This window comes from Dromaius novaehollandiae, chromosome 9, assembly GCF_036370855.1.
Source record: "Dromaius novaehollandiae isolate bDroNov1 chromosome 9, bDroNov1.hap1, whole genome shotgun sequence".
Lineage (NCBI taxonomy): Eukaryota > Metazoa > Chordata > Aves > Casuariiformes > Dromaiidae > Dromaius > Dromaius novaehollandiae.
The window spans coordinates 31,450,881-31,588,270 of record NC_088106.1 but is presented as its reverse complement, the minus strand read 5'-3'; the positions used below and the strand labels follow the sequence as shown (position 1 = coordinate 31,588,270).

General features: G+C 54.6%; 5 protein-coding genes and 1 long non-coding RNA gene across 13 annotated transcripts in view; 2 read left to right on the top strand and 4 right to left on the bottom strand.

The window, feature by feature from the left end:
- The window catches only part of UBE2G2 (ubiquitin conjugating enzyme E2 G2), a 23,672-nt gene extending 4,645 nt beyond the window's left edge, over nucleotides 1–19,027 (bottom strand). Inside the window, exons 1-6 of one of the 4 annotated variants that reach the window (XM_064517137.1) lie at nucleotides 18,885–19,027; nucleotides 9,114–9,149; nucleotides 8,980–9,025; nucleotides 3,616–3,718; nucleotides 2,524–2,642; nucleotides 16–119 (exon numbers count right to left, since the gene is read on the bottom strand). In XM_064517137.1, coding sequence (XP_064373207.1) covers nucleotides 16–119; nucleotides 2,524–2,642; nucleotides 3,616–3,662 — 270 coding nt within the window. In that variant the 5' untranslated portion in view covers nucleotides 3,663–3,718; nucleotides 8,980–9,025; nucleotides 9,114–9,149; nucleotides 18,885–19,027. Of the gene's footprint in view, nucleotides 1–15; nucleotides 120–2,523; nucleotides 2,643–3,615; nucleotides 3,719–8,979; nucleotides 9,026–9,113; nucleotides 9,150–18,340; nucleotides 18,585–18,884 lie in introns of those variants that run through there. The other 3 variants (XM_064517139.1, XM_064517136.1, XM_026109316.2) reach the window with 3 other exon arrangements.
- A 503-nt stretch (nucleotides 19,028–19,530) lies between these two features.
- On the bottom strand, nucleotides 19,531–24,873 carry LOC112988700 (small ubiquitin-related modifier 3). Its single transcript, XM_064517140.1, has 4 exons — nucleotides 24,682–24,873; nucleotides 23,788–23,916; nucleotides 21,816–21,887; nucleotides 19,531–21,060 (listed from the first exon to the last, which is right to left on the bottom strand). The coding sequence occupies exons 1-4, from the start codon at nucleotides 24,700–24,702 to the stop codon at nucleotides 20,998–21,000; spliced, it is 285 nt and encodes a 94-aa protein (XP_064373210.1). The 5' UTR covers nucleotides 24,703–24,873; the 3' UTR covers nucleotides 19,531–20,997.
- A 3,529-nt stretch (nucleotides 24,874–28,402) lies between these two features.
- Nucleotides 28,403–39,464, bottom strand: PTTG1IP (PTTG1 interacting protein). Its single transcript, XM_064517135.1, has 7 exons — nucleotides 39,264–39,464; nucleotides 35,029–35,081; nucleotides 33,736–33,844; nucleotides 31,569–31,671; nucleotides 31,391–31,456; nucleotides 30,884–30,930; nucleotides 28,403–29,273 (listed from the first exon to the last, which is right to left on the bottom strand). The coding sequence occupies exons 1-7, from the start codon at nucleotides 39,373–39,375 to the stop codon at nucleotides 29,230–29,232; spliced, it is 534 nt and encodes a 177-aa protein (XP_064373205.1). The 5' UTR covers nucleotides 39,376–39,464; the 3' UTR covers nucleotides 28,403–29,229.
- Nucleotides 39,465–60,093: 20,629 nt separating this feature from the next.
- LOC135329198 (uncharacterized) lies at nucleotides 60,094–62,067 on the bottom strand. The gene is made up of 2 exons (XR_010390557.1): nucleotides 61,797–62,067; nucleotides 60,094–60,637 (listed from the first exon to the last, which is right to left on the bottom strand). It is a non-coding gene; the product is annotated as an uncharacterized LOC135329198 (long non-coding RNA).
- On the top strand, nucleotides 62,033–114,888 carry DGKG (diacylglycerol kinase gamma). Of its 3 annotated transcripts, XM_064517129.1 has the most exons (26): nucleotides 62,033–62,238; nucleotides 71,666–71,984; nucleotides 76,572–76,648; nucleotides 80,097–80,262; nucleotides 80,661–80,723; nucleotides 81,255–81,494; nucleotides 82,388–82,558; nucleotides 84,898–84,947; nucleotides 85,897–85,971; nucleotides 86,135–86,254; nucleotides 88,441–88,558; nucleotides 88,876–88,964; nucleotides 89,460–89,576; nucleotides 89,979–90,077; nucleotides 90,250–90,363; nucleotides 90,475–90,548; nucleotides 90,679–90,753; nucleotides 90,896–90,981; nucleotides 91,321–91,410; nucleotides 92,861–93,021; nucleotides 96,524–96,588; nucleotides 98,229–98,319; nucleotides 101,916–102,117; nucleotides 109,544–109,664; nucleotides 109,928–109,988; nucleotides 110,941–114,888. In XM_064517129.1, exons 2-26 carry the CDS (start codon nucleotides 71,918–71,920, stop codon nucleotides 111,037–111,039), a joined length of 2,691 nt encoding a protein of 896 aa, XP_064373199.1. In that variant the 5' UTR covers nucleotides 62,033–62,238; nucleotides 71,666–71,917; the 3' UTR covers nucleotides 111,040–114,888. The 3 variants fall into 3 exon arrangements, with proteins under 3 accessions (XP_064373199.1, XP_064373200.1, XP_064373201.1); XM_064517130.1 differs by lacking the exon at nucleotides 80,661–80,723; XM_064517131.1 differs by lacking the exons at nucleotides 62,033–62,238; nucleotides 71,666–71,984 and having other exon boundaries at nucleotides 76,586–76,632.
- Nucleotides 114,889–117,002: 2,114 nt separating this feature from the next.
- ETV5 (ETS variant transcription factor 5) lies at nucleotides 117,003–135,448 on the top strand. Of its 3 annotated transcripts, none has more exons than XM_064517133.1 (13): nucleotides 117,003–117,145; nucleotides 117,608–117,730; nucleotides 117,803–117,890; nucleotides 118,024–118,071; nucleotides 118,183–118,233; nucleotides 124,560–124,689; nucleotides 125,217–125,498; nucleotides 128,550–128,809; nucleotides 129,774–129,836; nucleotides 130,415–130,483; nucleotides 130,645–130,817; nucleotides 132,970–133,071; nucleotides 133,578–135,448. In XM_064517133.1, exons 2-13 carry the CDS (start codon nucleotides 117,686–117,688, stop codon nucleotides 133,797–133,799), a joined length of 1,533 nt encoding a protein of 510 aa, XP_064373203.1. In that variant the 5' UTR covers nucleotides 117,003–117,145; nucleotides 117,608–117,685; the 3' UTR covers nucleotides 133,800–135,448. The 3 variants fall into 3 exon arrangements, with proteins under 3 accessions (XP_064373203.1, XP_064373202.1, XP_064373204.1); XM_064517132.1 differs by having other exon boundaries at nucleotides 117,007–117,169; XM_064517134.1 differs by having other exon boundaries at nucleotides 117,008–117,169; nucleotides 130,648–130,817.
- Nucleotides 135,449–137,390: the final 1,942 nt, after the last annotated feature.

Here is a 137,390-nt window from a genome sequence, read left to right as displayed (position 1 = left end):
GTCTTCCCCTCCCACCTTTAACATCAGCAAAGCATCTGCATCAGTGCAAGTCTTCTCACACACTGGAAAGGCCTCCTTTGCCTTGATAATGAGGCCAGAGAGAGCGTGAAGAGGCAGCACTGAAAGACAACAGAGGTCAAAACGCTGCCTTAGCAATGTGGCCTAATTCAGCAGTGTCCCAAGCAACTACAACTTTACCTAGTACTTTCACTGTTTCTACTTCTCTGGTGACCAAACTTGTATCGTTGCCAGGAATACAAAAAAAAAAAAAGCAAATGACCGCTGAAAGCGGTTATGCTTGTTTCCAGATCCTTCCGTTCACCCAGCTAATGTCTGTACAAGTCGGGAACACGTAAGTTTTCTGAAAGACTTTTATTATATTTACACCCCCTCCTGCAGCCCCAGGCTGGGGATTGGAGCTGCTCTAGCCATAGCTGGAAGAGATGAAAACAGCACATGCTGCATCAGCATTTCCCCCCACAAGTTCGGAACACATTGGTAAAGATATTTCACCTGTAAGTTACTCTAATGTTTTTACACAGTATCTCATTTAAAACCGTTGGATCGCAGTAGCATAGATAAGACAGAAAAGGCTGATTGCAGGAAGAAGTACACATCTCCCATTTTGTTGCTAAATGCCAACACAAGACTTTTCATTAATTGCTACTTCGAAGTTATCTTAGCCAAAGCACCCATTGAAACCATATTATTGCAAGAGAAGAGAGTACTGTGGTGTTTCAATTCCCCTATGCATAGCAGAAATGCTGCAAAGGCAAGAAAGCATGGCGGATTTTTTTTTTTTTTTTTTTAGCTATTTCCTTGCAATTTCTCACAGATGGAGTAAGCATTTAAGGAATGCAAAAAGCACAGCACGGCTGCCATTTCTACAGCCTTTCTGGGTATGACCAGACCACCTCAATCTCATCCGAGAAGAAAGGTTTGAGCATCTACTTTTGATGATCTCAAATTTACCTTAACTCAACCTAGAGTCATGGGACTTTAAACAGCTGACAGCTGAACATCCAATATGTTCCAGCCAGTTCTGTGGAGGAAGCGCCCAGGTGTAGAGATGCTCTGTAACACACGACAGTCAGGCAGTTTGAGCTTCTCTGCACCCCATCCTGCCTGCCAATGCCACAGGCTGCTCACGCAACGCAGCTCCGAGCAGAGATCTTCCAGCCAAGCCCAGGACAAGCAGAGTAGAGTATTGCATGCGCATGGATTTGCTCGTGGAGATCGGTACTGCCAACAAGTTTGGGTGAAAGAGCCCAGCTGAAGCAATGTGCTGGTGTGGCCACACCACTTCCAGGTGCCAAGCTGCACTGCTGTAGACATCAGAGCGACACAGGTGATGCTAAACTGCCTTGGGCAGTTTTGCACGGTTCTACACTGCACAGTGCAGATGTGCCCCCCAGAGGAGAACGGAAAGATGGGCTTGTTCGTGGATTAAATGGGCAAGAATCTGTGTCAGTGGTGTTTTGAGAAGAGAAAAACAGAGGAATCTCAAGAAAGTGCAAAATTCCTTGGAATCGGATGAAATAAATAGATTCCCAACTGAGATGAAAATTTGTGTTACGCAAGTGCAGGAATGTCAGCTTGGAAGGAAACACTAGGCAAGAGGGCAGGATTTTCCTTTTATTGCTTGTAGGCTGCAGAGACCTAATAGCCTAATATATGGCTCCAGCCCATCAAATCTAGATGATGATAAACAATTTTTACACAGTCAGTGTGGATTTAACAGATGCAATAAGTAACAACTTTACAAAGGACGCCGCCAAGGCCTACGCCAGAAAAGAGAGCTCTGGGTTGTAAAGGGGGATCTAGGGGTTTTTATCTGTTCAAAGCTCAAACTTGTTAGCTACACTCATCATTACTTTAATTTCTTCCACTCAAAAGCCTTAAGATAATACAGTTGAGATATTGTCATCACTGGAATTGCAGAGAAAAGGCCAATAAAATCTTAAAGGCCTACAAATCTGTCAGCTGTTTGGACAGAGCACTCTGTATTTCAGAAAGATCACATCAGAGGTGTCACTAAACCCCTGATCTAACGGGAAAAAGCCATGCTGCTAAGTAAAGCTGCATCCAAACTTTAGTCAACATGAACAGATTTTCACTTGTTAAAATAACACTGAACTACTTAAACACCAGTCACAGAGGAACACAGAGAAGAGCCTACCCTGACTCTATCATTTTACAAAATCTCATGTCATGTACAAAACATTTATGTTTGGACCATTTTTGCAATTCCTGGAATGATCTGAAAAGGCAGTCACATTGCTGGGGTCTTTATTAGACTGTTTATGATCAAAAGATATATGAAGACTAACATGATAGAGAGAGCATGACCCTGAGACAGAGCAAAACTGCTGGATGGCTAAACACTCCTGTGGCATACTCAAGGTCTGAAAGGAAATGAACCACTCTTAGCAAGCAATACCAGCTGTCCTGCTGCAAAAGTTGTTTCTTTATGGTGTAAAAGCAACCCACTCCCCCTCAAATATCCTGCTGAATCAAACTTACTGTTTGGATGGAACATCTCACACGTGAACCTCATCTTCGGAGGACTTAGCGGATAGTCGAGTGGAAAGCTCAGAATAGCAGGGAAAACACCGTACTCAAAACAGGTGTCTTCAGGACCCCTAGAAACAGATAAAAAGTTATTCATCAGAGTTTTAAATAGTTCTTTCACCCAAATTCTTGTCTAATGAGACATCTTAGGTTTGGGCCATATCATCATCGTCTTCTCAAGAAAACAAAGAGTTAACACACTCTTACCCTACACCTCGTAAACTTAACTCCAAATATGGGGTGGGGAAGGGGGAAATCAAAGCTTGCACACTAAATTACTAGGAAGGTCACAACACTGCTTAATTAGCAGGGTGTGTTTGAATATAATTGGAGTATCTGGCTCCAAGGCATGTTCCAGGATTTGAGAGTCTGCACGTTAAGGGAAAACACAGGCAGGTGTGAAACTCCTTTGTCTTTGAAGATACTGTAATGCTGCATAGACAGAGATGTCAAATACTGCAGCTCAAAAATAATTTAAAAAACAAGGATTAGGCAAGGAGTCATCTAATTGAGCTAAGAAGATTCAAACTGCCAGTATGGAGCATAACCACACAAACACTTATCACTATCTGATGCAAAAAAATACAGCAATGTTTTGTAAAAATAAAAACACAACTCGGGCTATAATTGCTAGATATAGGACAAACATGTTTCTTGACAAGCTTCAGGTATTTAGTTTTCACTCCCTCAAATGCACACTGAGAGCAAATGGCTTCGTCAGGGTTCCTGTAGAAACAGTGTCTTTCGTGTTCGTTGTCTAGTTCAAAGCTCAATCAAGTGAGACTATAAAGACAGTTATTTTACCCTCTCTACACAAAACATATTTGGAAGATGAGCGAAAGAGTTTATTTGACACGATTTATTCAAACCTGATGAACCATTTGGAAGTTATAAAATAAACATCATCTCCCCTGATTGGAAAGATCAGGAAACAAGCTTCATCACCAAAAATCTTATCCAACGTAAACCTCATGTATTCAGCAGAAAGCTCTTCAAACAAGGGATATATTGTCTGGGAAATAAAGCTTAAAAATATATACATACTTCCACCTCCCAATCCACAAACACAGTCTCCATGCCAGAAAGGACATAAAATTTCTAAGGCAAATGGTCAAAGATTCCTTAGAGTTAAGACTGCATCAACAACCTAAAGAAAAAGAAAGTTGAGACCAATAAAACCTAAAGCCCGAAGAGGCTCACCCTGTTAAATCCTGGGACTCGACAGACTCAGCTGGTAGATCTCAGAGAATCATAAATACAAGTAACAAGCATTTTAAACCTGAATATTGGCATTTGCATGCAGGATCAGAGAAATGCATCACTGTATGGCAAGAATCAAAGCTAAACCATCCCAACTATTTTTGTCCCCTTTCTAGTCTTTCCCCTATTTATTCAGGATTCAATTCTGCATCTGAGAGTAAACTCAATGCATTTTTTTCATAAGCATTTTAATTCCAGCTGCATTTTAAAGGCTTATTGTTGAACTTCTAAGAATATGTACATACACACATTGAAAAGCTGGTGGGTGTCTAATGTTCTCTTTTGAGAGCAAACACAAGCCTTAAGGGCTCTTCTGTCAGATATGTTAACCCAACATGCTCCATTTTTAGGCCCTATATTAAGTGTGGAAACTGCTTTTGTTTTAGCCATTCATTACTGCAGGGATCAAGTTCAAAGAAATTATTAAAGTTAATCCAAAACAGCATCTGCAACTACAAAACACTTGGAAGGGCACAAAATTTAAACTTGACAGCATTCCTTTCAATTCAAATAGGATATCACCAGGGCCAGAAAGGTAAAGAGCACAGCACCTTTTGTAACTGCACCACCTGTTCTGTAGAGATTTCAAAGTACTTCAGATTTTCAAAGCCTTGATGCCTTATGCTATGATCTCATCTGAGTTGCTAGTTGGAGCCCAGGGTATTGAGAATCTGATGAGGATTCCTCCAAGAAAAACCCAGACGGTGCAGAAGTGAAACCTTCCCACTGAGCAAACAGCACTGAGCCAACAGTCCAGTAAATTAAGCAAGCATTACCTTAAGCAAAGTTTCCACACCCCCAAAAGAGAAATCACTTGTTATCACTAATGCTTAGCACATGGAAGGCACTCACTCTCCAGATGCTTGTGGCATTAACTCTGTAAGAAATACCTTGTCCTAAGGCTGCTCAATCTAAGACTCTCTACAGTCTGCAAAGCAGGCAGTCTTTGCATCTTTTTCCCCACATGATGCTACTCTACAAACTTAAATAAAGCACTGAGGAGCGGACGTCATTTCTCCTCTAGCCATTATATGTGTGGCATTATAAATGACTTGGTAGGCAATCAGGCTGTTTACTAACCATATGTGAGAGATGCTGAGGTTTTGCACAAAGCCCAGGACAGCATCCAAACAGTCCTTCACAATTAACATTTACTTCATTTAATCCTTTTCAGCCTAAAGGATCACAAAGAAATTTGTAGGTTTCCGTAGTCTGGGAATAGTCCTCCCAACCACCACAAATGTTCACCTACAAATGGCAATACCACACAAACCATTCGGAAGCAGCAGGAACTGAGAGAGTAACAGTCAGGTGAGGGTAGGGAAAATGTTAAGCAGTGGGTACTGACACATTCAGAGTACATTCGGACCCAGTTCCTGTGAACAGTGCTTTCGTCAAACTTTTTTTCCTGTTCACGTATTTGTTGCTTTCATATTCTTTATTGTTCCAAGAGACTACGACAAGGACATCTATATGAACGTAGGAAGCTAACCAAAGGTTACTTTATTCCCGTACTGTCAGTGCTACTTATAAGGCTGCTGAACTTGAATGCAGAGAAAATCATGTTATGAAGAACTCTGTAGACACGTAACATAACATGGAGACGAGAAATTCTGATCTCCATGGGCTAGATATTAATTATGAAGGTGGGGGAAGAAAAGGATGGCAGGTGTCTACCAAAATAGGAGGGAGAAGCGAATTAATAAGGACAGTTAATTCTATAATCATACCTTCAATATGTTTGTAAATGGCTTCTTATTTGTAAAAGAAGCTGGAAAAAGACCAAAACCCACAGTCATCAGATGCCAAAAAGGGGAATTCCATGCTAAACAAAACAGAAGTCATAAGCCTATATATAGATCTAATTACCTTTCTAGACAGGTTTTTGATAAGATGGCTTCCATTTATACTGTTTATTTTTCCAGCAACCTTTAAGCTAATACAACTCTTAACAATCATGTGTTTTTATGTCTTTTGGGGATAAACTTTAATAGCAACACACACTTGCATGAGCCAACACTTTTGAAGTTCATAAGCCTGACCAAAGGGGACAAAACCACTTGGACTTCGAATGCTAAATTCATGAGCTTGCACAACACAATGCAGGCTGTGGGACCCCACACAGTGCTAAGGAATTAAGCAGTACTTCGATGAACTCTCTTGACATTTGGGACTATTTATTATCATGACCAAATCATCCTGTCGCAAAGACCTGGCTTTCACAAATACACTTATTCATCTTCTGTTAGATGCCTTATCAAAAGGGTGCATTTTTCATCAGGCTCATGATTTAAAAAGACTACCATCACATTGCATTTTCACTTCTGGATCTAGGCAAATACACACTGGGAGTATAAGAACTGTTCTATCATGCATGGATGTCAATACAACCTTAACACTTATGCACTATCCAGCAGTACTGCTGCAGGCAAGAACATCGGAAATACAAATTATTATTATTAATATCATTATTATTATTATTTTAAAAGAGATTATTTTATCTCTAAGCCAAGCTCTTACCTTAATCTGTAACATTACCCAGCCCACCTCTGGATTGATAAATGGATAATATCTTGGACTTCTCTCTCTTAGGTCCAATTTTTTCTTATTTATTTGAGATTATATGTGCTTTACACAAATCAGGGGTAGAGAAGAAAAAAAAGTGTTCTGTTCTCTGTTTCTTTAATATGCTCCTTACTTATCTTTTATGCTTCATCCATCTCAAATCTGAGGCCAATTTTGCTTTAATTTCCTCATCTGTACTTCTGTTTCATTCCCAGAATCTCACACAGTACATTTAGGACTACAAAACATTCAAGAAGATTATCACAGCCAAATACAAACAAGTTATTTAGCTTGCTCTCCCAATGTACTCAAACATTTTTATTAATAGAGTTTTGTAAAGGGATGAAAGTAACCAAACATGTTTAGGGTAAACATGTTGCTATTGTACCACAGCTTCAAAATTTAGCAGATGTTAAAATATAATTTTATTATGACACACATACACACACACAATACAGAAACCAAAACTAAAGCACCTCCACCCCTCAGTTTGCACTGACAAAGACCTCAAGCTCAACACTCAGCACTTTAAAGGGCTTTCAAGTTTGCAAGCTGCTCCTCTGTTGTTTAAGTTTTTGTTATGGCAAACCTGGGAAAAAATGTTTTCTATGTAATGAATTAAATATAAAAGTACTTCTGTGTGTCCTCCATGAAAGCTCTAATCAACCACAAAATCTCTGCTATGAGAAAGTATTGATAGACAAGAACTTCCTTCCACATTCCAAAAAAATGCATTAAATCCATTGCGACTCCTAAACTCAAAGCAATGCACAGCTTTCTGAACTGAGATGCCATTCATTACGAAGGTCATGCTTTAAAAAGTGGTAACTACCCCACTTACAGCAAGAAGAGAAAGCATTAGACATTGCAGCCAATATCTTTGGTGTTGGACAACTACCTACCTATTTCTATGTTAAGTGTTTATCTTCAGGAGACAGAACTACCTGGAAGTCACAGCCACCCAAAGATACTCTTGAAATGACAGTACTCTCACAGAGCAAAGAATTCGGACATAGGACCTGATTATGATAGCATAAACTGCTGCATATCAGCAGAGGCATTTACAAACTCTTAACACCCACTCAGCAAACAAATATTGGTAATCCAGATCTCCTTTAACCGTGGCCTAAAGTAACTCAGAGCTTCACGCTTGCCATACAGCAAGCTCACCCATACAGCCAGCGTGTGTGGAGCAGGGGATATGCTGATGCTCCTGAACTGTCTGTGTGCCTGCTCCCAAAAGACAAGAGTTCTAGCATTTAAACCATTATCCTTCTACCACATAGAGTCTGAAAGCTCATCCTTCGCCCTTAGATAACACACTTTACCAACGAAACCAAGCTAGGAAAGTTCTTCCATGTACAATAATCAAGAATCAGGTAATTCAGCACTACTGGCTGAGCAGAACATCCTCCTAGACCACAGCAGATATAGCCCGAACAGGGCAACAGCTACAGCCTGCTCCCAGCTCTATCCTCTGCCAGGGTCCTCAGGGGCTGCTACAGGGACCACCTGGCCCTGACTAAAGGAAAGTAAACCACCACTTTTTACCACAGAATACTTGAAAGAGAATTTCCAAATGAGAGCCTCAATTAACTCTAACAGATCAGCTTCAAGATAAACTTAGCAGTCTGGAGCTTCTTGAACCCATAACGCTGTGGCATTTGTATAAATTGTCGAAACTGAGTGACAATGGTCTCCTTTTTTTCCCCCACACTGATTCAGAACTTCAATTTGTAAGAAATCACTAGCTTTTTCATACATTCAAAATTCCCAAGGAAAAGCACATTATAAGCAAGTTAACTGAAAGAGACCTGTAAGATGTCGGACAAGACGACTGTCCAGAAGATTACTTCCTTTCAAGTTAAATCTTGCTGCGAACAACTGTAGTCATCAGCTCAGGAGTAGGAAAAGGCTTTGTAAAAAAGTCTCTGCCAACCCTCCAAAATACAACAGCTAGTGATCCAGAGCTTTCTATGTGGAACCAGTGCACTGGACAATCTCTTTTCAACATCAACTGATTCATGAAGTTTGAATAACTTAAAAGATTTTAAAGAATTTTTTTTTTAAGTTTGAATGCTTTGTCAGATCTATCCCCTTTCATTTTTCTAGAAGAAATCTGAATAAATAAACTAATTTTAGACATTGATTTTTTTTCCTCCTATCACAGGTAAGCTGTATATTTTGTTCTAATTAGAAGATGAGAAAACCTACCCTGTATTTGCAGGTAAGCAATGTTCCCAACAAGTCTGTGTAATCTACAAACAATTTATTGTTTCCTACAGCGTTCGTATGTATAACATAATTCAATGGAGCCCAAATGGTGATTCCTGTAAAGTCTGAGAGTTACACATGCCAAATGTTTCTTATTACAACAGCTATACTCAAGCTCTGTAATGCCCCTGTCACTGTTTAAATGCCAAATATAATTCCTAGTCTGGGGTGGACAAGAAGTTCCCGTGCAAAGGCAGGCCAAAGTTGATGTTATGCAGAATTAAGATTTTTTTTCTATGCTCTTGTTCTCCTGAAAGCCAACCATAGACTACAAGTGCTGATTTCAGATACGAAACACCATTAACTCACATAATCAGAGCTTCCCACTCAAAGAAGTTCTCTTCGTTCATAGGACCTATAAGGAAAAAAACAAAACAACATTTAAAGCTACCGGCAGGTAAGGCTACAACTCCACAGTGCACAAACTCTGCTCTGTTCCTCACCTGCTACTATCCCTTCTGGTGGATTCAAGGTTAGTTCTGTAAAAAGAAAAACATGGGAAAGGTTAATATAGGCACCTCCAAGTCTGAACATTTCAGCCGGCAGCTGGATCGCCGCAGCTCAGCTCTGAGGCTCCCGGAGCAGAGGCCCATGGAGGAAAGCTCGAGAACACTGTGCGCAGAATGCTCTACCTTGCTTCACCGGGCAAGATTTCACGACCAGAAGGCCTGATTTCTCACTGCTGACAATTTAACTTTTTCATGCAACACTTAAGTTTCTAAACAAAATTATTTGGGGTCTTGTGATTTTTCAGGCTCTCAAAATGAGTTTTCCGGGGGCAACAATTTGAAACTGGGAGGAAGGCAAGAGCAACTTTGCACAGTTGCACAAGCACGGGAAATGCGTGGCATCTGGAGGCACAACCTCAACAACCTGGAGAGAAAGAGATTTGTATCCCTGTAAGCACTTTGCATTGATTCATCCTTGACAGCACCTTAACGCAAAATACGAAATGCAACACAAAAAGGTGGAGGAGAAGAAGTAAGAGATTTGACAAGCACCTGCACTTCTTGGATCTAATCTGACTCCCTCCGCGTGGCTTGGAAAACGCAAGAAAAAAAGAGACCAAACAAACAAAGCAGTCGTGACCGCGCACAGCAAGTTTCCATTAACCAACCCTCAGTTTCTGTGGGAAGCTGATACAATTCCCAAATCATCAGCTATCGCCAGCTTCAGCATCAGCACCTCCCTCCAAGCCTGCTGAAGCACAGCATCCTGCGTGCAGATGAAATAAAGACTATTTTTTTCCCCACTATCTACGGTAACGACGACCAACTTTCCTTCCTGCCGCTCTCTGGAGTCACTTGAGGCGGTAGCGTTCGGAAGGCGAAGTTCAGCTGGGCACAGGCACACCAAAGATTTGGGGGCCGAACACCAGTGAGCTCCGAGCTGGAGGCAGGGCAGCCCGCGGGCTGGGTGCGAGCGGGCAGAGGTCCAGCGGTGTCAGGTCAGAGGAGGTGACAGCAATTAGGCCAATGTAAGTAAGGGCTCAGAGCGCTTATGTGGAACAGCGTTTCCCAATCGATCGCCTGTGGACGGGTAGTGACCCAAAACACACAAAAAGCAACCGCAGAAAACACCACGCACACTCCCATCCGTGTAAACAAGCGTGAACACATAGCCAGGGAAAACGAAGGGAGTCAGGAACCAACGAGTGAGACGCTCACCCTACCTCTGATTTGGTTACAAATGAAAACTGCGGGTAACGCTGCACAAAACAGCACGCAGCTTCTTCTCCCAAAACAGTTAAGTGATTTTGGTTTTAGAAAGCACCGAGATACGCTGACAGGAGAGTGAGCAAAACTCTTCAGTTCACTCAGATCGCAATTAACTGTGGCACAGACCTCTCCTCATTTAAGTGCAGAAGCACAGCAACAGACTGAAGCTCAGTATCATGGTTTCAGACCACATCCCAAATACGAGAATAATGACATTAAAGAGCAGGTTTTTCCAGCTGGATAGCTGGGTCTCTTGAACAGCTTTTCCCGTACATGCTTTTTAAAAAGAAACAGGGAGATGTTACACTTGGGAGCTCCTGGAACTATTTTGCTCCATCTTGTGGCTGTCTCTATAAAATAATCCCTCTGATACATCCCACGATTTCACTTGAAAGCCTAAGGAACATCATCATTTCAGGGCCGGCACTGGCAGAGCTAGGAAGCAGCCTTCCCTGTTGCCTGACAATATCCTCTCTTCATCGCCTGCAGCTGAAAACTAGACCAAGGGTTTTCTTTACAGTTCCCCTCCCCTGTAGAAAACAGGGGCAATAGGAAGCAAGAGTGAAATCCCACTGAGCAAAGAGTCTTTAGGCAGATGGAGGTTCAATTCTCCACCTCACCTTGCTCATCTCTCCCCTCTAAGATAAGCAGAAGCGGTTTCCTTGACGATCAGGCAAAGCTGTATCTGGGAAGTAAAGGGGCACATTAGCTCTGATTTTGAGTAGTTACTAGGATATGTAGTCATTTAGGAAGGAAAAGCTCCTTTTACATGTGCATGGTCACATCCTACCCTGTGTGTGATCAGCCTAGAACAATTCAAACTGCAAGCACAGCTTTCAAGAGCTACAAAGCACAAACTGCCAGTAGCTGGCAAGGTATTAGCTACTTTAGTCTCACCAGAGCTTCCAAAATAGAAGTCAAAACAAGGCAATTTTCAAGGAAGGTTGAGGTGAATTCATTCCAATTTTTTTAAGCAAGCAACAACAGGCACGTGATCAGAGCATTTGTTTTATCCTTTCACTGCAGGAAGATTTTAGCAAGTCAGCTAGGGCCAAAGAGCTTCCTACTCCGTTCCCAGGCTCTTCCATCATCCAGTCCCTCTACAACTTCTTAGCAAGTAATACAGCGTAACAGGAGCAGATCAGCAGATCTAATAGTCCTCGCTTCTCCACTACACCCGGTCCAGGAGGTTAACATCATGTCAGTTTTAGTTTAACCTTCTGGACTGAAAGTCCCCACTACATGCATGGTTTAAAGCTTTCTCAAGGAAAGCTGTTCCCCGGTAGGAAGTGCCATGCCATGCCATGCTGTCCTCTGACCTGTCTCACTCATGACAGCAGCACGTCAGCCACCATCGCCTAAACGCCTCCCACTCTGACACTTAATCTCCGTTCCTGCTTGTGCCATTTCTGAGCAACACCCAGGACCAGCTGCCTGACCTCTCTGCCCATGCTGAGCTTGGATAACATCTGCCACAAGGTGCTGTAGGGGAAAATGAGAGGGGATCCTGAAGCTACAACAGTTATTCTGGAAAGATGGCCTAAACAAACTGAGAACCACCTCCTCAGATGCCCTCTTCTCCAAGGAGCAAGACCAACAGCAAGACTTTGCAGGAGTCCTTGGTGCTGCAGCTCCTTGCCCATGGTTGGCTAGTGACTGTAGATCTAGGAGAAAAACCTCAGTTTTCAGTGAGTGGAACCTCATGATCCTTGGGACAACTGGAACTGAGCTTTCAGACATGGGGGGCACTGGAAAGGCCCTCCTGCCACGAGCTGGCACAACTCTGTCATGCTCACCTGAGACTTTGGGACCCCACAAGGATCAAGGGAGCATCCTACAGAGCACCACACCTCCCCCACCGGGTACCACCAGGAGGTTAATCTGTTTGTGCCACCACCTTCCCATGCTTGAATTTTACACAGCACTAATCACCAGTGTTACAACCAACAGGATCCACTGGATTGACAGCCTCCTGATACCACCCTTTGATTACCCTACCACCAGGCAAGCTTTCAGGCTTCTCATGGAACAAGCCTGTCAGCAGCAATGCCCTCTCAGGGACCTCTGAGAGGCTGAAGGACCAGCAGACAATATGGACAAAGGTTCAAATGGGAAGCCAGAAGAGGGATCTTAAAAAAAAAGGTGTTTGAAAGAGGTAAAGGAAAAAGTTATCGCGACAAGAAAAGTCTCTGTGGAACACAAAGGAGCAACAGAGGCACGAGGAAGAGCTGCAGTTGGAGAGAGGAAGGCAGATAACGCACTAGGCCATGTATAAACGAGACGAGAACCACTTCGGGGTGTCACCGGGAATTTGGGGGCTGCAGAGCTTTCTACTCAGACGTGTGTGTTAGGTGCGTGCTGGAGGAGCCCGCGGGGATTTTGAACAAGGTCTCTGTTAAGCACTGCAGAGCATTTGGAGCAGAGCTTCCAGTTCCACATCCTCCATAAGGCATCTCGTTTGGTTTGCAGGATGGTTTTGCTGCACATCATCAGGGGATTTGCTTCCAAACCCAAACTCAATGAAGCCTCAGCCTGTAAGTCAGGAGCTAGACTTCAAAGTAAAGCTTTGCTTTTACACTGAGCCTGAGCGAAATGGAGAACTGACAGTACTGAAGTGTAGTGCTGCTATTAGGAACTCCAGACAGCTTTGAGTGCACACAGAGTCAATGCCTCCCTTTCATTTCATTGCTCACTACGGAGTCATTACAGACCAATTACACCTCAGCAAAAAGGAGAAGAATTGAAAACACATCCTCTTGTTAAAAAGACTGCTCATATTCTTAAAAGAGAAGTTCAACAGTATGCTTTCTAAAAACGACATCAGTGTGGCATATCTCCAAGGTGATGAAATGCACAAGACTCGGGAAATACTAGGGGCACACACTCACATCGCTACCTGACCGGGTCTGGACTGAGATGCTGGAAATCAGAGTCTTTTTCTTCCTACTCTGCATGAAATTCCCAGTTTTATTCCCTCTTCTCTGACTTAGCATCTCATTGTCAGAACGGACAATGATACCTAAGGTAACGTGACCTTACACAGAAGTGTGGGGCAGCCCTCCAAAAGCACAGGGGAGTGCTCCCCTCCATCCTCAGCTAGGCACTCCTGCTGCGTCACTCACATCTGACCTAGCAACCATATAGGCAAAGGGATAAATGCTTCAGCAGAAAAAGCCACAGGAAAACCGCTGACCAGCTCACTGAACCAGCCTGCTCTGCACAGGCTCGGTCTGCTGGAGCCGACTGCAAAAAACTGGCTCAGCTGTGCACTCTGTTCATGGAAATTAGCATTTGTAAGCGAACCCTCTGTTTTAAATCCAATTTTTTACAGCCTGCTTTCATAGACTTCATGATTTACTTTATTTGGTGTTGAATTTCAGAGAGATTTCCTAAATGCTCTGCTTAGGAAAAAAAAAAAAAAAAAAGAGCATTTTCGAAGCAGTGGGTTACCAGTGACAACTGCAGAGTCCTACTATAAACTTGCACCACTTTTTTTTCCCCGAAAGAGAGGAGCTAATCACCCTCCATCCAGCCGGAGCTTTCCTCTAGCTCCACACAAACCCTCTCCAAATGATAGGAACAGGAAGCACTGACTGAAGCAGCAGGTTTTGCTCTGTAGAAGGAAGGTGTCCGTGCTTTCTCAGTGATTTTTTAATTCTGACTGTTCTTTGCCATACTTAAATCTGACACTTTTAGTCCTACCACACTCTCAGTATCTGTTAGCACTATGTGCCACAGCTCAATCACCTCTTTCCTTGTAGCAGAAAGGAAATATTTTTCTATATAGTGCACAGAACTGTAATTCTTGCATATCTATAAATTCGACTTAATGTTTTCAAAGTATTTGCATTTCATGTTTTAAAAATCTATTGAGGGACAAGATGCCTTCAAGGTAATGCAACAAGTCAGCGGCAAAGGTAAAAGGAGGGTTTCCATCTCTTAAGTCTCGTAAGCATAAGCTCCTATTGAGAGACTAATTTCAGATTTTAACACTATTAATTATTCTAAATCTAGAATTAATAACTAAAATATATGCCCTACAGGAGTTAAGTCTGGGTTTCTTATTTTCATGGACGCTTTATCTAAAGTAGTTCTGGCAGTGTATAAAAATAGGTATGAGACAGCAAAAAATCAACACACTCCAAAAACGTGAATAATGATCTAAACAAGGACAAAAAATTGATCTATCTCCTCTGGTACCCACAGCCTTTTAGCCATCTTCCTTTCCTTCTCCACAAGGAACAGAAAATAGAGTGATTTCACAGCATCTCCCCAAAGGAAATAATACATTTGGGCTCCGACAGGTTGAAATTCCTCATAAAATAAAGCACCTTTCACAGAAGTTAAGAATAAACAGATGTAAACACAGACACAGACACACACACACAGAAAATCAAAGGTCAAAACTAAAAACAAATAAGTAAGGAAAGAATTAGAGAACCAGTAATCAAAATAATCAAAATACACCTATCAGCAAGGCACTGATTGCCAACATATTTCTGTCACAACTAGGAAAAACTAAAAGGAAGCAGTAAGGAAGGAGAGAAAGAAAAAAATTAAAGAAAATAATTGTGGGGACACATGTGCGCGCATACAAACACATATATATATGTGTAAACATATCTGTTTTTAAAGTCTTCTCCAACACTGATGTTGCTTAATCTCGGGCTGAAGTTTCACATACACTTTAAACCAACCGATTAGCAAGGCTGTCAAAGGAAGCAACTCCCTCCCTTGCCTGAAGCTGTCTCCTCTGCAGGCGAAACCTTTTGTGAAGCTGCGGGGTGAAACAGAGCACAAATTTCATCCAACATGTGAGGCAGGCAGGAAGGGGTCATTTTAAGCTGGCTCAGTTTCCCCGCGCCCCTTCGCCACTGGCTACGCTATACGTACGTCAGCACAAGGAACCAGCGTCTCGAGGAAGGCAGCTGAAAGGTCGTGCAAAGCCAAGTCTCAGTCTATGGCCCTGTTGCCTTGTAATTAGTGTACAAAAAATAAGCAAAAAGAGGTAGCAGAATTATCTAATTAAGACTAGAAAACATTTTTAGTTTTTCAAAATATTTTCCCTGAAAATCTCTACAAGATAGAACAACTCCTAAAGAGCTACAACTGGTCTTTTGTAGCATACTAAGAAAGGGTTATACTTCAGGCTTGATTCTGTGTTTTGTAGCACAGTTTGACAAAACACCCATTAAAAGAACGTAACGTAATCCTAGAATTGCACACATAACACAGGGTATTCCAGACAGCAGCAGAAACTGAAAATTTAGGTTTACTCTCCTTCCCTAACTCAAGTCTCCAGAAGTATTGTACAGTTAGTCATCGTGGGTTACATTCATTTTTCGTAGCAGTGTATTTGATAAAAGTTGGGAAATCATAAAACAAGATCACAACCGAGATGTCATATCAGTTGATGATAAGAGTTACACCAGCAACTATTCAGGGATGATTCATATAATGCCTGCCTCTAAAATTAAGTCCAATTCTTTCTGGTGCTGCATCCCTGAACAATTCATTCATATGAGACATTCCAATAAGACCTCAGAGCTGCTCAACGACAGAGGATCAAAAATGCTTTTGAGGACAGAGGAGGTTTACTGAAGAGAAGCGATAAAAGCAGGGCCAGGTCTTTTTGCTGCTGGCTTTCAGTGCTTCTGGATGGTGATAGAAAAATGCTGGTTTCTAGGACGCAGCGTCAGCACAAGCTTAACCCGTGCAGTGACACCAACGGGGCTTGCTCACTCCCACGAGCAACAGCAGTCCGTGTGGCTGTGGTCCCATGCCGGCCCCGGCCCCCACAGACGCCTGTGTGCTGGTAACTTCAGAGACGTGCGCTGCAGAACGGGCTGTGAATACCCACGACGCTGTGTCAGGAAGCACGCACCTAGAAAATTACCCTGCTGTCTTACACAGACTCAAGATAATTCTTCCTTCAGATGATGGTACCATGGGAAACAATTCTTCACCCCTGGCCAACCTGGGAAGCCCTGAAAATAATCTTCGTTGAACCATGAAGCAGGAGACCAATCTGCACAGCCAAATGCCATCTTTCACCTAGCAAAGACACTACCTCACAACCTGGTTTTTCTTCTTTTCTGTTCTGCCTTCTAGCCTTGTATAAAAGCCATAATTTCAAAAACTGAAAACAACTAGGTAAACAAAAAAGAACTGCCCTTCTTGCAAAAGGAAGTCACCTTCAGACACTTTGCGAGCACACACGTAAGGAGATTATTCGTACCGGCCTTGCAGAAATCGGATGTGCCCCAGTAGTGGTACAGTCCCCATGGAAGCAGCAAAATGAAACAGCCTTATTGCTCCCTCTGGTGGGATTGGCAGGAAGAATATCAGGCACTTGGCACAGCAAATTTCTCCAACCGGGGCTGTATCAGCAAGTCACATCTCAAACAGACTTTTAACAAACAAACAAGTCTATGTTATTCATCACTGAATTCCAGCTTAAATGCTTTTCCTAACTGCAGCAATTCCATTAAGCTCTCGACCAAGCATCTAATTATCTCTCGGGTAACAAAACTATGCGACAGAGGCTTTCCCGGCTGCATATAGTTCCACCTGGAAAACACGACTTGGCAAAAATAAGAGAATTTGGCTACTTGCCCAGGATTTCCAGACCTCCACCATGACTAAGCTCCCTATACCAAGAAATTCCGGGCACATGTCAACTGTGCACAAACTACCTCTCAGTTTCATAGCTTAAACAGCTAATACATATGCCAGCCAAGCCAAACACGCTGCGTTGGCACTGGCGTTCACACACAGATTCATTGCTTGGGGTAGTCTCCCACGCATGCCTGCAATTTGCAGAAACAGGTAACAGCGAGAACAACTTGCACGTGGCTGAAAACACCAAAAAAAAAAACCCTCAAAGAAGAAAGTCGTTTTATTCCTTCTTCACTTCCCTCTTTCACACACACTTTTCGGAGATCTCAGCACTATCTAGTCCCCCTACCCCACCGCGGCATCTGTATGAAGGCTGCAGGCAGAGCTCTGCTGATCCAGCAGGGCAGCTGACAGGAGGCTGGCAAAGCATTGGCCGGCACAGCGAGGTGCCCCCCGGGCTGCCGGACAGACGGGGCCTGTGCCCGGCTCAGCCCAACCACAGCCCTGCCCAGCTCTCTGCTTCACCTGTGCTTCACCGCCTGCTCCTCCATAGCCAGGTCCCCAAACCTGCCCGGGTTCGGGAGGGAGGCCCTGCACGCCATTCCCTTTTGGTCTGAAAAAGGATCAGGCCAGGAGCAGCAGCAGGGAGGTTGGGGCCGTGACTGAGGAGGTCCAGGGCCCAGCACTACCCTTTGGTGCTGCCCTCACCCCACAGGGCTGTCTCCATCCCTCCAGCCATCCCCCCACCCTGGGTTGTCCTCCCCCAGTCCTCCCCTCCGCTCCCCACAGCCACCCCCCGGGGCTGCCCCTGCCCCACAGCCTGGCGCAAGGGCTGCCCTCACCTCACAGCCACCCGCCAACGCACAGCTAAACGCAAGGGGTGCCCCTGCCCCCACCCAAGGCCGCCCCCACCCCACAGCAGCCCCCCCAGAGCTGCCCCTGCCTCTCAGCCACCCCCCAGGGCTGCTATACCTCGGCGGTCCCCCACCCCACAGACACTCCCTCCTGCCCCACAGTCACCCCCAGGGGTGCTCCTGCCCCCCAACACCCCCCGGGCTGCTCCCGCTCCGCAGCCACCCTCGCCGGCATTGCTGCTGCCCCCCAGCCACTCCCCACACCCAGCCAAGCCCCCAGGGCTGCCTCCCCCCCCCCCCCCATAGCATCCCCCGGACGGTCTCGGCCCCCCAGCCGCCCCCGCGCCCAGGGCGCCGCCGGCAGGGGGCAGCCCGGCCCGGCCCCCGCCGCTCCCCCGACTCCCGGAGCCGGGGCGTCGCGGCGCAGCCCGAGTCTCGCGAGAGCAGCCCGGCGCCGCCGAGCTCCCTGGCCGCACTCACGCTTGTACTCAGCCATCAGCCGCTTCAGCGCCGTCCCCGCCATGGTGCGGCCCCCCCCGCCGCCGCCGCCGCCGCGCTCCCCGCCTCGGCCCGACCGCAGCAGCCCAGCCCAGCCGCGGGCTCTTCCGGCAGGCGCCTAGAGAGGCCGGCAGCCTGCCGCTCCTCCTCTATGGTGCGGGCCCAGTCCTCCCGCCGCCGGGCGGGGCCGCGGAGGGCCGCGCATGCGCAGAGCGGCGGCCGCGCGGCCGCCGGGGTGTGGAGAGCGCGCGAGGCTCCTGCCGCCCCCGGGCCGTTACAGCTACAGCCGGACGGGTCCATCTCCCCCCTCCGCACGCCCGGGCGCGGCTAAGCCCGCGCAGAATGAGCGACCCGCAGGTAAGGCACAAAGGTAAGGGCCGTTTTAAAAGTGCAGGTGATCCTTCCCGGCCTTTCTCCTCGTGTGTCTAGTCTCCTCCGCGCCAGGGTCCAGCTCCTGTTTAACACCGCTAAAACAGCTTCCAAAACCCAGTTTAGGCACATGAAAGCAAGGGCAGGCTGCGCTGACCTGACTGCAGAAAACGAAGTAGTCCATGTGGAATAACTTCTGCCAGAAGTCACCAGGTAAACTGCTCTGAGTGGAAAACAGCACACGGAGGAGTTTTCTTCAGATGCCTGTCCAGGTTATATGATCTTTCAGAGAAGACACTGCAGGCAGGAAAAGCAGCAACAGAGCACAGCTGCTTCAGGGGGAAGGGAGGGGGGAGACAACAAGAAGTTCAAACAGTTTTATTGCACAGAAAAATGCCTCAGTGAGCCTGGAATTTTGTTGCTAATGGAGTTGTTTAGTAGACACTCAAGTGATTTATACCTAGCCGTGTATTTTTTTTTTTTAATCATAAGAAAGTTTCCAAAGCTGATCTCTGAAGAACCCACATATAACACTGCTGTGTAAACAGCCATATCCAATTGATGTTCCTCCTTAGTAGACCGTAATACACCCTGAACGATCATCTGACAGAGATGTTCCTTTACGTTAATCCTACCCCTCCTGGACAAATGCATTTTATGAACTGTACAATCACACTTAGCATAAATGTATTATAAGCGTAAGGCTTTCGAGATACACAGGGAGAGAAAACAAGAGCACTTCAGCAGCCCAATATCAAGTAAAGGCAACTGGAACACAGCAGTATTAAGCGTAAACCAAGAGACAGAGTACCAAACTATATTTACTGTATACAATAGTAAAGGACAACAAATAATGTACAAATTGGTAAATAAACAATGAGATCTACAGGATATCCCACCCTAACCCATATACAATAAAATGAAAAAGGAAATAAGGACCTTTTCAGCAAGATTTCAAGCAAGCAGGAGATGATCTAACATTGTCAAATTGGTCAGGTAAATATAAAAGGCAGATAATGACCTCATCAAGCAGCAATGGACAACCTATTGAAGGATAACAGGATGGCCTTTTTAAAAATTCACTTGAAATAGATTTCACACTTCATAAGGAGCTCAAACTCATCACACAAATGCATTTAAAATTCCATACATTTTGGGAAGGAGTAGAGCAGAAATTTGTTGCAAGATTTTTATATATATATGTATATATATATATACACACACACACACACACGCGCGCGCGCGCACACCCACCCACACACATGTATGTATTTCCTTGCTTACCAGGCTCTCGACAGCTTTTCTGCACATACAGCTTGGCGACACTAAAAGTGTTTTTTTTTCTCATTTATAGATCAAGTTTATCTACCAAAGACAAGTATTAAAAAGAAACCTGAGGCCACATATTTCTAGTACCAACTGAGAAATAAAGATACAGTTTCTGGAGTCATACTAAAAGGAGCAGAGGAAAGTTACAAATTCATCTTAATAAATGGGTAAGGTTGCAGTGACGGGCTTCTTTTTTTTATAAATTTATAGAACACAAAATACTGCTGCTCTATTATGAGCGTTAGATTTGGACCAGCTGCTCTGATAACTCCATTTCCAACAATAATTCAGGACAATTCTCATTTCTGCATGAAAAAAGTACATTTCAGTCAACTTTATCATATTATGACAAAGCACATGTAAATTTGCAATATTTCAAACTCTGACTCTATACTAAGCATTGTATCTGCGTATACTTTGTGTCATAGGCTTAAGAGTTCTGAACTAACTGTGTTTGCAACACATACTAAAAATTTTAAGTCAGCCGCTCTTCTCCTCCTCTTAGCCATATTTGAAGAAGACACTTTTAAGCTCACGATTGGCATGAAAATATACTAAATTATTTACATGATTTGTGGGGCAAGAACGACAAGAGCCAGGAATGAACACTCCACATCCTCAAACATGGATGAATATTTAGGCCACAGGTGTAAAGAAAAAAAAAAGATAACAGCAGATAGACAACGCATATTACTTAATCTGAATTTAAATCAAATTGGCCCAATTTAAGATATAATCCCTGCAGATAATATTTTGACTTGCACACGGAGTACGTCAAAGACAAGAAAGCAATTTTGGTAAATGTCCTCTTAAGTTTTAGAAGAATCCTGTGTGATTGGCATGTTCATTTGTTTACTATTTAATAGCAAATCCAAGCACAGATGAGGGAGTGAGGTGTGATGAGGATCCTTAAATTCCTCTTCTCAAAAGGACGGCATTTCTTAACACACTCCACCCGTCTGTTGTTGAAACACATCAATAGTGTCTTCATCTTCCATCTCCAGCTGTTAGATTAACATACAAAATATAAAACTTGAAATATACAGCTGTATAGTTACAAAAGGATTTAGCTCTCTATTTCTAAACAGTACCAATAATTAAGCACTTAGTGTGCAATTTTAATGCTGTACTAAACCCTTTCCATCACTCACTCCAGAGAGGGCATCACCTCTGTAAGCCTAGAAAGCTAAGCACTTTTAGCAGGCAGTCCAAGGGCGCACTTCAGCCAGCTGCATGCAGAACATAATCCCATAACCTCCTCTGTCTTTATCACCAAGACTGAAACGGGTTTTAGAAGCACGCTTGTCAGTCAGACCAAACTCAGCAATTTAGCATCTTCTACAACAAAGCACCTCAGCCAGGAGTGTTTCTTCTCTTCTTGCTGCAGGCCTTGTCAATGCAAGAAATTCCCCAAGTTCTCATCATTACCAGTGCTAGCAGTAGCAACAGCATTTAGGGGCAAAAATTGCTCAAATCAGGCTGAAGCAGAAGTAGGAAGACAGAGCTCCAGCACTACTCAGGAGCCCTCACAATGGCACTCAGGTGCCAGCTATTTCACCAATGCCACCACTAGTTAAAAAAAAAAAAAAAAAAAAAATCAAAGGAAAAATATCCCAGCCTAGACAAATTATTTGGAATGCACTAAGCTTATGACAATAGTTTTACAATCAAAATGACTCTGAAATACTTTGATCTATGTGCAGACATCAAAACATTTTTATAGCAATCTGCAATAAAACTGAAGTTTTTTTGGCCATACCTGTGCAGGTGTGTCTGCTTCATTAATTGGTTGTCCATCAAATCTGAATCTAATCTGCCTCATTGACAAGCCCTGCAAGTTTAAAGTAATTAATTTGAGATTACCACATTTTTGTTATGGAATGCAAACACAACATTTACTCACTTACTGTCAGAACAAATACCAACAAAATTACGGTTCAAAAGATTTAAATAGAAAGGAAACTTAGGCCTCTATCTTACTATATAAATTAAGGAAGCAGAGCTATTTAGATTGATTTCCCAAGGCAGCTACCGCCACAGCAAGGACACTATATAAAACAACAGGTGTTTGTTTGGCACCTGGTTCTGATCTAAATTCTGCTACCTGCTCTGCAAGGTACAAATATCAAAAGTCAATGACGAGCAAGAAAGCAACATTTAAGTCCAAGGAAGGCAGAAAGGAAGAAAGAGTAAAGCCAGGGAAAAACATTAACAGGAAGGGATATAAAAGAGATCAATCAGAACACAATTCTATAAAGTCTCAGAGAGCAGGACAGAAAAGAACAACAACTGTTTCTTATGTAGTCAGAAAAGTATTTTAAGTTCACTTGACAAAAAACACTTCCAAAAAACTCTAACAGCTACCTTTTTGTGTAACTATCAACACTGACTACCTGTATTTAAGTCATGAGACTTTGATTCACACCAGGCATCCTCTCCCAGTTCTAGTTTTTTAATCTTCTGATAAAGAAAAGGAAACATGAAGCAAAGATTGCAAGAGGAAAAAAGAACTTGGCAGGCCTTTATGCAGATTTTTAATTGGAAAATTCATTAGAAAAAACACTAGGGCTTTTAAGTGTTAGACTTAAGTTAGTGAGTTAATGTTGCCGTTAAAACCTTTGTTGAATTTACAAGAGAATCATATTATGACAGTGTTTAATCACATGATACAGTCTTTATTCCCTGCCTCAGTGATCTTTGTTTTGCCCTCTAAAATGCTCTGAAATCCCTGTGCTACTCAGACTTGTTTCCAATCACGCATAATGCTATCACACAGATGCAAAAACTCCCCATACATCTTTTAAGATGATAATGTATTTAGTTCTTGTAGCATAAGGACCCTCAGGCTTGGAACATCAGGCATGAGACAGGGCAGAACACAGCACTCAGGTGAGCAAAGAAAGGATCCCACATGTATCAGATACAGAGTGATGCCTGCAAACAAAATTTCACTCCACTTCTGGAAGTCGTTCACATTCCTACCCTTCCTTTTTCTGTGCCGCCTGGCACAGTACAGTATTAGTTCAACCATTCAGAAGTACAGACTCAAGAATGGTGCTATCAGGGTAAATCACTCTTCCATATAACTGAGAACGGCACCAAAGAATAGTCTCCTACACAAAGCAGCTTCCTGCCACCTGCAGAATACAGCAATCATAACCATGAAGCAGGCAGTGGAAGATAGATGAAGGGAGGAGAAAAAACTTTGTAAACAAAAAAAGTAACAACATGTTACAATTTGTTTTCCTGCCATTTTCCAAACTGAAAACACAGACTGTATAAAGTCAATAAAGATTTTACAGATGATAAAACTGAGGGTTATAGAGCTAAAGATTCCTACTGTCACGCAGTAAATTAATTTCAGTTCTCAAGATGAAAACTCAAGAAATTCTGACTCCTGGTATCATTGTCATGGGAATATTTTAGAAACCTAGGAGCATGCAGTGAGGAAGGGGCAATTTTCATCAACTTAAGCATTAAAACCTTTTTTGTCAGTTAAGTTTGGGGGTCTAGACTTAGCATCCTAAATCTTTACTCTCCTATGCTTCTGTACAAGCAGGCATATTCAGTCTCTGAGGCACTGATATTTATAATGTTCCAGAAAGAAAAACAGTGGAATTACCATACTGCCAAGGACTCTTCCTTATGAAAAGATAAGGGTCACGAGCAGCATGAAGAACCCTCTGCAGAACCAGGCCATAACCCGCTAAAGCAGTGTTTGATGTACATACCTGCCTCTCGCAATAAGCCTTCATCAGCTTGCTTAAAGGTGTGTGCCTTTTTATTTTGAACTGGACCACAGAACCATCCTGGCCAGCAACTTTTAGATTGATGTGATCATTCTCTGTTTTTACTCCTTCCTGAACAAAAAAAGACAAAAAGGGCAGAACATAGTGAGCTAAGCATTGCTCCGAATAAAAGTGATCTAAAGACTCCATCAAAAACAGTAACAAAGCCCTCAACCATCAGAAACTTTTCTTCCTGTTTGTAGAGGATGTTCCCCACAGCACACAGGGGGAGAGGGGGCAGGGGAGGGGAACCCTCACAGTTTTGCAGTTGTCAATTCAGGCAATAGGGGAAAAGTAAAAAAAAACTTCAAAACGAGTTTAAGCACAGAACAAATCCCAGCATATCTACATACCTCTTTCGGTAATAGAGATTGCTTCTATTACCTGGATGCCACCTGAAAATAAGCTGCAGAGACATGCAGCCGTATAAACTCCAGTCGCTCTCCCTCGGTTTTTCCCTACCTACGAACTATGCACACTCCTAGCATTGCAAAGATGACAATGACCATACTACTAAATGATCTTCCACAGGAAAGCCCCCGATTTTGCAGTTTCCACTCAGCGACGAAGTTCAAGGGACTTCCACAGGACCTCACAACGCTGCCTACCTGCACGGGACGCCCCCACTCAGCCCATCTTGGCCCTGCCTGCCACCCCGTGGGTACGCGTGGGGGGAAGGGTCGCGGGGCGGGGCAGGGCAGCCTCCTCACCAGGGGACCCTGCCCCGCCGTCCTGGCAGCCCCCGCCGAAAAGGCCTCCCCCTCCGGCAGCCTCAGGCCTCGCCCCGCCGCGGCCCACCGGGACAGCAGAGGGGAAGCCGGGTCCGCCGCGCCTCACCTTGGGCTTCTCCTCCGACATGGCGGCGGGGACGGGACGGGGGGAAGGGGGGAGGGGAGGGGAGGGGAGGGGAAGGGAAGGCGGCGCGCGCGCGCGCGCGCTGAGGGGAACGGCCCGCGCGCTCGGCTCCCGCCTCGGCTCCCGCCGCCGCCAACCGCCCGCGAGCGCGCGCGCCCCGCCTCGCCCCCTCCCCCCCCGTCGCTCCTGCCGCCACGCGAGCAGCCCCGGGCGCCGATTGGCCGCCGCTCGGGGTCACGTGGGAGGCGGTGCGCGCTCGCGACGGGAGAGGCCGGCCCGTCGACGGAGGGGGGAGGGAGGGGGGAACGCGGCGGCGCGCACCCGCCCGGCGGCAGCTCTAGAAAGTGCGTCACGGGGACCCGGAAGCGCGGGGGAGGGGGCGGGGCGCCCTTCCCGCCGGCCGAGTGGTTCGGCCGGAGCGGGGGGGAAGCAGCTGCGCAGGGGTATTTACAACGCAGCCGGTTTGCACCGCATCAAGGCACCTCTGCCCCCTGCTACCTCTGGGCCTGTTGCAGAGGAACCAGTGCTGAGCAGAGCGAGCGGCTGGAGAGGGAGGGGAGGGAAGCAGGGATGGAAGGAGAAGCAGCTTCCCGGCCGCAGCCCCTTCTGCCTCCTCCCAAGGGGACAGCACCGCTCGTTCAGCGGTGCAGCAGCTTTCCCTCTCCCTCCATTCGAGTTTAGCCCAGCAGTCACTGCCTGCAGAGGAAAGGTGGCACCTGCACTGGTTACATGTGCAAAGAGGGACCATTTCAGGCCTCTTTGCTCGCTGGCCACAGCTGCCCCCCTCCAGCATGCTTCAGCACCACCAGCCCCAGGGCCCAGACCCACTCAGCCATGCCCTGCCCTGCGAGTCAGCCCAGCACCAGCTTCACCCTGCACCTTTCCTTAGGCAGGGCAGTCCTGTAGGCAGCAGTTGCAGCACTGCGTAGGTATGACTGTCCCCTGGCTCAAAGCCATGTTCCCTTTGCACACTTTTAATCTGTTCCTCTTACGTTTCTGCAAGCATTCTCCTAGTGCACGTCGTCCTTGGCCATGCACGCTGTGCTTAACGAAGCAAGCTCCCAAGAGTCAGTGGCTGTGCCACTCAGTGAGCTGCTGTCCCCATCCATGCAGACCTTTCCCCCCAGGGCCAGGGCAGGGTGAGCCTTACCAGCATGCAGAGGCCTCTGCACAGAGACTCATTAATCCTCATAAAGGCTCTTTCCCAGACACCAGGCTCCCCTCTCCACAGCCTGAGCTTTGCATCTCCTATTTGCAAAGCACCAGAATTAGGAGACACTCCCCTCCTCCCCCAACAAATGGATCTGATTCTGCTAGTCCCCTCTCCTTTACAGGGGCAGACAAGAGCGAGATTGGCATTTTGTCTTCCAGTGGCTTTGGAAGAAAGGAGAAGATGGTTTTGGTTATGCTTGGGAGAGCAAATTGACTGAAGCATGCTCTAACTCCTCCATTCCCCATCCCCTCCCCACATCCAGCTGACAATTCACATGCTCCTGCCAGGGCAGTTACAGTGTGGGCATATTTCTTTCTCCAGACTTGGGCAGGCAGCCCAGAGCAGCACAAGAGTGGATCTTCACCTCTTCGCCTTCAACCATCCAAGTCAAAGGGTTTGCTAGCTTTTCAGTCTCATGTCAGCCATGTGATACGTCCACACAGAAAGTCACAAGAACAAGTAAGAACAATTAACAGAAGCTCCATCACAGGCTACTGGAGAGAGACAGCCTCCAGGTGAGAGATGCTGGAGCCCCAATATAAGCAGAGGACAGTGCTGCTGCCCAGCTGCAGTCAGACAGGACAGTGATAACCAGTGCTCTCCTGGCAGCGTGTTGTGCTGTCTGCATGTAATCCTAGAATGCAGTTATGCTTCATCCATGCAAGGAAACGGTTCCCTACAAAAGGCAGTTCCCTCTGCCCTGGTGAAGCAGATGAGGACAGAGCAGGTAATGCATGCGGAAAGGACTCCTTGCCTAGAGAGGGGAGCCTGCCTGCAAGGATCCTCCAACACTGCTGTTTTCAGAGGCACCACCACTGGGTGCCAGGAACCATGGCAGGGGGCAGCATCAGTTGAAGCATCAGGTAGCCCAAAGGGCTCCACTTTACTGCAGACTGGCAGGGATTATACTGGTCCCAGTCTTCAGGGATCTTACCCGCCTCCCACCCCACCCAGCAGAAACTGCTTGGTTTGGCAGGAAGGGATACAGCCCATCACAGCCTGGGGGAGGTAAAGACAGGAGGTACAAACCTTGCGCTCAACACCCACAGCGCTAACACAGCTATACAGTTCAGCACCAGCTGCCTCCATACATTGCTCATTACTAAACAAAGAGCAGAGCACCAGTTGGGCCCTCCATATGTTCAGTCAGCTGGGGAACTAAAGCCCCTCCAGGCCAGCATACCCAGTTAAACACAAGTGACAACCACGATCTTCGCTGTTTTGACTTGTCCTTGCCAGACCCCATGCTTAGGTTTCCATGTGCAGAAGACAGGTTGTACAAGGGGTTCTCAAATCAAGTGCAGGGCAGGAGATGGGAGGGAGGGTTCTTAAAGCATCACTTCCCACATATATGCAACTGGATACACTTTGCTGTCACCTCCTCCCACCTCAGCTCTTGGAGCATTTATGGCTCTTAAGCTCTCCCAAGCTTGGCTAAGAGAGACTGAGCAAGCAGGAGCCTTGCAGCCTCCACCCAGGGCAAGATTGGGAGAACTGCCCAAATCACCCCCAAGACACAGCAGCTGTCAGCCATGGCATCCACTGCCTCATACCCAGTCAATCCAATGGACTAGGACAGAAGAGGAGGAAGTGCCCATAAGAGCTTGGCAACCCCAACTCTTCTCCTTGTAGCCCTCCTTCTAGTGCTGCACTCTGAGGCAGAGTTCACAGTAACAAGAACCCAGGTTAAGTACCAAGTTTCATTCAGCACTGGCCAAGTCGTTCATTTACTCTTTCTATCACCTGAAGCTGAGTATCTTTTGGCAGCAGATACAAAGACAGACTAGATTAAAAGTTACCTGCAGGTCTTACATCTCCATCCAGTCCTGGCAAAAGCAAGTCAGATTCTTGCACTACTGAAGAGCTCTATGCAGTCACAGCACAGCTCAGGAACAGCAGCAAGGTTTCACAGATGGTTTAGTTTAAAAAGTCCAGAGTTCAGCTCCAACTGTGTCCTACAAGACCAGAGGGCTGCAAGTTCAGCAATTCAAATCAAGAATTTTAGGCAAGCCTTAGTAGAGGGGAGGATCTTAGCATTTTCCCACATTACTCCTGTCAGCAGGAGACACACTCCAAGCTCTCTCAGAGCTTAATGCTCTTAATGAAGCAAGCTCCCAAGAGTCACTGGCTATGCGACTCAGTGAGCTGCTGTCCCCATCCACACAGACATCTCCCCCCAGGCCCATGTTATGAGATACACTCCAAGCTCTCTCAGGAAGACCAACTCATTTCACAGAGAGCAGCTCATCCACCCCCACCCAACTTTTCCAGGACACTAACAAACATACATCTTGGTGAACTGACTTCCAGTCTCAGGCCCAGAGAACCAAGCTCGAGAAAGAGTGCAGTAGCAAGTCTATGAGCCAGCCTAGCAGGGCAAGACTGCTGTAGCCAGGGCAATGTAACATAGTGAAGATTCCCATTGGATAGTTATCAGCAGTGTCTGTCAAGCTATACTTCATGTGGAAGCAGAATTAAATTCTTTCAGACTTGAGAAGTAATCAAATCAATTTAATACACAGCCAACATATTGCAATTGCATCTGAATCCTACAGTATTGCTATCAGCCTTGGCTGTCAGAAGCCCAGGAGAAGATCTAGAAAGGCACACAGAGGTAGAAGAGTTGTAGAGTTTCCCCAGATTAGCTCTAAGTGAGAATGTGCAAGCAGGGTCTTCTCATGAAAGCCCAAGATAGAAGTTTGTGCTTTTTGAAAGGAATGCTAATGTGCACAGACAAGTACAGGCACTTGGAGTAACAGCTAAGGCCTTGTTCTGACCAACAGGTCAAGTAACCCTTGCTAACTTTTGCCTATACTGGGAGGGGGGAGGAAAAAAAAAAAAGAGGGAGACAAAAGTCTCACTCAGTGTGAACAGACATTTAGTGAGGAAGGAGCAAGGAATATGCACGAGGTTGCTTCTGCCCTTGGCAGGGGATAAGGATGGTTATTTGCATTGTTTTGGACTCAGTTAGCACCCCAGGGGTGAGTGAGAAGAAGTATTCACATGTTTAGTTCTCCAATATTGCCACCAAGTTTTCCTGCACAAATCTTCAGAAGGTGCTCCAGACACTGCAATGGGGAAAAAAGAGCAAGGCTAGTTTTCTCAGTTTGATCCTGCTACTACAGCGAAGCACTGGAGCAAACTGAGTATCCAGAGTGGGGATAACAGTGTCACCAAGTGTTTGGCCCATCTTTTATGGCAAGTGAAGCAGGAAGTGGCATCACAGTGATTTGCTTTTGGTAGGTGAAATCCAGAGTCCTTGTGGCTCTGTGCAGGAGGGCACTGTTCATCTGTGCTGGGCAGATCAGGAGATGCTGTTAATTCTCAAATTTTGCATAAGGGTTCTCTTCCTTGAAGAGGCCTAGAAGAGAAGAGAGATTCATTCAGACATCCAGGAGCTTACTAGGCATTCCAGTCTCATCAGCAGTAAGTCTAGTACTTGATAACAATTCTGTTATTCATACTTCATCTAACCTGTCCTTTGAGGCTGCATGTACTGGTGTCCTCCTGAAAGCCAAAACCCGTTCTTATTTGAGCTGGGAAGAGCTGTGCATGCAGTCAGCTGCATCCAACACAGCCCTTACTTTCCTCCTCTGCACAGGAGAGATCCATTAAGAAGTTCTGCCTGACAGCAAATTCCTTTCACAGCAGTCCATGTAAAGCAGCACTACTGTTCTTTCAAAGCATTCCTTCTGCATGCTCTATCTGTTGGACTGGACATGGAAGTGAAAGCCCCAAACCCATCACAAATCAAATTAAAGCTATTCTTAGAAGTGATTCCCTGCTCACACATTCTCACAGAATGGGAGAGAGTAGAGCAAGGAACACAAGTCTGACTTTTGAGCCATAGTAACAAGCCTCTGTCACCAAGCCACTCTGCTGGCTGCTTTCCCAGCCCCAACACCTTTGAGCAAGAACAGCCAGAAGGGGAGAGGTTTCTGGGATGCAAATTCTGCAGTCAGGCTGCATCAAGACAAAGCCTTGGCATGGCAAGACAGCACTGCAGCATGGCTCTTCCATTTCCAAGGGCAGGTGTCTCACCTTGAAGTCCTCCCCAGGGCACAGCTTTGCCTGTTCTGCCTCCCACTACAGAGGCCAACCCAGCCAGAGGCCCCTCAGTTGTTCTATCCAGCTTGGCTCTGCAGCAGGCAGCAGTTACAGATGGAGAAAAGGTTTCCAGCTTTCCCTCTGCAGACCGCCCCCCCCACCCCCCCAGAGTCACAGACCACCACACTTGCTGTGCACAAGTCAGACTACTCTGCGCTCAGCCACGCACACAACACTGGGAGTGCACTTGGCAGCTCTCTAGTAAACAGGCCCAGATGGCCAGGCAGTAGAGATACCTCCGTCTGCTCTGGAGTGATGCCTGAAGGCTAGTCCAGCCCCATAAGCCTACACACTCCCCCAAAACACTCAGGGTGGACTAAACTACCTTCACAGGAATTCTCCGCTTGCAGAGGCTTACTCTCCAAGCTCAGAAGAGTAGGTTCTTGCCTAACCCTGCTTTGTGTTAGAGTTGCAGGGCACCACAAGCTCCCATCTGTCCTCTCACCCCATGCTGTTTGCTCCCAACTGCTTGGTAAACACAGGACTGCAGAAAGGCCATTCTTGAAGGACAGCAGCTTATGGCTAGCGCTACAGGTATCAGCTTCTGCTTTTCCCCTCCTGTCACACCCACCAGTTTCTCTCATTCAGTGTCTTGGAAAGACACAGGTTCCATGGAGTGTTAAGCAGTCTCTCTTTCCTGCCCCACAAAGCAAGCAGTACTTGTGTCAGATCACAAGTTGTAACCAGAGCATCTCTAGACTTGCTCCCAGAGGGCACCTGAGCAACTCAGTGAGATGTGGGAGATGAAGTTGTTTTCCCTGCTGGCCAAGCATCCCAGGTAGCTGTAACCATAGCAAGGAATACAGAATTACTGAGTTGCTAGATCTAGAGCTTAGTTTGAATTGCTAGCATAAGCCACAGTACCATATTTTCTTCGGATTTCATCATGTCTTGATTTCATCTCTGCTCTCCTGGAAAACAAAAACAAAATCATTAACAAATCAGTGATTAAGACAAAAAAAACAAAACAAAAAAAACAAGCAACAAGTACACCTCCCTGCTTCCTCCCAAATTAGGAAGCTCCAGGTTAACAGGTGTGCTTGGCATCAGGACCCACACAGTTCTTGGCCTCTTTGCAGGACACCTCCAGAAGGTCCAGGAGAGCACCAGAGCTAGCACACATGAGCAACCCTCAGGGAATTTTCAGTGGATATACACAGTTGATGCTGTATCCACAAATCATAGCAGAAAGATTTTGCTTATGAGGCTTACACTCATGCCAAGACTGAATGCACTAACTGTGCATGTCAGGCCACACACCCCTTCTTGACATGGCATTTGAAGCAGCATAGACAGGAGTCAACCTGTTCTGCAGCTTGATGCAGTGTTGGATTTGCTTGCACAGAAATAGCTGCTCCAGCAGAATCTCACCTCTCCTCTTGCCGCACCCTCCTCTTCTCTCGCTCTCTAGCGGCTCTCTCATCATCCTTGTCTGGCCTGACAGACAGAACAGCCCGTTAGGTGCATTTGACGCTCAGTTTCCGCAACAGTATGTGGTTGCATCTTAGCTACTCTTTGGGAAGAGAGGGAGCAGCTTTAAAATACTTGCTTTTTGCTCTTTCTCCTGCAACAGCAGCAGCAGCAGACACCCAACATAATAAGGATCATTCCTCCCACCACAGACATCGCAATGATCAGGGCTTCGAAGTTCACTAAAGGATTCAACAAAAACATTTAGCACACAAACATATGGCTGTCTGGAAGTTATAACATTTACAACCACACAGCTACTGCCAACAGCAGCTTCAGTTACTGGACTCAGGACATGCATTAGAAGAGTCTGGGATTCCTGTAGAAAGCAAAGTGGAAATTATATCTACAGTTACACTAGGTGTTGGCACTGGCACATATGCATCAATTCATTGTATATAGCTGCTAACCATAGCACTCATTTACCAGCTATGAGGACCATGGCAAGAACAAATGCACTCGGGTCAAACTACTCCTGTGAAAAGTTACAAGCAAAGGATTGCTGCAGTTTGCACTTCCCGACTTTGGTTATTGCTACATTCCAGGTCACAGTAGATGTGAATTCCCAAGTCTGTGCCAAGCTGGAGGACAGTGCTTGAGCAGCTGTAAGGAAGAAGCAAAGATCTCTTAATCACTAATCCAGAGGGCTAGTAACTCAGCAAGAAAAAACCTTGGGGCTGTTGTCATGCAGAGGTTCCCTAGCAGTCACTCAGAAGCACATGGAGAGTCTGCAGGCTAGTGCTCTAGACACAGCTTTGAAAAGCCAATATTTGAGAATGATTGTCAAGACTTCCCACCTCTCATACAGTGTCATTATCTGTCTAGCTATACTGCAACAGACCTATGGAGTCTTTCAGGAGAGAGCCTCAAATCCAAGTGTTAGGAATCAGCAGTGCTGAGCAAGACAAAACAGTAAATAGGCTCTTCATCTTAAAAGGGAAGTTTTCCAACGGCACAGCTCTACACTGGTGCTTCTGAAACATCTGGCTTTCCACAGTGAGCCTGGGGTTCAGCTCATCCCCTCCCTGTGGGCAGAGGTTTGTGACTGAGCACTGCTCACTCCTCCACCTGATGATAAAGACTTCGGAATTCACACACCATAAATACAGACTCATTAGAGAGCTAATCACCCACGAAGTAATCTCCTCTAAAGCTAGTTTTGCAAGTTAAGGAATGTGTCCTTCTACAATGAAGCCTTTTGTGAATCTACTCAAATACAAACTGGTATTTCAAGGTCTTACAAAAGCTTCAGGAAGACATACAGTTATGCTCACAAAGAGGAGATTCACCCTCCATGAGGAAGGGGAGCAGTTTGTGCTCTGCTGTGGGTGGAGAAGACAGCCCAGCCTCAGAACATATAGTTGTGACCACAGTTCCACTCCAAGATCCCCATCAAGGGTAGCCAGACAGTGGGGAGAAACACAGAGCCACCTCTTGCCTCCTAACTCACCCTCCTACCCCACCCTCTGAAAGCTGGGCCTTGTCCAGCTATGAGCATGCACTAATCCTAGACACTCTTCTCCAGAATAACACCAAGGAACAGAGCGACCAAGCAGGAAACAGCAAAGCCAATATTCAGCTATCAGCCAGAAAAATCGCCTCGAGATAACTTGGCTCCAAATAGCTACTTCTGCCATACTTTACACAGTGCTAGTTTTAGAAGAGGAGAATTTGCATGCCTAGCCCTAGAATAAAACCCACAAAGGACTCTAGAGAAGTTCTCACTAGTATTTCAAATAGCCTCAGTGAATTTTAGGAAACTGCCTGGGAAAGTAGCTATACAGCTAAAGCCAAAGAGACAAAAGCAGTGCGAGGAATGATGCACCATGTTCAGAGAGCAGAGCACAGCTGTCGCAGGGAAGTCAGTTACTGGTGTGCACAATTTGAGCATTGGAGAGGGTTGCACGGGCAGCTGCCAGCTGCCTGCAGAGGGCTTCAGTTCTTGCTACTAGGTGCTAGCCACATGTGGAAGCTTCCATCATATTAAAGCATGAGGAACCTATTTAGAGTAACTAAAACCACATGGGTCATTCTTTCCAGAAGACAGGGTATTGTTCACACTTAGTTTTCTCACCCATACTTCAGGAAGTTTGCAGGATCCCAATCTACTTAGGCAAGTCATTACTATAAGGTAAGTAAGGCAAGCAGGCAGGGGAAATCTCCCATCAACACCAGTGCAAGCAGCAATCAGTACTGTTCAGCATCAGCCTCTAAAACCAGTCATTCCTTCACTGAAATTCACTTACCCCAGCAGACTCCCCAGCGTGCCGAGCGTAGCTCACAGAGGTCAGTCGGGGGAAGGATTCTTCGAACAGGGTACTCCATGCACTTCTGACTGCTGACACACCACAGGCACTGCGACACAAGACAGACAGTTGTGCATTACTGCTGTGCAGTAACACTGCTCTGCTCTGTTAGCTATGGCAACAGTGCCACTGCAGCCTAAGTCCTGGGGTTACCTAGCAGCAAAGTGGAAAACCACGAAACAGTTCTGCTCAGTCAGTAGGGGTTATGTCAGGTTTGCCTACACCAGAAGAGACGGGCAAGGGGAACGCAGACTTCTGCAACAAGATTCTGAGAATACTTCTGGCTTGTGAGAAGGCAGTAATCGCTAGATCCTTGGTGTTTATTCTGGGCAGCATTTCTGGGACAGGAACAAAGGCTTTAGGACAAGACATTTGAAACAGAACTGCTGAACAGAAGACTTTCATGTGTGCCCTCACTAGTCCTTCCCAGCGAGGCCAAACGCAGCTGCTTACACAGTCTGCTTCATCCCCTCCTAGTGGCAACAACCCATAGAGCCAGAATTTAGCTGGCTCTGGTCAAACTGGCTCTAGCTAAGCCAGCTATGAGATTTGACTCAAGCTCAAGTCTGCCAATATAAGAGGAGGAGGACGTTCACAGGACAGCAATACATATCCTACATCCACTCAGTGCTCCAGTATTCAGACTGGTGGAGAGGCAGCTTGACTAGCTAGTCCTAACCCCCAGGCTAACAACAGCAGGGCTTCTTAAAGCCTCTAGCTGGCTCTATACTGCTATGTGAGGAAATCAAGGAAAAAAGCCAGCTGTTTCACAGGAAGACTTGGGTGGGAATCCAATCTCCTCCAATCTCCTGCTAGTTGCAAGGCTACATTCCGAGCTGGATCAAAGTTACTCAATTACTAGCACACATGCACTCATTTTCAATGCCAGAACATCATGCTCCGTGGTTAAGTCTTCCTGCACTCCTAAGACTTACCTGACCACAAGAAGTGTCCCAAATGCTTCATGATGAGCTTAGCAATTCAATTATTTGAGTCAAGAAGCATACAGCAAGAGCCGAGCAAAGTTTCTAGAAGCCTATTTATTGCTAGAGCACTGAGGTGTTTGCCCTCTCACTCTCATGGGTGGGTGGTATTTGCAGCTTGTTCAAGACAGCTACAGAAGGGAGCACCCACCAGCTCCAGGAGAGGAAACTGCTCCTTTAACAGCCCTGCAAAGCACACACTGGGTTTTCAAGCATTTGAGAGGCTAAGAGTTTTATTTCTGCTACTTACAGTGACATTTTTCAGACACTCTTCACAGCTCCTGTTTGTATACTGGTGACAAGCTGCAAAAAGGAAAAGAGACACCTCAGTACTTTTAAAAGCGTTTCAGTGCTTTAAAACACAGCGTTCCTCAGGGCCTGCTCCTGCTTGTCCCTTGCTTTGCAAGAAGCCAGACATACTCCTGAAGGTTGTTATTCCCAGGATACCAGCTGTAATGGAGTTTAACACTGCTGTAAAAGCTGTCAGCACTTCCAGGTGCAATACGCACTCAGTGTCACAGTAAGTCACTGCATGCTGTTCTCTGCCTCAGGGTGCTCAGATTTATAGCCCAAGCCCACAGGAGCGTGCCGAGGGCAAGCAGACCAGCCCGTGGGCTCCGCTGCCTGCAGGGCTCTGTACCCCAAGTCAGATGCAGGCCTCAGAGACAGTTACAGCTTTGGACTCCTCATGTTGCTCCCTTCTCCCTTGAGCCCTACAGTAGGATTGCTGTGGGGTGGAACACAGCATCCAGAGCCATCTCCCTTCTGCACATACAGCTTTTCCCTTGGAAATGGGTAAATTGGCTTGTCCAGAGCCACTCCCAATGAAGACAACCTGAATAGCTTTGTTCACAGCTTTCCCCCTCCACCATCCCCCCCGCCTCAACATTTAAGGAACCAGCTTCTTTTGCCTAGCTTAGATGGGTACATGACTACCCCACACACACACATACACCATCCCTTCTGCCCTACTCAGAACAGCTGCCCCAGAAGTGACTGTCACCAACTGATCTGCCCATTTACAACACACAAATCTACAGAGCAGAAAGCACAAAAGTACAAACACAAGATAAGCAAGGCTATTCGAGCTGGAGGTTAAGGACTCAAGCCATCAGTATGCAATTACTGAACAGATACCTGTAACTTGTCTCTGCTCTCCAGGTATGGCCAGCCCTTCTTGCTTGCAGGGCTAACAGCATCCAAAAGCCAGATAAGTGGCAGCAACCACAGTCACCTCTGTGACCTGCAGCAGCTGCAGATCTACATGCCCGATTCACATAACCGAGTTAATATTCAGGGCAATTACACACTAACAAAGCAGTGGGCCAGAAGACAGCTCATTTCTAGCAAGCATGATTTGCAGCAGATTGGTCTCACTGAAGCATTTCACTTACAAACTTGACCAGGTTCCCGGACAGGAGGTGTTCTGACAAAGCGCCTGCTGTTCGATCAGCGTCTGCAGCACTGATCCACTGCCGTGCGGGTCAAACCCTGCCCCTCGGCCTGCCTCACCCACTGAATAAGCCATCTGGGCTCCAGCAGGTCACACACAGTTGCAGCTTCAGCTCTCCTTTGAAAAGGAAAGTCAGGGTTTAACTGCTACAAAGATTTCCAAGGGAGACCTACATGGAAGTCATCTGCTGTGGCCACACTGCAACAAAGCCCTCAGCTGTGAACTCTTTCGCCTGGGTCTTCTCTAAAAAAAGAGAGCATCTGCTGTGGCAAGCATGCTATGGGACAGCTGGGGGGGACAGAGATGGGGGTCAGTCCAGAGGGACCCTGCTTGGACAAGCTACACAAGCATACATCACCAGAGGAGATCTAGTCACACAAACTGCTAACAAGGAAGTTGCTACAAGGAAAAGCAGAAGCAAAAAAAAGCAGAACAAGAGATGAAACATGACAACTAGCTATATCCAGGCAGGAGCCTACATTCTCCCAAGCTGTATACAAGAGGAGGAAAAGTTACACAGATCAACCACCCTCATGGGTAGCAGAGTCTGTCTGCAGCTTGCTGCAGTGTTTGGTCTTTGGGAAAGTCTTCCTCTGCGTAACTTGCTTGCATTTTCACTGCTCCTTTCCTGGTGTCAGCAGTCCCAAGGAAGAGAGTGCTTTTGTGCTCTCCCAGACCCCAGGTAGGGATATTTGCCAGCCCTTGAGGATCAGCCATTTAAACTTCACAGCTACCAAAAATAACTTAAGCATTAGCCTATTTGACTTTGGTTTTGGTGAGGTTTTTTTCCCCATTTTGTGTTAAGCAATTTGCCTGAATACTCAGTGATTGGTGGAATAAGGATCACTACCTTGGAGCATCTTAATTAGGAGAAAACTAGGTTCCAGAGGTGCCTGTTCTCCAGAGTGGCTTTCCACACTCACAAGCAGCAAAGTTGCATTTACTCTTTCCAGCTGAAAGGAAGCCTCAGCTGCGATCCACCAGTCAGTCACATGCTCTGCACAACCCCTGAAACAAGCCAGCAATTTATTAACATAGCTCAGATAAGTGTGTTTACTCACCACTAAGAGAGGGCTGAGATTGCACACTTCTAACCAGATTTGAAGCGGAGTCTGGGAAGCACCATCCTCTCCACTTTTCTGACCACGGCCGCAAAAACATCACAACTGTGCAGCCCCTCAGACTGCTTGTTCACAAGCAGTTAGGAAAGAGCCCTTTTGCACACCAGAAAGCAATCGGGAGACCAAGTGAAAACCTGTAATTCTAGTGGGATTTCCTACCAGCACCCTGCATCCTCCTGGGGGCTGTCTTCCCTTTTCTGGCACCTACATCTGCAATTCAGTCTCAGATTTGTCAACCGAAAGACAGTCTCTTTGGGCTATATGGGAACAGCTCTTTTCCAGACTCTTACAGCCTTTCAAGGCACCAGTTTTTGAAAGTACAGCTTCGGAAGACCAATACAGGTCTAGTCCATCACGTCCAGGAGCTACAGTCAAGGCAGAGCAGGGAGAGAGGCTGTTGCACTCTAAGCATGCCTCCGCAGCCGGGCTATCCTCAAGCTCCGGGGCACGTCTGCACCAGGCCTCCGCAACCGGGCTATCCTCAAGCTCCGGGGCACGTCTGCACCAGGCCTCCGCAGCCGGGCTATCCTCAAGCTCCGGGGCACGTCTGCACCAGGCCTCCGCAGCCGGGCTATCCTCAAGCTCCGGGGCACGTCTGCACCAGGCCTCCGCAGCCGGGCTATCCTCAAGCTCCGGGGCACGTCTGCACCAGGCCTCCGCAGCCGGGCTATCCTCAAGCTCCGGGGCACGTCTGCACCAGGCCTCCGCAGCCGGGCTATCCTCAAGCTCCGGGGCACGTCTGCACCAGGCCAAGTGCCCTTGAACACAGGCTAACATTGCCCTGCCTTGAATGCTGGTTATCCCGGGGAGAGTTAACATTAAGTACCAACTCCCACAGCCAGTCTAGCCAGACTTAATGCCCAGTCCTTGGCTCTGCACAAAACACTAATAGGCTACACACACACCAAAAACACCCAAGCCAAATCTTAGCCCAGCACTTGCCTAAGTCCAGGATAAGTTTTCTCAGCCACTGATGGTCTCCTCATTTACACACCATCTCTTTCCATCTGAGCTGCTATTAAAAGCCTCCCGTATGATCCTCCACACTTTGCTACAACAGAACGGAAGCTAGTGGCTTGAAGCAGAAGGAAGATACCAAAAAGCGTGCTGCCTCCTTGCTCTCTTCCTAATCAGAGCCATTGCATGGAGAAGAACCAGCAAATCTTCACTCAGAAGATGGGAAGATTTCTTCGGGACACCTCTGAATAGAGCCATCCCCACCCCTTGCTCTGGCCTCTTCTGTAAAAAGCATGATACCCACCAAGCTAAGCTGTACCCATCACCCATAAAGAACAAGCAACCTGCCCTGCACTGCTCCTCGGTATGACACAACACTGGTCAGATCCTCCTGGTTGGGGGCTCTCAGCTTGAGGCTCCCCCAGTAAGTCTCCTCCATCCTGAGCGAGGACTTTCTCCCAAGGGGACTCTGTTGGGTTCTGGCTGCCTCAGTGAATACACCCAGCCCAGGACACCTACTCAACTCCTGTCTGAGATGTGGCCAAGTGACTGACGTCCCTAAACATACTGCTAAGCCACACGCACACCAGAGTCTCTTCCAGGGCCCCGTCCTCCGGCCCTCAGGAGGGGGCTGGGGGCGACAGCCCGGGCCCGTCCCCAGCACCGCACCCCCTGAGGGGCCGGGGGGAGAGCCACGAGCGCGCGACTCCGGCTACACTGCGAGACCCGTTTTCCACCAGGGCCCCGAGGCCTCGCTGCGCGCCAGGCTGCGGCCCCCGGGAAGCAGGGCCCCGCGGGGAGCCCCGGGCCGGCGGCTTCGGCTCTGCCCCGCCGAGGACCGCCCTATCGCCGGGTCTGTCGCGACATGCCGGCGCCGCGGCGCGGGCTCCCCCCACGGCTCCTGACGAGCCGCCGCCGTTACCCGCCCGCCGCGACCCCCCGGGCGGCGCCTACCTCCCGCCTCCGCCTCCTGCGCGGCGGCCGCGGGCAGCAGCAGCGCCAGGGCCAGGGCCAGGGCGGCGCCGAGCCGGAGCGGGGCCGGGAGCAGCGGGGCGGCCGGGGCCATGGCGGGGCCGGGCCGGGCTGGGAAGGCGGCGGCGCCGCCGCGCTATGTAGGGCCGCGAGCGGAGCGGGGCGGGGCGGGGCGGGCTCCGCCGCCGCGGGGCGCCTGGGGGGCGGCGCGGCCCGGTCGCGGTCGCGGTCGCGGGCCCGGGCCCGGCCGCGGGGCCTCGCGGGACGGCGGTTCGAGCGGCGCCGCCCGCCCGTCCGTAACCGGCGGCTCGCGGGGGCCGCGCCGCCCCGCAGCCGCCCTTGGTCACGGGGAGGGGGGGGGGTCCTGCTTTTGGGTGTTTTTATCCGGGACGCGCCGAAAACAGGAGCCGCGGAAGCTCGCCGGGGCTGACGCGTGGCGCCTTGGCGGGACGGCGCCCGCCGTTGTCCCCGTCCGGCCGGGAAGCGGCTCAGCGCCCATCCGCCGGGGAGACGGGAGACGGCCCTCTCCCCCTCTCCGGGAGACCCCGGCGCCCTGGGAGCAGCAGCGGGCCAAGAAGGGCGAAAGGCCGCTCGCCACCGCCCTCGCACGCCGGCGGGGCAGCCGATCCCCCTGGGAGCAGGGCTGGGCGCCCGCGGGGTCCTGCCACGTCGCAGGGCGACCCGCCGCCGTGGAAAGGAACGGTGAAGAAACACCATCTTGGGGGACATGGTCTCCAGGCATGTCACCCTGGGACATTCCCCTGGGTCCGTGGCGGGTTGCAGGTCGCGGGGCTCCAGTGGGGCTCCTGAGCTCTGCTTGGGCCACCTGCTGCCCCCCACGCTTCTGGGGACCTGCACACACCAGCCACCCCGGCCAAGGCCACCCCCCAAGGCCATGGGGTTTGTCAGGGCTCCCGTCTCCCCGCCGGTAAAATCTCCCGGCGGTGGCACAGCAGCGTCGTGACGACAGCCAGCCCCAAGGTTGCGTGGAGCTGCAGGGAGGCCCCCAAGATTCATCCACACGGCGACCAGTGAGCAGCTCCGTGCAGGGAGCATACCAGAGCCCTCCGGACACTTCGGTTTAGGATCAAATTGCTCAGGTTTATCAGTAAATGGAACAATTGCATTCCCCATTTATATTTATTTTTCCTTGCAGTCACAAGCAACTTGTAGGAACAGTCAGCCAGTGCAGCTGGAAGGAAGGGTAACGCTGGGAGCGTTTGCTTCTGGAGAGCGGAGGAGACTAGCAGAAAGCATCTGCTCAGCATCTCCCCGTCCAGCGCTGAGATATATCCTCAGCACCCGCCGGAAACAGCTGTACCACACCCAATGCGCGGACACGGTGCTGCCTTCCCTGCAACCGCACCAGCAGGAGCAGAAGGCGCTGCTCGTGCCCGTCCTACTCCTCCGCCTGCCCTGCTGCTGGCCTGGATGTCTCCCCAGAGAGGCCGGAGCAGATGTGGCCTCGCATGGTGGCACACTGCTGCCGGCGAGGTGGAACGGCCACAGGATGGTGCCAAAGCCTCGATGCAAGAGCAAGCTTTGGGAGAGGGCTCTGGCTTGCCGGGACAGCCTCTGACTTCTGCAAAGGGGAAGCAGGGGGGTCTGTCAGCTGAAGGTTGGGCTGAGGGAGGAGAAGCTAGGGATGAAGGGGAAAGTCTTGTATAAGGAGAGCCGGCTTGGCCTGCAGTGTCTGAGTGATGCAAAAGCACCTTGGCTACCAAATGAGCATATCTGAGGGCACCTGCTCTCCTGGCAAGTGGATCACACCTTCTTTTGCATCTGAATTTGAATTGCTGCAGCCTGAAATGGAGGTCCTCCTGCGCCACGCTCCAGCTTACCACGCTGAACCCCCAAACTGTCCCAGGGCATTAGGGTCTCACCCTGGGGCCAAGACAGAAGGCTGCTGGTCTTAATCCCACCATGCATAGCATGCATTCAATTTTGAACATGTGAGAAGTTCCATTGGTGTAATCGGGCTTTTCACATGCTGCAGGTCAAGAATATACTTAAGTGTTTTCCTGTGCTGGAGCCAGAGAGTTCTGCACCGCTTGATTCATGTGCAGCAAAGCAGACTCCAAAAGCTTCCTGCTGCCACTGTGAGGAGGGCTGAAAAGCTGCTTGTGTGTGGCGGGTGGCCTGGCTGCTCTGTGACCCAGTCCCTCCTGTTTTACCTCAAATCCCTTGGGTGAGAGCATCAGTATGTGGACTCAGGCTTCTTGGCAGCACCAGGGCAAAACTGCTGTCCCCAGTAGTGCACCCAGCCCTGCTTGAAATCCTGCTTCTCAGGATGTGTGGGTAATGCGGGTTACCGTGTCCGCACTGGGAGCTGCTCTTGTGCTGTCACAGGGATGGCTGAAACCACACTGCTAAGAAGCTGGTTTGACATCAAGGCTTACATGCAAAGTCAAGCCCCCAGGCCAGGCTAATTCTGAACACAGTCTTTTTCAGCCAGATGGGTGGCTGCAAGTCCCTGGGCAGTGTCACATGCTGAGCCTCTTTAGTCTGTCCTTATCTCGCCCGTGAAATGCCCCTTGTGCCTCTGTGGGGCACGTGAGCAGCGCCTGGTGTGGGACTGCTCTTCTCCAGGGAGACATGAGGTACCCGAGCTCCAGCGCTGAGTCTTGGTGCGCACTTGGGATGACGTGGAGGGACAGACTGCCACGTGGCTGTTTCTCCGTGACAAAACCAGCGAAGTTGGTCCTAGTTGATATGGCCGTGGGTGATCTGGGGATGCTCTAGATGGATCTGCTGAACGTAAAGCAGTGAGGGACTGTGGCATGTTAACCGTCTTGGGGATGGAGCAGGGCAGCTTTCCCTGGGTGTTGTGGAGAGGTCCAGAGACATTAAATAAACACAGAGCAGAGTGGGGATTTTAATGTTTTTTTCCTGTACAACAAGCCAAGGAGCAGAGGGCAAACAGCTCCCTGACAGCTCTGTGAGCAGAAATGTGTGCAGTGGGATGCGTGGAGATCGCTTTGTTGGGCCAGTGCAGTAGGAGAGGTAGCAGCATGGCGAAGGGGAGAGAAGAGTGTGGAGCGAGAGGAGGAGATGAGGCAGCAGCCAGGCAAAAATAGCACGAGGGTCCTCAAATGGGGGCAGGAAGGAGCAGACCAGAGCTCGCTGCTCAGGGACAGGCATGCCAGCAGCGGCAGTGCGAAGGGACTGATGTGGACAGGGAGGCAGGAGGCTGGGCAGGAGGGATGTGGGCAGACAGCAGCATCTCAGCGCAGAAGATGAGTTACAGAGATTAGCCTGGGTGCAGAGGGCAGAGCTCTGGCTTGGTGAATAACTGACTTTCCAATGTGGAGGCAGTTCTGGGAGGAGGAAGAAAATGTTTTTTGGATTGACCTAAAATAAATTAAGAAGACGACTAATATTTTTTGAGCAAACCAGAAGACAAAAATCTGAAAAAATGATCCTGTAGCTTGAACACGCAACGTAGCTGGCTGCACCTGCCACTGACAGCTTCATTTTGGAGCTCATGGTCTGTCTGTTCTGAAAGCTTCATATTCCTTGACATATTCCTTGTGTCCTTGAGAGCCAGATGGCCAAGAAGCTGGTGACAGAGTTCCTGCAGACTTGGACAGTGAACGAATGTTAGCATCAGGTCAACTAAACCATGGGACCTGGGGAATGATCCACGCAGGAGGCAAATGATGCAGAGGAGGGGATGGCCCTCTGCTAATTTTGCCAGCCCAGATGAGCGATCTGACGCCAGCAGACAGTCCTGCCAGGAGGTTCAGATTTTGGCAGCATCTTGGGAACAACATGGAGCTCTTTGCACGTAGGGGCTGTCAAAAAGACATGGGACCTGTGTGTTCCCCTGAAAGCAGCTGACGCTTGAGGCTGGACAGGCCCTATGTGGCCGGGGAGGCATTGGTGGCCCTCAGGAGTTAGCTGGCACCTGGAAGCATCACTGCAGCCATTTGGCATCGCATGCCCTGGACCCACGTTCCTCCAGCGATAGGTGAAATTGCTTGTGGGTCTCCAGCAGAGACAACCTGTTACGCTAGCGAAGACCCAGCAGGAGGGTCTCTGCAGAGACATCTGGTCAGGCGCTGGCTGGGGAAGGTGGCCTGCCAAAGCCTTGCGGGCGTAAGGCACCGGTGGGGGCTCCCGAGCGGCCTCCAGCGATGCGGCAGGACCTGGGGGGAAGCCCAGTGGGCTGTTTGCGATGTCCCTGCGCCTGTCGCTGCCTCCCGGGGAGGAGGTGGCTCCTTCACGCCTTCCGAGCCGTGCCCGGCCTGCACCGCAAACGGCACCGCGGTGACGGCGGGCGCCGGCGGAGGCAGGAGGCAGCTTGCGCTGAATCGCTCGTGTTTCCAGCAGCGCCGGGGCTGCACGTGCCCCTCTGCCTGCCCCCTTGCTCAGACCAGCGCCAGCCGGACCTTTCCCCGTCTCGCCCCGCTGGGACACCCGCGGGTGGATGCTGCCGGGCAGAGGGCACCCGCCGGGGCAGGCAAGGTGCAAACGCAGCAAGCTGGCCGGAGGGGAGAGGAAAAAGCCGCCGCGCGAGGCCGCGAAGGGTGCATCTCTTAGTCCCGCGGGCGCTAGCGGGGCCTGTCCGCACGCTGTCCTTATTTGTCTAGGAAGGGTAATTTCAAACGGTTCAAGATGGCCTCAAGTGGTTACCAAGGCAACAGTGCTAAAGTCATCACTGCCATGGAAACCCTCTCTTTGGCATAATATAAATATTTTCCTTGAAGAAGGAGGCTGGATGAGTGGGCGATGTGCTATTTTCTAGCACTCGCTGGCTGCAACAGGACAATCTCCAGGAGATGGGGGGGCCGCGGAGGATAAAATTAGCTCGGCACGCTGGCCGGCCCGTGGTGGCGAGGGGAGGCAGCTGGGCTCCCCGCACAAGACCCGCGGCTTGTTTCTGTCGGGGGGGGGACCCAGATGAAAAAGATTTACTCTGAGGGAGAAAAAGAGAAAGAAAAAAATATATATATATGTAAGGTCAAAACTGGTTGCTTTTTCCTGTTTTTCTTCAAAGGTTTCCCTTCAATCCCAACCCCAGGTCCCCCCAAGCCCTTCAGACGTCAGCGCCAGCAGACACGGGCCGTGCCTGCACCCTCGGTGCCCGTCCGGAGGAAGCCTGAGCAAGCTTCTCTTGGGTGCACGTGTGTCCGAGTTGCTTCATTTTGCTTTTAATTGCCCCCTTTCCGTCTCGTTAGCTTGCAGCTTCCTAACGGACACCTCTGCTTGCGTACGGAGGGAGGCGACTGCTTTACCGGGGCGCAGCTAAGTCGAAGACGTGGCCCCACGTGCCGACCTGGGCTCTCGGGACCGGCTGTGCCCTCCTGCGCGGCCTTCGCTGCCGGGGACGAGGGTGGACCGAGCCCGGGCGTCAGGGCTCTGCTGGGCACGCAGTGCCGAAGCGCTGGGGGAAGGCAGCGTTTTGGGGGGATGCTGGAGCGAGCCCCCTCGCCGCCTCGGGCGCGCGGCTCTCCCTGCCGCCATCCCGCCGCGCTGGCTCGTGTCAGCCGCGGGCGAGAGGGGGAATTTCCGAGCTGCCGCGGGAGTTCCCGGCGCGGCGCAGAGGGTGTTTTTCTAAACGGAGACCTCTGCATTAATCATCGGGGCCGAGCGGTGCCGCGGTCCCCGCGGCGCGACGGGAGCTGGGGGAAGAGCTGCGCGGCGAGCCCGTCTCTGCCCTGGCTGGCGTGCAGAGGTGTAAACACCGCGCTTCCCCCCGGAGCAGATGGTTCCTCTCACTTCCCCGCACGAGGCAGATACCGAAGGGCTTTCCTGACAAATAAAACCCCCACCAAAGCCGGCTGCGTTCCCAGGGCCCGGAGCAGCATTTCTCACTTTCCTGGAAAAAGGCAATGATCTCCCCTCGCTGGACCAGGCCGGCTATTTTTAAATTGCTGTAGCAACGAGAGGAGCGGCAGATGGGGCTCATCCTGCGGCCACGGGCCGAGCTGGTTTGTAAACCCCCCCGCTCCTGCCACACCAATTGCCACCCTCCAAAAGGGGCTGGAGGTGCCGGCGGGTGCCAGGGGCTCACCCTGAAAATTCCCGCCCCGTGCTGGACCCGAAAGGGCCCCCGAGAGGGCAAAAAGCCGCCCCAAGGCCCGTGGAGGCCGGCCACGACAGGCAGCTCACTGAGGACACGTGGGGTCCCCCGTGCACCCTGGTCGGCTGTAGAAACGGGGGGACCCTCTCGACGCCCTCGTGCCCCCAGAGCCTCTCTGGGGTCCTGGGACCGCCTTTGGCCCCCAAGCACGGCGGTGAGTGCTGCTCTGCCACGGGCTCCTGCGTTTTAGCATCCTCCTCCTGCTCCTCCCGTTGTTTTTCCCCTCGCCGTGAATCACCGCGGAGGGTGCCAGGAGGCCGGCAGCGTCCGAGCCGAGCACCTGCTTTCTTTTTTCCCCTTTCCAGAAAAACAAACCCCGCAGCAAACAATTAAAATGTTCCAGCTGCTTGCGTGGAGCAGCGATCCCAGATAAAACCCCAAGGATCTGCTGGCTAAATATAGCCCGAGCCCCATAAATTAAACAAAAGCTTTTCCCTGGGCTTTTAGAAAGCTGAGTCCAGCAGTGGTTTTATCTATGTAAGGTATAACTCTGGCACTATTTGTTATTATTAGCTGTCCCGCCCCCGTTGTTGCCGACCTCCCCAATGCCGTTGTTTAGGAACACTAATTTTGCAGAGCCAGGCTTCTCCCTCCAGGCAGCTCCTCATTCCTGTGGAGGGATTCACACCTCGGGCTGCTTTTCTGCCTTTTTTCTAAGAATTTACAACCAGCCCTATCCCCAGTTCCAACACTGGAGCTGAAGGTTTTTTCTTTCGGACAACTTCAGATTGTTCGATACTTCCCGTTCTCAAACGCCCGCTGTTTTCTAGGGCTGCCCTCGTATCCAGCACGTGGGTAATTTATATTCCTATCACCTGCCATAGAAACTGTGAACCCTTCAATAAAACATTGCCTACAATGCAGAGGTGCGAGAAAGCTCTTGTGGGTTTTGTGCAAGCCAACACATGTGCAGGCAGCTTGCCTCATGTCCCTTTTCTCATTAAATTTATTGACAGTATCACAGATTTTGGTGTCTTGCTTTCTGTTTGCTGGGAATCTTCTCAGCCAAGCCTTCAACGAAGTTTCAGCGTCCTGTTGCCTCGGGCAGAAGTGGCTGGCTCATGAGTACTGGTGATCCTGTTTGTGTTTCAAGCTACGAGTTCACTCAACTTTCTCTTGAATGCTTCCTCCAAACAGTTCTTCGTTTGCGCTGCAGCACTCAGCATGAAGAGTGCATCCGACAACCGCTTTCCTGTCCCAGATATTTATGGGTTTTTTTTTCTTTTTCTGCAGACTTCTGTAAAATCGTTCACTTCCTGTGAATAGAGTCACTCTGGCCAAAAGCAAGAGCGTGCCGAGGGCTCGGTTTGCTGGTGATGCAGTCGGACCGTTGCGCTGCTTGTGCAGTGCCTCTGCAAACCCATCGCTCTGCGTTTTGCAGGCTCCGTCTTGGCATTGGTCTTTGATTTCGTTCCTGCGTTTGCCAGCGGGTCTACGGCTGAGTAATGCAGCCCACATCTCAAAAATGTGTGATCCGGACCAGCAGCCCAGCAAATCCAAATCGCCTTTTCTAAGTTAAAACACCATCTTCTGGCAGACTTGTTCTCCGTCTCCAGTCCCCACTGCAGTCTGGTTTCTAATTCCAGCTCTCAGCAGCCCCTGAATGTGACAAGCTCTGCTGAAATCGCCCTGAAAAGTTTCTTCTTTTTAAGTTGTTATGTGAGAATTGAGTCCACTCAAAAGCTTCATCCTTTCTGCAGGTGCCGTGTTCCTCACCTTTCTTGGCACCCACTGACTTCCCCTTCCTCGCCCGGCTGGAGGCTGCCCGCTGCAGCAAGCGCCACCGGCCCAGGAATATTAAACATTAAAAACGGGGTGAATCTTTCTCATCTTCCCGCACAGCCACGATCCTGCTTCCATCCTCCGCAGTGGCCCGCTGCATTTCTTGAGAGCTTTAGCCATGTGGCTGGGCAAAGCCGCTCCTTCTGAGCCACCTGCTTTTTTCTTCTTTCATCTCCACTTTCTGTTTCCTTGCCACGCTGTTTGCTTTTGGGGCAGAAACTTCCTTCCCTGAGCAGGGCACGAGGAAGACGAGGCCAGAATTGCCTTTCCTGGGTTTGGGGAGGAGGGAGGCAGGTTGATGGCAGTACAGGCAAACCTGGATTAACCTTCAGTGAAAAGCCTGGTTATTTCTTATGGCTGGTTACGACCCCGCAGAGTCTACCATAGGTCTCCCTTCCGGCCTGCAGGACAGGGGGGCCCTGGGAGCACCTGGATGAATATCCTCCAAAAATACCGCTTCGGCAAATCCAGCATTTATGTCAGTCTGCCTCACTTTATGCAGAGCTTAAAGGAAGCCCTGGGCCTTCCTCCTCCTCCTCTTCATTGTGCGGTGGAGGCAGCCCAGGAGGGACAAACTGCCCCGTCTGCCCTTCCCGTGCTGGGAGAGCATCCCCGAGCGGATGGAAGAAAAGGGTGAGATTCCTCGTCCCACCAACTTGTTTTGCTTGTACCTCCATTTGTAAACATGCCTTTACCTGCCTCCTCACCGAAAGGGCAAAAACCCGCTGCCAGGCTATTTTAAGTGAACTCAACAACAACAAAAAAAGTCAACTCTGAGACTGTCATGGCTATATTTAGTTGGAACTTTTCTGTCCAGGATTCAGACTCTATTTGGAAACCTTGTACCTTGGAGTGCAGCCAAGCATCTCGTTTTTATACAGTAATCCCTCAGCATATGGCAAATGTTCCTCATCTCCCAGTGGCTGCTACACTAGCCCAGGCAGCCCGACGGCAGAGGTTTTTAAGCTGAAACTGAGACAAGCTGGCTGGCTGCGGTTGTGGATTCACATCTTAGACCCAGAAGGTCTTTTAATAGAAACATACTCTTTACGTAGCTTTAAAAACCTCCGTGAGCGTCAGAGCTGCCCCGGCCTCTGGCTTTTGGCCACCGTTTTTAGGGTGCAGACCCCAGAGCACCTTCCCCTGGTCAGTCGCCCACCTCTCTTTCGCAGTTGTCCCTTGGGAGCCTTGTGGTGGGCAGGAGAATTTGGGGGCACACTGAATGATTCCCCCTAAGTCGCCCCAACTTGTTCAGTAACACCCAAACATCCTCAAGGTGGGAACCAGCTTCTGGCTTGCTTTTTGCCTCTCTCTGCACTGAAAATGTCATTAAAATTCCCGTTTCACGTGCTGGGAGTTATGGATTTGACACAACGATTGCCCAGAGCACGCTGTAGTTCCCCGTAATGTGTCTGAGGTTTGGTGCCAACAATTTTGTCCTGGCAGTCTGAGTGTGTCTGACTGATGCTCAGGAAACCACCACCCATGCACGCCGTGGCCCTGCAAACTCACCCTTCCCCTCGGGCCACGCACCACATGCCCTCTCAGCTCCTCTGCCACACACGGCCTGATGCCATCACAGGCAGGCTGGGCCAAAGCTTTTTCCTCTTAACCCATCCCACGTTTGCGCAGGCAGGGCTAGGAAGCGATCTATTCAGGCCACTGATCCGTGCCCCGCGCTGGCCACCACACCCCAGCTCTTCCCTTAGGAGAGGCTCCAGGGGTTTCCCTGCAGGCCACATGGACCCCCTGCTACGACCTACAGAGGAGATTCCCCATTTACGACTAGCTAAGCCAGATGTGTCCCCAGGATTTCCCTCTGCTCTCTCTCCTGCTCGGCTCCACCAAGGCTCTGGCCAGGAGAAGAGGATGTTCCCCAGCAAAAGGTACCTTATGCAGAAAAGCAGAGCCTGGGTGCCACACACTGGCACAAATTGGGGTGCGGAGCCCTCCAGCAGCAGCGATCCATCATTGGGGGTGCCCACCAGGCCAGCTGGGTCCTGCAGCATGAAACCCTTGCCACTGGTGTGCCAGCGAGGCTGGGTGGGGGGACGATGGATCAGCTGTCTTCTGAGAGCTCCTCGCGGACGCTGTGCTATTCCCAAGGAACCATGTGGTGTTGCAGGGAAGGTCAGGACTTGCATCAGATTTTGCAGGAGGGCAGGTGCTCCAAGACCAGAACTGTCTTCTCCAATAATTAAGGAAAAATGTATGTGTACATACACACACACATGCATCTAAAATGAGGTTCAAAACAGAGCACTACTGCAGTGGGGGTCCACCCCGGTAGCACCAGGACAACATCAGCAGGACAGGCTTCTGTAGAGCAGCGTGACCTAGCATGAGGCAAACCCAGGTTATTAGGGCAACTGCATCCAGGCTGTGAGAGAAGTCTCGAAGGTCCCTGGACTTCTTTGTAGGGCATTTTGGGCAAAACAGGGCTCAATGCACCTCCATGGGCACTTCATTTCTGCTCATTCAATGAGAACGTTTTCTGCAACATTGCAACACCATCAACCTAAAGCAGAGAGCAGCCACCGACACGAAACTGCAGGGACGCAGCAGGGGATCTGCAGCGACCAAACCAGCCCACAAAAATCTGCAACTCGAGTCAGAGGATAACTAGCTCCAAAAATTGCAAGGGGAAACTTTGATGGCAGATAGATGTTGTTGACTGGAGGTGATCAAGTGCTGCAGTACAGCAATGTTTATTGTGGAGGCCTTCTATCTGGCAAATGTGAAATTCGGCAAAGGATCTGAGTTTGTGCATAACTTTGCACGTGCGTAAGCATTCTTGACAGCATCTTTCTTGGAAACACTGTCAAGAGCACAGACACTTAGGCCTGGTGAAAGTAAAAACAGGTTCCCAAGTGATGTGTGCGTTTCTCTTCAGCGTGGCAATTGTGAAATACAAGGAAGCAGAAGCCAACTGAGAAAAGGTGATCAAAAGGCTATTTATACAGCCCTTCAAAATATTTTAGAATCATGACATGAATGATGATGTATAAGAAAAATATCTGCTTCAAAACCTTCAAACTTAAATCCTACATCCGTATTTTAATTCAGGAGTTTAAGGGATTTAATGAAGTATACACTTAAAACGATTCTTCTTATCACTCTCGCCGAAGAGCGTTCCAGCCTGCATGGCAGAAGACTGCACGTTCAGACCAGCCCTCGGACAGAAACAAAAAAAAAGAAAAAGAAAAAAAAATGAGAAAGCAGTTTGAAGAGATCCTTATAACTGAGTAATATCTGCATAAAAACCAGCACCAGCGAGGGCAAATTTTAGTGCGTACCTGACCTTCCAGTTTGGCACATCTGTCCTTGCATACCTGGCATTTAGTGCTGGAGGCAGGAGGGCCACTTGCAGACATAGAGCTGAGGGCGTCTGCAGGTGTGTGCAGGATCAGTGCCATAAAGCTTTTTCGAACTTGTGAGCTGCCGGTGTCCTTACCAGCGGGCACGGTGAGGCCTGCCATGGGTGAGACCTCCCAGCCAGCTCTGCCCCAGCAGAGACCCCTTGGTGTCTCCTGCAGCCTGGCTGTTCAGATTACTCAGCCTGAGAAGGTTTCTAATGAGGCTAATTTAGTCTCACTCACTGAAGAGAGGCCAAAGCACCCAGGGGACCATCCTCTGCTTGCAGCAAAGCTTGGGGAACAGGTCGGCTTTGCAGAGGTCCTGCCAGGCAGCTGTGCCTGCTTCCCGGCACCGGCACCGAATTCAGGGACACACGTGCCCCACCAGCCACTCTTTTCGTACGCACCTGCCAAGGGGTCTGGGACCCCATCAAAGCTGTTCCCTGCATTTGCTCTCAGGAGCGGCAGCATGCTTTGAGAAGTACCTGCTGCAGACAACCCTGCCCTCACCGGGGCACCTCACCCTGGCAGAAATCCGAGTGCTGGCAACCACCTTGCATCCCCTTGGCAGTGTCCATGAGTGGGGCCAACGCCCGAGGTGAGCAGGGTGACAAGCTTCTGCTCCAGCCCCAGTGCTTGACCCTGGTGACAGTTATGGAAGCTCTCCATGTGGGTGTAGCTAACCAGCCCCTGAGAAATCACTTCTCTAGGGCCAGTCCCCTCCGCTTTCACGGTGTTGCTTCTCTCTACTAACCTGGTCAGCATCTTTGCAGACCCACATCACCCTCTTGGTATCATAGTCCTTGCACCAGATGCCTCTCTGTTACAGCACTGGGACAGAACTTTGTCTCCTGGTTGCCCTGTCAAAAGGTTGTTCTTCTGCACCTCCTTGTCCACATGGCACAAGGAGCCCTTCTGGCAATGTAGGCACCATCCTCGCTGCCTGTTCCTCTTCTGGTGCTCAGAACAGCTCATCTCACCAGTGACATTCACATCTGAAGGGTAGTGCAATGGCTGAGCCCTGAGCAAAAAACATGTGGACAAGAGCATCCTCTCATGACCAAGGACAGATGTGCTTTGGGGATGGCTACATCTTGCACTGCCTCAGCTTCGTCGCTCCTCATCTCCCTCGTGCCCTAAACGACGTAGCAGAGTGCTGAAGCAGAAAGTCTGTCAGTCACAAACAGGAGTGGAAAATTGCTCTTGTGGATCAGGCACTCCAAAAACAAGGCCTTTCCCTCATTAACGAGTGCAAATGCAGGTCAGCCCCAGTACACCTGCTCCATGTGGCAACCGTCTCCTCTGTGCTTCCCCATGGGCTCCGCAGGTCTCCAGATCCTGGGTGAAGGCTGTCCCAGCAAAGCTCAGCTCACACCAATATACCAAGCTGGCCAATATGTGCTTTGGTGCTCCAGCCTGAGGCACCTGCCAGTGGGCCCCTTTCTTCCTTTTCCAAAACTAAAGACCCTCATTTTAGAGGCACAAAGCCTGCTGTGTCTTGCAAGCCAAGAGTCTCCATGTCGGCCCACGCAACATCTGCCTGGCTTGGCTCTGCAGGGAGACCCTTCGGCCACAGCATGGGCCCTTCCGCACCTGCTGTTTCAGGGAAAAAGACCCTGCGGAGAGACACCCACTTGCACCAGTGGTGTTGTGGTGTTTGTTTCAGGTCTCTGCTCAGCCGCCGTTTCTGCTGGCGTTGGTGGGAGAAGCCTGGGAATAAGCGGCAGAGCTAGAAGGATGGAGCGATACTCCTACAGCACCCAAACGTCTGCCGGAACTGATCCAAGCTTTACAGATTAGTTTAAACAACCATTAGTATGTTCCCTAAACCCCTGTGATTCATCTGCACAGACTCAGTTCAGCTGTATCTTTTCATCTTCCTAAAATGTGGCATTTTCCTAAATCACATGGGCTTTTTGTGCAGCTATTACACACCTACGGGTCCGGCTGTTCCCTCTTGGACACTTTCTAAATGGTGACATCCTGCTTTGAAAGTGCCAGGTGTCTGAATAACACATTGCTCCCTTTGTATCAGGTATAATTTTGTCATATCATATTTGATTCCTACAGTCTAAGAACAGTCCCTGGTCCCGGAGGAATGTGCTTTTCACCTTGTGGTTATTCGCATCACATAATGTGAGCTACCCTTGTCCTCGCAGCTGCAGGAATCCAGGCAAAGAAAAAGGACGGAGGTTGGGATTGCTCTGCCCTGTGGCTCTTCATAGCAGAAAGGCTTGTAGGAAACCTGGGCAGCCCAACCAGGACGTCTGGGTTAAGGATGCTGGGTCTGTGCTTGCACCTACAAAGAGGTAGGGACTTCTCTGGGGACTAGTTACACTAAAAGAAGTGACCCTCAAGCAATTGATGCAAACTGTATGGGAACCACGCATCCCAAAAGATGGAATTATTTCACCAGGAGCTCTGTTCTGCTGCAAGGATTTTTGCTGTAATTCTGGCTTTTCTCGGTCTCAGCTACTCCAGGCTGGGAAGTTTCAGCTCATGGTGCCAAATGCCGCCCCGTTGTGTTTATTAATGCTGGTTGTAAAACCTTGGCAAAAGCATCCTCCATCAGGCCTGCAGAAATCCTGCCGGATCTAGTGCCTTCCAACCAGATGGGCCTTATTAAGAGATGTCACAGTGCTAACAACACCTGACAGCTCTTTGACTCACTTCCCTGGTCTTATCAGCATGCTCTGAGCAGGGCTGCAGCCCAAGCTGAGAGCAGAGGGGAGCCAGGCCCAGGAGCCCTCCACTCGCATGCCTGCAGGCTGCACCTCCGCAGACCTGTCCTCCTGTCCATGTGGAGAGGGGAAAGCTGGAGGGGGACAAGGCTCTTCAGCTCTTCACAGTTGACTCACGGCGTGAGTTTTCCTGCACAATCCAAAGAGCAAACCTCTCCCCTGCCACAGGGACGTACCAGAGGCAGACGGGCATGGAGACAGGGCAGACCCCGACTTAGAGGAGAATGGTTTCACTTCACAGCCCAAGGAAAATGACTCTGCTCTCTGAGAAGAAGACAGTTCCTGGCTGCAGGGGATTGAGCTGCATGCTCTTGCTTTTTGCGTTGGCTTCCTGGGATTGCCCGTGCTTCTGCACTCCATGTTGCCATCCTTGCGATGCACAGCCGCCTGACTGCTGTCAAGAAACCACTTGCCGACTTCATCTGCATTGTAACAGAGAAAGGGGGGATGAGGGCAAGATACTAGCCCCAAATGCTCTCGATAGCTCTTAAACTCCATCCTAGCTACTGTCCCATGCCAAGCAGCACTGAGCCTGCTCTGTTCGCCATGCACGTGGCTCCTGCGCTGCACTCTCTGCAGACCGTGGAGCTGGAGCAGGGCTCACACAGCTCAGGGAAGGGAGACATGCTGCTTTTTTGACAGCTTGGAGACCTGCATTAACATCTCACACAGATGACGACTCCTTTAGCCCGTGGGCATTGCTGTGTCTGGGCCCATATATACACCCACATTGTAAATTTTGCCCAACTCTGCCAACTCAGACAGTAACGGGGATGTGCCAAGGGCTACGTACAGCAACATCTAGGCATCATCGTGGAGTTTCGTCATCGCTCTTTCAGTTTGCTTTGTGCTTTTCACCTTCTTTTCCTGTCCGTCCTCCTTCCAGCACCCATCTCCTGTTGAAAACTTCCTAGAGCTGCCCGGCTGTATTGAAGTGTGTTTAATGAACTGCAGCCAACAACATGAACCACTTGAAGCTGCAGATGATACATGGATATCTCTGTACTTAACTTTTTTTTTCCATATATCTTGGTGAAAGTGTTTTTTTTCCACTACACTATTCATTTCAGTTAAAATAACTGCTGGGAACATGGATACAGTAGTCTACAGCACTATTTTAAAAATGTCTTAATAACATGCTATTATACCAGCTTTAGTAGATGTGCAGAGCATCTTTTTTATGGCTGCGCAGAAGTATTTCTCTTTTCTTTGATCTACACTCACACCACCAAGATATCAGTCGGGGGGAAACAGCCCTACTCAGCACTCTCTGCTCATGGCTAGTGGTAGGTAAGGCGCTGCCTCTTTCCAGACCATTACATTTCCACCGTTGTTGTCATCTTCCTCAGATGACTGAAGGTTGCTCAGAGGTGCAGGATAGGACAACAGGGCAGTGCTGATGTTTAGCAGAGCAGCTGTCTCCCAGCATCCATGGACATTCGTGCTGCTGGACTCGGCCCATCGCACCGGCCAGGCTCTTCTCGAATTGGCCTTGGCCATCCAGCTTCACCCTACCCAGGTTTCCTGAGCGTACGCCGAGAGCCTCTGCTCGGAGGGAGCCCTCAGCTTGCAGGCTCCTTGCTGCTGCTCGCCATCTCAGCATGGCTTCCTCCCGTATCGCGCCCACGGGGAAAACGCTGCTTCGCACAAATCCCTGACTCACTCGCACCATCTTTCCCCGACAGCAGGCGCCGATTCTTGGCTCCGTGCAGGAGCCGGAGTTGGGCAAGGGCTGCGCAGCCTGCCTTGGAAAGCTGATGCTGGCACTGCTCAGCGTCTTCCCTGTGACTGCATCATTGCAGCTCTCGTTTGCTCTCCGCCGGTGCTCCAGCGTGTAAGATGCCAGCCCCACGGATTCCAAAATCAGAAACATTTCACCCTCCAGAGTGTGAGCCTGCCTAAAATCACAGCCCTGCGTTCTGCAGGAAAGGGCAGGGGAATTTTGCTCTCCGGGTGCATTTAAGCTTCTCGCCGCAGGCATGAAGTCTGCTCTGGAACAGGGACGGATTCCCTCCCCTCCTGATGCAAGGTGTGATGTACTGACTGTGCCACTTCAACAAAATATAAAGTGGCAGCAAAGATGTTAAGCTAAAGCTAGAGCTGTCACTGCTTGCACACCTCTTCCTGGGGGAGGCAGGAGAGAACAGAGATTGTCCCACTGAATGATACTTTCCTTGGAAGATGCCCACATGTCATTGTGAAGGACCGATAGAAAATCACCTTAAAAAGAGTAAAGCCCAATTCCCATGTGTTCAGTCAGCCCCGGGATGTAGATGTTTAGAAAAGGCACAAATACAGGGAGATCTGCGATAAAATCACGACCGTTCCAGAGATCAGGCCAAAGAAATTCAAACGCTGGTTGAAGGATGTGTGCGGAAGGCATATTTCACTCGGGCTTTCTGCAGTGGAAGCGCGGCTCCCGCTGCAGTGGAGGAAGAGGATACGCAGTGCAACCCAGCTGCTGGTAAACTTGGAGCGCTAAATGCCAAACTTGTCACGAACTGCCGGCAAAAGGCGTGCAGATGGAGACCGGCTTGCAGGAATGAATAATTCAGAGGAGGAATTTGAGAACAATGGGAACAACTCGGGGATGAGCTTCGAGCAGAGCGAAACTTCCACTGCATCACCGCGGAGCTGGGACCGGGCAAGCGGTGCCAAGTCCCCGGGTGGCACCAAACAGCGGGGATGCTGCCGTTTCCACCCCGATGTGCACAGCACCTCCAGGCGGGAGGTCACAGGAGGCTGGGAAATGACCACTCCAGTTATGTGAAGCTCCTTGGAAAAACACAAAGTAATTCAAATGGAGGGGCGTCCAAACTGTTGTCTGTCTTGCATTACCGCAGGCTGAGCTCGCTGGCCCCAAAAGGTTGGTGGGAAAGGATAGCCTGGGGGTGCGGGACATCTCGTGGCCTTGCTGTCCGGTTTAGCGGGATGCATAACCCAGCTGCAGACTAGCTCCTGGCACCACGATGTCCCGCGGAGAGGTGCCCAGCCTGCCAGCAACCTCTGCTCCCTCCTCTCACGCACAGCTACCCATTCGCAAGCTTTGCCAAGGCCTCGGTAGAGGGGAGAAAACCGAAATCCTGCACCCCTGGCTTCGCCATGCTCCACGGAGACCGGGCTGTCCCCAGCACCGCAGATTTGCACCGTTCGGCCTCTTCCGCGGGAGCCGCGGGACCCTCACTGCCCCGGCGCCAGGGAAGCGGTCGGCGCGACAGCATCGGCATCTCCCGGCCCCACGGGTGAGTCCCTTTCGAGGGCCGTCCCATCCCCCCTGCATTTTCTAATTTTGAGCCTAATCTGTCGCTCTTCAGGCTGCCCGGCTTGTCTTACTGCGAGTTAATATAATGCTGGCGACCACCTGCCGGCAGGAGCGAGAGAGCACGTCCTTCTCACGGCCCGTCCCTGGGGGACTGCGACGGAGCAAAGCAAAAACTGTAAAAAAAAAAACAGCCTGGAAGTTTCTCAAGTGTTTTTCTTTTTTTTCCGCCCCTTTTAAATTTGTCATCTTTCCTCTCGTCAATGCGAAATAACGGAGGCGGGGGGAGGAGGAGAAGGGCGGATGAACCGCTTTCCAAGCGGCCTGCTTGTCTTTGGACCCAGAGCTGGGGCCAAGGGGAGTCTGGGCTTATTTTAATTGTATCCCAACGTCATTGCTCATTACTCAAGGCCGTAATGAGCTCTGCAGTTCCCTTTTTCCATCATACTCTCAGTAAAATAATCGAGCTGCAATTGCTAGGGGTTCCTCCTTGGCCTGCGTGACAGGGCGCAGGCAAGGGAGATGGCACTGTAACTGAGTTAGCAACAGAGTGACCTAGTCAAACCTCCGCCGAGACGCCTAGTAATGGGACGTAGCAAGGTCATTTCTGCTTCCCGAATAGGTGGTGTCTGCAGAAGCCTCTTTAACAGTGCTCGGGGTGCCTGGTGCGTCCGCACTGCCTGCGGAAGGGGCACCGCACAGCCGAGCACCCCCGGTCCCTGCTCACACATGCCAGGAGCGTGCACTAACGCCGTGGCCCCTGAAGCAAAGCTGCGCCACGTGTTTCAGAGCTCATTTATCACAAAACCCATGCTCGGCGTTTGCTGGGACGCCTTGCCACCTTGCACTGAGAGGCAGTGGTCTTGGCCCAAGGAAACACGTAAGAAGCACAGCCTTTTCTTTCAGCATCGAGAAGGAGGATGTAGCTTTGGGCCAACATTTCAAGAGCAAATCAGCCAGAGTTAAACCAAGAAGAGATCTGATAAAAATCTAATTCAGGTGTTTGAAAGACACTTTTAAATGCTTGTGTGCTTGTTGCACTGAGCAATCCCCCCATCATCCCTTTGGGTGGCCCCCAAATCAGGCTTTCCTGGCTTCTGTGCCTCAGCTGGTGAACCAGAGTGATGGGACCCCTCGTTATTCACCCTAATTATTTTACCCTAATTATTTGCTGACAACTTTCTGTGCCAGTGCAAGAGCAACCTGCAGCACATCAGGTAGACTGGATGTTTTTCTGTTCTTTAAAAGGGAGCCTTTTCCTCCCAGCTCCCATCTGAGTGGCATGCTGTGCTCTGGGGAACACCAGGAGAACGATGTCTTGGATGGGACATTACCCCTTCTCCACTCGCTGCCTGATAGCCTGGCATTTTAATATCAGGGCTAGTTAAACCTGGACAATATCATCTCCTTCTCTTTGCAATGCTGAAGACCCTGTTAATTGAGCTAAATGCGGCAAGCGGGGCTTGCCTGACCCCACACAACGGGTAGCACAAGAGGCTGTGCTAGAGACCAGGTCGCGGGTGAGCTGGGCACAGGGAAGACCCTGGAGTAGAAGGTGGTGGGAACGACCAGGACAGGCTCTTCGGTTTTTCTGTACGCACAGAAATACATGGCTCGGCTCCCACAGGGCTGAATCTCTGCAGCTCCGTCCCTATGCTGGCAGCTCTGTGGTTTTCCAGCGTCTCCTCCTGTATTTATGTTCTCTGGATGCAAAGGTCTGCGAGCTGCCAGCAAATGCTGATGCTTTCCTAACGCTCCTTGGGGTGAAAAATGTTCGGAAAGGCAAATCCCTGGCGCACACTGAGCTTTTCGGAGGGACCGGCCCCGGTTTCTCAGCCAGGCCGTCTGCGTCGGGAGGCCCTGGCAGCCCAGGGGCAGGCTGGCAGCTCGCAGCCCACCGTCCCCGCCCTGGTGGCACGCGGCAAGGGCCACGCACCGTCCCTCAGCAGCCTCGGGGCCTGGCACGGCTCCCCCTCGCCTCCCCCCAGCCCCAAATAGCTGGCAGATCCTACGAAAATTTCGAAAAGCAAACATCTTTCAGCTGAGGCCGGTGTGGGGGCTGGAAGGAACAGCATGTGGGCTCCTAGCCCGGCGGTGCCACAAGCCTCCGACGCCTCCTGAGGCTGGAGCCCGTTTTCCCATCAGTGTCCACCCCCGACTGCGGCTGGTTTTCAGAGCAGCCAGACCCTCGGGACCCCCGGCGCCTGCCCCCCTCGGGTGCTGGTTCTGGTGCAGAGAGGGCAGGGAGGGAGTTTAAACCCCCCGAGCGCCGGGGACCTGGGCTTTCTGCCTGCAGCCCTGCTCGCCCAGCGGGCAGTGGGCTTTGCCTGGCCGTTCTGGGCTTGGAGCAGCTCCTTGCTGGTGTTTAGACCCTGCTAGAGGGAACCAGGGGGGGGAAAAAAAAAAAAGAAATTATCAAGCATCAGAACAAAGAATAATAAGTGACTCAGATTTAAGAAGGAGAATTTTTGCCAGGCAAAATGTGAGAGCTTTTTTGGACAGGGCTAGAAAACCAGGGCTGCAGCTCTAATCAAGCCAGGTGTCAGCACATCGCTTGCATTAATCTGGAGAGCGACGGCCCCGAGGACCCGGCTCCGAAGCGCGGAGGAGCGCTTTGCAGTCGAAGCTGGCCGAGGGACCGGCGGGGGGCCGCAGCGTGGGCAGGGGGTGGCCGGTGGGCGGCTGCAGGGGTCTGTCCCGGGCGGTGATGCATCAGGGATCCACAGCTGTGCATCAGGGAGATAAATTAACCGGTAAACTGATGGAAACTGGGGAGAAGCTGCAAAGCCCCGGCGGGGGAGAGATGATGAAACACGGAGTGCGCTCGGAGGTGGGAAATCAGAGCCAGGCTCAAACCACAGAGGTCAGGCTGGGGCCGGCACTGCCTGCAGGGTTTTGGGTTGCATCCGTCGGTGCGGTCCCTTCTGGCCTCAGCTCCGGTGAGCCGGGAGGACACGAAGCACCCGGACGCGGGCACGGGATGCGGCTCACAGCTGCTCGGATGCGCCCAAGCCAGTGGCAGGCAGAGGGCCGTGTCCCCACGCTGGTGCGATTTCCTTCCTCCTTCACTGAGCCCGTGGCTGCCTCCTCCATCACGAGTGGAAGCAGCACTCGGAGGCTTCGTGGTTGCTCCTGGCACCCCCAGGCCGTGGTCGCTGCTCACCCAGGCTCCACTGACACATCGGGGGTGCCCAGGGGAGCTCGGGGTGAGACCCAGGGCAAAGGGGCCCTCGAGCTCCCTCGGGTGCCGAGCCCTGCAGCCTGCACTGCCAAGGCTTGGGAACGGGTGCGATGACGTTTGTGCAGAGCAGGGGGACGGGGCACCCGCAGGCAGGTCTCCTCTACCCAACCCCCTGCCCCAGCCCCTTTCTTATTGAGGGAAACCTGGGGGAATTAATTCACTGCCTGCAACCCTTGAATAGAGACGGGTGTGCGCTGGGACACGGCGTGCGGATCAGAGAGAGGCGTAGTCACCACGGCCGTGCCTACCCATAATAATTTTGTCTTTCTACCCTTTTAATTTACTAATTAATCTCTGGAAGGAAGATCTACTTGGATGCGGGAAAAGAGTGAAATTCTTTCATCTGCCTGTGCTTAAAGTGTTTTACTGATACCATTAGCAAATCCAATGCAGAGTTGGGGAGTGCAGCATCCCCGCTAGGTCATCTTCCTCAGTGGCAGGTCTCTTGGCTGAGCTGGGCTCCCTTTCTGAAAAAAATATCCATGCACCACTTCTGCAGAGCCATTTCCAAGTCGCAGGAGCTCTCAGCCCTCTGGAAATCCCCAGAGGACCGCTGCTGGCCGGAGAGCATGGCTGGAAGTAGCTGCATGTCCCGCGTGCATCGCTCCCGCAAAGGGCCAGGGCTGGTGGGTCGCTGCTGAGTCTGCTGGATCAGCCCTGAGCTGGGTGAGGTTTCACCTGGTGCAATATTTCAGTAGGGTCTTTTTTGAGGAAAGGACTAGGCACCTGCCAGCCGAAGCCTTTGCACAAGGTGTTTGAGCAGCTCTGGTCGGGTCTCTGCTCACTGATCCTTTGCGAGCGGTTTGTGTGGCCCTGGGTCGGTGTGCCGTGGTACCCACGGGCAAAGGCAAGGCTGGGGGTCCCGCCGGTGGCCTTCCCCGTTCAGACCACCCTGGAAAAGAGCAGAAGTGATCTGAAGCTGTCGGACAGGACAAGGATGGGGCCACCATGCTGGTCTCGGAGAACATGGGGCGAGATGCTTCTCCCCCAGGGAGGAGAAGACATCACCCTCCTTGGCTAGATTGCGACACAGGCTCCGTCTCCCAAGGGAGATGGCCGGTGTGGCCGGGAACGGAGGAGCTCAGGGACCTGCTTCCATTGCTCTGCAAGCTGAGACGCTGCCATTTGCTGGACCAGAAACCCACAGCCCGCCCCCAGGGACCAGTGTCCTTTAAAGGGATGCTTTTCTTGCCCTGGCACGGGCCACGCGTGTGCTGCCGTGGCTGGCGTCGGGCCGTCTCCCCTAAAACTGGCACGACCTCGGGGACTTTGCCATCCCCAGCACCCCATCGGGGAGCCCCGACCCAGCTCTGCAGGGTCCCCGCGGAGAACGACGGAGGGACAGCGGGGCTGGGGCTGCGGAGAGCCCCGGCGTGCGGCGGGAACGTTTCATGGCGCCGGCGCACGGACTGTAGCTACAACCGCATATTCTGCTCCTCACCGCCTATTTCTCTGGAGAAAGTTTGGTCTCGGCTGTCATTCCCCTCATCCGGCTTTTTTTGAAGTCGGAGAACTACGTACATGCGTGGCGTCTTTAATTAATATAAATACAGTGAAACATAAATAATAGACATGCCTGAAATAGTGTCACCCCGAGCAGGCAGGCGTACGCGTCATGGAAAAAAAATAAAAAGGCTTTTTATCTGTTTTGGCATTTTTGTTTGTTTGTTTTCTGCGGTTCGCTCCATTCCGTAGGGAAGAGCAACCTTTGCCATGGACGCAAACGCTCTGAAGCAGCAGAGACGAAGGTGCGGAGGGGGAAAAGAAAGCAAAGAGACGAGATGGGCCCCGGGATGGGGACGAAGGCGGCCAGTGTCGTGGCAGTGACGGGAACCCCCAGGGGGCCACGCTCCCTCGCCGGGGCATCCACAGGCCCAGGCACAGTGTCCCCGTGTCCGCTGACACCCCAGGGTGCCGGGCGAGGGGCTGGCCACGCTTCCGGCTTCGAGGCCAGATGGAGATGGGGAAATCATTACCGAAACGGCGGGGGGAGCATGGGCGGGGGGGGGAGGAATTAATAAATAAATAAAAGAGCTGGAAACGGCGCTAACCTCTTTTCCTGATTTACGTTGAATTTGGCCTGGCGGTTTAAGGCAGCGCGGGGCTGTGGCCGGGGGCGAAGGGGAGCGCCGTGGCGGGGGTCCCGGCGGCCCGGGGGTCCCGGCGGCGCGCGGGGGCGCGGGCGGAGCGGCGGGAGGCGGCGGCCGCAGCAGCCGGGGCTCCCCCCGCACCTCCCCGCTCCGCCCGCTGCCCGGCGCGGCTGGCGGGAGGCAGCGCGGCGGCGCAGGCTGGGCCCGCTCGCCAGCCCTCCTCGCCCATCGGTCCAGCCCCGCGCCTGCCGCCGAGGCTCCACCTTAAGAAGGGGGCAGCCGCCGCTGTCAGCCCGCACAGGGGAAAGTCGGCGAGCAGCCGAGGCGGCAGCTGCCGGTGCAGCCGCCCGCCCCGGCCAACTCCGCCGCCGCCCCCGCCGCCCCCCGGGCGCCTCCTCTCCAAGTAAGCGGGGCCGCCGAGCGCGCGGGGCACCGGGCGGGCGGGGGCACCGGGCGGGCTGCACCCCGCGGCGCCGCCGCTCCTCCGAGCCGGGCTGCGGCGGCGGCCGGCAGCCGAGACGGGCGGCGCGGCGGTGGCCGGTGCCGTGGGGGGGGCGCGGACCGCGGCACCGGGGGCGCGGGGCTGCGGGCTGGGGACCCCCGCGGTGAGCCCGGCCGGGCGGGCTGCCTTCGCCCGGGAGCTGGGAGCTGGGAGCGGGGGGGCTCTGCACACAAGCACCGCGGGGGAGCAGCCCCAGCCGGCCCGGGAGCGATGCGGCGATGCTGTTTGAACGAACCGCCCCTTCGCCGAGGCCGGGAGCAACTTGGCGGCGCTCGGCGTCCCGCCGCGGGCGCTGCCCGGGGGCTCGGCCCCGGGGAAGGGGCGCGCTGAAAGGCCGGGAAGGACGAGGCAGCATCGCGTTTTCCCTGGGGGCTGAGAACATGGCTGCCACCCAGCCTCTCACGCAGCCCGCTGACTCCCGCGGAGGCTGCCCGCGGCGGGTCTTCACCGGTGTGTGAATGTGCGTTGGGTCTCAGCACCGCGCGCCCGTTCGCCCGGCGGGGGTACGGCCTGAGTCAGCCGTTTCCCTGCGTGGCTGGTCCAGAAAAGCCCGTTGGTGTCTTTCTCGTTAAGTGAAAATTACTGTGGCCGCTTTCTGTAGAGGGCAGGAATAACCAGGCGGCGTTTAGCGTGCCAAGCCCTGTAGAAAGCTGCCTGGAACTTGCTCTTCAGGTTGTTTCGGAGGATGAAAGGGGAGAGCAGCAGTTTCAAAGCTGCCGGAAAGCAATACTTTCCCATGCAAGGTGCAGTTAACCTGTGGGACTCATCGCCCCAGGATTCCCAAAGGGAAAAAGCCTGGGCTTTTCCCTGCTGGCAGTGGGAAATCTCTGTCTGATGAGTGACAGCTGGTGTAGTTGGGGGCCCTGGAAGGATCCCAGGCTGCGGGACGAAGCTCTGTCCAACTTGGGAAGAAAGTTTTCCATGAGACAAGCTGTGGTCTGCCTAGGAGCAGCAATGGCAGTGGTAGTGGGACTCATCTTGCTCAAAAGGTGTCGTAGCTTGGCTCCAGCCTGTTCCTAACTCGACCAGAAAAAATATTCTGCAAAAAGACAACAGCAATGAGGTGGGAAATTCCATGCGTCCTCGCATCTGAGCCAAGCTGTCTTCGCCCTTGCGGGGTGGAGGAGATGCCAGCGCCAGTGCCGGCACCCGGGCTGGGCGAGCTCCCTGCTGCTTCCCTGGGGCTGGGCTGAGCCCAGATCTGCCTTCAGCCTGTGCACCACAGGCACCTTCGTGACCTGCTGTTAACGCTCGGAGTCGGTGCAGCCCAAGACCCCGCGGGCCACCTACAGCAACCCTCCATTTTGCTGGCCAGCCATGCGGGAGATAAAACCTGCCACACGTACGAGAAGTGATTATGGTGGCAGTGGATATCTCTTCTCCCCGGCTTTGCTGGTCCTCCTACCCTGGCAGCCAGGGAGAGCGAAGCATCTCGCAGCAAACCATTGCTTGCTTTTCTTAAAAGCTCCGCAGGGAAGGATGCCATGCAGCCGGGAGGCGGCTGCGGAGGCCCGGCAAGGTGCTCCTGACAGATGTACGCATGTGGGCTTTTGGGTTGTGTACCAAAGACCACCTCTGCCTCTCTTTGCCAGAGCGCTGCTGACTGCGAGGAGCCAGGCGGGTGGGATGGGAAGCTCTTGCCAGCTGGCAGGAGCGCGCGTGCCGAAACGCAGCTGCGCCGGTGGGGACGGGGCTGTATCCCCAGGGCCACGCGTGCACCTCCTGCGAGAGGTGCCCAGGGCAAGGGGCCAGCTGGAGCAGGGCTGGCGCAGAGGAGCATCCTGCCCAGGCTCGTCCGTCGGGCTCTTTCGGGGAAGCACAGCCCACGGCGCGGTGTGGGCCCTGGCCCATTCGTTAGGTCTCGTGCCTGGCCGCCTCTTGCCAGCGTGTTTCAGTGCTTCAGCGCCGTGAGGGCACGTGGCCTCGGAGAGGTGAGTTGGCTTGGGGTCCTTGGACAGCAGTCCGAGCTGGACAGCTGGGTTGAGGGCTAGGTGTGGAGTTAAAGAGAAGGGGGAACGTGTAGTAAAAAAGCAGCACGAATGAATCACAGGAGGGGAGAAGGGAAGAAGGCACATGCAATGTGCTCTCCCCGCTTTAGTCGTGGCAGGGCAGGCAAAATGCAGAAAAGTGCATTCTCATGTAAATGCAGAAAATATTTTGAGCGTGACTTGGTTGGCTTTTTGTTGCGGTGGGACAGGAGGGATTCGCACTCCACCCACTGCCTAAGGGGCCTCTCCTCAGTACAACACAAAAATAGGCTGATCTTTAAAAAAGATGGGTCGAGCAGGCCGGAAAATGCCATTCCTGCAGGGACCCATGTTACTTCTGCCCTGGGAGGAGATGTTGTGAGCGAGACTGGTTCTTCGTGAGCTGAGTTGGCAGTGAGGGAGACAGAAAAGAGCCTGGCTTCAGGGTCGTGATGCACATCGGATCTACTAGAAAGCTACAGCTTTCTTGTGTGCGTGCGTGTGCATGGCAGGAGCGCTCCCTCCTTGCACGCAGCCTCCTGCAGCCTGAGGAGCCAGGCTGTCTCCTTCCCAATGGGTGTCTGAAGCAGAACTCTCCCAGGCATGGCTCTACACATCCCAGGAAGGCTTTCGAGCCATTTGAAAGATGAAGGCTCTGGAGTCATGCTGCAGGAGCCAGGGCTCTTCTGCAGTGGCCCACCATGAGCATCTCCTGTTCTGCCCCAGCTCTTGTGGAAGTAGATCCCCGTCTCTAGCTGTAGCCCAGCAGTGGCCCCGGGGAGGGCAGCTGAGGTGCCTGGGATGGTCGTGCCGCGGAAGGGAAACGTGTTGTGAAACAAGCGCTTCCAAAAGCTGCTTCTCCTGAAAAGGCCTGGCTACGGGTTCAGCTTGCCGTGGGGTGGGCGGCTGGTGGCAAAACGCTTCTGGCTCGACGTGATGGGGACAGCACTGTCCTCCACCTGACACGTCTTACCGCCAGGAGGGAATGAAGGGGGGATGATGGAGCGCCTGGGGAGGGACCATCAGGGAGTGATGCCCCAGAGGGTCGGGAGCCTGGGGACACACCGTGTCACGTGCCACAGGGAGGGTGAGCAGGCGGGAGGCCTTCGTCCTTGGCTGCTGCCGGTGTCAATGCTCCCGGGCAGCCAAGGCACAGAGCGCGGGCGGCACGCTGGGAAAGCGGCTCCCCTCTGCTCCCCGTTGCCATTCCTGGGAACCCACCCGGCCCCGCGCGCTCCATCAGCGAGGGCACTGAGCAGCATCTCTCTCCCGCGGGATGTCGGGACGTGCCCTCTCCCTGTGCCTCGGAGCTGACCGCAGGGCAGCCGCGGCCTCACCCCCGGCCCCGCTCGCCGACGGGGCCTGGCCCCGCGCCAGGTCCGGCCTGGCATCTCCCTTGTTGACTCGAGCGTTTCAGGCCGTACATGGCCGGGCCGCGCTTGCTGCGGAGCCTGCCGCTCTCCCCGCAGCCGCCGGCCACGGAGCTGCCTGCGGTGCCCGGGGCTCCCCTGCCCCGGCGCTGCTAGACTTGGTGTCTGCCGGCCCCGAGGTGCCGCGAGCCGGCAAAGGAGGCTCCCTGCGGAGCAGATCGAGCCCGCCCGGCTTGCTTTCCCTACCTGCCTCTCACAGGTCCCCTCGGAAGAGCTCCCTCACCCCCGGGCCCGGCGGGAAGCTCCGCAGCCCTCCAGGCAGCACCGGCACTCCAGAGGCACTGCAACGCCTCCAGAACCAGCCAGATCCTGGGAGCGGGTTTGGGAAGCCATTCGGAGCCCGGCTCTCCCCCCTCCCGCTTCCTCATCCTCCCCCAGCTGCTGTAATAGTCCCGCAGTCACGTCTTGCTGCTGGCAACGTGCTCGTTGTGTGCAAAGAGGCAAAACCCACACAAGCAGCGGAGAGCGGCCGAGGGCAGAGCACGCGGCGCGGCACGGTGGCGGTGGCACAAAGCGGCGGCGGGGGAAGAGGGGACGTTCCCCAGTAATCGCTTTCGGTTAGGGTAATCCGGTGTTATTTGTAACACTGGCAGGGGAGCTATTTTTAGAAAGAGGCAAATTTGATTTAATATAATTTGCCGCTGACAATTCAGAGGACGCCCAAATGAGCAGCAGCTGGATTCCTAGGGAGGCCTATTCTTTCCCTTCCTGCAGTGTAAGACTGACATGCCAGAAGTAGCGTTTGTTATTCCAGAAGTTGCTGGGGGAAAGCCCCTGGGATGGCCCAATTAACTGCGCTTTGCTTTGCTTTTCTTGTCCTTCTTCGCAGCGCCCTGTAACCTTTCGTTAAAAGAAATGATGGACGTTTTTACTGCCATCCGTCAGAGGAGAGGCTTGGTGCGCATTATCTAGCAGGCTGCCACTGGCAGCACTCCGGGATTCACGAGGTTTGAGGGTTTTCCAGAGGCCAGGAGGCAGGGAATGGGAACCAGTTCAGATTGGAGCTGCAAACTTTATTTTTTTGCAAATTCACAGACTTGCAGGAAGGCGGAGGTTGGATGGGCCCTCAGGGAGCTGCCGTCCAACCTGCCCCAAGCGGGACCTGTTGCAAAGCTTGGCCAGGTTGCTCAGGGCCTTGTCCCAGCAAGTTCTGAATATCTCCAAGGATGTGGATCCCCCTCCAGCTCTCTGGTGCCTGTCCTGGTGTTTGACCACCATCACAGGGAGGAGATTTTCTCTTATGCCCAGTGGGAGCTTCCCATGCTGCAACTTGGGTCTGTCTGAAGTAGCTGAAAACAGCAGCTAGTCCCCCCCCCCCCTTCGCCTTTTATTCTGCAGGCCTAGCTAACCCTGTTCTCTCAGCCTCTCCTTGTGTAAATTTAAGATTAAAAAATAGTTTCTGGTCAAACTAAACAGCTCTTTTGCGTGGGAGGAGAAAGCATGTTTACACTGGGAGAGGGTTTCTTGCAGCCTGAATTCTTCTGAACCAATCTAGGAGATACCTCGAGACAAACTTTCATCTTGGAAAGATTCAAACACAGTATTTCGGTTTGTCCTTTTTCCCAAGGCAAAGAACCCTAGGAAGCCAACGGGGGCTTGGGAAGACTTTGGGTATTTTTTCTAACCAGAAAGAAAAATCCCTAGAAACGTTGTGTCCAGCCCGCTCCTGGTTGGAGACATCAGAGCAGAGAGCCGTGGGGACAGGAGCTGGGACATCGCGGGCAGTGGAGGCAGGCTGCCCAGCCTGCAGGACCAGTGGCAATGCCTCGGCGGGAGAGGAGGCCTGGGAAGTCCCCAGGTCAGGGGAAATACGGCCCTCACTGTGTTGCTTGCAGCATTTTAGCAGTGCTCTGCTGCGGATGACAAATCCTGGGCTGTGGGACAGGGTTTCTAAGCACAAGAGCCCTGGCAGTGGTACCACTCCCAGGACTGTCTCCCATCAGCAGCAGGCATCCTGGTGCTGCAAAACACCCCTGGAGCACCCAGATATTTCCTGCCGTGACATGACAGTTTTCTTGGAAAATGTGTATTTATTTGGACTGTCCAGACGCCTTTCCTCCCTCCATCTCTGCCTCAAACCCTTCTCAGCTTGGAGGAACATGGCTCCGCTCCTCAGCCCTGGATTTAATCAGAGGCGTTGAGGCTGCGTGCAGGAAACCACCCTGCTCTTCTGCAGCACGTTGGCTCTGCATCTCGTTAACAGGCCCGCAGAAATGGTGGAGCATGTCTCTCTACAGCCGTGTTTATCTCTTCTGAACAGGGCGAATGTTGCCCATGGCTTCCTGGGGAAGGGAAGGCAGCAGCAAGTGAGATGTGGAAGAGCTTCTTGGGACAGAAGCGGCTGCCTGGGTCGTGGAGAGCATCCTTGGGGCAGCAAGATCCCCAGCAGGTAGATTTGCCTTGAGGCAAATCCCAACTGCTTGTCCATCACCCCTCCGTCGTGTGGGGCTGGTACCTGCTCCCCGGCACCCCAGCTCTGGGGCTAGTGGCCCTGGGGCCTGGTGGGCACCCAGAGAGCTGCTCAGGTTGCCCACAGGGCCCCGTGGCTGCCCAGGATGTCGGCCACGTGATGTCTGCACCCCGTGTCCCCGCAGCTTGCCGTGCGTTGGAGCTCGGGGGCACGGCTGGTGCCTCCGAGGCAACAAGCTATGGGGACTGTGTCTCTTTAGAAAGCTGCTCTCCTCTCTCCCCCAAGAGCTAATGCCTCATTTGTATCATTAGAGCATCCCAAAGCGCTGTCTCCTTGACATCTTTGCTGTTAACTGAAACAAAGGGGAAAAAACGTGTGTTGCAACTGGTGCATTTAATGCTTGATCCCTGTTACCTCTGCAGCGACTGTTCCGTCGTCTCCTCAGGGCTGCTCTGAAGGCCATGGCAGTGAAGCAGGTTTTGCTCCAAGCTAGCGCTCGTGACTGCCGGTACAGCGTCTCGGGGGGCAAGGGCTGAGCAGATCTGTGTCTTTTAGCTCCAGCAGACTTGTGCCCAGGGTAGGCACCGGCTGCCCAGAGTTTGCTTTGCTTTTTTTTGGGCGTGGGGCAACAGCAGTTCTTGGAGAGCTTGGTTTCACCTGCTCCCTACCAGGCTGGTGGCATTTGCTTCCCACAGCTGGAAAACCCACTCGGCCACCAGCTGAGAGCACCTGCGGGCGCTTGGCCCTGCGCTGCCTACTTGCCCCGTAGCGATGGGTCACTGTCCTCTCTGTAGCCCTGAGGCTGGTCTTAGGCTGTGTCCTCCCCCACCAGGATGGGGCTTTGCGTCTGTGCCCTGCGTTGCCCCCGGGGTGCTTGCAGTGGCTAATGTTAGAGCCAAAATAATGTTAGTAAAGCAATTATTTTTGCTCCAGACCTTTGGCCGGGCAGCCACGTCTTCTTAGCAGGAGGCAGAGGCTGTGCCGCAGCGACCGGCTATTAAAAGCAGCTGTGCTCCGGGAGAAGTATCATCCGCTTGGGCCCAAACCTGACATCTTTATCACGTGTTAAGCCCCTCCAGAAGGCAGCTAATATCCCTGTGGTAGCAATCCCGTGCCGCTGCCGCCTCCTCCTCCTCCCTCTCTGCTGTAAGTGCTGGCGAGTCTCCCACGAGGAGATCAAGTCCGACACAAACTGTGTTTTAACCCAAGAGGAAGGTGTGGAGGAGGAAACGCAGCGGCACGAGATGCCCGAGCAGCCCGTGCAAGCCGGCAGGACTGAGCGAAGGCAGCCGGGCTGTCCAGGCAGCACCTTGGATCCCGTGCAGCCGTGCATGGCAGGATCGAGGCCTGCGTCCGCGTCTAGCTTGGACCTTGATGTCCTCCTGCCCACCACCGTGGTGGAGAGCACTGAGCGGTAAGAGAACCAGAGCCCCAAGCGCTGATTTTCCTTTGCCTGCCTACCAAAAGCTGTGTGAAGTGTGTCATATCTCCTCTCTCAATTAGAGAGATTTTGCAGGAAAATGGAACGGCAAATGTGGTAAACAACACAAGTGGAGGCTGTAAAAGCCACCAAGCACCCAGGCTGTGTTTGCATCCGGAGCAGTCTGCCTTTCGAAAAGCAGCTATTAGCAAAGGGGAGGTGAGAGGTGTAAGGAGACGGACGCAAAGGGTCGATCTGATTGACAGCAGACAAGAGCGCTTGTTACCTTCCAGCACGAGGAGAAGGGGAGCCACCAAAGCTCCTCCAGCAAGCTCCTGGCCAAAGAGGCAGCCTGGCCTGGGGAAATCCACCTCGCAGCCAAGGGTTGAAGTGCCCCGGGCAAAGCAGGGATGCCGCAGAGCATCCCGTCTTTAACCGTCCAAGGGGATGCTGGCAGGAGGTTTACGGGGCCGGCAGAGCACATTAAACCTGGCCGTGGGTCTCAGCCACATCGCAAAGGTGTTCTTGATGCCTGGCTTATCTCTTTGGGGAGCTGCTTGGGAAATTTGGGGGCTCAGCCTCTCGTTGGCCATTTGTGCCAGGAAACGCTCATTTAGAGGCCAGGACAGCACTGGGGAAGGCCGGGCCGAGCACGTTGCGACGGGCTGAGCACCGCCGCTGAGCTTGCTGCCTGCCCCGAAACGCACCCTCCTCCCCCCACCCCCTTCCCCACTCAAAATGACTCATTCGCCTTAATCAAATGCCTTTTCCCTCTAATGAAAAGGTGACGCGGGCACCCCAGCCAGCCCGACGTGATGGATGAGGGCGCTTGTTGGACACTGCCTGAGGTCAGTTGGCCTTTCACAGATTCCCCATCGTCTGCTTGATCCATTTAGTCAAATCAGCCTGGTGGAAACTGGTAGGCAACATTTAGCAGGGAGATGGCCCTAAAATCAAGATCAAATTGCTCTCATCTGCTCCTTGAAGAACAACTGTCTCAGGAAGCTGACATTTCCCCCCAGACCTCGGCAGCTGATTCAGTTAAGTGAAGAAGCTAATACATTTTGAAGCCTTGCAAAGCGACTGGCTGGAGACTGCCACTTCTTTTGAGGCCCTCTGACATTTCCTCTGTGGCACAGGTTTCTCCAACACTTCTCTTATTTGTGCATGTTCCCTCTCGCCCAATTTTTAGCATAGATTTTCATTAGAGATGATTATTGGGTCCAGGAGGCAGCTAAAGGCCATGACCAGTTTCATAGATGAAGGCACATCCTGAGTTTCCGCTTGTTCAGATCTCCTGCCCTCAAGGCCTGAAGAGCTGCGTATCTGCTAATTAATAGCTCTTTCTGCTTGGATCATGCTGAATTCCCCCTGAAAATGCATGTGGCAAACATCTAGCTGGAAGCAGCAGAGCATTTTTCACTGCGTTATGTGGGCATTTCCCATTTTATCCAGCCCAAGGAATCCCTCCTGTTTGCAGCATCTCCTAAAGCAGGGAAATTTTTCAATGCAAGCCCCAGGTGCTAGAGGCCTGGGCTGAGCCCGTGGGAGAAGGGGGTTAGAGACCTGGAAAGGCCGTGCCACGCAAAGCACTTCCAGCTGGAGATTTAGGTGGGAAGCCTCGGCTCCCACCCCGTGACGTTATGGACCGAGTAGGGAAGGCTCATCTGCGTTAGATCTTAGTGAGCTCCAATTAGTCTCCGCGAGCGTGGTGGAGGGTTTCTTCTGCATGCCTGATGGATGACAAGCTCATTTTTCTTTGCCTGTGGCATTTGCCTTTTTCGCAGTTAGCGAGAGAAAGTTGCCCTGTCCTCAGCTCGTGACCTTTATCTAGCTGCATCCTCCAGATGCCGGGAATTGCGGTCTTTGCAACTGGTGCCGAAGCCGCTGCGACGAGCTCGGTCCCGGGGAGAGGAGAGTCTCCTGGGGGTGCCAAGCCCGGGGCCTCGCAGCCCTCGGGGCCGGTCAGGTGTCCTGGGGCGCCTCGCTGAGACCAGCGCTGGGTCACCACGCGACGGCAGGGGCCGTCACCGCGGGACGATGGCTGCGGGCTGGCAGCAGCCTCAGTCATCCTGTCGCCTCTGTTTCTTCCTCGTTCCAGGGAGGCAGTTGCTGAATGGATGCTCCCGGCTCGGCTGCTGTGAAGCTCATGGACGTGCTGCCCGCGGGGCCGTGGGGCCGGCGCCTGCAGGACAAGAGCCCGCCGCCTCCCTCGCAGCGCTGATGTGACCGCGGCGGCTGGCCGGGCCCCGCGGCGAGGAGCCCAGACAGCTTCGGGTGCCGCGGCACGGCTCCAGCGCGGCGGCTCGCCCCCCGTCCGCGGTGCCGCCGCCGCCGCGCGGCCGCCTCAACGATGAGCGATGGCGGCTGGATCTCGCTCAGCCCCGCGGAGTTCGCCCAGCTCCAGCAGTACACGGACTGTGAGTACCCCGCGGCGCCCGGCGCGCTCGCCGGCACCCGCGCGGGGGGCTGCGGGAAGTCGCAGGCTGAGAGCATCGCTGGGAGGGAGACGGGGGGGGGTTACGAGTCCCGCTAATCTGCGCTGGACCATTCCTCCCCTTTGCTGACTTGCTGAGGAACTAGACGGTGTCTTAGATTTGAGGTCGGGAATTTACTGCTACGGGTCGTGCAGGCAAGTGTGGTCCGGGACAAGGGTTGGGCACGGCCCTTCCTCCCGCCCTGCTGATGAGGCCAAGCCTTGCCGGGCTGCTGCAGAACCCATTGCCCAGCAGCGCTCTGTGTCTTCTGTGCTTGCAGCGGCACAGCCGTGGGGATGGGCTTTCACTCCTTGGCTTTCTCCCTGCATTTTAAGCATGGGGAGATTTTGCCTGTGGAATCGGGGTCTATTTTTGTGGCAGCGGAGTAACGCAGGCCAGCAGAGCCAGGGACTTCAGGGAGGCACAGCAGGATCCGTCACCTCTGGAGACCCCAAGCCCTCCGCCAGCAGCATTTAAAGGAAGCACCCTCCACCAGCAGAGCTTATAAAGTAGCTCTTCTCACATATTTTTAGTAGTTTCAGTGATGGCACTGATCTGAAATTATCTCTGTTCCCTTGGCAGGGGATTGTAGGGAGGGCAGTACTTTTCCATCTCTTAGAGGTGAGGGCACGTCTCCTTCTCCATGTTGGGACCAGCTTCGCGTCATGGCTTAGCAGCCAGCTCTCATCTCATGGTGGAGGGAGCACAGGCACCTTCTGCCCCCTTGGCTCCCGGCATCGGGGTGTCCCCCCATGCCATGGAGCTGCCTGCAGCATGCCAGGATTTCCTGCCCCATCCCGTGGCGCAGCTGGCACCGGGGCTCCTCCGTGGCCCCCCCATTTGTTAGCAGAGTAAAATGCCGCTGAGGAAAGCAGACTGTTTTTTCCTGAACGTGCAGAGCTGCCCTATGGGTTGTTTCAGGCGGTGCCTTTGTCAGGACTGCGTTAGCATCAGAAGCAGCTAATGATGTCCCCGAGGTCACAAGCAGAGGAGAGCAGTTGCCCTTGGGGTGCTCGCTGTGGTGGGCGATATAGAAGAAATGGTGACACCCAGGGAGTGCTGAGCACGGGGCAGGAAGAGCACCAAGACCCAGCCAGGATCACAGGCCCAATGGAGAAGGGGGTGTAAAGCCTGGGAGAGCTTTGCTTTGCCGAGGTCGCAGCCCCCCCGGATGAGCTCGGCTCCTTCGTTTGCATGGGAGAGGATCGGGGATCCCAGGCAGTGCACACAAGCCTTGAGAAACCCCCCAGCCCCGAGAGCCCTCGGCTGCATCCCGGCCTCCCAGAGCTGTCCTCAGGGCTGGGACGTGTCCCAGGGCTCCCAAATAACAGAGTGCAAACAGTCAGCGTAGTAACCAGGTGTTAAGCTTAGAACAGGACCAAGGCTCCAGTTTGTTTTGTTTATAACTGCCTGTTTCCACTCTGGCACCAAAGCCTGACTTGCTTAATGCATTCCTCTTGTGACCTCTAAACTCATCCTGTGTCTTAAGATTGAGGCAAACTGGGTCAAAACTGACAGTCCTGCTGGGGCTCTGTCTCCAAATCCAAATAAAACCATGCAAACTGCCCCCCCCACCTTGTTTCCAGCCCCGGGGACCTGTCTCCCAGGCACACCGCAAGCATCCGAGGCGTTGCAAGATGGGGCTGCGGGCAGAGACGTATGTGGAGTATCACTGTCTGAATCTAGTCCTGCCTCTCCAGAAAGCTGTCTCTGTTTTATTTAATCACAGACAATAAAATGCCATCTGTAATGCTGAGTTCAAAATATATGCAGCATCTTCATTTTCTTAATCAAAGTTTGGCAAGAAATTCTGTGGTCTGGAAGCTCGGGGAGGCGAGCTGCAGCATTCCTAGCAGTGTCTCCAGGAGGGCTGCTGGAGAAAGAGCTGGGCAAAGTGGTGTTTTATAAAACTGTGAATATCCTTTCCATCTCCAGACATCACTCAGTCATCTTTATGTGATCCACGAGGGACTAATCAGGGAAATGGAAATGTTCTGAATGTTAGCACTGCTTGCAAGCATGCAGAAGGGATATTGCCTAGCAAAAGAAAGGTACTTTCCATCTGAAGGCTAAGACTATCACGGATGAACCATCCTTACCCCTCCCTGAGGCAGAGATGCACAGTCCAAATGCAGTATTTTCCACAGCTTCTCCTTCAAAGCACTTTGATCTTACCTAGACCTTTTGTGGCATCTTTCTGTCTAACAAAGACATTGACTGAGCCCCTGCAACAGGACAGGCTGGGAGACAGCTCTGCAGAAAGGGACCGGAGAGTCCTGGTGGGCAGCATGCTGTGCTGGCTGGGGGAGGGCAGCGTGCCCTAGCAGCGGTGAGGGCCACCCACCAGCCTGACTCTGTCAGCAGGTGTGTAGCCAGCAGGCTGAGGGATGTGGTCCTTCCCCTCCACTTGGCACTTGCAACGCCACATCTGGGTTTCTGTGGCCAGTTTTGGGCTCTTCTCTACAGGAGACACAAGGATAGACCAGAGAAGTGACGTGAAGGGTTGCTCAGAAGGCCGGGGGGGCTGGAGCCCATGAGAGTCACCTCAGCCTGGAGAAAGGAAGGTGAAGGGGGGTAGCTAGTGCCATCTTCAGCTACCTAAAGGGGGTTACAGGGAAGATGGAGCCAGGCTTTTCTCAAAAGGTCGCTTGCTCAGTGAAAGGGTGAGTGGTGACGGACACGAGTGGCAGCACAGAAGGTTCCCACTGGGCATAAGAGAAAATATCTTCCCCATGAGGGTGGTCGGATGCAGGGACCAGGACTAGAGAGCTGGGGGAATCTTTATTGTTGGAGATACTCAAAACTTGGCTGAACCCGACCTTAGCTTAAAAACAGGCCCTGTTTGGGGCGGTTGGATGGGGCTCATCCAGCCTCCGCTTTCCTGCCATTCTGAGAGTTAGCTATCCTTGCTGGTTTAAAAAGTCTGTAGGATGTCATTCTAAAATTGAAAGTATCTGGAACAGATTAACTTCAATCCAGATCATACTGTTTATAACATGCAACATTGGAAAATGCCTTTGGTGAGATATAAGGAGGAACTAGTGGCGAAAAGCAACCCCCCCCCCATCACCAGTGTGAATGGGAGGTGTCTCATGGAAATGTGGCCAACAGAGGTGTGAAGGGGCCCTGCCACACTACGTCCCCTTGCCCTGAGAGCCGCAAGGGCACCCACCCTCTGGGAGCCACAGTGTGTCCCCATGTCTCAGGGCAGGGCCGCCCGGGGGCACATGGGGCTGCTGCACCACCCTGTCTACAGAGTGTTTGCTTCCCACGGCCGCTTGGGGCAGGGCCAGGGACTCACTAAGGTTTTACCCAGCCCTCAAAGCCCTCAAAGACCCTCTGCTGCTCCCACATGCCCAAAGCCAACCTCACAGTAGGGTTCGTGGACACACTGGCCCCCAGCGGGGCTCTGCAGCCCCAGGACCAGCCATGGCACCACAGTGCCCTGCCTCCCTTGTCCCACCAAGATGTCGACATGTCGCCTTGCCGCTGCTCCCTGTGCCCCTTCCCATGGCCCCACATCCTGGACACTCATGGTCCAGCGCTGAGCCTCAGTCCCAGCATCCCCATTCTGCATCCCCAACAGAGAGCTGTGAAGAAGAGGAAGCAGCGAGACCCTCTCGTTGGAGAGAAGAATTAACACTAATTAACAGGGCTGTTAGAGAACCTTTAAAATGGGCTCTTGGACGGGTCTGGAGGTCTGAGTCTGAATGTTAGGGCTTAAGTTTCTTACCCTTCTTGATCTTTTTTTCCAATTTTTCTCTTATTTCCCAGCTGTTGGAGGAGCAGTGTCCCATCCCTACAGCCACTCCAGCTCTGAGGATGCTCAGTCAGGGAAATACATGGACAATTCATTATTTGTGTGTTGATCTAAGCAGACCAATGGCCCTCTCTCTTTTTCTTTGACACATCCCAGGGCAGCCAAACAGTTGGGGCAAAGTCCCAGGGCACTTTGCAAGGAGTGGGGAAGATGCAGGCTACCAGCAAGAGGGTACTCGTGGGTACAACCTCTCAGTGAGGAGGTACTAAGCCTCACATGTGGCCTCACATCACCCCATCTCCTTCATCCTCCAATTCTGATCCATATTTTTAAGGTTGGCCAGGGGATGCCAAAAACAACCTGGAATAGATTAGGTCTAGCTTCAGAAATGATGGTATTTAGGAGGCCAGCAGGGACATGCAGGCTCTATGGACAGCAGGTTTGACTGGCAGGCGTTTTGGGTGACCTGCTCTGGTGTTAGCAGAGCAGGTCTTGTTCAGAGCAGGACATTGCACTGCTGTGCGGTGCTGGAGAGGAGGGTTTCAGGCAACCAGGCAGATGCCTGCTGCAGCACACCACCCAGGACACCATGCCTCCTCCAAAGGGGAGGAGAACAGCACAGGGATGGCCTCTCCTCAGGCATGGGGGGGGAACTGGTCATTCGAGAGATTTTATGTCATCAGGTTAATTCATCTCTGTGTGCTGCTACTGGTCTAATGGCAAACTGAGCTCACTGGTGCTGTGCTCAGTGAATGCCTTTGTCTCCACAGACTCCACCAAGAAGCTCAAGGATGTCCTGGAGGAGTTCCATGGGGACGGCGTCCTTGCCAGGTACAACCCAGAACAGGTAAGGTGCTTTCTCTTCCAGCCTGTCCACTGCCTTCTTGGCCACACCAGGACAGCAGACACTCCTGGGAGCCTCCCAGTTCCCTCAGACCAGCCCAACTCCCAGAGATAAAAGCACCCCAGAGAAGGCAGGTCTGAACACGACAACCTGTCTAGCTACCTCCCAGCCTCTTCCCATGACCTCATGTTGCTCGGGGCTGGGGAAGACGCTCTGACACACCCAGGTCCGTGTCAGGGCCTCACCAGCAGCTCCCCAGCCAGCCTCCAGCAATAGCCCTCCCTATCCACCCCACTGATGTGGCCATGCAAACTGAGGCTTGCATGCACTTGGGGAGGGAGATTGGAGCATCCCAGCGAGCGGTTCCCTGTGCGGCTTCCACACCCGTGCCAACCCATCCCATCCAGGACTGTCATCCTGACGAATCCCAGCACTGTGGAGACCCCAGAGCCATTTCGCCATCCTGTGCTGGTGCACTGCACCACTGAGAGCATTTTCGAGCATCTCTTTGCCAGGCAGAATCAGGAAAGGGATACCATCTCTTGCCCCTTATACTTCCCCCAAAGCAAGTTCTTCTGGCATTTCCGAAACTGGGACATGAGAAGGCCCTGTTCTTCGTAACGCTTGCCTAAAAAAGGCTGGGGTTATTTTTTCTAAGTGGTGCTTTTAGAGAGACCTGTTAGTGTGCCAGCATGACAGAGCCTTTCACAGGGGCCATAATCACTAGAAATGAGGTGAAACGAGAAAATCAGTGGGCTGTATCCAGTGAGGAGGGGCAGCAAAAGCTACCCAACTATTCAAGTGCACTGTGGGATCCTGGACTGGAGAATGCCAGCTGGTGTGACAAAGGCCATTGGAAAGGAAATTTCCTGATGCAGGAGGTAATTGCATGTGGGAGAGAGTGGCAAAATCCCTGATCAGAGCCGTGGCTTTGAGCAGGGGGAAGGAGGAGGCAAGGAGCCCTTAGGAGGACAATAGTCACCAGGGCTGGAGGTGGGCTGGAGGGTCCCACTGCTTCGTGTCCCTCCCCTGGGACACGTCTCCTCCCTGCGTGGCCTTTCTGCTGACAGAGAAAGGGGTAGTGGGCCCTGGGGAAGTCTGAATGCCTTCAAAGCACAGCTCAGCTTGTGTGGGGGAGTGCATCCTGATTAAAGTTAGGAAGGGCTCTTTGGCTCCCACATCCTTTCTGTGAACAAAACACTCCTCACCCTGCCCCTTGGGAGCTGTTCTCCACCCCCAAAATAGTCCAACGTGGTCCTCCCCTTGGTCCTTCTCCCCACAGCCCTGGGGCGGGCCGAGATCTTTGTCCTTCGGGAGCTGCCCTGCTCTCTCACTGCTAATCTAGCTCACAAGGTTGTCACAAGCCGAGTCCTACCAGCCTGCTTAGCTCAAGTGTGGAAAGCAGCGACAGGGTCTTTTGCATCCACTGTTTTTAAGGCATCTCGTTGGCAAGCAAAATGTGCATGGAGAAGACTTATGCTGATGTCTTCTTGCAGTGTCATCAGTCTTTGTGCTAGTAGTTTTTTACCCTGTCCAGTGTTTACCTGCTGGACTGTCTTTATAGACAGCCAGGTGTCATTGTACACACCAGATGCATTGCTCCTCCCTCCTCCTGGGGCATTTCATATCCCCCTGAGTCCAGTGCTCCTCTATCCTCTTGGCCGTACCATAGGGTCTTTATTTTGTTCTTTAACCTTTTGCCATGAATTGATAGCCCCGGCACTATCAGTCCTCCTCTGAGCTCCCCACAATCTGTCGGTGTCCTCCAGGTTCAGAGACCCCAGGCCCATAAGCAGGCTGCAACCTGAGCTGTCTACAAGAGCCTTTTGCTTCGCACTCTCCGGTGCCATCCCGCTGCTACGCTCATCATCCCTGGCCTTTTCTGCAGCTCCATCAAATTGCCCACTCCTACGCAATTTGCTGTCAGCTCCCATCTTGGCTCTAAGCAGTGCTGGTCTGTCTTAGCTTTCCTGCAAAGAAACTGCAGGAGGGACCCCACTTTTGTCCTGCTGGGCTGTCCAAGCCCTGTCCCACTGTTGGGGACACCAGTTTGCATGCCGGTTGTGTCCCACAGGCACTTTTGCGTTGCTAGCATGTGCAAAGGCCAAGGCGCTAGGTGCCAGGAAGAGAGGCACACGAAAGCAAAGCTCCCCAAGCACCCCAGGGCACAGGGCTCGGGTGTCCCGAGGCAATGGGACACCTGAGGCTGGTCGCCTTGTCACCTTGCTGCAAGGTCTGGCATGGGGATCCTCTCTCACAGCAGGTTAGAGCAGTGGGGCAGAAAAGGGGCTCTCACTTCCAGCCCCACTGAAGCCCTGAGGCCTTGTTTGAGGGTCCTTGCACATGGCCATGGGCCACTTCAGACCAAGGCAGAGCACAGGGCAGTGTTAAAACCCATATTTGCCCTTGCAAACCTGGCTCGCGGTAGCCAGTCTTCCGCCGGGTCTGTGAGCCAGGATTGCTGAGCAAGTTGCTCAGCACAGGGTTGGGTCTCCCAAATGACACCCACCCACCGAACCCCACTGCAGCCCTCCCACCACGCGAGTGCCCGGCTCCCGCCTTCCACGGAGAGGTGTGACAAACAGCTACGGTGCGAGAGGGAAGCAGCCAGCCCGCCAGTCCCGGTGACTCACACAGTGTCGCCAGCCCTGAGTGACATCCTCCCAGGTGGCCGTCTGCTCCCGCAGCACAGCATGGCCCCTGGATCACCAGCTTCAGAGCCACAGTGGCTCTCTGCAGCAGCCACCAGCCAGTGAGTGCAGATGCTGCACTGTATTTCCTTGCTAGGAGGAAGATGAAGGTTCTTCCATGCAGAGGAAGCTGCACAAAGAGGGAAGGGAGCAGGACCTGGTAGCGTGCATGCTCCCCTGGGCAGGTCCATCGCTTCCCCTCCCCACTCCAGGGATAGCAGCTGGTACATTGCATGGACCCTTCACCTCTTGATTTTAATTGCTTCTGCCACACGCCCAGGCCTCATTTTCAGACGTCCCAAAATCTAGGCATTGTCCTGCCTAGGCGTTCAGTGCCAGGTGGTGCGGCAAGACAAGGCTTTGGGGGTTAGATTTTCCCCTTTTGTAAAAATACTGGAGCTGTTGTGGCCCTTCCCCAGCCCATTCCCCTCGCTGCTGTAACTCCCAGGTCCCCGGAGGGGTGTCCCCAGGCACCCTGCAATGAAAGCCTAAGTGCAGATCTCTTCTGGTCATTTATTTTGTCTAACCGATTGTGAGAAACAGCTAAGGCAGCGTCGTGGCTGCAGCTCGGCATGCACAGGAGGCAGGAGCCAGCAGAGCTTGGTTTATGGAGGCCAAGCTGAAACACGAATCTGCTTGGTGAGGCAAGGGGCAGCAGCCCCTTGGCAAGGCCCCAACATGCCGGTGGCTCCAGCTGGCTCTGTTGTCCTCCATGACGTGCCCAGAGCATCTCCAGCAGCCTCCCCTGTCCCCCTCCGCAGCCTATCGACTACGAGGGCTTTCACCTCTTCATGAAGACGTACCTGGAGGTGGATGTACCCGAGGAGCTTTGCCAACATCTCTTCATGTCCTTCAAGCGCAAGATAAGCCAAGCGTCCCCCGAGGCCCAGCACCAGAGCCCCGGCGTCTCACAGCCCAACGCGCTAGGTGAGCCAGCGGCTGGCCCTGCCTGCCCGAGCTGGGCGTGCCGGCTGGCCCTGCGGTGGGATGCGAGGTGGAGGCGGAAGCAGGAATTTGCTCTAATGGCCCTACCGGGCCCAGTCGCAGCCTGTGACGTGCGCCTGCGGGGATGAGGGCTGCAGGGTGCAGGGGAGACCGCTAGCTCAGGGCAGCACCCCGCAGCGGGTGGCACCAGGGCCAGCCCCAAAGGGGCTGTGCGCAGCCCAACTCTGTCCCATCCAAGCGCCCATCACCAGTTGCACATGGGCTCCCTGGGACCCTGGTTTCATCAAAAAGCTCTGCTGGGGAGGGCACGGCTTTCCCCAGCGGGAGAAGGACCAAGGAGCTGCATTGCATTTATTCCTCCATTTCCTCCACGCATTCAGAGCCAAAGTCACTTGATGCCGGCATCTCCATCCAGACCGAGGTGGCCTGCGCCCCTGTCACAGGTACCTACGCTGGCGGCTCCACCTAGACCAGGGAACTTTTTCTAGAGCAAGTATCCAAACCCTGCTCCTACCCTGCTGCCAGGCTGCTGGAGAAGTCCCTGCTTTTGCTTTCCCTCGTCTCCTGTGTAGATGGATTTGCAGCATGTGGAGACATCTGCTGAAAGGACTATATACTGCAAGAGAAACAGGAGCAGGGAAAACCTTCCCTGGTGTGTGTGGGCTGATGAATCGGGGCTTGGACCCGGTGGGGAGCAGCTCTGACTCCTAGTCTGCGGGTTAATGCAGAGGACCACGTCCTCCCCAACTCCAGTCCTGAGCACAGTGGTGGTCCATGCCCAGAGGACATCAGTGCCACTGGGAACTTCTGGGCCAGGCAGGAGGATGGGGGCCCCCCGGCAAAAGGGGTAGCAGAGAGGGTTCAGGGGTAGAGACTGGCACCTGGATAGGCAGCCTGCATTCCTGGAGGAAGGGACTTGTGGGGTGGAGACACCCTGGTGTCACACTGCCCACGGGAGTATGTTTGCTTTGCAGGGATCAATGGGAAAACGCTTTTAAGTGCCCTGGGACGACACACTCCTGAGTCCAAGAGCTCCCATGGCAACGCAGCTGAGCCACAACCAGCGTCTCTGACCCCAGCATCAATACCCAATGCCTCTCCCAGCTGGTCCAGGTCATCCTCCCAGAAATCCACCACTGGCACCCCTTCTGCTCACAACTCCTCAGGGTCTTCAAAGATCTCCTCTGGGTCACTGCTCAGCCCTCAGTCACCAGGTGAGCTTGGATGGGGCTCTGCTCAGCCCCTCACCCCATGTGGCTCCTCAGGCCTGCCGAAGGCTCTTCATCCTTTGGAAAGGGTAGCGTGGGCAGTGCGAGCTTTCCTGGGAACCTGTTAGTTTGCCTGCTGGTTTCCCAAACTGCTAAGAAGCAACTTGCCCCTCTCTGGCTGCACAGGCTGGTCAGGTCCCCAGGGCAACAGCAGTGACCTTTCAAAAGCGGTGGGCTCCTTGGCTTCTTAACACCTTTGCTCACAACTTCAGCCACTGATCCTGTCCCGCAGAGCCACCGTCAGTCAATGTCTTAATTACCTGGCAGCAGCCCCGAGAGAGGGGGATTAATGAAGTGACTCACCACTGCCTTGAGCCAAGCTCCTGCCACCGACGAGCAAAGGGTGGTTTTGGGAAGGGCCCGGCTGCCAGAAGGAGCCATCTGCCGACGGCTGAAGCCAGCCGAGGCTGCCGTGCGCGTGGGCTGTCCTGGCATCTCCAGTGAGCTGCCGTGACCCAGCCGAGCTTTGTTCTAGGGTGCGTGCAGCAAGCGGCAGCTCACCCCGGCATGGCACGTCCCCATGGGCGACCTCTGTGGCTCCGGGGGCCTCATCCCACCCACACGATCCAGGCAAGCTGTGTGGGAGGCAGAGGAAGGCTGAGCCCTGGGAACTGGCTGGCGTCACCCAGCCCTTCTCTTACAAGATCAAACCAGGGGATTGTTCTCCAGGGCACCTTCATTTTGCCTGTCTTGAGCAGAACAGCCCTAGGAAGAGATGTCCCTGTACCTTGGGTTTGTGTGCTCCCAGCCCCATCCAGGCTATTGACAGTGCCAAGCTGGAATTGGCTCTGATAGGTCCACCGTGTGCTGGGCCTTAATTCTCCACTCCATCCCTGCAGGCTCAAGGGGCTTGGAGAAGAGGTTACCCTTCAGCCTCCGGAAGAGCCACAACTCCCTGAGAGCTGCCACTCCACATCCCCCGGCACCCCTGGCTCAGGTGGTCTACCTTAAAGACATTGTCTGCTACCTCTCACTGCTGGAGAGGGGACGGGCAGAGGACAAGCTGGAATGTAAGTGTGACTGTGGGACCATGGACTGATGGTTATTCAGTGCCAGTGATGAATGGAAGAACTGGGAGGATGGGTTGCTAGAGGCATCTTCTGGAAGGCTGGTCCAAGGAGGGACGCAGGGCTGGACATGCTAGGTCCTCCTTTTCATGTGACACCAGCCCCAGGCCAGACCACAGCAAAGGCCAGATGCCCTCTGGGCAGGAGCTTTTCTGAAGACATAGCAGTATTTCAGATGGTGAAAAAGTGAAACCTCAGTATTTGCTGCTGATCATGACAATGGATCATTTCAGACATGGCAGTCAAAGCATTTTAATTAATTGATTAGATCATGGCCAATAGCTGATGTAGGGAAGGCTGTGAGCCAGCCATTCCTCTAAAGATCAGAGCTAGGTTGACTCAAAACCTTTGGGGTTTCAGAAGCTGAAGTCAGTAGAAATGTTCTGATTATCCCATACCTTAGTCACAGCTCAGCTGGGTTGTGATTTGAACCTGGATCATCATCCGCTCTGTTCCCCAGGCTGGCTTTACCGTGCTGTCTGCGCAGCCCAGAGCTGGTGGGTGAAAGCTGCAGCTTGTCCTTTGCATTTCACTGAGCCAAAAATGCGTGGGCAGAATTTAGGCTTCTCAGTCCCTGCTTTCATCCCCATCATGTTTTATTTCCCGTGTTTCTGCTGCCCTAAGGTCCCAGGTACCCAATAGCAAATACCCTGGGGATCTGGTTGAACAGGGATGCTACTAGCTGGGCTTGAAAGTCATCCCCAGCTGGGATCAGCATGAGGTGGTGATGGGTAAAGAATGAAGGGCACTGAGAGATGCAGATGAGGGTCCAGGCCCGTCCTCTCCCACCAGGACCCAAAACCATCCCCTGAGTAACCTTGAAGGAAGCCCTAGTGAACGAAGGCATAGGCATACCAGTTAGGCTGGCACAACCCCTCTGGGCAGACACACGTGGCCTGGGATAAATTATCCTTTTCCTGCTTTGGTTGAAATTCAAAACCTTCTCAAGGCAAAAGAACAGACCTGAACTCTCCCTGCTGTGCTACGATGTGGATGTATATTGCTTGGGAAGCCAGGCTGGTTCATCCTGACAGCTGGGATGAATTTGGTCAGTCCCAAATGGCTGATTTTCCACTGCTGTAGGAAAGCCCTGGGTTAAGTGTTGCAGGAGCTGGCATCCAGGGCTGCTTATGGGCTTTCTACTGGTTATTTAGGCCTTTCAAAGCCAGTCTGGCTCTGACACCACTGGTGTTACACTTCTCCAGGCAAGGAGGGCCCCGAGTGATGCCACTACACTGGCTGGCCCCTCTACTGACGTGTCACCAGGATAAGCGGGGGCTGGGGCTGTGTGCAAGGCATAGGCTGGTGGTACCAGGCCTGGGTACCAGAGTGGTAACTGGGAGCCTCCTCAGGCATGGGATCAAGCTGGGAACAAGCCAGGAGGGAGGCCTGGGAACCTGGCTCTTCAAGGACAGGCAGGTTTGCCCCATGCCCATCACGTCCCACATCCACTCCATGCAGAGGCTGCAAAGGATTTTCATGGCTTTGCCTGCTTCTTTTTGCTTTTTAGTGATTAAACATTAAAACCACTTGGGAAATCCATCTCTGGCTTCCAGAGGGGGTTGTGTCTAGACGATTGGACCTTGTTCAGCATTGCTCCTCTCGTCCCACCTGATGGCATCCTTGCCTGGCAGAAGGGCAGCAGGAGCACGTCAAACCTTAACTCCTGTCCGTCTGTATCCCAGTACAGATTCACTTCCTCAGCATAACAGGCCACATCCTTCCTGGGGTGCTCAGTGTGGCATCCTCAGCCGGAGGACAGGATGGGGCACATATGTGGCCCCTCAAGCAGAGCCCCCGGTGGGATGCTGTGAGCACAACGGGATTCGGCATGCTCAGAGGTGTAGCAAGGGCAGAGGAGCTGGGTAGCAGCCCTGGCTGTCACGGACATCTGTGGCATTGGATGCCCGCTGCATCGCCTGCTGTGCTGGAGTCTTTAGGCAGAGAAGCAATTCCCTGATGCAGGAGGAGGGCCGTGCTGGCACAGCGTTGCCCCCGGCCCAAGGCCACGGGGGCTGGCTGGGCATCGCAGCACCCGTGCCATGGTGCATGGTGCTGCTTTGGTGGTGTCACATTTAGGGTGCTGTGTCTGAGCAAAGGAGAGTGTCAGCAGGCTGCGCGGCGGTTGCAAAGACCAGCTTTCCAGGGACGATGCCCAGCTCTTCCAACCTCACTCTGTTTGTGCCTGGCCAGGATCAGAGCTGCCTACGGGGCTGACCCAGTGCCCGGGTCTGGGGCTGGGGTCCTAACCTAACCTGGAGCTCACTTTCTTCTTCCTTCAGTTATGTTTCGCCTTTACGACACAGATGGAAATGGCCTCCTGGACAGCTCGGTAAGCTTTTCCTTCAGGATGGGGACTAGGAAGCTGGGTCCATTTGGGGTGAAAGACACACACAGTCCCTCCAGGCCTTGTGCTTGCCCTTCTTCATTCTGCTTCCTGGGGCCGAAGCACAGCTCCCCTCAGACCCCCATGCAGAAGGGGCCCTGCTGAGACAAGCTGACAGACAGATTGTCCATCCCACAGGAAATCCCACAAAAATCCCAGTTCCCAAATGGGCTCAAAACCCCCAAATCTTAACAGCGCTGGGAAGGCAACATCAGATTTGATTGGGAAAATTGTTTGGTAGAGCTCAGAAATTGTCTTCTACAGATCAAAATGTCTCCACTGAGACAATGATTCAGGCTGTTTCCTTACCATGCAGACAGGCGACGTGTTGATCAATGGGGGACAGAGGCCGTATCAGTCTGAACTAAATAGAGGTATAATAATTGTAATGCAAGATGAAGGGTACAGCATTTCCCAGCGATGCCAGACTGTGGCATGCTGGAGGTAGGACACCAGCTCTGTATCATCCAGCAACAGCTACAAAAAATTCACCCAAGACTAAAATCTAAGGTTAAATCAGGTTTCAGTATTCCAGAAAAGGAAATATATTGCACAAAAAGCATAACGTTTTCTCTTTGTCCTGTGCGTATTTTCCTTGAAACCCCTCACAGACAAAAATCTGTTTTACCAGAACAGCTTTTTCTACAGAAAAAAACAATGCAGATTTTCTGGCAGGTTTTCAGTGGGGAAAGAGGCCTCCCACCAAGAACCGGAGTGCTACTATCTCACCCTTAGGCTGGGTAGGGTTGGGACCAGGACAACCTTGGACGTATATCTATGGAGACCTGATATGTTCCTGGTTTGGTGTCTTGAGGGTGGACATGCTGCTAAGGCTGGAAGGCTCTCCCTAACCGCCTGACTCTGTTCCCCCTTTTGGTCTTATTCCTGTGCTCAGGAGCTGGATCGTATTATCAATCAGATGGTGCACGTGGCGGAGTACCTGGAGTGGGACTCCACAGAGCTGAAGCCTGTGAGTGCCTCTGGCTGGAGCTACGAAAGGGCTGGGGGTGGGGGATGCTTTCAGCCCAGTCCTGCCGGACTTGGGGAGCAGAGAGCTGAGCGGGTCTGTAGCCAGCTGGGACCTGGGTTCAAAGGCTGCATCTCCATGTAAGTGCATCTTCTCCATCCTCCAGATCTTGAAAGCGATGATGGAGGAGATAGACTATGACCACGATGGGAACGTGACGCTAGAGGAGTGGATTCGGGGCGGCATGACCACCATCCCCTTGCTGGTCCTCTTGGGCATGGAGACGGTGAGTGCTTGCACTGCAAAATTGGGTGGCACACGCTGGGCTGGCTCCAGCGGGTGGTACAAGGGCATTCGGCCACCGCTGCCTCCCAGCATCCAGCACTTAGGTGCCTGCTGGGCTTTCGCCCTGGGACCACAGTGGAGAAAGACCTCAGCTTTGCGGAGGGGCTCCCTGTGACACCAGCAAAGCTGCAATGGTAGGACGAGGGAAAAGAGACCAGAAGGCAAGGGAGGGCACACAGAAACCACGGGAGGGCACCCTACTCCTGACAACACACCGGCAGCCTTTCCGCTGTCTAGTCCGGCACCGCACAGCCCTCCGCCAGCGTCCACTGTGCTGTCTCCAGCAGCCCCACACAGACACCCTTACCTCGTTTCTGCTGAAGGGCCAGCCCCTCTGAAAGTCTTACAACCCCAGTTCTTGGCTGGGATATATTAATAGTTGCGATGCCCAAACAGGCTGGATTTGCTGCGTGGTATTTTAGTGTACTCCAGTATGGTGAAGATTTATTCCAAAAATAAAATGGTAAGATGCTAGCTCCCTCTCCTGGGGTGAACTTTGAAGAGCAAAGTTAAGGTGATTTTGATTCCTCCTTATTTCCACGTGTCCCTTTCCTTCTACCAAGCTTCATTTCATCAAGGGGCATCCAAATCCCTAACTCTCTGAATATAACTGGCAATGAAATTTCACTGCATTTTTGTCCGCATTGCCCATTCTGGTGTTTGCTCTCCACGGAGAGGCTGGTGAGCAGATTTTCCGTCAGGAAAGCTCAAGCAAGGGAGGAATTTTAAGTGGCTCCTGGAAAGTGCTTGTGCCTGGACCCAGGTTTGAAGAGACACACTCATCCAATGAGGGCTGTCTGCCGCGGCGGCGAGGCAGGAGCGCGCGGCGGGCTCTGTGCCAGCTGTGGAGCCAGGATCATTTGCTTTCATTGCTCAGCAAGCAATTTTGCACAGCAAATAAAGTCAAGAAAATGTTAAGTGACTTGCAGACAGCTGGTAAACAGAGGCCGAAGGGAGCAAAGTGCAGGAGCTGGGTGCAGGGAGGTGCGTGGGGGGCGGGCAGAGGCGAGGTCTGCCGGGGCCCAGAAGGGTGGCCATGAAGGGGAGCCCTGCAAGCTCTGCAGCCCCAGAAGGGGGGCTTTCCCACCCCCATCGTGGATGGTAGCCTCATGCCCACAGGGGTGTAGGACTGTGAAGGGCAGTCGGGGCAGGGCCGCGTTCCCCCGCAGGGCGAGCTGCGGGCCGGGTGGGACACCTGGACTGCCTGCATCTCACACCGCTGCGTTTGGCTGCTTTGGTTCATCCTGTAACTGATACGTGAGCTGAGTGGCTAAAACGTCTTTGAAGTGCTCAGGAGCAGCCAAGAGCAGTTCTGAGTGTCTGTAATTACAGGCAGGATCCTCACTGTCTCCAGATTAATTAGGGGGGGTGATTTGCTCAAGCAGCTGAGGTCAGCCACCAGTGACAAACAAAGAAGCATTTCAGGGGGACATGGGGTTTGGGAGGGGAGTGACCAACCCTGCCCTGGGGCCCAGAGAGCCCCATCACCTGCCATGTGTCCCTGCCGTGGATTTCCCTTACTGATGGCCAGGGTAGGAGGGATGAGTCCTTGGTACGAAGCAAATCCTTGGCCAGAAGCAGCAAGGGCATTTGCACACAGTGAGCTCTGCTGGGGGGGTGGTGGTGTCAGCAGCCCATCGGGTTTTAGCAGCCTTTAGCTGCGTGACACACACTATAAAGCCTCTGGTCCATCCCCAGGTATCAGGCTAGGGTTGGGGCATCTGCCGGCATGACTCTGTCCTGAATGGGCTCTCTGGGTTCATCCCATTAAGCAAAGGGTGAAGCCAGTGATCTGAGTGGACTCTACTTTGACAGAGCAAATTTTGGGAGCCACCATGTGAGCCGTTAACCCAGGAGATTTGGGGTGTGAGTGACATCTGGTGCGGGCAACACAGTGACAGGCATGTGGCCACAGGCACGGAGTCACCCCTTTCCCCATCAGCTGCCGGCTGAGCACCCCGTCAGGGTTGACGTGGGGAAGGGGAGCAGGAGGAGCCCCAGAGCAGATGCTCCATCGTGCATGCTGGGGTGGGGGAGGGCTTACAGGGCAAAAAGCTGGTAAAACTGTCAGAGTGACTTGGCTTGGGCCCCGAACATGGGAATGACCCCCACTCTTGCGCCCTGCAGAACGTGAAGGACGATGGGCAGCATGCCTGGAGGCTGAAGCACTTCAAGAAACCCGCCTACTGCAACTTCTGCCGCACCATGCTGCTGGGGGTCCGCAAGCAGGGCCTGTGCTGCTCCTGTGAGTTGGGTCCCACGGCCAACTGCCCTCCGCGGCCCAGGGGGACCCCCCCGAGCACCCTGCTGAGCACCATGCTGGACCAGCAGAGACAGGGTCCTCCAGGCTGGCTGCTCCACCACTCTGCCTGGGCCCCCCGGGGGAGGAGGGGGCCCTTCCCCTGCTGCTGCTGAGCCTTGCAGGGCTCCTCAGGGCTGGCAGTGCCCTGTGCGGGCTGCTAAGCCTGCTGGCCACCGTGGTCTGCCAGGAGGTGAGCTAGTAGCAGAGCAGGGCATCCAGGCTGGAGGGTCACGGCTGCCTCTTTCTCTCTTCCGCTGCAGTCTGTAAATACACTGTCCATGAGAGGTGCGTGTCCAAAGATATCGCCTCGTGCATCAGCACATATGTGAAATCCAAGAGAAACACGAACGTAAGTAGGAGGCTGGTGCGTTTCTGACTCGGCCCATCTAACAGCATCGGGAGGGTGTCCAGCCCCCTGGTCACCCCACAGTCCCAGGGGGTCCCACATGGTGTTTCTCCCCAGGATTTACCCCTTGGGCCCCAAGACAGTTGCCCTTGGTCGCTCCAGCCTCCAGAGCCCAGTGCCATGGGGGAACCTTGTCCCCAGCCACTGGGAATCCACAAAAGCCCAGCCCTGAGCTTGCTCCTGGCTCTGCAGCGGAGCTGGTGCTTGTTGGCAGGCAGGTTGTGTCCTGCATGCTGCTCAGAGCAGCAGAGACATACAGCAGCTGTGCAGGAGGGCAGTTCTGAAAGAGCAGTGCCAGCCAGCGTCCCTGCAAGGCTGATCTCCAAAATCAGGCAGTTAGCCACAGACCCCGTCGTGTGGGCGCTGAGCAGACAAGACACTCCCCTGGGCTCATGGGCACTGCCCCGTGCGGCTGCAGTTTCTTCCCATTTCTTGCAGGTGATGCAGCACACCTGGATTGAGGGCAATTCCCCTGTCAAGTGTGACAGATGCCACAAGAGCATCAAGTGCTACCAGGGCATCACTGGCCTGCACTGTGTCTGGTGCCAAATCACCGTGAGTACGTGGGGTGCGGGCTTAGGGGGCATAGTGCAGAGCATCCCTGCCACCTGGAATGCATGTCTCAGCCCTGCTGGTCACCCCATATGGCCTGTCCCAGGGTGAGGGAGAGGGTCCTGCTGCAAACCAGGCAGTGCCAGGCTCAGTGTTGGAGACCGGAGGGCTGACGCATGACAACCCCATCCTTCCCGGGCGCTGGAGCGATGTGCTGCTTGCCCCCAGGCTCAATTCCCCTGCAAGCTGTGGAGCTGGCCCCTGCTTGCAAGAGGAGCAACAGCCTGGGGCAGCGCCCAGGACGTCCCTGGAGACCCCATGGGGTGGGACCAGGCCAGCAAGAGGCCAGAGCCAGGCACCGCAGCATTGTCTGCTTCACATCCCCTTCCTCCTGTCTTCCTCCAGCTTCACAACAAATGTGCCTCCCACGTGAAGCCCGAGTGTGACGGGGGCCTGCTGCGGGACCACATTTTGCTGCCTTCCTACATCTGCCCAGTGGTTTTGGTAAGTCACCCTTGCACCCCTGCCACTGCGCCAGGCAGGTGCCCCGACCAGCACAAAACCCTGCCAGGCCCGTGCTGGAGCATTGCCACGTGTCTGACTGCCTCCTTGCTTCTGGTGTTGCTGGCATACCTTTTCTCTGTGGCTTTCATGCCTATTCCTCTGTTCCCCAAAGGACAGGCAATCCCATTCCAGGAAATCGGAGAGCGACTCTCCTGCCAGCACCAGCCCCGAGGACAACCACCAAAGCTTCAAGTTCAACTCCACCACGGACGGGCAAGGCCTGCAGGTGGGCTCCCATGCCGGGCTGGAGGGAGCTCTCTGCCACGGCCATCTGCAGACGCGTGCCCAGAGCCTTGCAGCAGTCAGGCATTGGCAGCCATGCTTTTCTGCCTTTCAGATCAGCCCCAGGCCTGGGACACACCCCCTGCTCGTGTTTGTGAATCCCAAGAGTGGAGGAAGGCAAGGAGAGCGGTATGTGAGCTCCTGCCTGGGGATAGCATCCCTCCATGGCCCCGCTGGGTCGGGGTCTGCCACGCAAGACAGGCTGGCCAGCTGCTAGCTTTCCTTTGCTGGGCTCCTCACTCCTTCTCTCTTTCCTTAGGGTCCTCCGGAAATTTCACTACCTACTCAACCCACGGCAAGTGTACAACCTGGACCGTGGAGGGCCTGCTCCAGGGTACGGAGGTGCCACAGCTGCTCCTCAGCTGGCCCCAGCCCACCCATCCTGTCCCCCTGCCCTGTCCCATCAGCTTCTGCTCCTGTTCACCGCTGCACTCTCCCCCAGGTAACTGCCTTTCTTTCCTTCTCGCCTCTTCCAGGCTGAGCTTCTTCCGGGACACTCCAGATTTCCGCATCCTGGCCTGCGGAGGGGACGGCACTGTAGGCTGGATCTTGGACTGCATAGGTGAGTGAGGACCCAGCCATGCCAAATGGGGCAGATGTCCCCTCCTGCCACAGCCTGCAGCTGCGTGCCCTGGCCATGGAGCTCCCATGCACGGAGAGCCAGCCGACAGCTCTGTTCCTGCAGAGCATCCTCCACTCATGTCCTCAACGATCTGTCACTTCTGCTTCAGGTTCCCTGATATTGTCCTGCAAGAGTGAGGTGTGGGCCCTATAAGACCCCCCGCACTCTTGACGTGGGGTGCTGGCAGAGGAAGGACATCAATAGGAGCAGGGAATGAGCCCAACCTGGGCAAGGCCCTTTCCGGATAGCCCCTAATGTCTCTTTCTCCTTGGATTGCAGACAAAGCAAACCTGCTGAAGCACCCGCCCGTGGCTGTGCTGCCACTGGGAACAGGCAATGACCTCGCCAGGTGCCTGCGCTGGGGAGGAGGTGAGGCAGAGTGAACATCCCGGGACGAGGTGGCCAGCCCGTGGGTGCCTTCTGCTGCACCTCCATGGGGAACCAGGCCTGCCAGGGAGGGATGGCTCTCCGGATGTCCTTCTACTGTGCTGGGAGTCATCTTGCACCTCTCATTGCTGGCGCATGGTGCTCTCATCCTTCCCCTGTAATAGTCCACACAGCTTTTGCATGTGGGCAAATAGAAGTGCCTCCAGATGCTGACGACTTCTTCGAAGACAGGGTCAGTCCTGCGCTTGCCTTGTGCTAGCCAAGCCTGTGTGGGTGCCCTGGCCACTGCTGCCACCAAGCCGGGGGGTCGTGACTCCCGCGTGGTGCCTCCTGTTGGTACCTCTGACCCCTTCCAAAAAAAGCATTTGCTGCTTTCCAAGCCTAGATGAGCCAGTCCCTGCTCCACACTCTTTTTTCAACTGGGAGAGATGTGCCATTAGCTGGAATTACTGCCACTGGTGCAAGGACAGACTGTGCATCTCTCCAGTGCAAAATCACACCAGTTCTACAGCCCCCAGGGCCACTGAGCACACCCCAGGGGAACCTGGCTTTCCGGGTGTCAGCCAGAGCCCTCCTGGGTCTCTTGGTCACTCAGAGCTGTCACCCCTTCTGCCTGCATCTGCCCCGGTGCCAGGGCTCCCTTGTGCAGGCAGGGCAAGGCAGGGCAGGGTGTCCTTGGCAGCTGTGCTAGGGCCCCGGCATTTCCTTCCGGAAGAGGAGGTGGGAATGACCCCAGACCTCAGCGTCTTCCAAGTGAAACTGTAGCCTGCTGGCCCAGCATGTCCCCTCACGAGGGCAGCCAGCCCTGGGAAGAGAAGGATGTCTGCCCTGCGGGAGGCACGAGGACCCCACCGCCCCACTTTTGGAGGCTGGGAGAGGCAGGCAGAGCCCAAGTGCTTGAGCAGGGCGGTGAGCCTTGGTGGCGAGGTGGGACCCAGTGCCCCCAGGGAGAGGGAAAGCCTCTTCTGACTGCCTGCTCCATCCCCACCTTGTTCCTCTGAACGCTAGACACGGATTTGTCAGGAAATCCTGGGCCCATAGCTTTCCCCAGGATCCCAGCCCCATGCACAGGCTCCAGAGCACCTTGCAGTCCCTCAAATTTCCTCTCTGCCATACCGTGTCATGCCTGCTGCTAGGGCGCAGGTTGTCCCCACCAATCCCACCAGCTCCCAACTCCTGGGGAGACGTCTTGGCTCTCCGGTGTCTGCCACCACTGGGGCCGACAGCTACTCCTGACAGCCCCAGCAACACCGAGTCATCATGGGTGCTGACAGACCCCTGCCTCCACCATGTCAGAGGGGCCCAGCACCATTCACAGCAGCACCATCAGCCCCAGGCTGGCCCCAGGCTGACCAGGACACTCTGGCCAGTGCTCAGCCCCCAACTGTATCCCCTCCTTAAATGCCAACATGCATCTTCTTTTCCTCCGCAGGTTATGAAGGAGGCAACCTGATGAAAGTGCTGAAAGATATCGAGCACAGCACTGAGGTGATGCTGGACCGCTGGCAGATAGATGTAATTCCCAGTGACAGAGAGGCACGCGGGGACCCTGTCCCGTACAGCATCATCAACAACTACTTCTCAATAGGAGTGGTGAGTAACTAGGGACCCACTTCGCTGCCACTGTCCAGAAGAGGACAAGGGAGGGATGTGTTAGCACAGGTTGCTCAGTGGGAAGACTGCTGCTACCTCCAGAAGTTATGGGAAAACTGGTGATCCTGCAGCCCCATCCTTGGACAAGCAAATTTGTGGAGCAGGGCCGAGGCTTTAGGTCGCATCAGAGCGCAAGGGAACACCAATTTTAGCTGGAGAGAGTGCTCACGGCAAGGGGGCCAGCAGTCAGTGTCCAAACCAGCAAGCCCAAAACAACTGAGTCCATGCAAGGCCTGTCCTAGCTTTGCAAAACCCTTCTCACTGCTATCTCAGGGCTCATTGGAGGTGGCCAGTCACACATGTGCCAAGTGGGAACAGCCGAGTCCAAGGCAATTGCAGCAAAGCTAAGAGCCCCAGAAGCCAGGGGAGCATATGAGACATCTTCTGCGTCCAACAAAGCCACAAACCCATGCAGGATCAGGGCTTTAGGGGTGCTTCCTCAGCTAGTGGGAAATATCACGGCTGCCCTGAGGTCAGTAAAGTGATATAGCCCAAATGGGTGCATTTGGGGGATGCCAGCACCTAGGGCAGCTTTTGGCCCATAGTTTCTATTCTTGTCTCCTCCCAGACTTCTTTTTAGCCATCTCTTTGGAGTGAGCCTCAAGATAATTCGCAGAGAGCAGAGGCTGGTTACTTGTGACATTCCTCAGAGAGATAAAAGCCTTTTTAAGTATTTGGTAAAACTCTACATTTGAGCACGAGTACCTCCCGCACTGTACTAGCTGGTGACCCTCCTTCCCTGCTCTTCCGTGCTCACGTTTCCAAGCTCCCTCAGTCTCGTCATTTTTTTCTGTTTTTAATCATCATTTGCAGTAACAGTACTTAAATGCATAAATGTTCATCCACTGTCTCTCTTCCAAGCCAGTGATGCTGCAAGACTAAGTGCACCCAGATCGGGGACAGGCTGGCTCTCCAATGCTGTCAAGAGGCCTTGCAGGCTGGGTGCCTCGCATAAAACATTTGCTGAGGCAGGGCACGAGTTGGCAAAACCCCACTTTGGTAGCCAGGCAGGGTTTTCCCAGCTAAAGGGATACTTTTGGCCACTGGATGATTGGGCTCAGCAGAGCTAAGGGAAGGGAAGGCTAACAGCAAAAGGGGACGGGTTTCCCGAGAGAAAGCAGGCGCACAGGGATGCCTCCCCTCCACACCAGCGACCTCCTTTCAGGCTGAGGCTGGAAGAGGTGTCCTCCTTGCCAGCTGCAGTGATTGCAGGGCATTTTCTGGTCACACGATCTGGTTGTGCTGCATGTTCCTGGTGCAAAAATGCACCAAGGCAGCTAAAAAAACCCTTGGTGCTTTACTATGTACAGAGCAAGGTGGGTGCCCTGGGTGTGTGACCTGCTGGCCGAGGCTGCAGGTCCCCTCCCCTCTGTGCATTTAGCAAACATTCAGCTCTCCTCCACAGCTCTTTTTGCCCCCACGCCACCCCTTTGTGCTACTACCTGGCCCATACGAAGGTGACGTTCAACCCAGACTCTTGCACCCTGGCTGGGTGCGCCCAGGGAGGACAGAAGTGCTGTGCTCCCCGCCGAGCCCTGCGCCACGCGGGCTCCCCCCAGCCCCAAGGCTGGGCGTGAACCAGGGGCTGCTTACTTGGGGAGCAGCAAGACTTTGGGTATGGGTGACCCCAGCTGGACAGATATTTCTTTTCATGTGGGCTTGCTGCATTTTTGTGGTGGGTCACGGGTTTTCCTGGTGTCCCTGGAGGGGAAAGAGTCACATCCACCGCTCCCTGGGGATGCAGTAACCGAGCGAGACCCTATTTCCAACACACAGATGGTCCCACGCATGGTGTGAGCAGGGCACCACGAGGCGGGTCATTGCCTTGGAGCCCCAGATAAGCATGCGCAGCAGCACCGGAGGGTGTTTTTTCAAAGCAGATAGGTAGGCAGCTTCCTTGCCCATTCCCCAGGGCTTCCTTCGCTTTATTTTAAGCCGCTGTTGGTAGTAACCCTGTGCCGCTGAGCATCAAGGCGCATTTCTTTACGTCACTGGCCTCCCCGCATTGCGTGGTTACACGGGGCTCCTGCCATCGCTGCTGCTGCCGGGCTAAGTGTTTTGAAGGGAAATGAAAGGGCTTCATTGAGCAAAAACATAAAAGGCGCTGAAGCGAGTCTCCCCGCTCGCGTTCAGGGAGCTGGCGAGCTGCTGAGCGAGGAGAGCCACGACGGCTCCGCTCGTGCGCCCGAGGTGGCCGGGCCCTCTGGGTCAGCGCCCTGGACATCACTTCCTATCTCCTCCTCCTCTATTTCTGGGTGCCGAGTGGGGTGATATCACTGACAGGAAGTTTTGGATTGCAAATAGCTCCCGTGCTATGTTTAACCTTGGGCTTCCCAAAGGTCCTGGCTGACAATCCTGTCACTGAGCTGTCAGCGATAAAAATCCCCTTTGATGTGGTGAAGCACATTTCCAGGGCATGCAAACCCTGAGCCTGCAGCGATGCCCCGGCCCCTGCGGGCTAATGCAGGACCCCTGCGCTCCCGGAGGGGCCGCATCCAGCTGCGTGGCAGGGACAGGCTCTGCCGCGCTTCCGGACAGGCCGCGGCTCTGCAGTCAGAAAGTCTGGCATGGGACGGCCCGCTGTAGCCGGGCTATTGCAGGAACGCTCCGCAGAGCTGCTCCCGGGGACCCCAGGGGACACAACTGCGTTTGCCATTTGATGACGGCTTGTAAGTCAGGCTTAAACCCCGTTCCCTGCACAGTTATGATGAGAAGAAGCGATGAACTCCTTCGAGAGGCGGGGAGACAGGGGTGTAGGGTGCAGGAGCCTGGGGACCCCCTTCCCTGGAGACCTGCTGCTGTGCAGGCCGGGAGCACGCAGCTCTTCCCACCACTGTTGTCCCTGCCATAGCTTTTGCTCCCTCCCTCGGCATCTGCTCCAGTTGGAGCCCCCATAAAACAGGAAGGAGGCCAAGTTCACTAATTGTGTCTTGCTTAATGAGCCCATTCAAAGCTCTCGTAGCAGTCCTGGCTGAAGATGCCTTCTCAGTTACACAGGCGCAGCTCTGGAAGTGCCCAGAGGGGACCTAAGCCCCGTGCTACCAGACAGCTCAAATGGTCTTCTTCCAGTGTGGTTTTGTGGCCATGCCTCTGGGGCCACAGTCACAGAGGTGGCTCCATCGTCCCACAGCTGCTCTCCAGGGAGCCACAAGTCCCCCAGCACCCACAGCCAACCTGGGTGGGCCCTGGGCCCCCTTGGCAGCCCTCCGCCCTCCCTGCTCCACCATCTCTGTGCCTCCCTCTCTCATGCTCGGAGAGCAAGGCCACCCCAAGCCCTGGCCAAGGAGAGCATCGGGGGCAGGGGGGAGGTTTCTGTTTCCTGGCCCTGGGCGACGTGCTCTAGGTGATGCTGTTGGAGCAGGGGGGTTGGACTAGATGATCCCTAGAGATCTCTTCCAACCTCAGCCATTCTGTGATTCTGTGATTTCCACACTCCCCGCAGGATGCCTCCATCGCGCACCGGTTCCACGTGATGCGAGAAAAGCACCCAGAGAAATTCAATAGCAGGTAAGGCCTGCCCTCTTGCACCAGCCGGTCAAGTGGGTGCCTGCCACACGGCTACCTGCCACCCCCAAAGGCCAAGTAGTGGAGGGGCTCAAACGCCCTGCCTGCCTGCCTTGGACCACATCGAGGGGGATATGCTGGAGCCCAACACCCGCCCCTGAGAGCCATGGGTCAGAGCAGGGCCTGGGAGATGCACCAGTTAGCACTTAGAGAGGTTACTGAGGTTTGCTTCAGTTCAAGAGCTCGGCTAAGCCAAGTCGCTCCTAAAATTGCCCCCTGCCATCTGCTCTCCTTTCCCTCCCTTGTAGGTCTCAGACCATGGGTAGGTCTCTCTGCCCATGCGCCCTCTCCCAGTCTCCTCCGTTCCCCTGTCGTGCTGGCGCGGCTCTCCTTAGCCCTCTCCCCAGGGGATGGGAAGCAATGTCATGGAAGGACCAGTCCCAGAGGAGGGAGCACAGTGTTTGGCCAACCTTATTTCACAAGTGTGGGAGACACCAGGGACACTCTGCCCAGTGTGGCAGGGGCTGGATGTGCTCCTGCCCCATGCTCCAGGGACGGGGGCGGCCACAGCACAGCCGGCCTCGCGGCTGGGGCTGCTCCTCCAGACTGGCATTTCTGCGTGGCATGGCAGGCTGCTAGAACTTGGCTGTGCACCCAATTAAGTTCATTCATGCTTTATAATTAGCGACGAATTCCAAGACTAGCAGGAACAAGCTATCCAGCAAGGGCAGAGCAGGGGAACAGGTTACAGCTAGCTCAGATTTCACTTGAAGTTCATAAAAATGGCATGACAGCAGCAGGAGCCAATTGCTTGCACTCTGCATCCCTGTTTTCCGAAATGTCTGCTAGGAAAGTCCCAAGGGATGAATGAATCCACCTCTCAATTCTGCTCTGAAATTCAAATCCTCCTCATTTTATGGGTCCTCTCGGAAGCTCAAGGCAGAGATTGAAGCAAGGCAGAAAAGCCCGGGAATCTGTGAGAGACAGAGGGGGAAGCAGAGAGAGGCAGAGCAGGGATGCGCACATCTCCTCCCTCCTTCCCACCAGACAAGTAACAGTCACAGGGGATGTGTGCCTGCAAAATCCTGGTGGCATAGCCCTAGCCTCAGCAGCCCAGGCAGCCTGGCAATGGGGCACAGTGAAGGTACAAGGCAGGCTGCTGAGGCCAGGACCATCCTCTGCACAGCATATTCTGCCCTTGGCAGTCCCCAGGGGTGGCAGGAGCCCTGGTGGGAGACGATAGCCCATGCTCAGCTTAGTTGAGGAGCACGTGGAGGAGGAGGCCCTGTCCCATCCCCAGATACCACACAGCATCCCGTGTCCTTCCCCACAGGATGCTCCCAGGAGTCCTGGCCCTGCTCACCAGGGACCCTGGCTTCCCAAGGACATGGAGAAGAAAGGCTCTCAGGTCTCCTGTGTGGGAGCCAGGGTCCATGTGAGCCACGCTTTGTCCCTCAATAGAGCTCCCGGTGGCCATGAGGCCTGGGAGCTTGCATCCCCATCGTGAAGGCTTTTCCGAAGGGCCTTGCAGCACATCTTGCTGTCACTGGCTGAGGGATGGAGACCACCAGGTGGGCTGGGGGAGGACAGGGAGAGCAGCTGCTCCCAAGTGGGATGCTAACACCCACTCTCTGCGTGCCCAGGATGAAGAACAAGCTGTGGTACTTTGAATTCGGCACATCAGAAACCTTTGCGGCCACCTGCAAGAAGCTCCACGACTATGTCGAGGTGGAGGTGAGTTTCCTGAGAAAGAGGCCTGTCTGCAGCAGGGGGAATGGGACACAAAAGGTCTTTGAAGGATGTTACTCGCTGGTTCCTCAGTCACTTTTGTCCTTTGAGAATACGGTGTCATGACAGCCTTGATCCCTTGCAACGGCGTGGTGAGGCAAAGGAGGCTGCCAGTGCGTGGGTGCTACAGCTGACAGCCACCTCTCTTCAAGCAGAGTACCTCTTAGGTGTCCATGCAGTGCCCAAACCCCTGCATCCCACAGAGCACGACTAATAAACAATAATCAAAGAGCAGGAGCAAGAGCTCCCATTTTTCTGAGCTGAAGCAGCTCTGTGGACCTGCAGCCTAGTTCAGCAGCTTCCCACGACAAAGTCCCTGTCGCCTTGTTCTCTGCCAGCTCTGCCGGCGCAATTAGTGTGCAAATGGATGCATGTGCCAGTGGCTGAATCTCAGAGCTCCCGTGTGATTCATCAAGTGCTAGTGCAGCCTGCGGCTTGCCGTGTCACCCGGGGCAGCGGGGGCTCACTGGGCACTTGGAGACATCTGCTTCAGGTGGAGCAAGCTCCCGTCCCAAGCAGGGCTCACCGATAGGCCTCTTGAGGAGAAAGTTGCACTGGGCAAAACAAGTTCAGTGAAATATTTCGTTACAGTTTTTATGTTGGTAAGGTGGCTGCGCTTCAAACGCATGGCCCGCTTCTCAAACACGGAGCTTGCGGCAATGCCAGCCAGCTGCAGGCAAAAGAATAGCCCTGTATTTTTCCCCTTCCAGCTGTACTGGAGAGTGTGCCTGGAATATTCTCTCTCTGTAAACTCTGTGTCTGCACACAGCCGTCTTTGGATTACATGGAAACAGCCTTTAATTAGAGGAGGGAGGAGGGACCGCTGCGTGCCAGCGGTTGCTAAGAGCTCTGTCATTTTACAGTTTGCACTGGTGTTTTTTGTGCCGTGCTTTTCTGTAAACTTCCGGCTTCCCTTATCTCTGGATAAATGACACTTTTGTAAGTTATTCTTGAGGGCTAGGGAAAAAAAACATTGCTTGCCACAAAGGGCCGATGTGGGTCTGACCGCACAGCCAACGCTGCTTGCACGTTAACGAAGCACTGGCAAGTGCACGCTCCTGTAACAAATCCCATGGGAAGGGCCAGGAGCACGAGGGATATGGCCAGTTCATCCATGCTGCCTTGTTCCCCTGCCCCACGGCTGCAGACAGAGAGCACCATGGGGCAGGAGGGTCCTGGTGCCTTGGGTGCCACCACCGCACCAGTAACGCATGCTGGGAAGGGAGGATGGTGCTCGGAGCTGGACGGTGGTGGAGAGGCTGCAGGCACAGCTTCTTTGGGACCGGCTAGCCAAGGAAGTGAACCAGGGGTGGGAAGGAGAGCTATTTGCCATCAAAGATGGGAGAAAATTATGCCGGGACATCACATTAGGCCAATCGCTTCCTATCACAAGATGCAGGTCATGCGCCTGCCTGCAGCCACCCGGGGCATGCCAGCAAGCGAAGCACAGGGAGCGAGGGGGCGGGTAAAATCCCACTTTTTCTGGGGCTTAGATCCTGCCGCAGGTGGTGGCATGCCCCCTGCAACTCAGCCCTGCGTCTCCAGGTGCAGGACTCACTTCCAAGCCCTCCTGCGCCTTGCGAGGCGCCACGCAGGCTTCCCGGGCGCTCCCCGTCGAGTGCACCTCGGCCCCAGCTCCTGCGGGCGGGCAGGAAAGCGTTAATCCCGCAGGATTTCGAGCTGAAAGCGGCAGCCTGTCCTCCCTCCGGCTCCGAGGCAACTGTCATGCTTGCAGAGAAATGGCAGTTTTGTTTTGGAAATTGGCACCCACTACAGCATAGCTCCTGGAAATGAATTTGCTTTTCCCCCAGCTGCAAATTTCTACTTCCAGCCTCTCTGCCAGCACGCCGTCAGCTGCCCCGTCTCAAAGAGCCCATTGTGCCGAGCTGGCACGCAAACAGCGGAGGGCTAAAGAGGGAGACTGCGCTCCCGCTCGCTGGCCCTGCGCCGGCGCGGCGCGTGGATGCGCCCGGTACGCGCGCCGGCATCGCCGAGCCTCCGCGGACCTGCCCGCTCCGCACGAATCCCGCACAGCGCGGTCCGGCCCGGCAGGAACAGGCTCTCCCAGGCCCTGCAGCGTCCCTTGGTTTCGCAGCCCATGACTGTACGCTCACTCAAACGCTAAAGCGGACTAGGTGCTGGCGAACAGACGGAAATACGCCTTGTAGCTGTGCACGTAGGTTGTGCTGCCCCTATTGCTGCAAGCGCTCCGGGATGTCTTGTTTGGTCCCTGCACCTCAAAGCATTAGGGCCTTTCCTCTTCACACACATCATAATATTATTAAAATATATTGGGGAATAAATGATGTAAGCTGCCAAGCTGCAGAAAGACAGAGCTACACTCAGCAACCAGAACAAGGTTCCTGCCTTTCACGCTCAACGCCAGGCTAAAAATAAGATCTCTGAGTATCAGGGAAGGCAGAGTAGGTCTGAACATACAGAGACTTTTGCTTGTGTCTGTGCACATCTCTGCATATCCGCTGGCCAGCCTACTCAGCCGCTGAGAAGAAAGCATATTAAAAATAATCTCGAAACCTTCACTCAGCTAGACTAAAACAACTGGAGTCAGAGCGGCAGAGGGGTTTTCGTCAGCCAACTCGCATTCTTCTCCGCAAAGCAACTCAGAGGGCAGAAATTCCTTCGCACTACCAAAATGCAAGGAAAAAATGTCTTTTCTGATATTTGCTGAAGTGCAGCCTAGCAGGCAAAGAACAGATGCTTTGAAAGAAATACAGATGCTTTAAAGGAAATACAGATGCTTTAAGGAAAATACAGATGCTCTCAAGAAAATGCACTTGGAATGCAAAAGACAGGGATGTTTCCTACAGGAATCATGACTTCAGAGACAGCTAGAAAGAGAAGCTCTTTTTCAAATCTAAGACTCCAATTTTAATAGCAGAGTGTAGGAACTGCATGGCAGCCCCCACAGAGGAGGTGAATACCAAATTTTTGGTATCTTGAAAGTGAAAAGAGCTGAAGTCAAGAAATGTGGCTCCATGTCTGCTTCTTCCAGTCCCGTGAGGAAGCCACAGACAAGAGGTATACCTTTTAAAAGGAGTTTCCAAATGAGGCAGTTTTGCTGTATGCCAGTGAACTCCAGTATACCAGTTCTCAGCACCAGTGTATCATTTTCTCTCCCAAACTCACTTTTTTTCTCTAATATCTTTCATATTTTCTTCCAGAGTCATTTCTAGTTTCCAGCTGCACTCTCAAACTGTTTCAAGTTAATCTTTGAGTAGCCAAACCTTATAATTCTTTGAAGTCAATTTGAAAAAGGGGAGATAGGGAAAGTTAGTGCTAGAGCAGCTTTCTGAGTTGCTCTAGGGACTAGGTGGCATTGCTCGACCTGCGACTGGAAAACCTTTCCAGGTAGTGGTACCAATCTGGCTGAAGTCACCCAAACGGTTTTAAATGGTCTGTCAGGAATTCTCTTTTCTAAACGTCTATTTCAAATATATAGTAGAAATTATATCAAAAGATGCCCTCGGGCTCTGCGTGCACCCCGGCCTGGCCATAGCCTCATGCTTGTGTGTATCTGCCAGTGTGACGGGACCCTGCTGGACCTGAGCAACACTTCCCTGGAAGGCATCGCTGTCCTCAACATCCCCAGCATGTACGGAGGCTCCAACCTCTGGGGTGAGACCAAGAAGCAGCGCGGCTACAACCGGGTGGGCAAGAAAGCACCTGAGAAGCTGCACTCAACGGTGGTCACGGATGCCAAGGAGCTCAAGTTTTGTGTGCAAGGTGAGCAGCGGGCCCAGCTGAGGGATGTGCTGGGCAGCAGGTGGGTTTGCACTGGCCGAGGGAAGGCTGTAACTTCGGGCTCTGTGTGATACAGAGCAGTTAGGCAAGGGGAGAGCTGGGTGCTCTTGGTTTCTGGCCCGCAGCTGATGGAAATCGTACCTCATCACGTATGACACTGAAATAGCACCCAGGTGGATTGCTATCTGCTCGCCATTGCTTGGGACACTGGGGAGACCGCAAGACTGTTCTGGTCAAGCGAGCCAAAGAGAGTTTTTGCCCACCTTGGTACAGCTCAGCACCACATTTCTTAGGGCTGGAAGTGCTGTGATGGTGTTGCCAGAAAGGGAGGATGTGGGTTGTTGGCCTGCCCTTGGCTGTGCAGCTCCTGCCACCTGCAAGCCACTTCTCCCCCATCCTCCAGGGTCCAGAGCTGGTGGGGGCACTTGGGTGGAGGCCTGTCATGCATCGGTGTGAGGACCCCCCATCGGTAGCAGACCCTGCATCAGTAGCAGCACGAAAGTTGGCATCAGTTGGCACAGGGCTGCAGGCCAGAGGTTCAACCCTGGGCTGTGGGGTGGCTGTTAGCTCAGGTGCCACGCAGAAAGGAGCTGCTTTCAGGGGCTGTTCTCAGAGCCAGAGCTTGGGCAGGCTGAGCCAGCTGGCAGGACAGCAAGGAGGGGTCTCTGCCCACCATGAGTCCACGCTCCCCTGGGTGCCGGCGGGTGCCTGCTCTGCAGGGAAGGGTGCCTGCGTCTCCTTGGCCTGCTGGTGCAGAGGAGGAGCCATAAACTGAGCTGCAGAGCTGGCGCCAGAGTCTTTTTTAAGCTTCCTCCAAGCTTCAGCTGCAGTGCCGTCAGCTCAGTTGGGTTTTTTCGGGAACAGTGTGTTATCTGCAAGCTGCGGCTCCTGGAGCTGGGTCGTTTGTGAGCACCCCTGTGCTATGAGGGAAAAACTAAAGTTGCCCACCACTTATCATAGGCACTTGCAAGTGCTGTGCAGCTTCAGCAGCCCCGCCAGAGCACAGGAAGGCAGGTAGCATGTGCTCAGCTTTCTGGCCGTGTCAGTGGGGCAGCACCTGCCCGCTGACGCAGCCCGGCCCCGGCTTTGAGATGCCCATGCACCCGGCTGGCATCTTGCGCCTGCTTTTGTGGGCAGCCGCGGCCTGCGGAGGCCCAGCACCTCGTACCTGTGCCCACAGTGGGCGGGGGGTTGGTGTGATGTGGAAGCCGTGTCCAGTTTTGCAGGAGAGGAGGCAGTCAAAGGAGTCCCAGGGAATTACACTCCCTTTTCAGCTCAGCCATCTCCCTGGCCCCACAAGCCTTGGGCGCAGAGATGATCCCTCTGCGGCGAGAGTCATCTCTGCAGACACAGTCAGAGGCAAGGCAGGACACTGGCAGCCCTAGCTTGCCCCAGAGACAAAATTACTCAGCAGAGATAAATCGATTAGAAAGCCTTCTAGCTGCTTGAAGCAGCCAACAAAATATACAAAGCACCTGTATTTTCCAGAAGCCTCAAGTCTTTGTGCCGGTCTCGTGCAAACTGGGGGCGAGGCTGTAGAAATAAGCAGTAGTGACATGGGGAAGTGCAAAGGATGGTTCCTGGAAGTTAAATTTAGGCTGTACTAGGAAGTGCGCCAGAGCCCAAGTTCAGCGAAAGCTTTGCAGTCCCGTCACAGCTTGGAAAGAGAATTTGGGGGGGTGCAGGGCCAGCGAAGGGGCCAGGGACCAACCTGCCCTCAGCACTGAGCATCTCCAGAGGAAGAAAAGGCTCTGGCAGGAGGGACGAGTGCTGCCCTGTCCCCAGGCAGATGCCACATCTGAGGGTCTTATTTTCAGCTGGAAATAGAATAAAGAGATAAACAAAGCTCGTTAGGGACAGCAGGGCCACACAGGCTCCGCAACTGCCAGAGAAAGGGAGTGCGCAGGTGGCAGGTGGATTGACGATAGCAAAGCACAGAGGTGGATGGGTGTCCCACCGTGGGTTAAATGCAGGGGCTCAAGAAGTGGCTCTCCTAGGTAGCAGTGACCAAGAGCACCACTGGTGGCACGTCTCATCTCAGGGTGACAGGCGACCTGTGGAGAGATGAGACATCTCCAGGGTCACTACTCGGTGGGCAGCGTCCGATCGGGGCTGGACCTGGAGAGACCCCAGAGCACCACCCCAGGAGCACAGGGCAATGTAGAGTCACTGGCCTGCCTCCCTGGAGTGAAACTAGAGCCTCTGAAACTAGAAATCCAGCTGCTGTGAGACCTATACGCATGAACCAGTGGGTAAAATGGAGATTAGGGAGCTAGCAGGGAACTTCAAGATGAAAACCTGAGTACGTATCAGCATCAGTCTTAAGCACAAAGATGATCTGGGTGCTGAGGCTGTCTTTCCTGGGTATTAAGTTACTGGTCTGAAGTGATGCTCGAGGGCCTGATACACCACCATGAAGGGCAAGGGATGGTGAAAGGGAGTTAGGCTGATCTCCTAGGCAAGGCCCTTCATTTGCAGGTCAGCAGAGACAAGACAAGGGTGGCTGGGATGACCCCTGGGAGACTTTTCAGTGGTGGGATTTTCCATGGACAAGGCTCTCCTGGAGCCTGAGCAGTCACAGAGGCAAAGCAGGAGCCCAAAGGGAACGAGAGGCAGCACACAAAGTGCTCAGAAAGCAAGCGTACCGCGCTTTCTTGCTGGCAGTCTGGAAGAGCAGGAAGAGCTGGAAAGAAGGGACGGTGATCCTTGCACGTGACATAAAATGGCTTCTCTGCCCAACCTGGAGACGGCTTGGAAAACTCTGGTGGAGGCAGAACTCCTGCCACCAGCACCATGAGAGGTCATGTGGAGGAGGGTCTGGTGTGAAGAGCTCATACGCACTGCCAGAGCCGTACGCAAAGCAGAGCAGCTCAGGGCAGGCCAGCGTAGCAGGCGAGCAAATGCTAACCAGTGACTCGGGGGCTCGGGTGCCTTCACAGAGACCATGGTTTGGCTGCAACAGCTTCAACGGAGTCAGAATAGTGGACATGAGTCTGGGGAGCTGCCAGCCAGCTGGCTTCTCTCATTTTTCTCTCTCCGCCTGCCCCTCGCTGCTGCAGCCAGCCTGCTGGGAGCTGCAGCGGATTTGGCCCCGGGGCAGTAGGGCTTGAATTGCACCTGGGAGTCAGGAAAATCCTCAGCAGCTTGTGCTTGCAGGACTGCAGGAGCCAGGGATAGCACCTTCCTTGGCCCAGGCGCGCACATCCCTCCTTGGACGCGTACATCCACGTGTGGCAATGTGTAGGCAGAGTTCCCATAATCTCCATAACTGCCTGGAGGGCTTCCAGGTACCAGCAAACATCAGTTATGAGTTTTGATGGCACTCGGGGTCAGGAGGAAGTGTTGATTCGTTCCATTTCTGGGAATGCTTGTACAAAGCTGAGCAGCCTGTCAAGATTTCTGCATCCCCGCTCTGACTGCAGAGCCCAGGCATGCAGCTCTACTAGCTGCGTCTCTCCTGGACTCAGATCAGAGCCTGTCCAGCATTCAGCCTTTCTCCCCCGGTATTCCTGGCTCATTCAGGGAGTTTCCACCACATCTGGATTACCACCAGCTTTTCTTGATTTGACTCAGACAAGGTGTTGAGGAGGGGTAGAAGACCCTGGATGCCCTGAGATTCAACCAGATCTCTCCTGGTGAGGATGTCCTTCACCAGGCAGCCCCACTGAGATGCCCCAGGCCAATCAAGGCCATGCCACAGGGTAGCAATACATGGCAAGGGACAGGGTGAGGGGAGATAGGACCACTTACATCAGTTTGGCCACCCAGAGGGATGTAGGTGGAGCTGAGGCCTGAGGGCTCACCCTGGGCTCTCATGTAGCATGGCTTCACGCACTGCTCCTGAGCACCTTGCTGTTGGCCCATAAATGGACCAAGAAAGCTCGCCCTGGGGGGCAGGAGGGATTCAGGAGTCTGTGCTACTGGAGGGCTTTCAGCAATGATTTGTCCAGGCTCTGAGACATCAAGAAGTGTCTGCATGCGGGGAGCAGTCACTTGTTCATCTCAGCCTACAAAATGAGCTGTTTTGGAAGAAACTTGCAGCCCCACAAAACCTTGTCCTTGTGCACTTCCAGGCACTCTCCCCTTTCTCAGCATTGGTCTCCAAGGCAGCAAAGCTGTTATTCAAAAATGGAGCCCGTCCTCCAGGAAAGGGCCATGGGAGAACCATGCGAGAGCTTTTCACAGGCTCTGGGCACCAGTGGCAAACCCGGGGGCCTGCGGCAGACCTGTCGGTGGCTGGTGTTCAGCACGTGCCTGGGGCTGTCGCTCAGCTTCTTCCTTCCAGACATCGTGGGTGCCGAGCCATCTGGGGCATGGGGGCTGCCTGGCGCTGCGCACAGCCGGGAGGGAGAGCTCTTCCTACCCGCTTGGTCCTAGCACGTTTGAAAAGAGCGTCTGCTTTTGCGGCGCTTGCCAAGACAATATCTTGATTGTCTGGCATCCTCAGCAGAGTGCTGCCGAGCCCAGCCTTGCCGTGAACCCTTGCCCTGCTCCTTCTGAGGACGGGGCACTGCCATCATCAGAGCTTCTTCACTCGCTTTTGAGGCTTTCTGGTGTCCTTCCCACCCCCTGGAATGTGGCTGCTGGAGCCTCAAGGAGGGAGTGCTGGTGAGCTGGCAGATGTTCGCCACGTTTTGCAAATCAACCCCTCCACACCTTGGCCGGTCCTTTCTTGCACCCCAGCCACAGAACAAGTTGGTCCTATGCACTGCCAGTTGGGGTTGGAAGAGACCTGCTGAGCAGCCCTTGCCGGACAGTGAGCTGGGAAGGAAACTAGGCAGGTCTGTTTTCCTGCTGGCAAAGCCCCATGTGTGGGGTTGTCATCAAAGTGCATCAGCACAAGGGCTTTTCTGGCAAAAATTCAGGTGCCTGACCTAGGACCTCTGCAGCCATCTCCACTTGCCACCCCATGCCCACCTCCATGCTGCCGCCACTGCCAAGCACTTGCTCCCTGCTGCATGCGCAGGCGTCCATCTCTCCATGGCAGCTCCTTCAAGAGCCAGAGCCCCATCTGAGCAAATCCATCTGCGTCCAGATCCCACCAGAGACTCCAGCCCTGGAAAAGTATGCCCAGACTGGGAAGCAAGGAGCCTTTCCATGGAGGAACATGCCAAGGAGATCTGCAGGCTCAGCCACTTGGCATGGCAAGGAGCTTGCTGGAGATGTTGTTCAGCAGAGCTGCGGTGGTGTAGGACATAGGATGTCGGAGCCTTTTGCATGGAGAGCATTCTCCCCAGGCCAGAGCACCTTTGGAGAGCAGTGAGCACAGCTCACTAGCTGGAAGACCCTCCTCACGCCTTCGGGAATGCCTAGGCACGGGTATGGAGAGCTTGCAGTTGCTGAGCAAGCCATTCCTTTCTAAAAGCAACAAGTGGCTTTTAGCAAATCCATGAGAAACCTGCAAGTCAAATCCCTGATGAGACAGTGGCCAGGCCAGCAAGCAGGGCTGCGGGGCAGGAGTCCCTCGGTCCTGCTCATCTAGCCCATCGCAAGGCTGCCAGGTCCAAGCCTCAAGGCCTCTAGGTATTCCAGGGATTTTTCTGCCATCGTTTTGTAAAACACTGAGAACATGTAGTCAAAGGTCTGCTGGGACATTACTGCTGCGATGTGCAGTGTCTGGAAGTGCAGGCAGGACAATTAGGGCAAAAACCTTGCAGTATTTCAGACCAGGAGTATTTTTGCTCTGTTTTCTGATAGTGTCTTTTTAGCTAATGGGTTAATCTCTTGTGTTGGCAAAATGGTTTCATTTAAAGCGAGAAAATACCTGATCAGGCATCAAGCCTTTTCAAGGAGAAATCAAGCAAGTGAGCAAGTCTCCAGAGGGGTAACTGGGGACCCGAGCCGCTGGTTAGCTGCAAAATCACAGGTCCGATGCATCTTGGGGCTTGTGGTGCCTCGGTGGCAGCCTCAGGAAATGTCTCCGCAATGCTGCTAGTGTCACTGCCCTCCAAGGTGGCCAAGAGTCCCGACTGGCTGGCCATGATGTTTCAGATGATTACTGAAGGCATGAGAGCCCTGGAGAAGTGCGAGGCATTGCCTGCAGTGGTCATTTCAGCTTCTCCAGCATGGGAGCGTACCCAGCCAAAAGGGGATATTGAACTCGCTGGGCCCAAGGGGACTTTTGCAAAGGGAGGCTGGCTTCTGCGTGCGAGGACATTCAGGCCGTGCATGAATGAAACTCAGACAGGTTCAGGCTGGAGAGCTCAAAATCAACTGATTCCCTGGACCAAAGGCATCCTGCCAAAACCGAGGAACAAAGCAGGAGCTTTGTGGCTTTGAACTGCAGTCTCTGCCACGGAGCCGGACCGCAGCGTTTTGCTGCTGTAGGCAGACTGCTGTCTGTCCCCTCCTCCAGCCAGCCCAGCCTGTTTGGTATTCAGCTGAAGAGGGAGACTTTTTGGCACCAAGCTCAATATTAAATCACTTTAAAAAAATGAGCATACTTTTCCCAGTGACTCGGCCGCTCACTGCCCGGTCCGGAGCTGCCTCCTGGAAGCCAGCTGACCCACAGATGACAAACTCATGTGTCAGCCTACGGACAGGGCCCTCGCTTTGATGACCGATAGGCTCCTTCTGCTCATGGCGGTGGAGTCACCAGCCATCTTCAGCTTGCCGGGCTTCCCGTAGCCCTCCCATGTCGCCATCCTAGGTCTGGTGATATGGAGCAACCGGGACTAGCTGGGAGGCCAGGTCCAACACAAAATGTGTTTCAGGACAGCTCAGCCCAGGCCAGCGCAAGGCGACACATCCAAGGGACATCAAGGCCATTTAGAGGCCAAGGTGGCTCTAGCAGCACCTCAACTCCACCTTTCTGCCAGCACCTTCCCCATGGCTTCCTGGCTGAGCACAGGGATCTGCTGTCTCCAAAATCACCCCGAAAGCCTCCCCAGTGCCCCCACTTCCAGGACGTAGTCTCTTGCTCTAGAAATATAGCTGACACTTTGCTCCTTAGCCAAGGACGGGGCCCACGGAGACCAGGAGGAGACTGGGAAAAGGCAACACACAGCAAGATAAAAGGTTTTGCGATCGATCGACTGACTCATCTGGTGGGAAGCTCGTCTCTCATTTCATCCCTCTCATGGCTGGTTCCTGCCAAATGGGTTTTCCCACGCAGGGGCCTGGGGAGAGGCCCCAGGGACCATCCACGGGGGCTGGCGCAGCCCCGTGGGACGTCGGGTCAGTGTCCCTCCAGCACGGCCGCGTCAGCACTGCGCCCCATCCCCTGCATTTTGGACTCCCAGCACCCTCGCAGCCGTGCAGCCCCGACACATCAGGGATCAGTAAAACGATGGGTGTGCCCCAAATGTCTCTCCGTGCCCTGGAGCGGGAGACACACGGGGAGCGGGCGCGGGCTGGCTGCATCCCAGCATGGCGCCCCGGGCCTGACGCGGGTCCTTCTCTCTTCCAGACCTCAGCGACCACCTCCTGGAGGTGGTGGGGCTGGAGGGGGCAATGGAGATGGGGCAGATCTACACAGGACTGAAGAGTGCTGGGAAGAGACTGGCCCAGTGTTCATCCGTCACCATCAGGTATTTGTCCCCGTCCCAGCTGGCCGATGGTGAAAGCTGGACCCTGCATGTCCCCCTCCGGCGCCCCTTTTCCCTCTCCACCCCATTCCAGCACCCATCTTCCCACCACGGTCCAAGTGTGTTTGGGTAGCTGCCTGCGCCGTTCCCACATGGATAGTATTGGGATGAACCTCCTGGCCCCCCTTGATCTCGGGGACTTTTCTGCGGCGGGGCATGGCCTGCTGGGAGTCCAGATCTGCATTTTGTCTCTTTGCACCTTGCAGGACGTCCAAGCTGCTGCCCATGCAGGTGGATGGGGAGCCCTGGATGCAGCCGTCTTGCACAGTGAGTCCACGGGGCAGGGAGCGGTGGGGCCCGGGGGCCAGAGCTGGGCACAGGGCTGCCATGGGGGGGTGTGGGGGGGTCCCGGGCAAGTCTCAGCCTGGATCAAGCCCTTCGGAGCTGGGCCAGGCAGCCAGGAGGGGTGGGCAGGGGGGCCGAGTAGGCTCTCCCGCTCTCCCCCCGCGCAGCTCAGCAAAGCCGCCGGCTTCTGAGCAGTGCTCCCGCGTTGGCTGGTGGGTGGCCGCAGAGCCTGGCAACCTGCTATTTCTGTCTCGGCAGCGCGGCAGGCTCGCCGCGGGGCCGGCCCTCGGCTGGCGGCAAGCCGGGGCGGGGGGCTGCGGGGACGGGGGACGCACTCCATCCCCACGTCGGCAGGGCCGCGCCGGGATCGCTCCCGCTTCCGCCTTGCCCCGGGCTGGCGAGCGGCTTCAGAGGCAGCTGCCATGCCACGGGGACGGCCGGGGGGAGAGTTCCTCCTCCGCAGCCCAGCGCTGCCCGGGCCTCATTTCAGCGACGTTATTCACACACATCCAAGCATTTCACGACCCCGGTCCCCGAGGAGACGGCCGAGGCTGCGCTCAGAGCTGACCCACTTTGCGTTTGGCTGCAGAGGGAGGCGGAGGGGCTCCCATTGCTGAGGCCGCGCGGCAAAACCGAGTGCTCGCCCGCCCGCCCGGCACGTGGCTATGGAGGGTTCCCGGGGCCCCCGGAGCGGGGCTGCTCGGCAGCTCTCTGATGCCTGGGATGGGTAACTGGGCCCCATGTGCCCCTTTGAGGGTCCGTGAGCTGCTACCGTGCTTGCTCAGGTTGCTTTTCGAGGCCTCCCGAAACTGCAGGATGCCCCAAATGGGGCTTGGCCGTGCTGGAAGCACCCGGTGTCACGTGGAGATAGGGTGACTCACTCCTCGCCAAACTGGAAGCCAGTCACTGATTTGTGCCCTTTGTTTATTTTTAGGTCAAAATTACGCACAAAAGCCAAGTGCCGATGCTGCTGGGCCCTCCTCAGAAGAGCAGCTTCTTCTTCCTGAAGCGGAGAAACCGAACTCGCGATTAAACGGTGCGCGAGGAGCCGCAGCCCAGCGATGGGCTGTCCCACCCCGGCAGGGAGGGCAGCGAGGACACCCCCCCCAGCCTCCAAACCTTCATCTCCGCAGCGCTCCCGACTCCTCTCTCTGCTTCGGAAACGTCTGCCTGGACGCAGCGTTTTGAGCAGCTCCGAAGGCCTCCGCGGGAAACCACGCAGGGGCTCCACGGGACCTGGCACCCACGTGCCCGCCCGGCCCCATGGCGGTCATTTGTCCTGGGAAGGTCTTGGAGGCTCCTTCTCAACCACCGCGAGCGTTTTCTCCAGCCTGCATCGCAACGGCTTGCAAAGGCAGCCTGAAGTGCAGGGAGGGCGTTTGCTGGAGCAGAGTTCAGACTGATTATTTCCCTTTATTTAAACAACTCCCCCCTGGCAGAGTTGCAAACGAAGCCAGTCCTGAGAAAAAAACGAGCTTCACTTATTTATTTTTAATCCTCTTGGAGGACACTTGATGTTTTTGCTGCACTGGCTTTCTGTCCACCAAAGCGGCACATTTGAGAAGTTATTTATTTTCTTAGCCTAGAGGAGATGGTATTCTGAGCCTCGCTTCCCTAGCCGTTATCGGAGCAGGTTTTCAACACCTTCAGCTAGCTTCGCTGGTTCGTTTTTTTAAGCAGATGCAAATCCGTCGTTCGCTGTCCGCCCTGGGAGCTGCCGCAGGAGAGGGGAGGACACACGGCACGGGGCGGGCTGTGCAGGGAGAGCCCTTGCCAAGCACGCAGGGACAAGCTCAGGGTAAACAGGAGGAGGCCACGCTTTGAGGTGGGAAGGGCAAAAAGGGAACCTCATGGCCAGCCGCCATCCTCCGGGAACCCCGCTCGGCAGGGCTGGGTTCGGACCTCACGGCTGTGTTCGTATTTATGTATTTATTTCGCAGACTCTTTGGGGGTCGTTTTTCCTTTAGGAGGAAAGGCTCGGCAGGGATGCCGCCTCCCGCTTTGTCCGCCGGCCCCGCGCGGCACCTGGGGGACCTCGCTCGCTCGAGGAGCTCTGCAGAGTTTCCTGTCTCCCAGCAGCCAGAGGAGCCCAAGGGAGGGCTTCCCACCCGCGCAGAGGGCTAGAAACCCTCGGGACGGACAGCCAGAAGGATGTCGCCCGCAACAGCGAGGGCACATGTTCTGGGAGCCCGGCAGCCGAGTCTGAGCCAGCTTTGAGGTGGCCACAGGCTTTGGAGGAATTGCTTTGTACAAGGCGACTTTCAGTCCCTCTCAAGGATGTCCCTGGCCTTGCGAGGGGACACGACGCTTCTTTGCAGGGACGCTTTAAGGTACTAAAGCCCAAGCCCTGCCACTGCCGGAGCTGCAATTGGCCGCTGTGTTTGCAAGGCAAGAAATCCTGGCGAAGCGCTGCCCTCCCGGCTGGAGCAGCAGAAGCTTTTCTCACTTGCAGAAGTGTCTCCATTTTAAAGCCTCTCCAGCCAGGACGGCGCTTTCCAAGCAGGCAGCTCGTGCTGCCTCGAACGCTCTCGGATTACTGCACGGAGCCCGGTGGGAGCAGCTCGCCCTTGCTTTGCACAAAGCCAGTGCTCTCGCTCACCCGTCCCAAAGCAAACAAGCTCCCGGGCAAGCGCAGCTCCCACGAGCTGCCGCCCGCCTCCGGGTGCACATGGGCACTCACCTCCCCGTGGGTTTTCACCAGCTGGTTTCTCTCCGGTCTGGTGACCGGGGGGTGTGAGCCCGGCCAACGCCTTCGAAATGCACGTGCGGACATTGGTGACCTCCCCGCTGTGTTTGTCACCTGGGCCAGGTGCCCGTTCTCCCTCCCTGGCTCAGCGCGAGGCCTGGCAGCTAGCGCAGGCGGCAGGGAGCGCGTTTGACACCCCGCGCTTTTCCCAGGACCTGCCGGGGGCCGGAAAACACATCCTCAGGGGGGACATGGTGATCCAGATGCGTCCCCTGCTGCACGGCACTCCGGAGAGCTGGGAGCTGGCAGCACAGACGCACAGAGGGGGCCGATGGTCTCTTCTACAGACCCCCGCTGCCCACCATGGGGGCCCTCTGCGGGGCTGCGGGGACTTCTGTGAGCACCCTGGCCCGGCTCCAGAAACCAGCAGCAATCAGCCTCCCCTGGGCCCCGCTGAGTCCCCTGTGCTGCTGGGAGCAAAGCAGGAGCATGAGGTTTGCCCCTCCTGAACCTCATGGCACCTCCGCTGGCAGGAAACTCCTGCACCTCCGCTTCTTGCCCCGGGACATGCCTCTGCCACGGAGCGAGGAGCCCTAGCCAGGATGAGCCACGATCTCCTGGTGTCACAACACCCGGGCCCTGTTCATGCTGGAGATGCCCATTTCATAGCATTACACGGCAGTGCAGAGGGGTGCTGCCATCATTATGTTTCAGAGTTAACAGCCAGTGAGCTCAAAGGGGCTGTTTATCATCCTCCTCAAGGCATGGACAGTACAGCCATGGGCACGTTGGAAGCCCACGGAGAAAACTTCTGTGCAAGCGTTACCTTGGGGCCTGTTTCTGGCAGAAGCCGTAGGGAGGAGGCTGACACAGGAGGAGGCGGCGGTGCCCCAGGGGAGCCCCCAGCCACGATCCCACCTCTCCAAGTGGCAGGATATGGGAAAGCCCCCATGGAGCAGCACCCTCTCCCACGCAACGGGTCAGGCCCCAGCCCCAGCCCCCAGCAGGCCCCGGATGAGCTCTCAGGCCGAGCGAGGCGAGGCGAGGGCAGGCGAGACGCAGGGGCCGGCTTCGGTGCCCACCGCGGCCGAGCCGTCCGCCCGCTCGGGACGGGTCTTTGCTGCTCTGGGCCTCTTCCCGCCTGCCCGGCCCTTCTCCCCCAGCTGAGGGCGAGTTTCCAAGCTTTGGAGCCCTTTCCGGCCGTGCCACCACCGGGTGCCCCTTTCGCCCAGCGCGCACCCCTGGGCTCCGTGCTGGTGGCAGCGCCATCCCACGCGGACATACCCGGGAGCGCGCTCGCCGGCGAGCAGTGTAAATAGCTACGAAGCCAACAGGAGGAGGATGGAGGCAGCTGGTCAGTAGTAGCAGGCAAAAGCGTATGGCATCGATGATGAAATGAACCCTGGTTCCCACGAAGCAGCAGCAGTCGCCCTCCCGATGTCACCTGAGCACCCTGGCACTTGGGGCGGGTTGAAGAAGAAACTCGGCCGTCTCCAAACCTCCGCCTGCCAGTTCTTCTCGCCAGGGAAAGGCCTGCCCTGTTGGATGCGTGTGACGACACCCATGAGACCAGCGGCATTTCCAGAAGGAGACTCGGCTCCCTTTCCCCATCTACCTGGACTCGTTGTTTTAAAATGTGGTCAGAAAGTGCCTGCGTGCAAACAGCGACTTTTCCTGCGGTAAATCTGCTCCTTGCACACGTTTGCGGTTGGAGAGGCTCCCGCTTTGTGCTCCCTGCTTTCTGCCGCGGCTTTCGCAGTGGCGGTGGCAGAGGTCGGGGTCCGCGGGGTCTCGTAGGGCGCCGCGAGGCTGGTGAGCACTCGGGTCGCGCTCCAGGGCCGCCAGCCCGGCCGGTGGGACCGCGCTGTGCCGGCAGGCCCCGTCCGCGAAAGGGCCACGGGCCCCGATGGAGGCGGCCCCTTCTGGCATCCGACGTGACGACCCCCCCCAAATGCGTCCGCCAGGACAGAGCGGGACCCCCCCCAAAACCACCCGCAGAACCCCCCGGGGCGGGCGCTGGGGCGGGCAGTGCCCCCGCCGCAGCCCTGTCCCCGCCGCGCCGCCCCCGCCTCCCGCCGTGCCCGTAGCCGTGGTCGCCTGCATGGAAGTGGCGTGGCGTTCGTAGCGTAGCGCGTGTTGCCGTGTGCGTCCGGACTGCTGTGGGCTTACGTCAAATAAAGATGGTGATGAAGCGCTCGGCTGGGCCTGGGGGGCCGCAGGGGTCACCGTGGGGGCCGAGCACCCCGGGCCGCGGTGCCCCCCACCAAGCTCGGCCAGGGGAGCCGCCAGCAAGGTGCTAAATTTGGAGCTGGCAGGTTAGGGTTTTTTTCTAATTTCCTTCTGGAGCAGCTTCTAAATTTAGCAGGCGCCACTTGTTCCCCCCTCCCCCGGCTGCCCCCCACCAAACACGGGCTCTCCAGGGGCTTCGGCTCATCCTGAAGCATCCAAAAGAGACCCCGCAGCGTCCCACCAAGGCGCCCTGCAAGGAGCGCGTGGGCCCCATCGCCGCTCCCGGTGCAGGAGGGCCTCGAGAGGCTCCAGGGGCACCGAGCAGCACCCCAGCCTGTGCCGGGCTGTATCCTGGGGGGGGGGGCTTCTCCAAGGGTGGCAGCGGTGAGGGAGAGGGTCCCATCCTGCAAGACCACAGGGCAAGCGCCCCAGCACCCCCGGAGCTGGGGCTGCTCCAGCTGCCACAAGGCTGCTGTGGGTCGCCAGTTCTGCCCAGCTCATCCCGAGCAGCCCAGCTTGCTCTGTCCCCAGGCTTATCCCCCCCCAACCCACCGTGTGTCATCTGCTAATTTTCCCCGCAGTGATTTAATCCCTTTTTTGTCTGAGAGAAACACGAGCGCGCCAGTTCCTGCAGAGCCCCGCGGGAAGCGTTCTCCGCTCGGAGAGGACTCCTCCGGGCCAGCTCTCTGCTCCCCTGGTAAGCAGGCGCTTTGCTGATGGCATATCGTGACAGCTCCCCCCGTCTCACGTGGGGCGCGACATGAGCCAAACTATCAGCATCCTCCCGGGGGAGCAGTAGCACCCACGGAGGAGTCTGGAAGTTCATCGGTAAGTTCATCAGTACCCCAATATCGACCGAAAAATGACCATCAGTAAGTGCAGAGGCATCTGGGGCAGCTCTCCTAGGACTTCTACAACCTCATGGCTCGAGGCTGATGATTTCAAAACGGTCAGGACCACCCCATGCAGATGGGCTTCCTAACCTGTGGGCGTCTTCACAGAACCCGAGCAGAGGGCTCTGCTCCTTCCCAAGCTGAGAACAGCAATGCTTACTGAGCAGTTCCCCTTTTTTCCCTTCTTCAGGGGAAATTTCCCCATGAATCCTGGATTGCAGTAGCAAAGTGCCCTGCAAACTGGCGCAGCCTTCACGAGCAGCCTGCTGCCTGGTTTCTGTGGCCGATCTCACTACCTTCGCAGTTGGGGAAACTGAGGCACCTGGCAAAACGTTGCCTGCGGTGGCGGAGAGCACTGGCAGGCCCATCGCATGTCCTGGGCTAATAGCCAGGCCTATGAGCCATTTATACTCCTGTAAGGGCTCATGTGTGTGAGGGCCGTGGGTTCCCCATTGGGACCCCAAGGCCTGAACTCTCAAAGGCCTCTTCAGGAAGGTTATTTTGACCTGTCTGCAGAGAAACCCTCTCCCCTGCGTGCCCCCTTCCCAGCCTGTGCTTTCCCTCCTCCTGCTCTGCCTCTCCAGGCCAGGGAACAACAGCAACTCCCCCAGGGTGGGGGGCAGAGGGCGTCCAGGTGTGGGTTTAACCCTGGGGGCCGAAGGAGGGGGCTCTCAGGCAGACCCCCACCATGCCAAGCTCATTAGCACAAAACAGCTTTGTTAAGAGCAGGGGGTGCCCTGTGCTGGGCAAGGCCCGAAGCCTGTCCTTGCGTGCTGAGAGCTTGCTCATCGGCAGGTGCTAGCGGAAGGCATGCAGGGAGCACGTCTATCAGGAGTGAGCTCCCCCCCGGGATGCCCCCATCAAAACCCTTCCTCCTCCAAAGCTCCTTTTAGCCCCCATCCGCCCCCGCCCCCACCCTGGGGCGGGCCGCGGCCCCTTTAAATCCTGCCCTGCTCCGGCCCCACCCGCAAGCCTCTTCCCCCTTCTATTTTTTTATGAATGAAAAACGTCCTCGGCGGAACCATGCAAATCGCGCCGCACCTATTGGCTGCCGCCGCCCCCCTCCCACCCAGCAGGCCTCAATGGTGCCCCGTGGAGCCGCGCGGGGGCGGGCTCGGAGCGGCGCTGCGACCAATCAGACGGCGGGAGCGCCCGAGCGGCGGCGCGCCATTGGGCGGCGCGGAGGGTAAACAAGCGGCGCTGGGCGGGGCGCGCTCCGGAGGCCGCTCGGGGGCTGCGGGCCGGCGCAGAGCGGCAGCGCGGTGCCCGGGCGCGGAGCGCAGCGCAGCAAAGCGCCGTCCCTGGCCCCGGCCCGGCCCAGCCCGCTCCGGGTGAGCCCGCGGCGCCCCGGCCGGGTACGCGGGGCCGGGCGGCGCGGCGTGGCGCGGCCCAGGGCGGGGGCGGTGTTTATGAATGGCGCGGGCCGCGCGGTGTGAATGGCGGGGGGCGCGCGCGCGCGCGCGCGGGAGGGGGGGGCGGAGTTTATGAATGGGGCGCGCGGGGCGGCGTGGGAACGGCCCCGGCTGCGGCGCGGCCCCGCAGCGCCGAGCACCGGGAGGGGCGACGGGGGCGGCGTGCGCGGCGCCGACCGGGCCTCCTTCCCTCCCTCCTGCCGCGGCGCGTGATGTCACGGCCGTTTCTATAGAAATTGGGTGACATCACGAGCGGGGGGCTGCGACCCGCCGCGGCAGGAGCGGGCCGGCTCCCCGGGGAGGCGCGCAGCGAGGCCGGGCCCCGGCACCGCGCCAGCCCCGGGGGCGGCAGGGCCTGAGCCTTCCCCTCTGCGCCCGCAGCCCTGCACCTGCGGGAGCCCCTGCCCGGGCCGGCGTCGATGCTGAGCGCGCCGGGGGCGCCGCCCGCCTCCCCGCATCATGGACGGCTTCTACGACCAGCAGGTGCCCTTCATGGGCCCGGGGGTAAGTGCGGCCCGCGCCCCCGCCCCGGCGCCCCGCGTCCGGCCCGCGCCCGCTCTCACCCTCTCCTTGCAGAAGTCCTGCGCCGAGGAGGGCCGAGGCCGGCCGGGGGGCGAGCGCAAGAGGAAGTTCTTGGAGACCGACCTGGCCCACGACTCGGAAGGTAGGTGTCGTGCCCCCTCCCCCCCCCCCCCCCCCCCAGCGCCCCTCGCCGTGGCCTCGCGCCTGCCCCCCAGCAGCGATCGGCGGCGCGGCGCCTTTTCCGAGGGGTCTCTAAGGCTTGCACTCTGTTGCAGAGCTCTTCCAGGATCTCAGCCAGCTCCAGGAGGCCTGGCTAGCTGAAGGCAAGTCTCCCCCTCCCCTCCTCGCCGCGCAAAAATCCCGCCGCGAGCGCGTTTGCAGGCCTGAACGTGCTATAAACCCCCCCCTTTTTTTTTATTTTGTGGCTTTTTTAGCTCAGGTCCCCGACGATGAACAGTTTGTCCCCGATTTCCAGTCCGACAACTGTAAGTAATCAGGGCTGGGGGGGGGGGGGTTGTTGCTCTTTGTGATGGAAATGGGGGGGGGGGGGGGGGAAATGTGTGGGTTTGCCGGCGCACGTGCAAAACACCCGGCTCGGTTTGGAGCCGCTTCCTCGGGAAAGCGGAGCCGAGACGCTCGCAGGCTTCGGGGAGAAACGCGTGGGCATCTCTGTGCCCTTTTGTGCTCTTCACAACGAAACTTGCAGTGTCCTGTCTCTCTCAAACAGGAAAGCTATAGCCAAATGCATGGGAATGCCCCGAGCTGATCTCTGGGCTCCTTTGAGACTCGCTGCCTGTTTGGAGTAATGTCGATTTGCTTATAAATGCTCCTTTCCCTTTTCAAGTGGATGCGAAAGCCTGTGCTGGGCTTGTGGGTTAGCCACAATCTCTGCAGTTTCTAGAGCTTCTTACAGCCCTGGCCTAGCGCTTTTGGCAAGAGCAGACCTGAGCGGTGAAACTTGAGCCGCTTTAAGCAGCATTAATCACTGGCAAGCAAGCATATTTAAAAGGAGGCCAGCGAAAACGCAGTCCCTCTTGCATTGCATAATAGAGAGAGAGTTGTTTCCTAGCCGCGGTTCGTTGCCTGAACCCGCTGGGGGCGAGGGCAGGGGCTGGTGCACCGTTAATGGCCCGTCGTGTCTGCGCGCATCTCCGGCGCGGGCTGCTCTGGCGCTGGGGGCTCGGCTGCGAGGTGGGGGCTGAGCAGGATGTTTTGAGTCGTTACCTGGAAAACATAAGTAGTAGCTTGGTGTCGGTGGCTGGATTTCGCTGCTAAGGGCAGACAGCGCCAGAACTTGAAGGAAATCAAATTTAGCCTGCAGTCGAACAGATTTTTTCATTCCAGCTTTGTCACAGCATGCAGCAGAGTACCTTATACTACCGTGAACGCATGTTAATTATTGCTCTTTGATTACTTCTAAGTGAGTGGGAAGCTTGCCGTTAAACTGTTCCAGACAACCCAAGTTTCAGGTGCTTTTTGCTTTTTTGCTTTTTTGTGTATTCCCCTTTCTGCCCTGAGATAAAAGGCGAGCCCGAAGTCAGAAACGCAACTCGCTGTTGACATCCAGCACAGCCCGTTAGCTCTTGCTTGGAGCAGTATAAACTGCAGCATGCGTGGGAGGGTGGCTCTTATAGCTGAAGCTGTTTCCAGTGCCTTTTGGCAGTCTCTTGTTTCCTTGTAACCTGAAGAGCTCAGAGAGGAGAGAGAGACTTTTCTGGGCTATGAAGGAAAAAAAAGAAAAGGCATTTGGTTGAGGCTTTAAATGTACTTCTAACCTACTCTGCCTCTGCAGCCCCCAAATTACTGATGTTGAAATGACTTTGTCACTTGAAAGGAGCTCTCCCCGCCTGACTTACCGCTATAATGAGCTGCTTTAACTTTCCAGGGAGATAAAGCAAACGCAGCCCTGGCTGTTGAGCAGGGGACCGTGTGGGCGAGGGGTGCTTGGCCGTGTGCTCCTGCAGCCCCGTCGCCTGTGCGGAGCTGCCTGCAGGATTTGGGCCCAGACTTGAAGCTCGTAACTTTGCTGCCTGGGACCAGAGAGCATTTAAAGAGTACAAAATGTTTCTGACAGCAACAGTAGCACCCAGCCTGATTTCATTTCGCTTTTGAGCCTTATGCGGTCTATAAATAATGTGAAATGTATCCAGTAAAACCTCCTCCCTGATGCCTGGCCTTTGCTAGCGGGAATTCGCTCCTCACCTCTCCCTGGAGGTGCACGAGGGATGCGAGTAGACTTGGGGTCTCGGCACCTGTTTGCGGGGCCGCGTTGCACCTGGTTCCCGCAGCTCCCCGCTTACGGGTGTGCTTGAAAGCGCCTCTCGCAGCCGGTGAGGCACCGTGCTCGCCTCGCCGCAAAGCCTCCTCAGCCCAGGCGCGTCCTGCCGCCCGCTCGCCGGCCTGAATTTCGGGCACACGCTCCTTGGAAGACGCTTCCCCCAAGCTGGGGTTGCAGCGCCGGAGGGCAGCGGATCGCTGCGTCGGATGCTGCAGCCCGCTCGCGGTTTGGGAGAAGCCGGTCCCTAGGGAGAGGGGAAGCAGGGCTCCTCTGGATAAGGGTGGCTTTGTGCTCGGGCTCGAGCAGCAAGAGGCGTTTTCCAGCCCCGCGCTTAGATGTGGCATTCCTGGGAGCATCCCAGATTTCCTCGGGATGGAGGGCTGGCTTTGGAGGTGCGGTTCCCATTCCCGGGGTGGAAACACGTCGGAGCGACCAGGCTTATCTTACTGCTCGAGCCAGGGGCAGGCTCGATGCCCGAGGGGAAGGGCAGATGGGGCGAGGAGGCCGTACGTGGCCGCGGCAGCGCTCGCCGCGCTGTCCCCTCTCCCGCGTGGGCCTCCGCGGCCCAGCGTAGCTGCGGGCTTTCCAGTGACAGCCTGGCGGGTGTTGACTAACGCTCGTCACGTGCTGTTTGCTCTCCTGCCCTGGCCCTGGGGGAGAAGGGTACGTGCCCAGCGCTGTATCTCAGAGGCTATTTAAATAACTGGCAAGCGATAGGTGTGTGGCGGGGAAAGCGAGCGCAGAGGGAGGCTTGGCCGGAGGGTGGGAAGGGCTGGGCGGGAGCAGGGGGGTGTTGGTCCGGGGGTGAGTTTGTTCCCCGGGGAATTTTGTCCCCCCCGCCCTGCACGGACGGTTTGCAGCGAAGCCGATGAGCGGGGTGGGGAGCAGGTTATCTTCGGCACCGAAATTAAAAAGGGAAAAAAAAATGTTTGTTTCCAAGGAAGGATTGTTTAAACAAAGGAAAGCAGGAGCCCGGGCTGCTATTTCTGGCTCTGTCTCCTGGTGTGACCTTGGGTGCGTCCTGTAATGCCGGTGCCTTGTGAAGGGGGGATGGAGGAACAGGCGGAGAGGTTAACTCCCAGGTGACAGCTTGAGCGGCTGCCAAGGTCCCCAGCTGGTGGCCGCGCTGCAAACAGTGGCTTGGTTGCCTTCACCTTGGCTTGTCGCGTGCCGTCCCGGTTGGCACTCAAACTGCAGACGGAGGTTACTGCAAATTATTGCAATAATGGGGACAACCTGGGAGTTATTGCAAGGGGGCAGGGGAGGTGGGGGCGAGGGGGATGCGGGTGCGACGCTGTGGGGGACCATCGCAGGCCTGCATGTGGCTTCACCCCATAGCGGCCAGCTGAGGTGTGTTCGGCAGCCTCATCCGTAGTTAAGCTGCTCCCTCTGCCTCTTCTGTAGCTTGTAATTACAGCGAAGAGCGGAGGAATGGAGAGGTTAAAAGCGCCTGCACACACAATGTGCCTTTGAGGCATTCGGCGCTGGGGCACGGCATACCTTTCGCAGTCAACACCCGGCGAGCAGTCTTGGCATGTTCCCGGCTCCCCTCGCCTGGCCACTCGCCAGCGAGAAACCGAAAAACCGGCGAGCCGTTAGCAGGGGATGGCTGCGGTGGCGCTGCGCCTGTTCGCCAGGCCCGCCGCGTGCTCTCGCCAGTCCCTGGGGGACCGGTTTCTCGCCCCGTGCCTCAACTCTCCCAGCTTGGAGAGCTCTTTCCACTGGGATGCCCACAAACCAACTGGTGCTGGCGGGCCTGGTTGGGAGGCAGGGGTCCAGGGGCCGAGGAGCTGGGCCCGGGGAGGGGGGGAGGCAGGAGATGCTCTTCCCAATCAGCTGCCCGCAGTTATTTTTCTTTCTCTTCACTCCTCCTCTCGCCAAAGGGCGTTCCGGCCCTCACCGCAAGCAGCCTTGCACAATCGCCTCGGTTTTTTTGAATGAACTTGGCGGAAAGGCCAAGTCTTGAAGAGTAGCGCGGGCTGGCCCCGCGGTGTTTATGTAAGGAATTCAAACGTTGCACAAAGTCCGGGCTTCTCTGCGCGGACAGCTGGTCTCTGTTATGATCTTAAGTATCGTTTCCCTTTTCTTGAATGGCAGCGCTGAGCTCTGGGGGGGGGAAATAATTTTTTTTTCCCCCTGCTGAATGAATGGAGCGTTCCAAATTGTTTGTGAATGGAGGGCGGCGCCGCTCGGAGACTTTTTCAATGAATAACCAGACCCCATTGTGTGGCTGGCGGAAAAACAACCCCGCTCGAACAACACGGAGACTGTTGGAGAGAAACATGCCCGTGATAGGCAGCTGGAGCCCTTCCAAAGCAAGTTCCCCTTCGCTTTCCCGCTGGGCGCCTGGGCCCTAGCAGCCTCTGCGCGGGCCGGGATTAACGCTAGAAATGCTGAAGGCAGCAGAAACCCCTTTGTGGGGGCAGGGGGGAAGAGGCGAGAAATAAATTGGGCTCCTTAGCACTTGGAAGGACTGCAAGGGCCCGTGCTCGCGAGGGACTGCTCATGCCTCTGCACGAGCGAGGAGACAACCTGGGCTTCGTGCTTCAAATACTCCTCTGGGGTTTTTATGCCCTTGCTACCAGCTGCACTAGCCTGTTTGGCAGGGGGGCGGGGAAGAGGGAATCAGCAGCTCTTTAAAGCTTTTGACAAATTAGGGGAGCAGCTAATTACCTGGCAAGCTGTGAACAGTTGTCTTGGAGCAATTCATTCCTCTCCTGGTTTAACTGGGCTGTGTTTAGACTTTGCATGGAGCTAATGCTCCGTTTCCGATTAGTCTTGGCTCCCTTGTTCAGGCGCTACTTAGGTGAAGATCTCTGACGCACTTTCCCTTTCCTAGAGTGTCCGTTTTTAGAAGTTGATTAGGTTAAGCGTATGTTAGTTGGTTTAAAATTATATATAGTGAGCAGGCTTGGTGTGGCTTGGAAGGATTTGGGTTTGATGGGACATTTGCCAGTTGAACTCTTAAAATTGTGGCTCTCCATCCCCCACTGCTCACTGGGGGTCCTGGGATTGACTCCCCTTGACCAGGTGACCAAGTCCTTGTCCAGCAGGACACTGTTCACCTTGTCTGGGCCCATCCCAGGAGAAAAGTGGATCCTCTGGAGCCACTCACCAATCCTCAGTGTGGCTCTTCCTGGTCAACTAATTCAGAGCTGGGTGTGCCCCATCAAGAGCAAATGGGTTGCTGCATCCCACTCGTGAGACCTTAAGCTCCAGGATCCCAACCGTGCGTGGGCACCTTTGTTTCTTGTCCAAAGCAAGGTCAGCAGCCGCTGGCCCCAGCATGCAGAAGGGAGGGATTAGACGTGTTTTTCTGTGTTGCTGACCTGGGAACAGAGCTGGTGTCTTAAACCCGCCTGCTGTGGGAGGTGAGCTTCCCAGATGCTGTTGAGGGTTCGGTGTGTTGCTGCTTGCTGAGTGGAGCAACCAAAATTCATTTGCGAGTTGTGGCTGCAGTACTCTCGTGCCAAGGAGCTGGGACCGTCTGGGCTTTGGCATGTGCTGTCAGGCAGGGGAGAGCAAAGTTAGCTCAAAGGAGACTTAAATGTGCAGTGGGGTCTTGTCCATAAACCCAGGTGGTCTTTTCTGAAGCCTCACAATGCAGAAGTAGTGACGAGGGCTAAAGTGACTGAGGAAGTCTGGATATCTGCTTTTCTGCAGTTATTTGGTGTCCCCCTTCCTTTTTTTTTTTTTTTTTTTTTTTTTTTGCAACCATGCGGCTTTCCTCCTTCCCTGATCTCCAAAGCAAACTGCATCTCCTCACCCCGTTGCAGTCGCGCCCGGGGAGCAGAGCAGATGGTCCGTGTGCAGTCGAGCCAAGGGGAGACTGTGCCGAGGACAGCATCCTCGGAAAGTGTGCAGGGCCCTGCCTGCTGGCTGTACCAGCTCTTGCATCCCTGACTGCCACCGTAGCTTGGTCCCTTGGTGGCAAATGTCCTTCAGCGCAATAGGCAAGGTGGGGTGGGCTGTGATGCTTGTGGCGTAGCCCCTGCAAGGGGCTGTGCGGCTGTTCCCCCTGCCGCAGGTGTGTTCAGCCACCTTCTCCCTCATAGGAGAAATGCTCCAGGTCAAGGGGATGGCAAACATCCTGCTGGGCCCGCTGCTAGTCTACCGACAGGCCCAGGCCAGAAAGACGGGTCTCCTGGAGCACAGTCCTGCCCTGCTTTGGTGGCCCAATGTTCTTGAGCAGAGCCTGACCTTAAGGACATGAATGATCCCTCTGTCTACCGCTGCTGGGCAAGGCTGGCACTGGGCTCCTTCATGCAGAGACTGCTCTTGCTTTGCCCCTGGGGGGTGCATGTGGGTGTCTGGCTGGTGTCAGTGGTGCCCAGAGCCAGTCAGGTGGCTGTCCTAGCCCCCAGGGTTAATTTTGCTCAGGAATCGGGCACTGAGAGCACCCCAGGTAGATGCTACCCAGGTGTAGCATCACCCATCTTCTCCTATGCCAGCTCAGGCCCCCAGTGGCAATGGAGTCAAGGTTGAAAGTCAGTGACATGTGGGTGACTGTGTCCTCCTGCTCTCTCGTTGCAGTGGTCCTGCACGCCCCACCTCCGGCAAAGATCAAGCGGGAACTGCACAGCCCTTCCTCCGAGCTGTCGTCCTGTAGCCACGAGCAGGCTCTCTGCGCTAACTATGGAGACAAGTGCCTCTACAACTGCTGGTGGGTTGCAGATGGGGCCCTGGGGTGTTGCACCCTGCTCGTTTTGGATGACATCTCAGGGAAGGCCTTGGCTCTGTGGTGGGAAACGTTGTGTAGGTGCTGCCAGCCCCATAAGTACTCGGTGGCTGGGTTTGGCTTTGCCTTTCCTTCGGGATGAGAGCATGCCATGCCGTATAGGCATCTGGAGGTGTTTTGGGACGCTGTGCGCTGCTGGGTTGGAGGTACCGTGCAGCTGCCCTCCACCCCTGGAGGGTGGGGAGCCCCGGGTGGCCAGACCAGACCCATCTTGGATGGGAAGCCCACGAGGCTTGGGTGCCAGGAGGGTGAGGGATGCTCTGGCTGTCTGCGGAGTTGGGTCCCGTCGCAGGAACTAGTCTCGGTTGTCAGTCTCTGCGGTACGAGGATCCCCTGGGGCTGGCAGCCGTCCTGCCGCGTTAGCGTTGTTTCCCACCAACCAGTCCTAGGCGAAGCCCCGCCAGCGCCACTGTCCTCGTGCGTGACGTTCCTGTTGCCTCTCCTCTCCGCAGTGCCTACGACAGGAAGCCCCCCGCCGGGTTCAAGCCATTAACGCCGCCCGCCACGCCAGTGTCTCCTGCCCACCAGGGATCGTCGCTCCCGCCGCCAGCCCCGGCTGTGCAGGCTGCCGCCCATGCCACCCCGGCCACCCCGCTCCGGGGGGCTCCCCCGGCCCCAGCCCCTCACCCTCTTCAGGAACAGAGGCAGCAAACCTTCGCCGTGCCCCGGCCACCTCACCCGCCCATGCACATGCCAAAGATGATGTCCGAAAACCAATACCCCGCAGAGCACAGGTGAGGAACGTGCTGCGCCTGGGCCATTGCCATCACAGTGTCTGAGGTGGGTCTGGTGGGTGCTGCCTGTTGCCTGAAGCACAGTAGGTCCCCTTTCGCTTGTACACAGAGTTAGAAGTACAGCGTCGCTTCTGAGACTTTGGCCTCTCTTCATATGCCTGCCAGGACTCTCTTGGCCACTTTGCTCTCTTGCTGGAGGTCATCCTTATTCAGCGGTTTCATTTCTGCTGCCCAACCAAGCACGTGGGTCTTTGCTGGTATTTCGAAGAACGTTTCCCCTCTTGGGATGGATCAGTGACTTCAGATTGTGGGGAAGGGGATAGGAGGAAGCCAGGACATCTGCCCCCTTGCTCTTCACTTGGGTTGCAGACCACATGCCAGATGTTGCCACCTGGGAGCTTGCAGAAGCCAGTGCTGCAGGGCCCAAAGGGAGATAACTGCCAGTTGCCCTGGTAAAGTATGCACAAGGCTGTGCCCCTTCACAGGGACTGGGGACTGGGCGATCCCTTCTGCCTCCACGGCTGAGGCGCAAGAGCCAGGACTTGGTCTTGAGTAGCCTCTGACATTTCTTGACCTGGTCCCACGTGCGGGCTCCTCTGCCGTTTCTTCCAATAGCAGCTTCCCCTTGCTTTCTGCAGATGCAGGATCCCTTCCGAACTCAGCATTTTGGTGCTTTTCCCTTCCGAACTCAGCATTTTGGTGCTTTTCCCTGAGCTAACCTGGTTCCTTGGAAGGCTTTTGTATGTTGCCCAAGAAGCCAAGCACGAACATGCCTGTGCAGTCAGGGGTTTGCCTCTGCCATGTGATGCCGCCTGCCCCTCACTTCTGCTTTCCCTGGCAGGCGACATTATTTCTTGCTTCTGCCAGAAGCTGAGATGCAGGAAAACTGCAGGGCTTGTAATTTTTATATCCGGACTTGTCATAAGACTTGCCACTTCCTACTGGGATCTCTTGGCTCTTTTTCCTCATGAGACAGCTCCCTGCTAGTGGGGTTTGGGGGTCCTGCTCACCCTCGCCTTTCCCAGCCCCCAGCGAGGGCCTCCGCAGACCTTCCACCAAGCCACCTCGCGCAAGATGACGGCCGCAAAGGCTGCCGTGTGTGCGAATCCCTGCTGCGATGGGCTGGGCCAAGGCTCCTGTCCATCGTCTTTCCCACCTGCTTCAGATTTGTGCTCTCCAAAATGAGCTCTGCCAGGCCAGGAAGCGGCTACAGACTTGCTCTTCCAGCCTGCCAAGCGGTCACGAGCTCCCATGGGTGACCTTCAGCCATTAGGTTGAGGGTCAGGTCCTTAACCGCTCCCTGCGGTGCCAAGCCGTGGGTGATGACCTCTAGAGGCGAGCTCTGCTCGGCCGTGTGTGAGCATGCAGGGATTTGGGTGCTCTGGCCATGACCCAGGGCACCCTGAGATCCAGATAGCAGGGAGGCACCATAAATGGCACAGGTAGGGGTTATTTTTTGCTCCTGGCCTTGACCCAAGGCTGAAGCTCCTCATCCAGCCATCTGCAGAAGAGGTAGGCAAGTGTCGCCCTCGGGACTGCTTTTGAGGAGGAAAGAGGATGATTTTGCATGATGCCAAGGGGAGAAGCCCTGCTCCCTCTCTGAGCTGTGGCTTCATCTCATTGCACTGGTGTCACCTGGCCACCGAGCCCCATTGGGGCTGGTGTCCCTGTCCCTGGAGGCTGGTACCACTGTGAGACAGGCAGAAGAGCTGCTCCCTTCCCTCGGCCCGTGTTTGCTTGCACCATCAGCAGGCAGCCGGCGGCGGGGCGGAGTGAAGGTCAGGCCGTGGCGTCGCTCATCCGCCCCGGCGGCAACCACGGAGGCCTCAGAAGACGAGCATCCTGCGGCGGGGCAGCCGAGAGGGCCGGGGCGCGCGGCTCCGGGCGACCTCCCAGCTATGCCGAGGGCCGGCCCGCGGGGAATGGCCATGCCGGCGCGGCGCTAGGGTTTCACTCGGGAAGGGCAGCGGGACACGGAGCGGAAACGGAGTAATCCCAGGCCGTCAGCTGGGCGCGATCCGGTTACAAAGCCAAATGGCGGCGGCGGCTGGCGGCCCACGGAGATCGCCTTTCAAGGTGTTGGGATGAGCTACACGGCCCCGGGTCAACGACACCCTGTGGAAACGGCCCCGGTCCTACCGCGTCCCCTGCCTGTTCCCTGACCCCGCTGCGGCGGGGACAAGGTGCCGCCGTGGTTGGAGCGGGACCCCCAGGCAGTGCGGGGCTGGGGCCAGTCGGGCGGCCTCTCCCGAAACAGCGCTGCCTGCCTCCCTGCCGCCGCGGGGCTCAGGGTTTAATCCCAGCCGCGGAGGCAGATTAGGGGCCGACGGGCTCTGCGGGGTGGCGGAGTGGATTTGGCGTTACGTAACTGCCTCGTCCCAGGCGCCTGGGTGCCTTCGCCACCTCCGCCGCCCCCGTTTCCGGGCTCCTGGAGGAGGGGTGTTGGGTGAGGCAGAGGGTGGGCAGCCCTCGGCGGGGCAGGAGGGCTCCCCTGCCCGCCATGAGGTCCCCCAGGGACTGGGACCTGAGCCCCATCTGCTCCGTGGTGGCCGCGAGCTCTTGCTACGGAGCCCTAACGCTGTCTGAACCGTGGGGCGCCCGGGAGGAGCGTGGCCGGAGGCCCCAGCCGCCCGTGCCCCAAGGTCTCGCGGGCAGCAGTGCTGTGGACCTTCTCCTCTTGCTGCTCTACAGGCCTCAACAAAGATGTCCGGGCGTCATGGTGGTCTTCCCCCCCCCGCCCCTGGGAGTTCATCCCGGTTGCTGCCTTGCTTTGGGCAAGCTCCTGGCCCGGGATTCGGGAGCCCCCAAGGGGCAGAGGCCCCCGCTCAGCGGGGAAGCCCCGGGAGCCCAGATCCCACCGAGCCAGTGGGGCAGGAGCCAGCCCCGGGGCGGGCGAGCGCCTGCTGAGCAGCCCATCTCGGGTCTTACCCCAACTCGTGTCGGCGGGGCTGTTCTCCCCGCACCGAAGGGGTGGCTGGGGGCACCCTGTGGCTCCCGAAAGCGGGGGTCACCCTCCAGTAATGGCGCATCTCTCTCCTTTCCTCCACCCAGGTTTCAGAGACAGATGTCTGAGCCCTGCCACCCCTTCCCGCCGCAGCCCGGGGTCCCCGGCGACAACCGCCCCGTCTACCACCGGCAGCTGTCGGAGCCCATAGTCCCCGCCGCCCCCCACCCCCCTCAGGGATTCAAGCAGGAGTACCACGACCCGCTCTACGAGCAGGGGGTCGCCGGCCTGCCCGGCCCCCCCGGGCCCGGCTTCCAGGCCCCCATGGGCATCAAGCAGGAGCCCAGGGATTACTGCATTGACTCAGGTTGGTATCACGCCCGGATGCTGGGGGGGGACAGGAGGCATCCAAGGGGCTGGGATGGCACCAGGATGCTGCAGCACGGAGACGCGGGATGGCTGCGGGAAGGGGGATTTGGGGTTGCAGGCGCCAGCCCTGCAGAGGCTGCCGGGGCTGCTCCAGGCTGCTATTTAACCTAGTTACACCAGTGGATTATCTTCTTTTTTTTTTCTTTCTTTTCCTCTTTCTTGCTTTCTTTCAAAAGCAAAGCGAGGCGGGGGGGAGGAATAAAGCCGGCATTCACCAGATGTTGCTGCACATAAGCCGCAGTAAGCTGCGGCGGGTTGTGGGCGCCCGACGGCTTCTCGCGCGCCCTTGTGGCAGGGCAAGCGCTTGGGAGCGGGGGCCGGATGCCCCCCTCCAGACCCGGCCCGCCGGGGGCAACGCCGGGGCCGGCGCCGATTCCTGGCTCTTTGCACCGAACCCCACTAACATCACGGAAAATCCTCTAATCGCCTTAGGCCTAAAAATACCGTGACCTCGGGCTGCGGCATGGCCGTTAGCAGATGGCAGGGGGAGGGAGGTGGCCAAAAGTTTTCTGCGTGCCCCGCGTGTTAAAGAGCTCTCGCGTGGCGCAAATAATTCAGTGCGCTCGGTGAAAAGCCGAGCTGAGTTAGACCTTGCTGTCGAAGGTCTCTTGAGCAGCCTTTCCTCTCCGAGACATGGGCTGCTTTGGTTCTGTGCTGGTGGCGAGGCCGTGGTGGCCCAGGCTGGCCCGGGGAGGGATGCACCACTTGGAGGAAAGGAGTTGTGGTGCCTGGAGTAGAGGGATAGGGGTGTGAGGAGAAGACCTTATGGGTTTCTTGCCTGGGAAAAGCAGCTGAGCACTTGGGTGAGACCTATCAGGGCATATGCCATGTGGTGTCTTGTGGATGTGCCCTGTCGGACCGTGCCGTGAGGCTTAACATGCCCTCCTTCGTCTCCGTTGCAGAAGTGCCTAACTGCCAGTCCTCGTACATGAGAGGAGGGGGCATCTTTCCCAGCAGCCACGACGGTGAGTGCTCCTGGCATCTCCCCTACTTGCAGGAGGTCTTCCTCCAGCCCAGTCTTCACCTTTGGGCTCCTGAAGCCTGTGGCATGTGCAGGAGGGAGATGGGAGGCCAGGCAGTGGCTTGAGCTCTCGAGGGAGTCTTGCACCTCTCGGGTGGACCCTGCACTCTTGCATGCGCTGGGACTGGCCAAGTGCAGCCCCTGTCTCCAGAGCTGGGAGCTGCTCCAGAGGGAAGAAAGCTTCACGCTTAGCAACTAAGTTGCTCCGGTCCCAGCGGGCGCCCGCGGGAGTGGTGGGCCACCCGGCCCCATCGGGGATGAGGTGTCCCATATAGTTGCTCAGAGGGTTTGGGGTTATTCTAGCTTGGGGAGGGGGGATGAGGGGAGGGTAAGGCTGCAATGAAGCCTATGGCGTGGCCAGAAACAACTGGAGATGGGGCCTTGGGGCTGCTCCTGCCTCTAGGCAGGCTGGGACCAGTTGCTGTCCATACTGGATTGGGCCAGGCTTGCTTGCAGCTCAGTGATGGGTCTGGCCGGGGCGGTGGTGGGTCCCCGTGCTGACCGACGTTCTTCTCCTCCTAGGATTTTCGTATGAAAAGGACACACGATTGTATTTTGACGACACATGCGTGGTACCGGAGAGACTGGAGGGTGAGAAGCGAAGATGGGAGGTGGGGTGAGGTGTGGGGCGGGCCAGTGGAGGGAGGTTCGGGGCCGGGCTCCGCGCAAAGCCGGGGCTGGCGAGCCAGCCCTATGGGCAGGGGGCTCCCAATGCCAGCAGCGTGCTTGAAGCACCCGTGTCTCGCCGGAAGCAGGCAAAGTGAAGCAGGAGCCCACCATGTACCGCGAGGGGCCCCCGTACCAGCGCCGCGGCTCGCTGCAGCTCTGGCAGTTCCTCGTCACGCTCCTGGACGACCCCGCCAACGCCCACTTCATCGCCTGGACGGGCCGGGGCATGGAGTTCAAGCTCATCGAGCCCGAGGAGGTACGGGTGGCACCAGCCTGGGGTGGTGGGGGACCTGAGGGTGGTAGGACCTGTCCCCACCCCTCGCCTCTGCCCTAGCACCCTGGGTGCTGGAGCCCGGGTTGGTGTCCGGAGGGGTCTTGGCCAGGAAGGGATAGCTAGCAGGGGGCTAGTCATCAAGCCGGCTCTCCGCATCCTCCCCAGCAAGCTAGGAGAGGCTGGAATCCAGTTGTGAGGGGCAGCCTGGCCTTCAGATGGGAAAAATAAATCCCAGAGCCCTATTGCCTAGCAAAGATCTGTGATCAGCATTGCTCCTGCAAGAAAAATCCCACTTGCACCTGAAGTGAGGTGTGCGTCCTGCTCTCCAGGCAGCTTTTGGGCTGTTTGAGGGCGAGCGGGAAAAGGCGGCAATCCATCTGCGCCCAAACAGCTGTCAAAATGCGCCTTTGATTTTCTTCACTGCCAGTACCTCTTTCCTTGTCTCGGCAGCGTTGTGTGGAAGGACCTCTGCTCCCAGCGCAGCTGGGCAGCTTCAGGTCCAAGTCTGGCCACCAAAAATTTGGCGGTGGTGGCGTGGCTTGGGTCCCCCACCAGCCACAGCCATGCTCGGTCCTGTGTAAGGTTGTTTCTCAGGGTTTCTCCTGGAGGCGCTGGCTCCCTGCCCCAGACTTGGGAATGCATCTTACCTCCGAAATGGGGCAATTCCCTTGAGACCCAATCTGTCCACCCTGTGTCCTGCATCAGTTTGCCTCCGCTTGCCCCTGGGAGCAGCCGCAGCTTCACGGTGACCCCCGTCACCAAGCTCCTTGAAAGTGGCTGGTGGAATTTCCTCCACCTCTGCTGCTGAAGTTTTTGCAAAGAAGCTGCCTGAGGGGAGCTCTTTGGTTGCATCTCCCTCAGCCCAAAACTGCTCTAATATTTTTTGCCTTCGGTTCCCACCCCTGCCGCCGGTGGTTTCACTGGTGGCTTTGAGCTGGGGTTGCACTGGGCTTCGTTGGTCCCTCCCTGGAAGCGTTGCACGGAGCTGTGCAGAGTTTTGCAGGGTGACACAGAGGAAGGAGCTGTTTGGGAAGTAATTGAAACCAGCTGTAGAGCTGAGCTGTGCATTGTGGGTAATTGCCCATAATATCTGTTACACTGTGCATGGAAATTGTGGTTTTGAAACTGCTTTTTTGGCAGGCTCCCCTAATCAAATGTCTTTTGATTAGGTCTCCAGTTTAGCACTGTCTGCATTGTGGCAGGCTGCACTCGAATCTGGAACTGCTTTAGCAACAATCGCATTCATTGCCTTTTGGAGCGGGCCAGATTTTCAAGGGGCTGCGGGGGCGTCCGCCGTGCAGCAAGCGCTGCCACAGCCCGCGGGGAGCTGGACGCCAGGCTGTGGCCACCCTATTTGGGGAGAGGAAGGAGTGATTCTCGCTGATGCTTTGACGGCCAGTGGTACCGGCGCGTGCCCTAGCTCAGTGGGGTTTTGATGGTGCTCGGCTCCTCTGCTTGGCATGAATCTGCCAAGCCCCAGCCTCTGAGCACGGTTGCTTTGCTCTGGGGAAGGGCACCTTTTGCTGTGCTTATGAGGACCTGGCTCCAGAAGGAGAGTGTGCTCTTGGCTGTTACACCCACGCTGTAGGGTCCCAGTGCAGGAAGCTGCAGGACAGCCCTAAATTCATGTTTGTCTCCCCCCGATTGCACTAGCTCATCTTTCTGTTATGTAGCTGAGGAGCAGAAGAATTGCTCCTGTCCTGAGCAGATGGCTTCTGTCCTATTTCTTTGCTGTGCAAGGTGAAAAAGGCAGCGTGCAAAAGTCAGCTACTGTAGGAGATGCTCCAGACCAGATATCCTGCTCTGAGGCTAGGCATTCGGCTTTGGGTCCTTCCAGTGCCTGGGACTGGGTTTTATTGCGATTAGCTCGCAGAAACCTCATGGGTCTCTCCGCGGGTAGGTTATGGCACAGCATTGGGGATTTTGCAGGAAAGAGGTGGGCGTGTAGGGAGCCCATGGATATCTGCTCATTTCCCCCTAAAAGAGTTGTTGGTTGGTCCAGCTGCTGGAAATGAGCTGCCATCATGCGTTTCCAATCTGCAATCGGATATTCTGCAGCTCTGATCTTATTTATGGAGGACCTGTGTCCAAACAACAGCTTGAGCTTTCCCGGCTGTTTCCTTTCTCTCTCCAGGTAGCGCGCCGCTGGGGCATCCAGAAGAACCGGCCCGCCATGAACTACGATAAGCTCAGCCGGTCTCTGCGCTACTACTATGAGAAGGGCATCATGCAGAAGGTGATTCTGCCTAATACCCGACTGCAAAACATGGGGGGGCAGCTCGCAGCAGGGTGACCGTCACCCCTGTCACCCCAGCACATGAGACAGGGGAGGGAAGGACCTAACCCAAGTGCAGGTCATCCCAGTGCTTTTCTTATTGCCCCCTGGTACCAAGGTGGGAGGGACAGGAGGGGTGACTTACCCCCATTTGAGTGTCGTTTAGGTGCAGTTCTTTGGTTCTTTCTTGATTTCCTTAATCTTTTTAATCCCTTGGAGGCAGCACTGTCTATGCGCTGGGGGAGGTGATGCTGGTTGGCAAACCAAGTCCCACCATGGACTCGGCACTTGGGCTGCATGAACACCCCCATCCTTCCTTACCCAGGCTAATTAAGCAGAGCCCGAGCACCCATTAAAGTACCCTTTTCTGGGGGGACAAGACGGTTCAGTCCCACTCGCTGCCCCTCGCAGAGCTCGCACGGAGACCCCACCACCACCACCATCCTTACGCCTCTGTGTGCTTCCAGGTGGCCGGCGAGCGGTATGTGTACAAGTTCGTGTGCGACCCCGACGCCCTCTTCTCCATGGCCTACCCCGACAATCAGCGCCCGTTCCTGAAAGCGGAGCCCGACTGCCACGTGAGCGAAGACGACACCCTGCCGCTGACGCACTTCGAGGACAGCCCGGCGTACCTCCTGGAGATGGATCACTGCGGCGGCCTTCCCTACGCGGAGGGCTTTGCCTACTGACTGCAGCCAGCGGAGCAGCTAGCACTAGCAATCCTGCTTGGGCAAGCGAGGGCAACGATTTTATAAAGAATATTTTTTGCTGTTCCTATAAAAAGAAATGCAAACAAAATGCGTGCGCGCATGCGCAAACTGGCCTTTAAGCGCAATTGGAGGAATCTAAAATAGCTGGTGCACGTCACCGTCGACTTCCCGACCTTCCTGTCCAAGGGCTAGTGCATAGGACTGCCCCTGGCTGACGCCTCCCGCCGAACATCAGCGAGATGTTTTTGGGGAGATGGGGGGGCGAAACCCCGAGTCTCTGATGCCGGCTCCAGCAGCGCCCGCGGGACTGGTCCAGCCCGCGCGCCTCTGCGCCGGACCGTCACGACAATCTGCTTTGCGTCGATCCCGATACGCGTAGCTGCCTTGGGCGTTGGAAAGGGCTTTGATTTGCACAGACGCCGGATGTGTTTCGGGAGGGGAAGGGGCTCGGATGCGGGGCACGGCGTGGCCGGGGGGGGCATGGTGCGCCGCAGCCTCCCCTCGCCCAGAGGAGCCTCCCTGGCTGCTTCCTACGCAGACTCCTACCCGCCGGACAGTTGTCCCAATTAAGTGTCGTTCTTCGATATAACGGTTTTTCAGCCTGCCCTGCATCCTTTCCGCGTCCCTGTCGCTTCTCCTCCCCTTCCAAGGCTGCGCGCGATGGATTTAATTTCAGGGGAGGTGACGGCGGCAGTAATTATCTCCTTTTTTCCCTCCCCCCTCTTTTTTTGGATGTTTTAGGAAAAAGTTTCTAAACTGATTTTTGTAGGTTTTTTGTTTTTTTTTTTTTTTTTTTTTTGTATTTTAAGGCAAACCTATTTTTTTGCAGACAGGCCGCCGGTCCCCTGGGGGTGGCAGGCAGTGCGACGAGAGCCCCGCAGCGTGGGGCGGGGGGGACCCGCTGGGGCCACCCTGCCAGCGCTCTGGCTTCCCCCCGGCGTTTCCCGGCCGTACCCGCACCTCCCTCGATGCCTCGCCGGGACGAAGTATCTGGTCCGTTCCATTTCACCACTCGAATCCTCCCCTCGCGGGGCTCAGAGACTGGAACGCGCTGAGCAGCTCCGCTTTGTCCGCCTCGTTGCTCGGCATGTCTTCGGGCTGTAAAGACGGGGCGGGAGCGCTGGGTATCCCCACGTTAACGTACCCCGCTTCCCTTCCAGCTCCTGCCCCCTCCCCGCTGCAGTCCCTAACACTCCTACCACTCATATATACATATCTGCATACCCCCCCCAAAAAAAATAAAAAAGCTACATGTTTTTGTTGTAAATGCTGTATAGGAAATTTTTTCTCCTCCTTAGTTAGCTTTGTTTTGGGTTTTTTGGTTTTTTTGGTTTTTTTTGACTGATTCATTCTTTTTTGGGGAAGTATGAAGATTAACCCTCAGTAGACTTGGTTACTCTCGCCGTGATGTGTAAAGTGGCCTGTACAGTCAGGAAGCGTTCGGTTGCAGGAGCTGCACCTTGGGGATAGGTTTTAAGCGTTTGTCCCGTGCGGCAGGTCTACAGTGCAGAGGGGGTTAATCTGAGGATTGGTTCGAAATAATCTTTACTTGAGCAGGGCCCTGTATCTCCTGCAAAGCTGCATTACATTCTGTACTGTGTACAATAAAGGATCTTGCTTTCTGTTCAGTCCCTCCCCGCTCTGCCTTGTCTTTTGGGTGTAACGTTAGATGGTATCGGGGCTGTGTCGTCTTCTCGCCGGCACTGGGAGGGCCGGGGATTCCCAGGGGGTGGAGGGAGGGAGGCCTGGCAACATGCTTTTGGGGGCAGGATGGCTGTGGTCGGTGTTAGAGGGAATGGCCGAGTCTCCCGGGCTTTCCTGGGCAGGCAGGATCCCCTGCCTGGAAACGCAGGAGCCTCCGGCCCTGCTGCATGTGGCTCGGGGAGTGCGGGCAGAAGCGGAGCCGTGTGGACCCCTGCATCCTTTGTAGGGACTGAAACCGGATGGATATTTAAGTTCAAACCATTAAACTCCCTTTCCACCCTTCTTCCCTTCACCAGCTGGCCTTGGTGTTGCCATGGCTTTCCCAAAGCAATGTCCGGAGAGAGGATCCACTCGTGAACAGGGGCACTTCCTTTCTGGCCGTTTGCAATTTAATATTGCTTTTTCCTGAGAGCTTTTCAGCCGGCATGTATGGTAGCGCCTGTCCCTTTCACTCATCTCCTGGAAACCCGAGCCCCTGCGCTAGCACCTGCGCTGACTTCCTCCTCACCAAGGGCGCAGAAGAGCTGGGGCATTGCTCTCCTTTGCGGTTTTCCTTTGGGGTTTTAACAGGGAAGGAGCTGAATAAGCAGCTGCCAACGTACCAATAAAATCTGGTTCTTTCCCTTGTCATCGGAGGATCTTGACTGCAACGGATGCTTCTTCACAGCTCTGCCTCGTGCAGTGGTCTGGCAAAGCAAAGTGCGCAGCCTCCCTCAGCGATGCCCAGAAGTGCACCTCCCATCCCAGCAGTGTTGGCCTACGAGGCCCCAAGTTGGCCAGTTGTGACAAGGACATCAAGTGGGGCACAAGGTGGTGTGAAGACGGGGCGTGCTGCAGGCTTCCTGGTCTGGACCTCTCAAGTGTTGGCACCTGATGGTGAAAGCTCCTCCAAGAGCCACTGGAAATGATGTGCTCACCTGCTTACTGGCCTCCCACAGATCTCCTTTTCATGCATGGAAAAATCCTCACAGAGCAGCGGGGCCCTGGCTGTGAGCTGAAGGACATGGGTGGAGGGCAAAGGCTTGGGCCAGACTTTTCTGGGCAAGGAAACCAGCCCGTGCATTGCAGGGCTGGTACGGAAGGGATTGACTCACTTATTTCAAGGGTATTTTTTCCAGACAGGCTTGAGAAAACAAGCTCCAATATCCTGCAACTGCCCTGTCACTTTGGTGTTAGCACCAGGTACTTGCTGATCCCCACTTTTCTTGGTTGGTCAAAGCAAGCTCAACTGGGGCTTCTACCAGCTCCCAGACCCCTGCCTTGCTTTTGGGACAGAAGGCCTGAGGGCAGCAGCAGTCCTGCTGGAAATGCTCCACCACCAAGCTGGAGGTGACCCTGGCCAGATCTTTTCTTGCAGCCTGTTTTCATGCTGATTGCAGAGGACCTGCCAAACTCAGCTCCTAGCCCTGGCAGTGGAGTGATGCAAGCCCCTTTCTTCGTGGTGCTGTTCAGTACTGCACCTTGCTTCAATCTGTGCACACATGCTGGCCATGAGCCACATTTTTAATAGGCCCTTGAAATGCTGCTCTTCTTCTGTAGTGCCTGAAGTATTAAGCTGTACCAAGAAGCGTAGCAGTTTCCTAATGTACCTAGGCAAGGCTAAGCAATTCCTGATGGGCATCCAAACCGGTCTTTGTCCACACGCACTAGCCATGAGTACCGGGCACAGTTCAAGTGCTCAAAGCTTTGATAGCGCTCCATCTTATGTGAGACTGTGGCCTTAGGGCAGTGAGTGCGGTGTGGATAGCAGGGTCCCAAACACTTAGCAAAATAGATTCAGCCCTGTTGAATTCCAGGAGTTATATCACTGTTACATCAGCCAGGAGTGAGACCAGCTGTTTAGTCCCTGAAGGCATCTCTTTCCCT

What these genes read in the sequence shown, in the direction of transcription:
- DGKG (XM_064517129.1), top strand. Translation starts at nt 71,918, where the DNA reads ATGAGCGATGGCGGCTGGATCTCGCTCAGCCCCGCGGAGTTCGCCCAG. An exon ending in TCCTCTTGGGCATGGAGACG is followed by an intron (nt 86,255 to 88,440) that starts GTGAGTGCTTGC and finishes TGCGCCCTGCAG; the next exon opens with AACGTGAAGGACGATGGGCA. An exon ending in GCAGGGCCTGTGCTGCTCCT is followed by an intron (nt 88,559 to 88,875) that starts GTGAGTTGGGTC and finishes CTTCCGCTGCAG; the next exon opens with TCTGTAAATACACTGTCCAT.
- PTTG1IP (XM_064517135.1), bottom strand. Translation starts at nt 39,375, where the DNA reads ATGGCCCCGGCCGCCCCGCTGCTCCCGGCCCCGCTCCGGCTCGGCGCC. An exon ending in ACGCTGGGGAGTCTGCTGGG is followed by an intron (nt 31,672 to 33,735) that starts GTAAGTGAATTT and finishes TGAATCCTTTAG; the next exon opens with TGAACTTCGAAGCCCTGATC. An exon ending in TGAAATCCGAAGAAAATATG is followed by an intron (nt 29,274 to 30,883) that starts GTACTGTGGCTT and finishes CTTCTCTTCTAG; the next exon opens with GCCTCTTCAAGGAAGAGAAC.
- ETV5 (XM_064517133.1), top strand. Translation starts at nt 117,686, where the DNA reads ATGGACGGCTTCTACGACCAGCAGGTGCCCTTCATGGGCCCGGGG. An exon ending in CAATACCCCGCAGAGCACAG is followed by an intron (nt 125,499 to 128,549) that starts GTGAGGAACGTG and finishes TCCTCCACCCAG; the next exon opens with GTTTCAGAGACAGATGTCTG. An exon ending in GGATTACTGCATTGACTCAG is followed by an intron (nt 128,810 to 129,773) that starts GTTGGTATCACG and finishes TCTCCGTTGCAG; the next exon opens with AAGTGCCTAACTGCCAGTCC.
- LOC112988700 (XM_064517140.1), bottom strand. Translation starts at nt 24,702, where the DNA reads ATGTCGGAGGAGAAGCCCAAG. An exon ending in AGGCTTATTGCGAGAGGCAG is followed by an intron (nt 21,888 to 23,787) that starts GTATGTACATCA and finishes TTAAACTTGCAG; the next exon opens with GGCTTGTCAATGAGGCAGAT. An exon ending in AAGCAGACACACCTGCACAG is followed by an intron (nt 21,061 to 21,815) that starts GTATGGCCAAAA and finishes TTAATCTAACAG; the next exon opens with CTGGAGATGGAAGATGAAGA.